Raw genomic sequence first — 144,179 nt, 5'->3', positions numbered from 1 at the left:
AATAACAGGGAAGTTTGGAAGACCATTACTGGACAGCCAGTAAAACCAGGAATGCGGACAGAACATGACCCAGCTGGTCATGGATCCTTTCCTTGGTTTGCTAGGCAGGCAGCTTTGTTTCCTTTAGTGTTTCATTGCTTGATTATTCTAAAGTCAATGGAAACAGTTTAGAGAACTGTAGAAACGACGCATCAAATGTTGCCCATCCCTGGAGATGTTATAACAAACATTATATGCTTTTCTGGAGCAATACTAACATACCAAATGTGTAATTCAACAACGGCCTGGCTTAGTTTCAGTACAACTGTGCAGGGTTTAGAAAACCATGGTTGCTGACCTTGATCTGCAACTGGATCCTGTGTAACAGGTGCATTTATTTGCTTGGAGATAATATTTAATTAATCCCACAGATATGAGATAGGTACTTCTCAAAATTATTTCCAAATGAGCCAGTGCACCTTTATGATAGAGAATGTAATTTTCTTTACCATTTTCTCTGGCAAAGGCAATAGAGATGCATGCTCAGAAAGGAGAGCTGTCACTCAGTATTGTATGAACACAAAAGATAAACCCTGCACGCTGTACTTGACAAAAGAATGAGGTCAGTATTCAGAGAACAGAACTTCAACATAGAAAGCAAGCTCATTTATTAAACAAGCAATCATTAGGCCAATAAGACAACTTAATGAAGTACACTGTCCTGTGAGTGCACAATTTGTTTCTAAATTATAGGGTCTGTAGTGAAGATGTGTTTTCTTAGCCCTTTCCCACCTATTGAGCAATGTTGTACACCTCTGATGCTTTACAAAGGAATAAATAAGGGTGATAAATCCACCTGAGAAGAAATTACCTATCCCAGCTGAATCCAGGACACTGTCATTTCCTATCCTTGTCAGGATGGAGAGAGCAGGGCAAATAGAGCTTTTTATTCTGCCTCCCCCCAAACACCAAACTCCTGCCATGCACTTGGTGGTCACTCCAGTGGAGGCTGTATCTGTGTCAAGCAGAAAGGAGACACAAAAGACAGTATGCTAACCAACTCAAAAACATTAATCCACCTACTTGGATGTTTGATTGTCCAGTTCCTGCTCACAGAGTAGAAGTGTTTAGAAAAGAGCTGCATTAGATGGGATAATAAACTAATTTAGCTTATTAAAGAAAGTGAGCATTCAGAATCAGATCAGCAGTGAAATGCTAGCTTTCATCTCTGATTACTAAAAGTGCTCAGAAGAGCACGTATGTACATTAATGTCCATAGATTGTGACTGGTATAATGGTGGTGGGGAATAGGCACTAACCTACATTCTTTACAGTGGAATCAATAATGATGTGCAAATTTATTATAATAGCACTGCTGCAAATATCTGGAACTGTCACAGTTCCTATGCAAGTTTACACAGAGAAACTCTGGGTTATGGCACAGAAAATACTAATTTACATAGGTAGAGTGCAGAGAAATAAAACCCTTTTTTCTCAAGAATATTGTCTGTATAGGTTCTACACTTCCATTTAGTTGCCCTTACAAGTGTCTTAAAACACTTAAAATTGAAGTAGAACATGATGTTTTGTAAGACCAAAGTGTTCTGTTCAAATGCCATTTAATTTTTTTTAAAAACTCAAAAGTTGCTTTGGGGAAAAACCAAAAAAGGGACTGAATCTTCCCCAGCAGAAGTTCACCAAACACGTTTCTCTGCTTCATTTTCCTCAGAATAGCACTTGGCAACACAAAGTCATTCTCTCCCAGAGCTCCCAGCTATCTCATGCTTCAAGGCTTTTTTCTAAAGACACTAGATAAATTACTTTTTAGTAAGGTCCAGCTGCCAGCACAGCCATAGGCTGGGCAGGTACTCCATAGCTCCAGTAGCTTTTCCAGTCAGACAGCAGTCATTTGTAGGATTAAGGTAAAACTTCAGAAGTTATTGGGGTTTTTCTTTATTTCCCCCGTCTTCCCACAAGACAGGAATTTTAGCAGCATTGGAGATTTTTTTCAAAAAATACCAGCCTGAACAACTTCCAGTAACTTTCTCTACAGACCAAGAAGCCCAAGATCAATGAAACAACAAAACACCCAGACAGCAAATCAACAGCTTTAGTAAACAGAATTCAGTAAAATCTCAGAACCATAAAAACATGTCAAAGAGCATATAAGGAATTTTGTTTGTAAACATTTCAATCATACCACAGAAATCCACTCAACAGTATCTTTATTGGAGTCCAAGTTCAACTGATATATGAGCTTGGTTCTGTGCATTACTTCCCACAAGCCTGACACAGCCCACTAACCATCTAATACATTAGAAACAGTTTTCTTGTACCCAGCTAAAGCCACAATATGTTTTCCCTAGAAATAAGTTTGTTCTGTACTCACTTTTAAGCATACCAAAAGATTGCAGGAGCTCTGAGCAAAGTGGTAATTTTAGTACAGCCACTCAAGACCAGTACAACTAAAATTAAGCGCCCTTGTCAGAAATTTTTGGTACACTCACATGAAAGCAGCAAGCTATGGCTATGTTACTACCATTAATTTCATATCACCTCTTGTTGCTGGTCACAATTTCTACTTAGCAGCAAGGCCACAATGTCAATACAAGAAAAATGAGGCCCTAGGAGGCACAGCAATTCTGCAGTAAATATCTTCTTGTGAGCCACACCTGCCTTGGGGTTTTGTACCAATATGTTCCTCACAAAGGTAATTCCATGATTTTCAAGAGCTTGTTTTTCTGTGAATTGTACAAGCTGTTTGCTGTCAGAACTGTTCCTTTAATAAAATACAGGAGCATTCCAATGCTCAGACCAAATCTCTAGTCTCTGCATAAGCCTCAGGAGCAATCACTTATTAACATCCTCATCCCAATCTTCAAGTCAGATGTGCAAAGACATTTGAGTCTTTTTAGTGACATACTTGCCAGAGAAGCAAACACTTGCAGGTAAATAAAGTTTTGAACTGTCTTTGCATCTCACAAGGCAACAGCACCAAGTAGAAAGATTCATGTTCATAGACCATGAGTGAAATACATGAGCAAATGGTCAGAAAAATTCACTTGTAGTAGTCAGTCATTCTGACACACATTGCCAGATCTTTCAATTGCATTTACCTTAGCTTATAAAGAGCTTCATCAAAATTACTGCACTTAGAAGGTGACATTCTGATTAGACCATAGGCTAGAAGCAAAAAAAAAAAAAAAAAAAAAAAAAAATCACCTTGGAATTAATGACTCTTCTCCTCAAAGTCCTCATCACCATAGCTTGAACTCCAAAAACATTTTGTTTCTAAAGGTACAGGTATGTTTTGTTAAGGATTTTCACAGGAAAATTTGTATTCTTCATCTGTGCAGTCATGAAAAACCTCACATTTTAAGTATTTTAGTCTTCCTAGAAATTTGTTTGAATCATTACTGAAAAAAACTTGTGCCTCATTCTCAATCTGATAAATAAGTGATCTGTAAAGTGTAAGTTAGAGACACAGTGTTGGCAAACAAGACAGACTTTTCATTTTCACCTTCTTTTCTTTTTCACACACTAAATGATGCTACTTCAGGGAGGAAACACTGAGCAGAAATGTCACTAGATTGGAACTTTTTAACATAAGAATTTACTTCAAACAGACTAGCACTAGTGTGGCTGCTGCTTTCAGCTGAAGGAGCACTAGAGTAATTCCTAGCTGTTTTCACTAGATATAGAGAAAATCAGTATTAAGCTATGAGCATGCAAACTGCTGATAAAGTGGATTAACTTGTAAAAGGCTCATGTCTGCAAAAATCCTGTTGCTTGTCCCTGAACTCCTTGTGTGCCCACAAGTCGAGTCTCACCTTCAGACCTAACACTTCAGGCTTTTCCTCCCTGCAGCAAAGGGGAAGAAGACACAAGTTTTGGCCTTAAGTTATTCACTTCTTGTATCTATTACCATGCCAGCTGCAGATTTATTCCTTATCTTTTTACTGCAGTCTCAAAGCACACCACAACTACTGAGAAAACACCATTTTACCAAAACAACCACAGAACTGTTGATATGGTTATAAATTGCAGGAACTAGAAGAAACTGAATCCAGATGTCCTAGATTTTGCTTCTAATAATACCTCTGTTTTCCTTCACATCTGAGGCTTTTTTCTCATTATGACTAATACTGCAGCCTTACCATCTTCTCTTTAAAGCTGCCTATGTGAGAGGAGAGGTTCCAGGATCAGGCAACTTGTTTAACAGTCCAGAGAGGACTGCAGCTATTCTTCCCAGCCACCTTAGGGCACAGGTTAGAGTCCAGAAGAGCAAGACAATTGAGGCAACACAAACATCTTGGTATAAAGTCTCAACAGCTCAACATCCTAAAGCTGCTGTACCTCACATCAACCAAGAAATGCAGCATGGGCTGACAGCTTCAAGTAACAGGATGAAGCACTGAACACTTCATCTGCTTCCCTGAAAAGCTGCAGTAGGACTACAAGTTGAAACTCTCTAGCTTCAAAAATATCCTTCAAGGCCCACACATCACATGCCTTCTGGGGACTACTGCTAGAATTGAGAACTTGAGCTCATGGTCAGAGGCACAACACCTTCCAGATCTCGAGAGGGTAAAGGAAGTTCATAATGCTTTTGCCAAGCCTGAGCATATTCCACTTCAGAGCTCCAATGTCAGCACAGAAAGTGAAGTCAGCGATCCTGGTGCCATCTGCTCTCATCAGTTTTGAGACCTTTGGTGTTCTGCACCTTAGCCAGTTTTGTTCAAAAAAACAGACTTTTCTTTGCTACTACAAGGTCACAGTGTCAAAAAGGAATGTGCCCCCAAAACACTTCTGATGGCACAGACATTTCACAATTGTTTCCAATTTTGCAGTAAAACTCACTGAAGAGATCCATTGCCATTCTCTTCCTGCAAAAACTGATGGGAAATTACTAATGCAGGGTTGCTCTGCCTCTGTTTCAAATAGCATTCACATGACCCATTATCTGACACATCAAATACTTATATCTTCTACATTTGGGAACATTTGAACTGAGTGTGGACATGTGTGGCCAAAGTGAGGGGAAAAAAAGCCCCAAATGGGCCATAACCTTTAGCTCATTATTATTAGAACATCATGACAATGAGTAGTGAAAGCCCCAGAGGAGAGATGGGGCTTCCAAATAAAAGGTACAGTGATGGAGGGAACCCGAGGCCAACTCCAGCTGACCTGGACCCAGATTGGGAAGCAGCAGGCTAATGTTTCCTCTACAGCCTGTCACCAACACATGGACATCCTCTCACCATTGCCAGAGAAGCAATTTGGCAGGCTGCCCTTACCAGGCATTTGTTATCATCTGCCACCTGCAGATCATCCCTCCCTTCTATTTACAACTGATGCTCACTGAAGTTTTCCTAGTCCTGAACAATGCAGCTGCTACCAGGGGTTTGAGCTAAATTAGCTTTGCTCTATTCAGCCCTCACTGAGGGCCCCACCAGCTGTGGAGAAGGTAGCTGCTCCTCTAAGACCACTGGTAGGGATGAGGTGAGTTTGAATCATTGAGGAAAAATACTCCCTTACATGCTGCAGAATAAAGAAGTTACAGAGTTTTGAGTTAAAAATCATCTATTCTATTTTTAATATCATAACTCATATATCCTTTCTAGCACACTCACAATTAATTTTGTCTCCACTGAAACACAATTCTCTTAAGAGTCCTCATTCCATCTCCTGGCATTATTGGAATTAATCTTTATAAGAAAAGCATGAGCCTTTCTGACAAGTTTTCAAAAGGCTGGTGATTTTGATCACCAAACTCCACCTATCTGAAAACAATGTGAACATAAAATTAATATTAAAACAAATATTAAAAATGCAATATTTTTTATATCTATGGCTAAATATTAAAACACCTCCTCCCAAATCCTCTTTAGTAGGCTTATTACTGTCAACAAAATGAGAGTAGTGGGGCCCATGACTCAAAACTGCATAGTAAAAAGATTCAAGAAGAAAGAATGATCAAAACTAAGCTTATAACCCATAAAAACCTCTCAGGAAATGAATGAGCAGACAACTAAATTGTGCTCGAACAAAATTCCAGCAGGAAATACAGAAGCTATGTGACAGAGAGGTCTCAGCTGCAGGAAAACAAGCCTTGCTAGGTTATTCCATGCTTTTATCACAGTCATCTTCAGGAGGGCTGACAGCTCTGCAGTTCCTCCTCTTGCACAGTGCTTTAAACTTATGGCCACCTCAAAGACTCTGTGGGAAGGCTGGGCACCTTTTGTTTTCATTTGACTTCACACAGCTTCCAGCTAGACTGGAAACTTTTTAATATACTCAGTATTCTTTTGGTAGCTGTAACACCTTGACACATGGATATACAGAAGCCTTCTGCCTTTTTACATAGTGAAAGTTCACAGGGGCCACTTAGGCAGAGAGAGGAAAGGTAACATTAGTTAAAGCACACTGTCCTGCTTTGCAGTTCCATCACAGCTCCAGAATTTTTTCTTTCACCCATCCCTCCACCAGTTGCTTAAGTCAAATAGGATACTTTGTCTCCCCAGTCAATACTATTGCTTTGCACTGGGGTAAAGCATGTCTTTAAACCTTGACAAAACAATCTTTAAAGAGCCTTGAAGACAGACTCGCCTTTTCTCCAGCTTCTCTCTGCCCAGCTCTTAGGAGCAGTATGTGCATTTTAAATCCTGAAGGCACAACTCTCACCCCTGGAAGAGGGGAAACACAACACAGAATGAAACAGGCTCTGAAATCCTGATTTCCTCTTACTGTCCACTTCTACCTAATGGTGATGTTATCCAAGAAACTAACTTCTTAACTTGGGTCCAAGAACTTTCCCTAATAGTAGATCAAAGGTTTATGGAGTTAGATACATGGGTTTCCATAAACAGCAAGATGACACATTCTAGGAAGTAATTTGTGGTAAAGTGAAGCCTTTGGAAAGCCAGGAACTTCAAATTGTAAGATGAGATTTTGTTCAGTGAGCACATTGTCACTGAGCTCTGAGGAATTATTCTATTTCTAGGTCACCTGTGAGAAGCAGCTGGTGAACATAAGAAAAAAGTTCTCTCAAAGCACCTTTGGGTTCTCTTTATCCATTGTTTCCAAGAGAGTGTTCATGGTCATCTTCCTGATGTGTTCTCATGGCACACACTTTTCTACAGTTGAGGCTTACCCGGCACATTTCAAACATCAAGACAGAACTAGAACACCCCTGTGTCTACAACAGAGACTCTCAATTATCCATGGACATTCATAGCACAGTTCTGCTAATTAGTTTGAAAAAGTTACAGCAGAGCTGTAGATGTTCCAGGAAGAGATATAGGGAGCCAGAACTGCCAGATGGATTATTTTCTGCAAGTTATTTATTCAGCATACCATCACAGAAAATTCAGACAGAATGTAACACAATAGGACAGTGTAACAATTATTCTAAATCTCTGTGTAGTTTAGAAGAAATTACTTCCCTTTTGTAGCTCTACTGAGCCATCAGCATGCTTCTATAACTGAAATATGGTAAAATTTACTTTTTACTTCTGTAGCAAATTCTATCAGACAGTTCTTTTCAGAACAAAGCAGAAAAAAGTTTCAGAACTTTAAGGCTTATTCAGACTTCAGGGGTTAGAAAGAAAGATACATTATGTTCTCATTCTATGTACAGATTTTTTTTTAATGGCCTTTATCTACTAAACAAATGAGATGGGAAAGAGGTTTTACATGCTGGAACAGCCACATGATACACCCAAATCTACCAGTAAAAATTACATCGAATTCATCACTCCCCAAAATGAATGGACATTTTTAATCCAGTGTAGTGCCTTGTACCTCCAGACAGAACCCCTGGAACCAATTTTCCACTTCAAAGACAGCAAAATGCTCTTTATATATTAAGACTAGGATGCCTTTGAAGCATCCTAGTGTTAATATAAAGGAAACTCTTCCTATAAGGGAGGTAGATCAAAAGACTTTGGCTTTACAAGTCACTCACTTGGTCACTCATATTGAGCACATGAAGAAGGTCAGTGTAAGGAAGTGGAGCCCTCCCCTGCTGTTTGAGTGTTCTAACGTTGCACACTGTTGGTAATAATCTCTGCAGTCACACTCCAAGCATCACAAACACAGTGGTGTGTGTTATGTGGACAGCCAGGGTGCAGTGGTGCCCTCAGCTCCATAAACCTCCCAATGGCACTGCTGAACCAGGGGTAGGCACACCACTCACGCTGTTAACATTGGTCCCCTTTGAAATAACTTGGAAATTCTATAGGCTATGTCCATCCTGCAATGTCTGAAATCGTGTTCATATCAAAATTCAGGCCAATCGCCAGTTTCCACGAGCATGGCAAAGCAGGGTGATCACATTTAAGGCATCGAATATTTGCAAAATAGATAATGCAAAACAATAATTGATTTTAAGTAACAATTACCATTATTTCCCCAACCCCACAATGCTACAATAAATTTTTAAGGGCCTAGGGGAAAAATTGAAGTTTTTTGAAAAAAGTCAAGTACAAACTTAAAGTACTGGTTGGTGGATTAGTGATAGCTTGGGATAATAGTAAAAGACTACATCAGTAACTCCTTTTGGTGTGATTTAAATCTAGTATTTTACAGAGTACCATCAGCAAATTAATCTCCTCCCTTGATTTATCCTCAGATAAAAGGATAAAATTACCTTATTTGGGGTGAACAGGTCCCTAGTTACTAATTTCAGGGGGAACTCCACCATAATAGAACTGAATCCCAGACTACCACCACTGGAAGCCCACTTAACTCCATGCATGCTGACTTTTACAGCAACAAGCTACAAAGCCCTTTAGGATTCCATTCCTCTTCCTGTGGGAATTTGATAGGAATCTAAATTACGTAACTAATCCAGATTCTTCCCATAACCTATGGAAATAGAAAACACATCTTGAGAGAAATTTGTTCCACTCCAAGTCTCTCTGGAGGTGCTACTTGGTCTCAGTTCTGAGTACAGAGGGACCTTGGGTGCTATGTCCAAATAAAATAGACCTCCACATCTGAAGTTTCTTGATACTTCATTAGTGGTGCAATTATGTTAAAACTAATTTTATCTTCCTGTGTTTGCTTGGCATACACAGGCAGTGTGTACAATAATTATTTAATTCATATGGCTGTTACTTGGTATATTAATAATAAATATCCAAAGAGGGGGGGCACATCCCAACTCTAAAAAAAAATTAAAGTGTTATTACACTCTAAAAGTCATCTCTGTTTCATATCTCTGAAGGCTGACATTACATTGCTTCCCTACAGTTTTCCTGTTTGCATGCTGCTAATGAGAAATTGCAAGCCATTTCTTTTGCTGGGCTTCTAATGAGCCTGATTTGTTTCAGTCTGCAGCTTCAATACAATTTCATCCCAAACACTGAATGTCAAGTGCCACTCCCATCCCTCACCTGTGTTCCTAAAATCCTAGTCAACTCATCCTCTGGGAGAAAGGAGAATGCTAACAACCAAAATTACAAATACTTCATTGTCCTATTACAATATGCTTATTTACATAAATGCCCTCTATTCATCTTATTGGATCAGGCTGACAAAAACAGAATTTGCATTTAAATAGTGTGACTATAATTGACATCAAGTACCTGCACTTATTTTTGTACTCTTATATCCACATATGAGAGGCAGGGAAAAGCTTTTTCTACTCAGAGAACAAAAGATGAAGATGAGATAATAAGCAGAGCAATTTCTCAAATTTTATTTTTTTTACATTCTCCATGGACCCTGCCCTTTCCCCACTGTATAAAGTGTGATAGTGGAAGAAGCAGCAGAGAAAAATCAGACTTGATCTAGTCCAGGAGAAATTGAATCAGCTTGGGTGATGTGACAAAGGGTCACTTTTAGATGGCATCTCTGAGTAGAAACATCCCAGGCAAAAGCCATAGCAAATGGAGAACACTAGCCATTGCATTTCTTTTTCTAATCAGGACAACAGAAGCATAAGTCCAAAGTAAAAAGGTTTTATTATCAGTCTGGAAGGAAAGGTTGTCACTTCAGAACTCAAAAGGAATGCTGCAGAAAGTCCCTGGGAATTCTTTCAGTACCGCCCTGCTGCAGGGAGGGAACTGGATTGCACCAGAGAAACAAGGTGGGAGAAGTGGTGGTCCCGTCCTCCACAGGGGACAGCCCTGGAGTGAGAAGCAGAACAGCAAAGGACTAAAAACCACCAGCTACAGGTCCTGGGACAGGATCACAGATTACACATTAAATTACTGCCTTCAGGCAGTAATGTCCCCTGTGAAGGGCAGCTGACTGCAGATGAGCAGCCCACTACCTGAAAGCATCCCATAGACACAGCAGTTAGAATCTGCTTTATCATCTCAAAACGAAGCCCAAAACCAGAATGAATTATTGAAAGCTTCATTTCCTGGGGTTCTGGAATACAAGACAATCACTGCTTGGATGAAGGAGTGCAGTAATTATGGGATACTGATTATGGCTTGATTTGGTGTCATTGTTGACACTCTGTGGTTCTCTTCTCCACTGCATTTCTCCTCCATAAAGCCACAGAGATGTGTCATTGCTACATGACAAAGCTCCTAAATGAAACATTTAAATGAGATGATTTGTTAAACCCAAGAAAGAGAAAAAATTGTGGCAACATTCAGAGGATAAAAGCTTGCAGCAGAGTTATAAGGACACAGCTTCAGCTAAAGCAGAATTCTCAAGGCAATGGCCAGAAAGCAGCAGCAATCATGCAGGACATCCCACCTCAGGCAACAGGATGGCAACTCCCTTCCCCTAAAGGGAATCATTCAGCTGTGGGCTGCAAGAGTTTCACAAAAAAAGGAAGGGTAGGTTACTCCCAACTGCTCCTATTGTGACTCCAAAATAGATTTTAAACATTTCCCAAATCTCTGGGGTGGAAAAGCAATCTCAGTAGAGAGAGTTCACAGAGACTGACACAGACTGATGTTTAAACCCCTCCTTGGTGCCAGCCTCAGTGCCACATTAGCACAGGTTTGTGGAGCTGAGCTAGCATGATCTATTTGCTTAAATATTTTGTGTCTTGAGGACAGAAAACCTCCATGACATTTAAATAGATCTAGCTCACTCCTTGCAGTATCAGCAGCATGTGCTTTGTGTTTGATTTCTCCTTTTTTTAATCCCAATAATCAAGAGAAAGAGCATTTTTGGAAAAGAAGAGAAAATTCACAACTAACCCTCAGGCAGAAAAAAATTGTTACTAGATATCCTCCAAAGCTAACATTTGTATTTTTTGCAAGGCATTTTTTAATTAATCAAAAGCAGCCAAATAAAATACTTGCAACAATTAGTCCTCAAACTAACATCTTTCAGCTGCTTTGTCAAGCCCAACAGCATCCTTTTCCCTCAGCACACCAGGAACATTTGTCTGGAGCACTCTACAAGTTATACCAGTATCCCCAAAAACCTCAGGTATTCTCAAATTTCACCTGACCATGACCACAGACATACAAATACCAATTTGTTAACCTGATTTTTCAGATTCTCTCTAGAATCTGGCATACATGGCCAAGAATTTGCACAAAGGCATGGTTTGCAGGATGCCACACCAACCAATTTAAAGGAGCCTTTTCAATGCAACTGGAATCATTAATCTTATTCCTCATGAGAAGAGGAAATAACACCCAAGACTCCAGTAACAGAGTCTCAGACTTAAAGTGCAACATAAAACATTAGTGGCAAAACACAATTAACTGAAATTTAGAGTCTCCAAGCTATCAACTTTTTTTCTTATGTATGTGTGTCATCTATTGCAATCATCCCAAGACTCTCCCAAGCATTTAAGTCAAAAGATTATATGTCAGCTTGGTTCAAAAAAAAATCTCCTGAAATGCTTCAGGTCTTTTATCAATACTCTGATTTTTCAGGCACGTTATGTCTTAAAGGTTTCTAGTTCCTTAAATTGGTGTAAATTCTACCAGAGTCAAAATGGCATTTTCCATTGCCTACAAACCAAAGTCAAGCATATGACCTACTAAAAATACGACAAAAATATTCTCCTTTCCTTTACACAATTTGAGTTTTTACACATCTTTTACAAAGCTTTTTTATAATCCAGCTGAGCTATTGATAGATCTGGAAAACAATTTGCCTTGTTTCTCTGCATTTTTGCAGACCAATGTACTTGTCAGCTCTGACAATGGAGAGATTTTGGGATCTTTCTGCCAAAATGTGTCATCCAGTTACAAGCTGAATTGCTACTTTTTTCAGATCAATTCTCCATGTTCAGAATAAAGTGATCCACTCAAGTATTTGAGCCTACAGGTAACAGAGTGTTCAGTCCCCAGTACTGTAAATGAACCTTGCAGGAGTCAAAAGTCAACACGAATTCTAACAAATTAGTTTTTCACTTCTTCCAGCAGAGGACTCAGGTTCTCTACAGACAGATTATTCTGTGCACTTGAAGACCTTTTCCTGATATCCCATTCTAGGCATCAATTTGGTGTCCAGGTCACATTTCTGTGACCCAGTTTTTCCCCCTGCAGTCTTGATCTGCTTGTGAGGTGGGTCCTCTCTCCTTTTTCATGCTGGAATTGTCCCAAGAACTTTTAGTCACACGTGACTGAACATCTCCACCCCAGGGATATCAGGACACTGCAAAGCAGCAGCTGTTCTGCTCATCTCTTCCATAAGACACCTCAGAGTCTGCTGAAGATCAGACTCCAGCTTCAACTTGTTAATACCACAGAAGTGAATAGCTTTTGATCTGCTCAAGTGAGTCAGTTGAGGCACATCTAAATTTCATAGAGAAACACTTCCTGCTGGTTTTTATGACCCCATGGACTCTTGAATATGTATAACTAAGGATTAAAATATTTTACAGCAGAATCTTACAGCATTTAATTCACTCTTTTCTCACTCTCCTTCCTTCTGCCTCTTTTTCTTTTTGTGTCCCTCATGCCTAAAAGACACATTTAGATCTTGGGAAGTAGCAGATTCTTAATGTTGCTTTTGTTGCATTTGCAAATCATCTTGTCCTTTCCCCCTTTACCTAGTGTATCACCATCAATTATCTTTTCTTTTGTATTCTAATAAGGAATTTCTGTTCTTTTGTACCTTTCCAGTTCTCTTTTTTTACTCTCTCACTCACTACTTGTGGATTTTGTTATGCCAGCATCTGTTTCTTCCTGGTGTTGTTTCAGTGCAGTCTGGAACATCAGTCACTTCTTTTAGATTATTACTTTCATTTTTTTCCCTTGGCTCTGTCATCACTGCAATTCTCCATGAGGTGCTCACTGGGCATCCAGAGGTGCTGCTTCATTCCTTGCCTTCAGCACTGCAAGTTGCTCACATGATCAGAGGCAGCAGCTCCAGAAGTCACAGGAAGAAGTAATTTTCTGATATTTTGGTTGAAATTTAAATAACAATAACATCTAGGACAGCTAAAGAAGTGAGCTGGGATGACTAACTCAGTGGCCATTTCTCAAGCTCCAGGGAGTTTGCAGGATAAGGATGATAACTATGCTTTGTCCAGTTTTTCCTAATTTCTACTCCAGATATTTTTATCCTCCATGACAATTTCTGATGATGTGTACCCATACAGAAATAGCAGGCTAGAAGCTACTACAGGGTCCTCTCAAAGAGCTACCTGCAAGCAAGGGAGTGCTTGGTTATTTTCCCTTTTTAAATAGTCAGGCAGCAAAAGAAGCCTCATGCAGGCCTGGAGATGCAGTCCCAGCTAAGCCAAGAGGAAAAGTTGAGATAGAATTGGTACCTCTGCCAGTCTGCAATGCTATTTTGCATAGCTTAGAATGACTAGAGAAGCCTATAGGGCAACGTGGCAGAACCCTACAAAGATTATTTGGGAGAATCACAGCAACCCACACAGAGCCAAGTTTGAATTACATCTTTTCTGTCTGAGGGGCAGAACTAGATCCTTCAGCAAGCCAGCAGCACATGAGAAGCACGAGGAGCAGTGGTGGAGCTCAGGCTGCCTCAGTCACTCTTTTACTGCTCAGTTTGTCCCTGCCTGTGCCCAGCAGGCTGATTTGGGCAGCTTTTGTCACCCCACCGACCTGGGCCTTCATTCAGTATGACACCAAAACACACAGCTCTTGCTGTTCTAAGGCCAGATGCAGTGACAGTGATGGACTGTATCTGTATTCAGCAACAGAACTGCTTTTGGTGGAATCCGGGCTAGATGAGCCATCCATGGAACACACAATGCTGACCAAACATCTCAGCTTTCTCTGGTTGTCCCTGAAACATCAAATCCACCAGGATCAATCAATTTTCCCCAGTAAAAGCCAGTCCACACTGCTCCTGACACTCCCAGCCTGAAGCACATTGTAAAGGTATTAGTCTCTGCCTGTTTTCTTCCCTGCTGCCTCTAACACCAGGAAGAAATTAACTTTAGCAGACAGAGCAGCCAGGACAATTATTACTTCAGTCAGGGAAGGCACAGTATTATGTTTTCCAACCCTATTATGAAGGAACTCTAAAGCCTTAGAAAAGTCATTATTGATGGGCCTGAATAAGTTTGTAAATCTATCACCTAGACAACTTGTTTTCTCAGGTTCTGACTTGCATAATCAGTGAAAAACTGGGGCAGGGTGAGGGGATCTGGAGGGAGAAAAAGCCTTTTCTGCCTACTAATTAAATCATAAATAATAGCAGAGAATACAAGATAGCCATTTTCTGTATAGAATCAAATCCCCAGGGGCTGACTGCCTCCTTCACTAACCCATCAAACTTCATACAGGCAGAGCACAGTTTCTCATTAACTGTTTTGCTTTTTTTGATGAAAGAAAATCTCTGAAAACAATATATTTAAATGAAGCAGCATTAAAATTACTTGTTTTCATCACATTTGACTAACAAAATTGTTTTAAAATATTTATTTCAAGCTTCATGATGAATTTGCCCACAAAGAGGAATGACAATATTTCAAATCTGGTGATTTAATTATTCCATCTTACAAAATAAAGGGCTTTTTTTTAATAACATTGCCTTATCCCAGTTCATGATGGATATAGCAAATCAGGAGAGGTACATTTTACACATGCAAAAAAAAAATAATTAAAAAAAAAAAATCTGAGTTTTCCCCCATGAGCATGGTTGTGACTAGGACTCAGTCCAGAGTTTGAGTGGCAGATAATATGATTTTTCCTTCCCACAGGTTGTTGGGAAAGAGTGGCAGCTACTGAGCCTCACAAACCTCTCTTGGACAGGGCAGTGCATTATCCCACAAGACCATAACAATTGCCACCCAGCTCAGAGAGAAACTGGTACACTGCTGGTTTATCTAATTCCTTAACTTTTCTGTCTTTTCCTTATTTCAGCAACTGATATAATACCACCTAAAATGGATTCAACACCAGCTTTTACTGAGTCCCTTTACTTTTCCTTGTTTCCCTGCAAACTCAAACATCTCTCCACAAACAACCCAAATTTCAAGGGAGCAAGAAATGGAGGAAACAGAAGAGACAGGAAGAAGAGCTGTTTGCAGAAGTTGTCTCCAAAATCAATTTGAGCAGTGCTTCATCCCCTCTCCACCCCCACTGTGCTGCATCCCCAGCGTCTCACTTAAACTGTAACTAATGAGCAAAACCAACAAGCTCAGCCACGAGGCAGCACCTGCAGCAGAGCCTCTGCTGTGGGATCAGGTGGCAGAGTTCAGCAGTCCCCACGGCCATCCTCACGACTCCAGAAGAAACCACAAGCTCCCTTTCCAATTTATTTCTTGCCAGTCAAAGCCTAGGGCCTGTATTTAAATGCTGCACTCTAGATTTACACACAGATGAAATCCCCCCAACTCCAGAGGCAGCTGCTTCATTGCAAGTTGAATGAAAATAACCATGGCAGCGGCTGACAAGTGATTAGTCCATTCCCAGCTGGAAGAAAAAGGTCTCTGGCTAAACCAAGCTAGTAAATGAATCACAGAGGCAGGTCAGCTAAGTGAAAAAAGAGGATTTGGTAGGAAAAATGCAACTGATTCTGTCACTAAGAAATGGGGAACTTTCCTGATGGCAAAGTGCTGCCTGGGGGATCACAAGAGCTTGGTTCAAATCCTGGGTGCATCTTCCTAACACAAGGGCCTCTCCAAATCCTCATCATGGAAGCTTCATCAAAATGTATGAAAGTTTTCTTAGCTTGGCTCACATCTTGGTGAGTCTGGAGGAAACTCCAAAACACAGCAGGAAATATTGCCCCAGTACAGAAGCAGCCCAAAGTTGCATTAAATTACAGCTAAAGGGTGATTCCACAGCAACATAGGAAATGTTTTGTTATAAGTAAATGTTGAAACCAACAGGTTTCAATATTTATTTATAAATAGAAATTATGTTTTAAAAATTTGTATTTATTTTAGCATTATTGGAGCACTAAATATACATCAAGACACTGTTACAAACATAATGCAAGCAGTCACCTGTGTTTTTACCTACAAGTTTCCTGTTTGAAACCAACAGGAACTCGGTCCAAAAGCCCAAAAGAAAACATTTTATAACAGTGCTAGAAAATAAGAGAAGTGTAAGAATCACCTAAGCACACTTCAGAGTTGTCAGCAGTAAATCAGATTAGAAACTCAAGCCCTGTTCTGGGCCTAGAAACAAACAGTATTTAACAACAACAAAATAAAATAAAACACTACAAAAACAAACACACACTCCCCCACCACAAAACCTGTATATTTGTCTCCAAGACACAGGATAAAAGGAAAAAGCTCTCCACTTCTTTTCTCCACTTTGATTTAAAATGTCTTAGACCATCAGGCTCCACCTGAAGTGACCTGTTATTTATTATTTCCATCAGGTTATACAAATCCTCAGCCTAATATTTCTGATGACAATTCTGCTCTGCCACTCAGAAGAAAAGCCAAAACACCAAAATAACCAGACATTCTATAAGCGTCAAAAAGTGCTCTAAATCAGGAAGAAAGCAAATATTCAGACTTGGTCCACAATCCTCTGCCCCAATAGCAATTTTACTAAGGATGGAGAAGAAATATTTTTCTGCTATTAAATAGGAAAGCAAGTAACAGAAATAACTTCTTAAAGGCATGCTTTTAAGTTTCTTCAACTTTTTAGCTTTCCTCAGAATCCAGCCAGCAGTTCAAGGAAAGAACTCTCTGTTCCTACAGTGAGCAACACTGCTGAGTGGGACCAAAACAGACCTAAAGAGCTCTGGAGCACTGACTCAAAGTCCTGCTTATTCCTCCTGGAGAAGGCAAGTTGCTGGCCTGCCTTGTGAGGAGATAATAAACAATTTTGCAGACTACTGCAGGGTGCTGCTGCTTTCACAGAAGAGGAAAGGAGTGGAGGGTCAGCTCAGTGGTACAGGACATTCCTGGGGCTCTTTTGGGCTGGGGCAGGCAGAAGGAGCCAAGGTGAACAAGAGGATCAAAACAAGGGAACAGATGGAGGTCTTGGAAGCTGGCAAACAAGCACACAAGATGTGCAAAGTAGAAATCACTGGGCTGCAGGACACAGGAACAAGAATGCCTGCAGCAGCAGAGCCAAATGCAGGTCCTTCAATGTGCTGAGTGCAGTGCCAGTCATCACAGAAACAGGCACATCCCAAACAGCAAGATACAGATGTCTCCAGGAGAGTTATAGCACTGCACAGCACTCACTTGACACAAGAACTTTTTGTCAGCTCACAAAACAAAATAGACTTCTTGTTCTTATTTTAAGAGATTCTGCTGTACCAGACCCTACTCAATTTTTCCCCATTTTTCTTTACCTTCAGAACTGACATGCCTTAATCAAAAAACACCTTGTATCAGGATCCCCTTTGGTTTTTGCAGGACCCTCTGTGTCAGTCCCCATGTCTCCTGCTCGGGGAATGGGGATGTGCTCTCCCAAATCTGACCCAAGCCCTGGCCACAACCTCACTTACCTCTCTGCATCTGACAACTCCAGTTAAATGGTACTTTAATGTCAGGAAAATGGAAAGCATCTGGGAAGAAAGTCAGCCTCTATGACCTCTGCTCTACAGACTCCCAGGATATTCCATGATGAAAAGAAATACTCTTTTACCACAGTTTTACTCAACAGCCACATTAGCAGGCTGCTACCTTGGCAGAAATAGTGGCCTCAGGACTTGGATGCTCTGTCTAGCTTCCAGCTCTGTAGGTTTTGTTGTGACGGGATAAGGATAAAAATTAAATGTATTTAATAAAAAACAAATTAATTTGACCTACCAAGCTAAGGACTGTTCAGGTTTAGGGTGCAATGTATTCCTTCTTGAGGAAAGTGTGTTGAAAGTCACCAAGTGTCCCGAGAAATTATGTCAAGAGGATTTTACTGATTAATAGAGATAGAAATCATTCCCAGTTCAGGAAATTCTCTGGGATGAAAAACAAAGAGGACAAGGGGACAGTCAAGGCAATTCATTCCTCTTCTCTAAACATTCACTTAAACCTTTGCTAGAGTCAGGATGCAGTTCTAGAAGGATCCTTAAAACAGCCACTATTGATCAGGGCCTGGCATGACAGAGCCAATGCAGCTCAGAGAAATTAACTTAAGTTTGTCCACCTGAAAAGTCCTGTAATATGGACAAAAATAAATGCCACCTTGCCAGCTGACACTAGTGATGAGCTTCCAGAAAGAAGGCTTCTTTCCCATGGCATTTTGTGTTAAAAGCTAAAGGGGCCCGATTTAAGTGAAGCAAAAGAAAAGGAGCAATGAAGCCAAAAAACCCCACTGTCCTTTCTCTTCAGTGGTCACCTGCAGAGCCCTACTGCTCAGACAGCTGAAAGTGAGGGATCTCCAGAGAGGGGAATTCTACATGCAGGCACCATCAGCCCTGCACTCCCTTCCTTACAACCCCCTTGGATCCAAAGGGCCAGAGTGACCCAGGCTGGCTGGCACCCAAAGCAGCCTGGTAACATCATCAGTGAGAGCCAGAGCACACCAAGAAGCCCACAGCTTTTCTCAGCACAAGGGAAAATCAGCAGTCCCTCATTTAAAACCCTCAAGGATGAGCCAAAGCAACTCTCCTTAGGAAGTCCTGCAGGGGGTTATTGCCTCAAGAAGGGTGGGAGACCTAGGAGTGCACCTTGGGGTTGTAAAACCTTGCCATGGGACATTCAGGTGAAGGACTCTGGAACCTACCCAAAAGAAAGAGAATACAAGCAAGTGAGCTATGAAAAAGTTCAGGAGGGAAATTCATGTCTTATTAGACATCAGAGAGCCATAGAAAAGAACCTCAGGCTGCTCTGGGATCAGCAGAGCTTACCTTAGGTTCTCAGTAGGAAAATTGTAGCAGAAAAATATAGACTAAAATTTTGCCTGGAAAGCAGTCAAATTGAAGAGAGTAAATAAAAGCATCAAGTGTCACAGCCTGACCTAAAACACTGCGGGTATGAAAATATTTGTTTTGTAGAGGAACTATTATACACTTTAGTTGAGGTTTACAAAGTTGTTTACCCTGAATCTCTTCTTTACATGTACTCCAGTAATAATTAAATCTCAGTACTGTGTGGAAAAATGCAGGGGCTTAACAATTTTTCTGTGTGCATAATTACAATTATTTCTAGACCAAAATGGTAGCTGTGGATATGAATGCAATGTTTCAGCATTAAGTTTAATATCAGCAGGCAGGAGAGTAATTAGTTAATGGGCATGCAGAGTTTTACTAAGAGGATGAAAGCATTAATTATTATTTCTTATATTTTAAATTGCTCTAATAGGCAGAGTCCTCCCAGAGTACATCTAAAGATTTATTTCTTTTCAGGTATTGTTTTATACATGGAAATTCAGGCTTGAAATTAGATGTTGCCCAGGGAATTGGTAATGACTATTATTCTTATTTTTTTCCTTGAGAAGTAAATCCCATACTCTTAAGAAGTAACTCACAAAAGGCATTAATGATTCTGCACTACAGTTGTCAGCAAATGCACAAATTTGCCTAATTCAGCAGTGATTTCCAAGGCAAGTTTTTATTAAAATGTCCCTGACCACCACATAAGTATAAACATTGTGCTTTTTACAAATGACAGGAATTTTCCTTTGGTACCAGCAATTTACAGGGCTGGCCAAATTTAGAGGAAGGTTACTCAAAAACTTGGTTTCATGCAGGGACAGAGCACACAAACTGGCAGTTTCAGACACATCACAGAGTGACAATAAGGGAATTGTTTGCTTTTCAATGTCAGAAGCCATTTTCTGTTTGGGAGCTTTCATTAACACCATCCATGTGGCAGAAATTAAATGGAGACAACCCAGGGCCAGCAGAAAATGGTGCTTCCAGAGAAACAAAGGCAGGAAACTCTCCCACGAGGCATGAAGGGACATCATTCATATTCACATCACTTTAGGTGAACGCAGAGCAGCTGACATTCATGTTTTGGAGTTTTTTAAAAGTCATCATGTCCAGCTTGTTGGGAGAGCATGCCAAGCCTCAGGGGCGTTTGTCAGGAGCAGAGCTGTCCTTCTCACCTGCAGCAGTGCACTCCCCACCTTAACAGGTGTTTCCACTAAAGGAAAGAGTTTCAGTTTCACCCCGATCTTATAAGGCAAAACAACCAGAAACTTTGATCCTCTTCTCACCATAACTGGCCCAGTGCCAGGACAAAGGCACCTCTTGGACCCTGGAGCTATACCTCAAGAATTGTAGCTGTTTTCTATTGGGCAACATGCCAAAACCCCTCCTTGATTGTTCAATACTTAAGGGAAAGCACAGATTTTTGGGACCTTTTCGAGGTGTCTTAGTAGGTGTAAGGGGCCTCTCTGCACTTAGCATGGCTGACTCTTTTATTTTATATGGTTTGTTATTTTCATCATTATTAAAACATTTTGCTTTTCCCAACACCCCCCATCATGCCATCTTGCTACTTTTCTTAAGCCATTTCTGAGAGGCTGCAGGCAGCCCTCAGAGTGTGATACACCTTTGTGGGGCTGAAAACACTCTGCTGAAGTGCATCACTCACCCAGCAGCATCTCAGAGCTCACAGACAGAGCTCCCTCCAAGCTCTGAATCTCCCACACCACCAGGCTGAGCCTAGCACCCAACAGGAGCCCTGCTGCTGACACAGCAAGGGTTGGTGCCCAGAAAGAGCTAGAAAGAACTTCCTAGAGAGGAGCCTGAGCTGCACCACCCCCTGCCAAGAAAAGAGATTTTTCTGGGAACGGCCCAGATGACCCCTGCCAGGAAATTCAAGTCCCTACTCAGGCCCCAGCTGACCTTCTACAAGGAAAACACTGCAGATTTCCAGAACCACAGCTGCATTTGGAGCCCAAACTGCTTCCCCTGGCATAGCTGCACCATTCAAAGGGGAAGGTACAACAGTCATGCTCATTATCCAGCTGCCAGAAAAAAGTATTCCCACCAGCAGAGCAAGAGAGGAGTTTTCAAGACAAGGTACTACATTCATTATTTACACTTTGCATCACCCACAGTCTTATTAGTAATATATACAAACTGAAGGATTTTTTTTATCCTCTTTCAGAGGTCATTAAGTATTCCCTACACTATTTCTCATGTGAATCTAGTAAGGATATAAACAGATACTGATTCATACTTCCTGAAGACTTCACCATTGTCACCTAATTATTGTTTGTACTAATTAAAATACTGTATGCAGATAATGTCGACACTAAATGACAGCAGATTGAAAACATCTAAGCAATTCATCATGTCACTAAAATATGCAGGCATGTTTCTCAGCACTAGAACATCTCCTTTCTAATTTAGAGGTGAATTAGGCATTGCTGCAAGTTTGTGACTCAAAGATAATTGCAAGACACTTTTCCTGGCTTCTTGTGTTTTCAATTTGTGATTACTGCAAGAAGTTTAATAGCAGCTGTAATTCTCTGTGCCGCCCCAGAAGTTCCCAAGGGGCAGGCCACAATGCCAGTTTCTCAGAAGTAACCCATTACACTTGCTTGCTATAAAGATCAGAATGTAAAACAAATTTGAAATAGAATGTAATTAAGAACTCTTTTGCCAAGAGCCATTTCCCTTCAGGACATTATTCAGAAAGGCTGAGTGTTTTGATGAAAACAAGACCAATCCCTTAGCCAAGTAGCAAGGGCTACCTCTCATGACAATTACTTTCTTAAAAATTAAGAAGCCCCATCAATCCTCTATTCACTGTAGACTAGGCTGAAACACCATGTTTTCTAAGTTGCTTAATGTTGAGTCACATTGCTTAGCTCACAAGAGAGAAGTAGCTAAATTCCCCATGAGGTAGGTTAAAACAAGAAAAGACAAATAGGCTTTTCAGAACATAGTCCATTGGCAAATTTCTCATACTGAAGGCTAGGAAAAATAAAATGATTTGCTGTTCTGTGGGTTTGTTTTTTTCCCCAAGTTCTACCTGTAGTGCTAAATAGACTTGAGCAGGTGTTTTCAGTCACTTCAGAAAGAAGAAATTCCTGTATTTCGGTGATATGATTGAGACTAATTGGAGAAGAGCAGAAGCAAGGCTGCAAGCAAGATCCTGGTACTGCATTGTTGAACATCTGTAACAAACCCATACCACGGGATCAAAGCACAGCTGACATCATTTCATCCTGCTGCAGTCAAAACCAACAGTAACTCCAGAAAACCAAGGCAGTCAGTGTGAGAAAATTCCACCAGAATTCCCTCAGCCCAGACTCAGAAGTTCCTATTGCAGCCTTGTACTGAACATCCTGACCACGAGCCTTAATGTCAATTAAATGTGGGGAGCACATCCACACAGCCCCTGGATGTGCCCCACACTGGATCTCTTCAGTTTTGAAGCAACCCAACACAGAAAGTGTTGGAAGTCCCTGGGAAGGGATCTGTCCCTCTGCCTGCACACCCTACTGAGACAAACTGGGCAGGACTCAGAGCTCACCCAGACACAACCAGACTGTTCCAGTGGTCATCATCTCTCAACAGACACAGAGCTGCATTGTCAGGAATAGTCAAAGTGTTTTAAACATCATCCCTGACCTCCACAGCAAAACTCCAAGCACTCAATGCTGCCAAGTATTAGGAGAGAGTTCCTGATCACCTTCCAACAAGTACTTCAGTCACCCTTCATCTTCCCTCCCACAGAGGCTCCACACTAGCCTGAAATTCTTTAATTTCTTTAAAGTACATCACTCTCTTAAACACACAGTAAGGTTTTGTCATACATTAAAAACCACATGCCCCAGGGCCCTGCCATCAGAGTATCTCAACAACAATAGATCTCTTGTGAATCAGATGAAAGAGACTGAAAAATGAACAAGCAAAAGCTCCTCTCAAAGTCAAGGCAAACATTTTTAGGGCATGAAAACAAGAATGGGAATATAGAGTCCCCAGCAGAGGACTACAACAGAATTATATATCAAACACCCCATCAGTGCAGGCAGATCATGAACGTCACTGCCAGCACCACACACTGCCTCAGCTCTGATCAAACCCCCTAAAGCATACTTGTGCTCTAGCAGATTTTGCATCTCCTCAGAACACAATCAGATGCAAGAAAGCTTAAGGGTCCCAAAGACACACAAATTTGAACCATAAATCTGAAGCTTGATGTTACATAAGAGTAATTCCAGATGAAAAATAAAATAGCACAGACTCAAAACACAAGGAAAGAAGATCAATAGGGCAGACTTGTAAGATAAAATAAAAACGTTACAGAGCACAATGACTTATTTTCATGTTTCTTCAGCCCAGCAGGTCAGAGCAGAGCTCTGAGTCACTCTATGGTCTTTGTCTGACAGGGTACATGATGTGTCCTTAACACTGTACCTTTTACAAGGGGAAGGGAATCTGTAATAGTTCACCTGCAAAGGGCTCCCACAGCTTGGAGGCAACTGTCACATTTGCTTTCAGTATGGGCAGGACCATCTCCCACAATGAAAATGTTCAAGGTAAAAATAATCCTATCCAGCAATGCTGCAGCTTGGAATTCACAAAGAACAGAGGGAACTGACATTTCTTATCACCAAAGCAATGAAGCCAGTGTAGGTGTTTGTACTGTCCCAGTCAGACGTGCAAGGCTTCACTTGTCTTTGGAATGGTCTGAATGCCTGCAGGAACATACACACCACCCCAAGGAGATTTTTTTTTTGTGAGCACCAAGGACAGTTTTGAAACACTGAAATTTGACAGTGGTTATTTGGACATGCCTGAGCAGAATTTGTGCCCAGAATTTCACAGCCACTTTGGGGGCACTCCGTTGAGCCTAGCAGTCACAAGAGGCACATGCAGGGTGGATCAGGTAAATCACCCTTATGTTGGGGCTTGAGTTGTCTAAACGCATTGGAACAGAGACTCACTGTTGAGCCAAGAGCCAACACTGCATTTGGAGATATTCTTGCAGATTATGTCTTCTCCCTGTTCAGCCAGGCCTCGTGGGTCACCACCAGTATGTTTTTCATATGCCAGTTGTTGCCTTACACTCCTGTAAGGAGGATCATTAAAATACTTCAGAATGCTTTAACCTATATTGGAAGAATAAAATATGGAGTATTCCACTGGAAAAAAAAAAACTTTCATTCCTCCCTCTTTGTGAAAGACCATGAAGATGATCAGATGGAAGCAGCTCCATAGATGTCATGCAGATAAACCAGAATAGGTACAGAGCCACAGCATGGAACAAGGGGAAGAGCTCCAGCACGATTCTTTACAGAGATTTGGGAGGATGTGTCCCCCAGCAGCTCTGCAAGCCCCCTCTTGATCACATTAAATATCTGCCAACCTTCCTGTGCAGGTCCAACAGCCACACCCACACACATTCACTTCTTCATGCAGCACATTTCTTTATAGGTATTGCTGAGCATTTACCTGTTTGCTCAGCTTTTCAAAGCTGGGTTGCTGAATAAGGTCTTCATCCAGAGAAAGACCATTATTCACACAGCAGTGTTTGTTAGAAACCAAAACAATATATTATTCATACAGTTATTCCATTCAGTCAATCTAACCCTTCCAACACCTCATTTCTCCTACTTAGCCTAGCACAGCATTTTCTTGAAATTGGGCTGAGATTTTGATTTATTTTTTGAGGCCTATTGATATGTACTGGACTAAAAGAAGCCCTACCACATACATACACACAAAAAAAGCCTTTTTCCCCTCCACTCTCACTGCATTATCCTTCAGCCCTTTGAGGATGACCCACTCCCTGCTGCGTAATACACTCCATTTATCACCACCTGAAGAGAACCCTGCATCAGGATTTAGCTCTGTGTTGCAGCAACCCACTGTCTGTTCTGGAAGCTGCTGAGGAGTTCAAATACATGTATTGTACCCACTATTTAACACATCACCTTTCATCTGTAAATTGTCTGAAAATTCAAATTGAATTGATATGAAAGATTTCTATTACATTTCCCTAAAATAAAACTTGGGTACAAGCCTTGGCTTCTCATATTTCACTTAAACAAAAATCCATGGCTGCTACTATAACCAGCATACCAATAAAATAAAGTTTAGTTGGTTATGAATTCTTGATTCACAAACACACTGACAAGAAAGCAAAGTGTCATTTAACATACAAGAGGGAAAAAAAATTAACATACATAATTATGTATACATAATTAGTATACCTAAGTATAACATAATTATCAGAACACACAAAATTTGTATCTCTATTGAAATATAGACTTTCTATCACTATGTAGTCCATCACTAGTTAAGCAATCTGCACTAAATTAATCCTGCCTTCACTTTTTAAAAAGCAAATTGATGCATTCTTTGTTCATCGTGTCCTATAAAGCTTAACTTAATCTGTTTTACAGCCCTTACTCTGAAACTAGAATAAGTTGCAGCCTGCCAATTTCAGGGGACAGCATATGACACAAGGAACTGTGTTAATCTCCAGGTCAGAACTCATCCTGTATCTCCCAGCATCTTTTGTCCTCCAGCCAAAGGTTTCAATCAGAACTGAAGTACAAATCCAGCAGCTACTCCAAGTATAGGGAAGGCTTACATCTCTGAATAGAATAATTCTGCAGCTCCTGTCACAAACATAAAAGGATGTCAGAGAGCAAGAAGTTCCTATGACATTCCTGCCATGTGCTTTTCAGAGAGACAATTTGATTCATTACTTTCATTAAAAAATCCAATATTTTCTTCCAGAAGCACTGATGTACCCTCCTAAGAGGAGGATTCAAAACATCTAATCCTGGATGACAACCCGTATAGCTTTGGGTAAAGCTCATAATCTCCTCCACAGCTGCACTTTACTAAGACTCAGAACTACTTCAGTGATTCTTGGTATAAACACCCTTATTAGAATTACTTGTGTTTTTTCCAGAGGAAAGCCTTGAGTCACTGCAGGTTTAATCACTATTTTGGAACTGTGCAGAGAGGCAGGCTGTAACATAACAAGAAAATGCTTACATTAAGTAGACTATGAAGAGCACCTGGAGACAAATAGATTTTAGTTACAGAACCTCTTCCACATTAAGAAACAAAATACAATGCTCCAAATCTGCCACATTTGCCTAGAGCCCTGTTAAAGGCATCAACATCTCCTACAAGAGTATTAGCCTCTAGTAAAAGTGATGTAAAGCAAGTACCACAGCTTCTGCAGAAGTTACTGTTTTAAGGGAAGAAGAAGTGAACTGGATTGCCTCTATTCAGCAGGGTAGAAAGACTACACTCATATCTGGAGTTTTTCTGATTATTATTTTGATACAGAATAAAGAGCTCCCAATCCAGCCCTTTGAAGGGACCCCACAGAAAGATTTAGTACCTAGTTTTCCTCAGGACTAAAGATGAATTAGCTATAGCTCACCACTACCACCTAGCCAAGGCACAGTTCTTATGTACATGCCATTCAACCAAATAGCTTCAACGTTTTCAGAAATCAGTAGATACTAAGCATAGTCAGAACTACAACATATTTACATACCCAATCTTCAGGCACACAACCACTTCAGCCAACTTCTGGATTTCTCTTCTCTTGCCTCAGCAGGATTCTGATAAACACTTGCCTTCAACAATACCTTATTGAAAGACCACCTTCTTCCCAGAAAGAAAAACACAACCACTCCCTGAAAAGTGCAAATTCCACTTCTTCCTTCAGATTTTATCTTCTTCAGTGAAGTAGCTGATTAAGCCAGCAACTCAGCTTCACCTGGAGCAAATGGAGAAGGTCTCATATTGCAAGTGTGAGCAATGAATGACACAAATCATGTAACATTGGTAAAACATGAGTCTTTTTACAGAACTAAGGAAAAAATGCATTGGAAGGCGACCTTAGTAGAAAAGGACTGGGTCAGCCATTGTTAATATCTGTAGCACTTAAGATACATGAGTTAGGTATGGATGTGCTCTTCCTAAGAGGTATAGGATTAATTGAATTTTACTAAAGAGAAAGAAGTTCCCAGAGCAGCTGCTCACTCAAAAACTGGCACAAGAAATCTTTGTATGTTTTTTTCTCTGCAAGGAAGGTGTTCGTTGGATGAAGTTAGCAGCTAAATCAGAGCAATGTGGCAAAAACAGTTGATCAGATGGAATTTACAAGCTCAATAAGAGCAACTGGATGACAGAGCTCAAGTTAGATGGTCTGATGATATTTTTGACATTAAGGTCCAGGCATAAAAGACAGAAGACAAGGAGTGGGTAGGCTGTGATTCACTTCTGTAAATCCTTATTCACCAAGTTAACTTCCAACAACTGGCTATTCACATTTAGCTTTCTGCTTTCTTTTTATGTGCCATGAACAGGTTTTGTAAGAAGAAATATTTTGTGTGTCCTTCTGAATCCACTACAGAAAACACAAGCATTTTCACAGACTTTCCTGGACCTTAGTCCAGAATAAACCAGGAGGATTTCTGAGCTGTCTTTAACTCTCCTTGAAACCCTTTGAAAGTGATTCAGTTTTTCTGGGACCCTGCAACCTCCCTGAACTCATGCCCCATCTGCTGCCTGTGGGATCTCAGAGTAAGGCTCAGGTTCTCCACCTGTAAAAGTGGCAGTGGGTCTTTTTCTCTCATCTCCTACCAAGATGTTTTCTTTCTTCCTTATGAGTTTATTCACACAGTAAAGAACAGCTCAAGCATTTTTATATCAGACTGAACTTGGTTTTGGTTAGGACAGACCTACAAGTATTAAGCACAGAAGATCTCACCATAACATTGAACCCTAAAGTCCCCACTGCCCCCAAACTCTACTTACCAATTTTACTCCTCTAGACTCAGCCCACACAACTCTCTTTTCCAGCTAACTTCCAATTTAAGTTTTCCCTGTGATTACAGAGAAGCTTTCCCCTACTTCTTTCTCTCAGCTTCATGTGCCTTTTGGTTGAGGTTATCTAATGGAGTAGTTAAATGTTTCATCTTTGTCCCTTAGCCAGAATTAGCTGTGTTCCACTCAAAGTCTTTTCTTTGACTAATTAAAGGGAAAGAGGAAGCTACACAGTAATTTTATTGCTGTTTTCTACTGAATGGCATTTTGCATTCTGGATATTATCTGATGAATGTGCAGAAACACAGAATAGAATTGATAATAAATATAAACTTGTTCGTATTGCAGCAATACTAACACCAGTGCTAGCAGTTAGGAAAGTCATGGCATACATTACTCAAGGAATTTGGCTTTTGTTTTGTTTTGTTTTGTTGTTACGGCTGCTGAATTAAAACAGGGTGCGCTGTTTTGATGACATAACAGAAATGCATCAGGTTGTCCATATGTTAAATATCATGGACAAAGCTTCAGTCAGCATTCCTGTCCACACTGTTTTCCAATGGTAACTAAAATGATTGTTTTTTATTTTCCCAGTAAAGTGTGAAATTGTTTTGAAAACTAATTAGCACATTGTGCAGCGAGTAAGAATTAGTGCAGCAATTAACATCACAAAACCCCTACAAGTCCACAAGAGAATGGATTTTGAAACAAATCACTGAAATCTTCATAAGATCTTGAGCCCAAAGAGGCAGAGAAAATTACCACAGAGATTTAGTATGAGCTCCCAGTACAATATTGTCATATGTGGGAATGTACTGTAATTAAATGAAAAGTAAACGGTATCTTTCTTTGCTTTGCAATGATAATAAATAGCCTGTGGTCACAAAGCTGCACAGTGTGAATCTCCTGCACCTGGAGTTTTCTCCTTCTTAGAAAATAAGAGGAAGCTCAGAGATGCTTCCAACAGCTGCAGGCAAACAACAAAACTTGAGTTTCTCCACCCTGCTAATAGAGATCTTTTCGTTTGGGTTTGGACCAAAGCAAAGCTCTCCACCTTCCCAAGAATTCCAAGGAAACAACTGGGCAAGGAAATGCATTGTTAGATGTGCTTTGGCATTAAATATGTCACAAAAGAAAAAGATGCATTTTTGATGTGCAATCTTTCACTATAAACTAAATTGAGTTTTAGTGTGAAAAACAAGCAAATAAACAAAAATCTGAAATACATTTCCCTTTCTCTCAGTCATTTGTCCAGCTTTTTTTTGTTTGTTTGTTTTTGTTTTTGGTTTTGGTTTTGGTTTTGTTTTTGTTTTTGAGTGTGTGTGTGGAGCTGTCACTTTTTAATTAGCTTACTAGTCTTCTGGTTCATTAGTAAAATGCATATTTGATTATTTCCTGTTCTTTCCCTAAGGTACTTTAGAAACTTTCTATTCTTCCCAGGTACTGTTGGTGTGTCCAGTACAGAAGTGTATGCTTGATTTTCCAGTCACTGTAATTGGAGAGTGCTCCACTGACCCAAATCAGCTCCCCAGAGCCCAAATATTTGGTAAGATCCCATCCAGAAGTGGCTTCATCAAAGCACCCACATTTAAAGGGAGAACAGGAGAACACAAATTACTTGGCCAGGGCAGCTCCCTGCTGTGGGATGTCAGGATCTCCCCTGAGGGGTGCAGAACATGGGCAGGTGAGTGCTTCTTTGGCTAAGAACTGTTCAGCAACAGATTTATTTCCCCAGAGTTTGGAAACCTTGAGAATCTCTCTTTCTTTAATCCTGATTCCCAGCTGATCCCCTGTTTCCCATTCCAAGGGATCCATAACAAACCAGCAGTGAGGTCTGAGTTTTGGTTGCTGCCTTTCCTTCCACAGAACTCAGCAGCATTTGCTCCACAGCATTTCAGCCCAAAAAGTGAAAAATGGGCAGAAGCCGTCAACCATCCAAGAAAACACTGGAGAAACTGTTCAGTGGATGACTCCACATCTGGGATATGGCAGCAGAGGGCATTTCAGAAAGCTTTGGGGACACAGCTAGGAGACATTTCCAAGAGATTAACCTGGGAGATGGGCTCCGTACAGGGGAGCAGGTCCAGCCAGGAGCCAGGGTGAGCCACAGCCTGAGCTGGTGTGGGGCTCCTGGACCATGGGCAGGGCTGGCAGCAGCTGGGCAGGGACACAAGGGGTCATTAATGCCCTCCAGGGCTGCCAGTGTGACCCATCCTACAACTGAAGGATTACATTTGCAAATGTTAACTCCAGCAGAAAAGCCAACAAAAAATAAACTTCAGTTTTATGAGCTCAGCAGCTTTCTGGGCACTCCTTCAACTTCATGAGCACTTGCTGGGATTAAACTTTTTTCAGTTTGTTTTTTTTTAAAAATATTGCTAGGCAATTATCTTCAGTACCAGATTAGGTGGTCCAGCTAACAGTTCTCAAATGCTGGAAGTCTTCCTTGCTCATCACTACCACTCACTTCACCAGCTGACTGAATTATTGCTTGTAAGTACTTTTGGATGAATTATCTCTTGTGGGGTATTTTGAGATGTTTGAATCACTGTATATTAATTTCTTGATCATAAATTGTAAAATATCAGAGAACTGGACCCACAGAAATCCTTTATTCTACCCTATTTTTTTACTGTTTCTGTAATTTACACGGCTTCTTACAACCCCTAGCTGGACTGAAATCCATATTCCAAAGTAACTGTGTCCCATTATACAGGTAATTAAGGCATAATTAGATCCCTGAAACCTTTAAAGTTTTCTCTCAGAAATGGAAGGTCAATCCAAACTATGCTGATTTTCTTTTCCCCTTTCCTACCTCAAGGTTCTTAGCCAAAACTTGTTTAAGATTTATGAAGATTTCCTGAGAGCTGGCAGACCTGTATGAGCCTGGGGTGAGAAGCTGGATTTCATTCTTTACCTCTGACTTTCCAGGCATCCTCAGGCCTCTCTACCATCTCTCAAATCACTGACTTCATTCATCAGTCACATGGGGTTACATTTGCCACTCATATTCATTTCCCATCACATGGGAAAAAGATGTTTAGCAACATTTTGCAAAGACATGACAACCCTATACAACATTTTTCAAACCTGAGATACACAAATGAAAGGGAAAATATTATTATTCAGTTCTAATTGTCCTATTTGTCTGCAGGACAGAAAGTTGTCAGCTGCAGGGAAGATTTTGTACAGTTCATCACAGTCTGTTTGCTTTTTTTAAATTGTTCATCAGTTTGGATGGAGAAAGTTCCCGTCTATCACTGTGGGATTAATACTGTAAGATTTCCTAAGAGAGAGCTGCACCAAAGAAAATTCTCTCTGGCATGAGCAGATGAATTTCATGCATCCAAAGAACTCACTTTTTTAAATGTCCTGTTTTGAGTCTGCCATTGGTGGCATGATCCATGCTAGGGCTGTTGAATTTTTCTGCTCCTGGATTTTCTGAAAGTAGAAATTTTTAGAACTAGCAAAAAGAAACAATTCTATTTTTAAACCCTCAAATGACAGGAGATCAATATGAAATCTGCAGAAGTACAATCTTCCACAATTTTGAGACGAGCCTTTTTTAAGAGGGAGTTCAAAGGGTGCCTCCCCGAGCAGCCATTAAAACAAACACATTTCAGCTCAGAGATTAAAGTCCATGATTTTTGCCAAGTTTTTCCAGGATTTATTCTGCAGTTTGCGTTGTGCAATGAGTGATTCTGAGCATCACATTTCTCATTGCACTGGGAACCAGACAAGACACAATCTGTGCAGTCACATCCTCAAAGCAGGAGTCACAACAAACCTGCAATATTCCCACTTCACATGGATGGAGGTGGAGCACTTATATCAACCATTTTTGTGGGTATTTAAGTAGATCTCACAAAAGCTACAAGAGAGTTGCCAATAGGTACCTAAATACCTCCAATATGAGTCCTCATTCCAAAGCTCACATGAAATGTGACCCTAAAAATTGCCCCACTGTTTTTTATGGCAGTGGTGCCCACTGGTTCCCCCAGCTGGGGCCAGACCTTGCAAGTCACAGTTACCACCACCACCACTTTCTGCTCTGTGCAGACACAGCCAGCAGTGCAGACAAGGTGGTCTTGGGCTGAAGGAGGTCTCTGAGCACTGCTGAAGTTAAAAACAGAAGGTTTGGTCCTTGGATAAAGTCACGTAGCAGCCAACCAAAGGGACGTGTAGCCCAGAGCAGCAGCAAAGAGCTGTTAAAAGATAATTGCCTGATTAATTAATTGAAGACTTCTGGAAGGTACGAAGACATGGAATTGAAGACGCTGAAGATCTGTAAGTGCCGCCATGAAAGAAGAGCATTTCATACCCACATGGAGGAGCACCTCCTCCTCCTTGCTGGGATTCTCCTCTCCCGGGAGGCCCTGCCCGTGCTCACCCCGAGAGCTCCTGATGAGCTCTGGCAGCTCCAATATCAGTCAAGCAGGATGTTCAAAGCCACACAAGGCATTTACAGGCCCAAATTCCATTAATTGCAGCAGGATCTGAGTGCTCCAAAGCCTTAGGGACCATCAAGCATTTTACCCTCATTTTCATGTCTAAGATTTCCTTTAAAGGAAAGCTTTTGGTAAGAGACGCCGTGAGGAAAGCACTGATTTGCAGCCCTTGCTGAACTGATTACAACAAGCAATGAGTTAATGAGTTTTCTTTGTGGTTTCTTAGCCCTGTTTGTAGAGGTGATTCTTTTATCACTTCTAAGCTCTCTGTTGGAGGTGACAGCTGCAAGGTGGGGTGAAGAAAGACGATCTGTGCAAAGCTTCTGGCAGAAGCTAACACATAAAAGTTTAAATCACTTGCTTATGACAAGCAGAAGGACTCTGTGGCTAAGGTTTACTGACTCTCTGACACAGCAGTTTATCACTCCTGGCATTTTGTCTCTCTGCTTGCTTCTACCGGGTAAAGTGCTGCTAGAAATGAAACAAATGACAGCACAAGCTCACACACATATTTTATTACTGATGGACCCAAGGCACTACCACAACCTTCAGATGTTTATCCTGCTGATTCAAGGAACACATTCAAGCCTCCAATTTTATTTCAGCTTGTTCTAAAGATGGAGATTAGCCAGGTAAACTTCATTTGCCAGGCCAGTCATAGGAGATTTCAGAGGAATTTAGCAGACTGTGATACTTTTGTTGGTCCCACTACAGATGTAGAGAGATGACTCCTACATAAAATAGGGCTTTCTGAATGGCTGTGTAGTCTGGCACACAGCAGAGACTCGCTGGAGGGCTCCTGTAGTACAGCTCTGCACAAAGAAGTCTGAAGTACAAAGCTCTTTTCAGCAGTGCTCTGCCTCCCCTCCAACCCTGTGGTCCTCTCCTGGGTACTCCTCCCTCTGCCTGCAGGGATAAAGCACATTTTTAGTGCCAGCAATCACAGGAGCTTGCTGAAAGACACAGCTTCTGCAGGGTTCAGTTAAGTGATTTTTAATATTCTACGGGAGACCAAACTTGGGACGTGGTTTGAAGCATTTGTTAACCTTAGCAAACGGGTATTGAAAGGGCAGTAACCTCCTCCTGTCACCTTCCTTATCCAGGTGACAAGAAATCTGCTCCCATGTCTTTCCTCTCAGGGTCATTTCCCTTGCTGCTTTCAGACAGTTTCATACATGAACAATATTGAAAGAAAAAAAAGTAAAAATCCTTTCTTAAAACATCTAAACAGGGATTTACTACAGAACAAAATAACAAGAAAACTCCATCTTTCTGCCACACAAGCTCTTTCTCAAGAAAAATGTTTCAAGGCACCTTCAGTGTCCTGGGTGGTTTCCAGAGTTCTCTACATGAAAAATTACAGTCATTGAACATGTCAGTTCAGTGGTCAAGCCATGAAGTAACCCAAGAGCCCAATTCCTGAATGAATAGGGAGAAAAATCCCTTCTAGGCTTTTAGGAGAGTTTTAAGATCAGCAGGAGGGATGCACTGTGGCACCAGGCACAGATGGGACCCTGTAACCCACAGTGACAGCCTGCTCTTGGGAAGGAGGACAGGCTCCTCTGCAGCCTGTTAGGACAGAGGGAAATGAAAGGATGAAAGAACAACCTGCTTCTGAATCTTAACTTGAATTTTTGAAGGAAAAGTCCTAACTTTGAAAGTTCTTCTTCTTTCTTCCCCAAATCTGGCAACAGCTTTATGAAAGCAAAAGCATAACCTAGTCCAAGTTCAGGGGGTCAGAGTGCACCCTGCCAAGGAGGGATTAGGAGGGGCTGTCTGCTCCTGCACACACAGAGAAATCACCTGCAGGGCACATCCACACCACCCAAATCTCACCGTGGAGCAGGAGCTGATTCCTGTTATGTGTTCTTTGGTTGGCTGAGCCTCACTGCCTACCACTACTTATATGCCTCTGTTGTAGAAATGAGGGATAATACTGACATTTGCTTAAAAATTATCCCACAGCAGGAAAAATTATCCTGACAGAGTGTGATGCAGTGCCCCTCAACTAAAAGGCAGGCTGTGAGCAGAATTGACCATCAGAAAAAATAACCTTTACAACATAACTTGGAATCAGAAACAACTAGCAATAAATTTCACATCTATATAGACCACCAAAAGGCCTATTCCATAATAAATATCTCTTTCACATACATTGATGGACACCCCAGCATCTAATCCAAACCATCAGCTGCAGAGCAGGAACAGCAGTTAAAGGAGAAGAGGGGGAGATACAGTTGTAAAATATCAAGTGGGATATAGAAATAGAGCTCTCCTGCACATATCCTTATGAAAGGAAAGAGATAATCTAGTTAATGTGAATTGGAAACCCTTTGCAAGCTGCTCAGAGGAAATGCCTGCCCGTGCAGGAGCAATTAACGCCAGCACTAATGAGCCTTTGAAACTCGTTGATGCTGCACCACTGAGGGATACAGATCACACAATAAAAGCTGTCCTGCATTTCAGCCCATGTTCTCAGGCATGGACTCGGAGATCTGGAAATTAATTTTTAAGGGAAGTTATTATAACTATGAGGGTTTTTTGACGTGTGTCTCAGCCCGTGCCTCGAGCTGCTGTCAGGGGCAGGATGACACAGACACAGCAGGACCAATCCTGCATTTTGACACTCCACAGAAAGTAAAGAGTCATGTTAAGGGTTGTGTTCATTAACTCTACAATATCGCAGATAATTCACTTTATTTCAGCTCTGCTGAGCAAATGAAAATCCTGGGTTCTTCCCTTCTGGAAACCTAATTCCCTCAAGTACTTTGGAGAGGTACTCTGCTGAATTAAAATCCTCCCCAGGGAGACTTTGTAAGTACAGTAACACCGTTTAAAGATCTCTGCCAGGCTGCCCATGCCATCCAAAATCCTTCTGGAACTATTTAAAACAAGTGGAGTGGAGAGGTTGAAGTGAGGGAAATGTGAGAGTTGTGCAAGTGTTCAAGTATGTGATACCCTTCCTGAGAGAAAAAGTGTGGTGATTACCTGAGTCAAGAACCAATTTCTAACACAGAAGAAACAGCAAGCTTGGCTTTTTAATTTGTGATAAGAAAAAACAAAGCTATAAGGAAACTCTGATCACAATTTTATAATAGGTTCTGTAAGAAATTTGCTAATAAAGGTGTATTGAAAACACATTATTAAATTTTTGTGGTAGAGATTCAAGAGACTGAATCCAAGAGCTGGAGCAGAATCCAACACAGTTTTATGAATTAATAAAATATTTTACAGGATCTCATGAGCAAGATCCCACAAATTTGGAGCCTGAAGCAAATTTTTTTACAGTTCACATATATAAAAACAAAACCAGAGGTTTTTAATGGCAGTGTTGACATGTTGTTAACTATACATGATGCTCAAACTATAAAAAACAAAGAGGGGAAAGAAATGAAAGAATTTCTGGGGTATGCAGAGTATGTCTATGTTTTGTGTTATTTTACCTTGCAGCCAAACCATTAATTGAGACAAAGACAAATGTTAAATCACTGGCAAAATCCTCCTTCATGTCACTGGAAATTTATAATGCTCTTCACACACTTCTTTGGATGAGGACAGAGTTATAACCTCACTGAGCTGCTCCCAGCACTCTGCTGTTACCATTTGTTTCTTTGCAACATACTGACATACTCCTTTTTTCCTGACTGGACAGGCAAGAGAGTGGTGTTTATTAAATGTTATTTATTTCAGCATTTTATTGTAGCATTTCTTTAAAAAGTAAAAATTTTTCTAAAAAAAGCAAAAGCCAAAAAAGGGATACAGATTCCATAGAGGAGGAAGACAGAGAAAAAAAATCTACCTAGTAATTAATTTTATTTTTATTTATTTAGTCAAGTTTTGTTACTTTTCCTTTACAAATATTATGTCTAGGAAAACAACTGCTACAAAATGAAATGCACTAAACTGGTGTCAATCCTCTTGTTTCACAGAGACGATCATGATTGGGTTATCCTGCTGAGAAGATGGGGAATTGATTGAGCTGGGACAATTTAAATTTAAAAAAACTCACTTTCACCTCCTTCCTCCTGCATCAGCCTTCATTTATTGTGCCTTGCATGAGCTAATAACAGATTCATTGCAGCCATGCTGTAACTGATTGCTGTAACTTTGCATATTTTCCTGATGTGTATGAAGAAGTAGCACTGAGGCTCTCAGGATTAACAGATCTATGCCTTGAATTACTTCTCATTTCCATTCAAAGTCCATGCAGTTCTTTAAAAGGGCTCTTCCAAAGAAGTTCTGCAGGATACAAAGCCAGAAGATTCACAGTAGATTAAAACCCAGCAGGGGTGAATTCATATGTGGCGAAGAAAGGGAATACAATACAAAAACTGGTTTCATTTTTACATTTTTAAAAACAGAGCAATCACGACCTTACAGTGATTATCATTCTCACAACAACACAAAATTAAGGGTCTCAAATACTTCCCACATCTCTTAATTTGTCTGAGGATGGCCTGGAGATCTAAAACAGAGACTCCACAGATCTGTTCCAGTTCCCAACAGGAGCAACACAATGGAATAATTTAGGTTGAGAGGGAGCACTGGAAGTCAGGTGGTCCAACAGCCCCACCAGCTTAGGGCAGGCTGCTCAGACCCTGCCCAGGCTGGTGTTTGACCCCTCCACAGGCAGAGATTCACCAGCCTCTCTGTGCCCTCGCTGCAGGATTTCACTGCCCCCAGTGGGGATTCTTTCCCTGGTATCTGATAGGGATTTCCCTCATTGCAGCTTCTGTCTGCGGCCTCTGTACTCACTGATATTTTAGAACATTTCAAGGTTGTCTTGCTGTATTTGGTATACCACCAAAAAATTCCCAATACAATATTTTATTCTGTACTTCACTTTTTTCCTGGTCTGTTGATGTCTTCTTAGAAGCCATTTATCCAGAGTGGCATTAGAAGACAGAGATGGAAAAGTCCAGCTGAGGAAACAATCCAGTACTTTTCTCAGGCATTTGAGAAAGGAAGTGAGAATAACTGCAGCAGGATAAGAGAAATTTGAGTAAATATCTGATGCCTCTCTGAATTCATTTAGTGCCAGTCTGTACTATGGGTTAAGTGTTTTAATTACTCAGAGTTCAAGGCCGAATTCTTCAGCTGGCTGTGGGAAGTGATTTACCTAACACACGGTGTGTAATTGGCCTGCAGTTTGCTCTTAGCTCATCTCTTTGGGTGAGCCTCTGTGATTCTGAGGAATAATCTTGAAATTCCTTCCCAAAGAAGCAGCATCCCCTGCATGCTGCTCTCACTGTGCTGGCAGTCCTTTAAACCCCTGTTCTGCTCTCTGAGGAGGTTCACTCATCGTGCCTGGCCTCACTCTCCTGCTCCCAGCTCCTCACTGCCCCGTGGAGTTCCCTTAACCCCTGCACTACCCCAGCATCTCCACCCTCTCCTCCATCAGTTCCTGGTGTCAGCCATCAATAACATCCTAGGAGAGAGAGAAGGGATGAGGGTTTTATGAGCATTTTCCCTTTGGGTTCCTTCCTTTCTGAAACCCTACTCTTAGATGAAGTTTACCCAGGGAGACAAGCTTTTCCCACAAAGAAGAAGAGAATAGGCAGAAGAGAGGTCTTCATGTAGCCCTTCATGCCTCAACACTAATTTTTTGCAAGAGTGGAAAGATGTAGTCCAGTTGCCTCATTTTTTTCCTACCCAGAAGTTTCAAGTGCGTGTTAGGTTCTTATTCACTGAACTGGTGTCAGTTAATGGTGTCTCAAATTGTTAAGCAGTTTCTGAATCCTCTCTTCTGATGGATGAGGCAATTCTGTCTTTACGTAATTCAGAGGAGCCACATGAGACTTAATTAATATTTATAAAGCATTCAGGATGCTCAGTTGAAAAGGGTGATGATATAAAAGCTCTATAAAAACACTCACAATTTTTCAAATCCTCTGATGTTGCAGGTCAAATTAAAGACTCATTTTTCCCCTTCATTTTCCAGCAGCAATTGTGTCCCCTATGGGTTGTGTGGAAACAGTCAATGCCCAGAAGCAAGTAATACAGGGAATTTAAAGAGTGGCTAACCTATTTATACTTGTAAAGGATGGCAGGGCACGAACAGCAAAATCAATGAAACGTTGTTTCCTGTGAATCCCTGCTCTGCCTCCTCTACCCACCACCTCACCAGACACCTTCCCCAGCCCTCTGACGTCTGCCAGAGCACGGGGAGGTTGAGGCAGGAGCTGACCCAAGGGCAGAGAGGGGCTGGGCAACGTGGGCAGCTCAGAGGGCGACTGAGCTGACTGCATCCTGATGGCAGCAGAGCTCCCCAGAACGTCTGCAGTCACCCTGGCTGGAGCAGGTCTGGTGAAAACTGTCTGGAAAAGCAGGCAGACATCCCAGCTGCCTGAAGAACCCCATTTCTTAAAATTGCTAAGCACAGCCACGAGCAGATCAGACCAGACTGAGGCTCTTGAGGCCTCTCAATGGTGTCAGGCTTCTACTTCTGCCTCCCTTGCAGCTCTTGGCGCCAGCAGAGGAAGAATAAAGCTTTGTTTAACTGAGGCTGGAGCAGAGTGGAAACGGTCCCACCCTGCTGCAGGGCACCACCAGAGAGGCAATGGGGATCACAGTGACAACAGGCATTGAGCTGGAAGAGATGTGTTACAGCTGGCAAACACAAACACCAGGCAGAGAAACATCACAACCCACAGGGACACGTGTTTATTTTTCAGGTCGCATCTACCACGCAGAGGAAAATTATAGAGGAAGAGAGTGTGGTGTGTGTGTGTTTGCATCTCCACTCAGCTGTGCTGAAAAGGGAAATCATCAAGCCTGTGGATTTGTCTAATATGGGATGATTTAATGGTGTGTGGCATAATCCAGCAAGTAAGCTGAGGCTATCTGCCCCCACAGGCAGCCTCTGCTGACATCCTCCAGCCCCTCAGGAAAGGCTTCCCGAGGCTCCTCAGGGCTCCTTGGGGTGTGCCTGCCTGTCCCCACAGCCCCCTGCTGTCACTTGGTCCCAGTGCTGCTCCCACCCCTCGTGAGGAGATAAGGGGTGGCATGAGCTGCTTCTAAGACAGAAAGGTGGAACTTGCTTTATTTCTTGACATACAATGCCTACAGTGCTTCCTGCAGACATTTGAATGATCCTGTCCCTGCTCTGCCTCAAGTCAAGGGATCACTGGACCAAGCTCCCAAACCACAGTGCCACAGCAGCAAACTCCGAAGTGTGGGACACATGTGGGCCCATCTTGCCTTCCCTTTCCTTCCCTGTTGCCAGCTCCAGCATGTTCCTGATGCAGAAACATGCTGACAGTGACCAGTGGGGCTTTGCAGGGAGCTGAGCTGGGACTTTGGTGTGCCTAAAAAACAATCCAAGGTGCAGAATTTCATTCAGCTCTGCTCCCAGCAAAGCCTCGAGCAGCTGCCTGGGAACAGGAGATACAGCATTGAGGAGGAACCAAGGAGGGAGAGGGAAGGGGAAAGAGCAGGAATTGTTGGGATCAAGTCTTGTCAAGACATGCACAGGAGTGACATCTCCAGAGATGCACAAAGCCACCTGCACTCAGGGACAAAAGATGCTCAGCAGGGCCCCCGCTGTCTCCCTGTCCAGCCCCACACCCGTGAGTTGTGCAGCAGTGAACAGCACTGTCCCCCCTGCCTGAAGGACTTCTTAAACTCAGAGGACTCCTCAGTTCTTATTGAGGGCAGGCACTAGAGGGGCCATCAGGAGGGGTTTTTAAGTGAAAAACCTTTGTGTGCTGATGAATTAGCATGCTCACTGGTGCTTTAATGACTTCTTTCTGAATACTTGAGATCAAGAAGGTTATCTTCACAAGGAAAAGCCTGTAGAATACTTTAAAATTAAATTAGTGCTTGTAATGCTTTGCAGAATATTTATGAAGATGATGTGATACTGTGATAACACTTTGTACCCATACTCAAAGTCTTGGAGTGGCCCTGCAGTATCAGAGGAAGGTTTATGTCTAAAGGGGGATAAGCTGAGCTGGCAGCCCTGCCAGTCCCTCTCCTTTCCACTTGCCTTGCAGAAGATCCAGTTCTCTGCCTCCCACAGCTCTAAGGGGCATTGTTTACATGGTGCAAGGGGAGGGGGTCTGATACAGATCTTCAACCCACAACTCTGGTCTTGCATTTGGGATACATCCAAACTTGAGCCATGCTCAGGTCTGGTCTTGAAGTGATGGTTTCATTTCTTTAAAATGCCTGTCTGCACCAGAGAGTGCAGGGAGATGGGTGAAGAGCTTCTCTCCTAATGCACATTTTCACTTGAAGACGAGTAAACTCCACGTGATCTTTCAAGGTGGTGTTTGTGTCTCAAACACAGCCTGACTTTTGAAACTATAAAAATTAATCACAGCAACAGATAAAACCAACTCCAAATGAAGTGCTTCCTATGTCTAGCAAATTCTGCAGCTGGCTGCCAAGGCAATGGTGTTTTGTTTCTAAGGCACAGTCCGGGGACTGAGGTTTGGGAATGGTGGTGCCCGATCTCTGAGAGGGAACTGCAGCTGTAGATGAAACTCCACCACCATCTGCTGGACACACTGGGGATGGAGCTGGGCTCATCTGTGTTTTGCTGTGAGCAAAACGACAATACTTCTCTAAAGAAAATAAGTTTAAAATGCAAAGTCCTTAATCCCATTTTACAGGTATCAGGAACTTTTTCTGCCCATGGACATAAGTGGCAACTACGTATCTCCTTTGGAAAGTCTGGTTTTATTTAATTTTATGGTAGCTGTGATGGATCTGAGACACAATTCCTAGAAGTACAGCTTGAATGTTAAAGCAGTCAAACAGTGGGGAAAGAGTATTTCCTTAGCAATTTAAAGAGAACCCCTTTGTGTTGTTTACACGGCAGTGAGCAGCCACGCTCTGGGTTAACCCCTTGTGTGAGAATGAGCTGGGAGAAAGAAATCAGTGTACCAGGGAGGACAGAGGACATTGCTGGGAGGAATACGGCAGAACTGAAGAAAATCACCCTGAGCTAGTTGAACAGTTCACTGAGTGCCAGTTTCCTCCAGGAGGTCCTTGCATAGCCCAGATTTCCTGCACAAGCCCACCTCCCAGCTCTGCTGAATGTGCAGCCCAGCAGGACACACCAGGCTACTGCAGCAGCAACATCTTGGGCTGCTGCATCACTTGGATCTGATTCTTTAATAGATGAAGAATTGAGGCTTTAACAAGAGATAAGGGAGCTTTGGACTGCTGTGCTCAGAGTAATCTTTTAATGGTTGAAAGTGATACAAAAGCTGCTCCAATTCCTTATCTAGCATTTTCCTTTGAATTATTAACAACCAATTTGTACTTAATTTACTTAGTTCAGAAAATTAACTGCATGTGTCACTGCTTCTAACATTTTTCATTTTTACTGCCTTCTGTGTCAACAAAGGGATAACTTCACATAAACCAATTAAAAGACAAAAACACACACACCCAACCTCCTGCCCTGGTTTGCTCTCCCAGCTCTTGGGAGTAAATCCAGAAATACCAGCTTCTAATATTTCTATGCTTCTTTGGCTTCAGACTTCTGTAAACTACAACTTGGGTTAATGATTACAGCTGGTAAAGGGATGGAATTCTCCTAATATCTAAACCAGCTTTCCTAGACTCTTGGACAAGAAGAAACATTTTGGGGAGAAAGGGACAGAATCTGCAGGTTTGAGGGAAGAATGCAGGAGTTATAAAGCCCAGTACCAGAATTAACTCACACCATATCTAACTACTACAAAAATGTAAACACAAAATGTGTTTAAACTTCCTTGTCTCCTAGAAAAGAAGATTACACATTATTACATTTTATTACACCCAATGATTTGTTTTGGGGGATTAAAAAATTTTTTTTCAAGGATAAACTAAGGGAACTGGAGGCTATAAATGGCCAGCCAGCGAGACAAAGGGAGAGATTTGCAGGCAAAGGTTCCAAATTATGGTAATTCAGTTTAATGAAGGGGAAATATAAACACAGAAAAAGGCTTTTACTGCCTTCTGACAGGTAGTAGTTTAATTGGCCCTCTCCATCCTGCAGAGACAAGAGGAAGTCTGATTTAAAAAGAGCTGAACACCATGGTTAAAATTAGGCTTCAGCTAAATTTAAAAAAAACCCTCATACATTAACACTGCCATAAGGTGAGCCCCTGAAAGTTTCCACAGATAAGCAAAACGTTTAACTGGGAACAAAACCTCAGCCCTTCCTCAGCCTCCTCTGAAGAGGGGCACCAAATCAAAGGTGTGACACTGGTTTTACACACACACAGTGAGCAGTTAACATCCCAGGTACCAAGGACACAGCAGCCCCCACCCAGCACTGAGCTCCCTGAAAGAGGCTGCTTAAGTACTTTTGGGGGGATCCTGGAAACTCTTCCAGTGAAAATGCATTAAAAGAGTGCCACTGTCAATGCTGTGGCACTCATAAATGTTGTTTTCTTTGTGTAGATACAATCACTGGAGTCTGAGCTCCTGAGATAATGCAATAGTCAAGCCAGCACTAAACCCAAAGCTCAGGAAATATCACTTGGCTTTCGGGATTTCTGAAGCAGTGCCAGAGTTAAACTGTAAACTGTTAACAGATTTCAGGGTTAATTTGTAATTTATTATTATTATCTCCCAGGAACACTCTGGAAGATGAAAATGCCAGGAGCAGGATTCCTCACCCTTTTTCCAGCCACCAGGGATTTTACTACTGGCAGAGGTAGGAGACTCCTGTACCTCTCTCTGTGAAAAGGCTCACACACCACAATAAGACAGTGTCATGTCTGATTTCTTCCCCAGTCCTTTCCTGCTCCCTGCTGGCACTCCATCTGTTTTTTGACCAGAAGAAACACTACGAAAATATTTTTACAATGTTTTGCTCACAATAAAAAATGTTTACATTATCAACCCTGTTTTTTTTCAGCACAACTGAAGAGTAAATTCACTACTTTTATCCAATCTGGGTACTCCCATAGCCAGGGGATAATCCAGATTCTTTTCTTCTCCGTACACAGGGCTGAGGGGAAGACTTCTTTCCCCTTCCATTTTGCCTGCAGCATCCTTCAAACAGAACGCAGTATCCCAGCTGAGACCTTATGGACTGCGAAATTTTGCCCTGTGTTTGTCATTCATGTGCAGGAGTAAGCGTATGGCACCTGCCCTTCCCACAGCAGCAGGACCCTTCTAAGTCATGCTCTGCTAAAGGTCTGCCAGTAAATTAGAGTTTTCTCCAAAGCATTGCTGCATAGCTGGTTTATTTCCTCTCCTATGCCTGTACATCACTTGATCTTCTCTCAGATGAAATGCACTGTACTCCCCTGGTTGGAATGGATTTCTTCTTTTTGCCTTTCAGATCTTTCTGAAACATATTACCCCTGGGATCGTGCCATCCTCCACTGGACTTGCCTGTCCCAGATCTTGTTATCTACAAATGTAAAGTGCAAGTTCTTTTCCATTCCCAAGGTCACTGATGAAGATACTGAACAGACAAGACTCAGAATAGATCTAAAATAATGTCCACTCCTAATAGTAATCCTTCAACTCCAAAATTCTTTCATTTTGGCTGTGACTTGTGTTTGAAGGAGAGGAAAAAAATCCACTTCATACCTGTACACTTGCAGTTCCTCAAATTACTTCCTAATGAAAACAGAAAACAGCATCAGAAGTGACATGTCTAAGGCCATGCATGAGTTAGTGAATCTTTGAGCCTAATTCACATCATCAACATTGTTACTGAGCTGCAGAACAACCTTTTCACACAAATTACTCACAGCAGTTCCACTGTCTTTTACAGAAATTTTGCACTCCAGAATTACATGCACATAGATTTGTGTAACTAGTAGTTACTCAGCAATTAATTAACTAACTTTTGTTTCTCTAAGTGGCAAAGCCTTATGACAGATGAAAGCTGAAAATCTTTTTGGGGTTTATGGTCTCTCAGGTCTCAACTCTGGCACAATGCACAGTGATGAACATTTCCTGCATGTTTCTCCAGAAAAGACCCTTATTCTGAGTTAGTTATTCAGCAAGTCCCTCATTCTAAAGATAGCATCAACTATGATAATACCTTTTGGATAATTACATTAACAGGTTGGCCAACTTACACGAGAATAAATAGGGACAATTAATCTCACCCAGCACTGCAAAACACAAGGAACATCTATAAATAAAGATTGAAAAGAAAGTATTTCAAGCAGCAACTCAGATCAATGTGGATCTTACCCTGAAAGCACAGGGCTACTGAAAACAAGATGTACCATAAGAGAACAAAGCAGAGAGCTCAAATGATCCTCCTAAATAAGCCTGACAAGCTTTTATTATATAAAAACTGAATTAAGCAAAAACTAGAGATAAGTGTCTATCTGACATTTGGGATTTCAAAAGACTGAGAAATAGGAACACTTACAGAAAAAACATATAAGGTCATCACCAACAAGAATTGGGTTTAATTCAAGCTACTGACAATAATTGAATTCTAAGTTTCCTGCTTCAGCCTAGAGTTGTCAATTAATTGAGCCTTGCTTGCATGTGAACATTGCTAGAGGCCTCTTACAGAATCAGCTGATTATAACTTTTTTTTTCCTGAAGAGTGAAGCAGCAACCCTCCTTCTCAATGTAGGTAATGATCATTTATGCAGGTTTTATTATATTAAAGCCCCATTCCAATTAATTCACATTTGCCAGATGCTGTCACAATTGCTGACAGGTGTTTATTACACTCCAGGTCAGCTTGAAATCACCATAAGGAAAGTGAGCAGCATCAGAGCCATCCCAGGCTCCTGAGAGACACACAAACACCCCCCTGAGGAGAGAGGAACTGCAAAAGAACTCCACGTACAAGAACTTTGTGGGCATGGAGGAACAGAGAGGCAAAATGGCACCTCCACTTTGCAACAGAACGGTGGCTCAGGAGTTGGGATGTCACCTCAACCTGCTTTTTAAATGTCTCTGCTTCAGCTCACACACTGGTAGAGATACATCTACAATGAGATTTTAATAGTTTAATTTCAGAAATTAACTGCAGTGGGACGGACAAAGTTATTGAATGAATTATCTCAGCAAATTATTTAAAAAAAACCACCACCACAATAAAAAAAAATAAAAGAACACTAGAAAAGCTCGTTGAATGTCATATTAGCAAACAGTTTAATTTATTAAAATGACTCCAGTACACCTCTGTGCCTCTACAACAGACGCGCATTACACATAACAGGCAAAACACAGTAACATCCTCCAGTCAGCAGTTCCCAGAAACACAAAAACAACGCTCAGCCTTCCTGCAGGCGGTGCTGGGCACTTCTGTGAGGAGCAGGCAGCAGCTGAACCCCGGGTGTGTCTGTGCATCCTGCCCAGGGGGTGCCCAGAGCCCACAGGAACGCGCGGATTGCGGTGCCGCTCTTCCGTCACCCACAAACGGGACAGCTACAGGGTGTGCGTGGAGAGCTTCAGCTTCTCACAGCGTGAAAGACACTGGCCCAAAAAGGTTTGCACACCTGAGTATTATGCTCATAAGAATGAAGAGACTCGTGTAAGTCTTTTTATAAAGTCTTAAAATACAGTTGTGGTAATTCAGGGCCAGTCCTTTCTCTTTTACTGGTTAACTTTACTGAAATCAACTTGACCTGGAATTCTAACAGCAAAGCAAACATGAGAGGTTAATAAAATCAGAAGACACTGAAGGTGTAAATACAGTGCAAGTGTTGGTTTTAGTCTTTTGGACTGTTACAGCCTGATAATTTTACATTCTGTGCTTTAATTTCAGGGAAAAGCATAGATGTTGTGTGTCAGAACATACACACTAGCATATATACACGTATACATACACACTTGCTGCAGAATGCAAGGGCTTCCAGTGGCATATGATTCATAGTACCAATCTGTCACATGCAGGGGTTTTTTTCCATACAAAACCAAAATAGTTTTAGAGGTGCCTCTCCCCCTGCATACATAAGTATCCATTAATGTGTATTCACATGCATTATTACCCACTCATTGATTTATGTTAACCAGATTTAATTTTTAATTTTTTTTAATGTAAGCCATAAATTATTTTAGTTGCAACACCTAGCCAGAACACTCCAGTGACCACAGTACTCCTGGGTTTTACGGTAACTAATACCTCCATTGGCAAAACATTCTTAATAAAATTACTCAAGTTCTGTTTGCTTCATATTGCTTCATTTAAAATTTTTTTTTATGTACAGTCTTTGCTGTTAGTACACTTCAGATTTGCTGAAGTGCAGTAAACTATGACAGCTCATTATTCAGAAGCACCTAGACTTTTTTTGATATTAAATGGAAGCCATCAGCAACAAACATTGTATGGAGAATTCATCAGGTGAATGAACAGTGCACATCAGTCAGTATGAGATGAAACTGTTTTCTAAACAGCTGGTAGCCTTCACAAAACAAATTATGTGGGATGTAGTCAGTCCTGCTGAGACAGCAGAAGGACATAACACAAGTAACTCAGAGTCAGTGTTTATCCATATTAATGTAGCTTTGGTTCAGAAATTCTTTAAGTGTTGTAGAGCACCTGGTTTAGTGACAAAACACATGCATCTCACAGTGCTAACAGTGTAATGCTAATGAACTATAACCTGCAGCTTTCAAATATTAATAGCATTTAATAAAAAGATTTACAGAAATATTCTTCTTGACAAATGTGCAGTACAAATGCAAGCTCCTTGGCCACAAACTCTGATTGTGTGCATCAGTTTTGTGCTGGCATAACAGTGCAAGTGCTGGGATTCAAGTATGCTTTTCCATGTTTGTGTTAAGCAACAGAGATGACATGATGACGTTTGGGGGATTTTCTGCTCACAAGGCCAGGATGTGAGAATCAAGCAAAGCAATGCAGCAAAGGAAATGCTTAATTTCCCTCATCTAGAAGGCATAAAGGAGGGAAAACATTTCACAAGCAAACCAGCCTCACATACCACCAAGTTATTGCTTCAGCTGTATCAGCTGTACTAAAATACAGGACCACAGGTTGCAATCTAATCTGTCCTCACATGAAGAGAAGATGAAATCTACAGTGCAAGTCCTCCATGAAAAAGGATCAAATTGCAACACCAGAGTCCTGTTTCACAGAACAGAATTTATTCATCATTCAGTTTTGCCTATGAATTAATTTTTTGTGTAAGTCAGTTAGATCACAGTCAAAAGTACATTGTTTATATTTCTGTGTTTTTAGAGGTGCTACTTCATGCCAATTTAGGTCTGCTCAACAACAGAATATAATATGAACACTTGTTTCCAAAGAACTGACAAAATCATTGCTGAAATTTTTAGGGCCAAAATTAAAACTTATTTCACCAAATCAAGTCTTTACTCCACTTAAAAAAAAATCTGACATCCTATTAATTAAAAAAAAAGGCAAAACAAAACCAAAAAAACCCCTCCAAACTTATCAGGTGTTTTTTTTTTTTAATTAAATAATAATCTAAGATTTTACAAGATATTCACATTCAGGCAACTGTCTCCTGACTCATCTGGCTGAATGACAGATGCCATAATAAAAACAAGAACACTACTCTCACATTCTTCCTGACAGCAGTGATTAGTGCAATTTACCACTGCACTACAGTTTGAATAGTGCAAGGTGTGCCTGCTGATGTTTCTCACAATCACCTGCTACATGATCATTGTTCTCAGATGTCTGTACCTGGAATTTTCGTTAGAATTTTGGCATTTATGTTAACACTCATGAAAAACTATGGCTTTATCCACGAAGTATATAGCCTACCTAAGCAAAAACTTTAAACCATTTATTTAGAACAATAAAACTGAATTGGAATGAAAATTACTTGGTTAAGCCATAAGCTGTGTTGCCACTAAACTCAAGATGTCAGGGTTAGCTACAGAACACCAATATGTGTACTTGTGCATCTGTTACAGTCTTTAAAAGTTCATTTAAAATGTAACACTGATAAAACTTTTTTTTACCTCTAATTCTAACAATTAATCTTCTTTTTTGCAACATGTTCGATTAGTGGTATCGAAAGTGTCATCTGAGGATCGCTGGATTACAACAGGACTGGGACTGTAAGAAACCCATAAATGCACACGTAAGAAGGCACTTGTCTTCCAGTAGTTCAAGTCAGAGAAGGCCTTACCCAGACAGTGGCACCTTACACTTGGAAGGATTAGCAAATGTCCCCAGGCTTTGCCACAGTCTCACAAGCTGTCCTCGTGTCCCTGGACAAAGGTGCTGTGTGTGGTCTATAACACCATGAAGCTCATGACGAATTCCAGCAGTTTCTGCCTGTTGCTCTGAGGTAGGAACGTAGTGCCGAGTTCCAAAATGATGTCTTTCCTTTGCTGAGTCTGCTTGAAAACCTGAAGCACAGCATGAACACATGTAAGCATCACCATGTTAAAGGAATCTTCCTTCCTCTGAGATTAAAATGTTGTGGTCTATACTAAGTTTTCCCTCGTTTACAACACTTTTTTCTTTTCATTTCCTGCAGGCTTAGATGGCAGTGCCTTTAGGTATTGCTAGAATTCACTCAATGTTGAAACCCTTCAGGGGTTATAGAAGTAAAGAAATTGAAAAATGAGTACGTGATAAACAAGCCAAATCTTGAGAGTGAGGGACCAAACAAGCAATCAAAAGCATCCACTTGAAAGTGTAAGCACTTGAAAACAAGAATTCAGATGCTATGCTATAATAGATGCTCAGCAAACATTATTACCTAGTTCCATTTTTCATCCTAGTTTATCCTGCTGTTGGAAAATGATGGATTCAGTATGTGTTCTTACAGCTATTCAGAGTCTACAGGAAGACACCTTTACTAAGCCAACTATTTTTGGATTATTCAATATATCAGAATTTAAAGGCAGATACTTCAAAACCCCTACCCAGCAACATGTCAATACTTTCAAAATTATAATGCTGTAGCTTATCTGGCACTCAGGAAGCCATGCCAGTCTGATGAAAGAAAAACACTTCACTTGCAAAATCTAGATGGGTGATTTATAATTTAAAATACTAGTGGTAAAGTACAAAATTGAATGTTTATCTTAAAGAACACCTGTATCCTCATGGTGAACACTGAAGGTGTATAAGGATGGTTCTTCTGGAGCATCAATCACTGCTAAGCCAAAATTCAATAACTAATGCTTTTTTAAAGATTCAAGTAGACTTCAAAATTAAATTTAGCTGTTACTGAGCACAGAACATGCTCTCAGACTTTCAATTTTGTTCAATAGGGACATGGAGTAGAACAGAGGAACTTCATTTGCTGTGAATAAAAATGTCTAGTCACCCAGCCATCCAGACAGGCCTTCCCAGGGCAAGAAGGGCCCTGTTCTACAGCCTGTGCTCTCTGTCACAGCTCTCAGCCTGAAGGAAACCAAAACGCTCCAAACCCACCACACATTTCCACAGATATATTCACTGATTTTAAACTGACACTGAACAGATTCCTTGAAATGTCCAAACTGTGCTCATTATTGACATGAAACTTGACAGTCACCAGCTCTGAGCACCAACACTTACTCCAATTTCCTTGAAGACTTTCACTGCATTTTTCACGTGACTGTAGGTAGCACTCTCAGCTGCAAGAGAGAAAATCCAGAGATGAACAACCTGAAGTTCATTTTGGGCTACCCTGTGTTAGAAAGACCAGAATGAATCAAACCCAGTTCCAAACCCAGTTTAACATACCATACACAGCAACATTCTTCTCTGTCCTGCTTATTAAGTGCCTGTGTAGCTTCTGAATGTATTCAGACTCTAGAACAGGACCACTGAAATTGTGCACAAAGATGACAGCAGAGCTGTATGCCTCCAGTAATGGCCCCAGTAACCTCTGCAGGAAAGTGATGTACTGCTGGTGCTCTTGAGACTGGCTCACCTAAGAAAAGGAAACAAAAGGTTCAGTGACAGAGACCAGTGCAAACCTGAAACAACCTGCAAGGCACAACATGGCAAAACAGCAACCAAAATAAAAATAAAAGCATGAAAACTTGTACAAGAACAAGTGTAGGGGCACAGCAAGATGAGACCATAGCAAAAAAAGGAGGTTTATCATGAGGGACAAAACAGGCACTGGACAACAGACCAATGCTATTTTTTCCTCCTCCAGACTATTGCTATTTTCCCAAGATAAAATCAAAGACATCACACTGTTCTGCAGTCAGCAGAAGGGCTGCCCTACATTCACAGAGATGGACAGAAGTTTTCAAGTGTTAACAAGATATCCTAAAGAGTGTTTGTGTCAGCTCTGAGTAAACTAGTAATATATCTAAAAATCAATCAGTGAAGTGAAACATAGGCTGAATATAAATACCAGCTGGATGTATCCTTTTTAGACTGCATGTAAAGAATAAAACCAAGATACTCGAGTCTTTATCAGTTTTCAGGACTCTAACAATTGCTCTTCCCCCTCCCTGTAAAGATTATGTTTCTTCAGCTGTTTTCCTCATGGGCAGGAGACAAATGGACTGTACAAAAATACTAATGTTGCCAACCAACAATACCTCCCACCCCCAAAAAATTATCAGTACCTGTCCTGAATAAGCAAGGTAATTTATATCTCTCACAAGAGGGTTCAGCATCAGTAGCCTAAGGAAAATATTACCTTCAGGTAGCAATCTCTCTGCTCCTCTCCAAAATCACTGTCTTCATCTTCCTCATCACTTCTCCAAGATAATGGCTCAGGGAGTTTTTTATTCCACTGCTGTTCTGTAAGACTGGGGCTAACATCCTCCTGATCATCCTGCTTAAATTGCAAAAATAAGGTGGTAAATAGGTAAAACTCCAAATCCAGGTAAGCAATAGGTTTATTTTATAATCTCATCTGACTTAATCAATGCATTTATTAATACATTAATTATTAATTTATTGTAAGTATTTAATAGAAGCAAGTGAGACTCAATTATAGGCAGCATGAGAAAAGGAGAGAGAATAGACATTTGGTGAAAAAGACTGGGTTTTTTCTTGCTTCCTCCTGGGTGTTAAGATTTGTTTACTGTGCACAAAAAGAAGTTCATGAAGCAAAAATACGCAGAATCAGCTGCCTCTACTCCTAAGGCTTTCTTTGTACTGTGCACCTCTGGCAAACTGCACCACATAGAGACTCTCCTACAGCCCTGAAACTGCAAGGAGGAGTTTTACAGTAATTCTGAGATCAATGCAAAGGAATTAAAGAATGACAGAAGGTCTAGACTCCTGACTCCTGTAGAGTAGAAAGTAAAAATCCATTTAGCTATGCCTCATTTGAAAGGGCTCTAATAATAAAATAAATGCCAAGTTTCAAGACAGTACAAAAATAGGTGTCTTCCTTAGTAGCCTCACTGGTAAAATGAAATTACACACAGAGTCATGAAGCATCACAGGCTGACTGTACCCAGCTGTCTGACACTTATGAACAGAGGAATGAAGCAGCCTCTGTCCTGGGCACATTGTTACAAGCTTTCAGTAACAAGATATACTCAGAATAAGTCTCACAACTAAGGAGCACAAACCCCCTATAGTCCAGCACACTACTCCCACAGCACCTCTGCCACTTTACCTCAGCCACCAGGAGAATTCCATACTGGATCAGCCTTTCCACAGACTCGTGGCAAACTTGATAGATCATCTGGCAAGGCTGCACAACATCAAAGGAATGCAATGAACAAGTCACATCCATTACACCCATTACAGCAACATCATTCCCTGTTCAGTACAAATGTTTTAGATACAGCAGTATTATTTCTTTTATATAAGCTGTTAAACTTTTATCAGCATAATCCCAATGCACCACTCTTGTGTTTATCCTGGCAGACATCAAAAAAAATTATAGTGAAATAGGATATTTAAAACACGTTCTGAAATGCATTACCACTGGTAGAAAGCCACATTAAATACTCTCTCTGTTTAGTAGCCTCTAACCAAATTTTAGTTTGTTAACAATTCTGGAATAAAATCATCATAAAATTAGAATTACTGAAACTCTTAACAGTGATCTATTTGGAATTTAAAGGAAACTACAATTTCAAGAAATTCTCTTATGTGTTTTGAAACTGAATAAAAAATCCCAACCTCTTTTACATTATTCATAATAATTCAGGAAATTTGTTCTATGTTAAAAAATAATAATCAATTATTAACTCTGAAAGCAGAAGGACAACATTACTAGAGAACTCCAGTATATGAACTAACATTGCTACCCAGAAAAAAAATACTAGATATGGCTTATTCTTCCATAAAAATGCACTAGTCAAATATGAGTACAATTGTAAGAACTAATTCAAGAATCTCTAGAATTTTAAGTAACTTCTACACATAACAAAAAGGAGCATCTAGCACTTAAAATTGGAAGTATGCAGTGTCTGAAAAGTGAGATCACATCAGCACTTGTCAGTGTTTTGTAACAACAGCTGAAGCCAGGCCATGTTTAAAATTGCTACTAAGTACTAGGTGTGGCACAACATGAATGCTGCATTCCCATGCAAATAAGGGGTAGCTTTAGAATATGAAACCTTACTTCACAACATAATTTCAATCACCTCTGCAAATTCACAGGAGCTGGGTACTCACAAAGACTTTTGTTTCTTTAGGTAAAAAAAAAAATTAAATAGTTTGGGCAGAATGCAAATACAGCTGTGATGATCTAATGACAAGAATGACAAAATCTGTTAGAGAAGCTGCTCTCTCAGCTTCTCACAACTCTAGGTGGGCTTTTAATGCTGCCTTTCTCAGGAAAGGTCTAAAACACAGCAGAAATGTCCCAGGGCCAGCCCAGCATGGGCTTCATGATCCACTTCAGCACTTGCAGGAGCAGCAGGTGGCACTCTGTGTGTGACAGCCACCGACAGCCACCACCACTGACAGTGAACGGATCAGAGCTGTGACACTAGAAAGCATGCTGTAATTTTACAGTAACAATTGGACAATTAATGCAATTACTTACCAAAGATACAGTGAATTCATTAGAAAGCAAGTAGCACAAGCTGGCAGCTTTTCGGACCAGGTGTTCTTGACTGATCAAACTGGGAGAAGCACCACTGGTACCATTTCTGTACCTCCTGCTCTGAAGCGCGTGGAGACTGCAGGCTGGAGCAGAAACAAACACAGGCAAAGTTTAATTTTCCAAACAGCTGTATGGAAAAGGATACATTAAACAGTTTTGCCCACTTCTGGGGCTAAAAGCAGCCAAATGTTATACATGCCATTCAAGAATAAGGAGAGACTTATCCACTATTTTGCGTCCAGTAACATCAGATCAAAACAAAACCTCATTAAAATACTGCTCATCAATGCACAGGTTTTGCCATGTTGGCTCAGAACTCTGATAGTGCCTTCCCTATGGCAGTGACCAATACACAAACACTTCCAAGAAAGATAGAGGATAAGGGGAAAAAAGAATGGAAATGTTGTTCAAACAAAATACAAGTTTGCTTTAAAACTGTTTGTTAAGGTGAACATGGGTTGAAACAGGAAGCAAAAAAATATATTAAAGTAAATAACACAAGAAACCAATGTGGATTTTTGTGCAGACACTTCAAGGGTTACAAGAAAGTCTTTCCTTGACAAAGCCCAAAACATACCAATAACAGCCTCTTTAATGAACACATGAAGCATTCCATTGCTGTAGAAGTTGAGTTCAAAGACAGCAGGTATTGTGATGCTGGGAGTGACAAAGAACTCATTGTTTCTGCTCGTGTTTGTGATATTTACACAGTTCCCCAACAAGTGGATGGCATGCATGACAACGTCATCTGAGTTCCCTGAAAATCCCAAGTCAAAGTCACGGGCTAGGACCTCCTCTTTCATGGAGAAGAAATCTTCTACCAGTCTGGAGAGATCAGTTCCCTAGAAATAAACAGAGAATCACACAGGTAAATCATTTTCCACATAATCAGGCATATATCAAACACAATACACCAACTGCCAATAATCCGAAGCACAACAGTTGTATCAGAAAAACTGATTTTCACTGAGGTTTTGATGGAGTAGTTCCATGTGTTTTGAATTACACACAATTATATTTTACACCCATAGAACTATTCGGGAATGCAAGGTTTTTCTTTGCTTCTTGGGTTATTTCACAGCCTGCAGAGACCTGAATACCTCAAGATAACTCAAGACCACGTCAGAGGTATCATATTTCCATTACCTATATTATATCAATTAACTGGGAATATTGCACTTAACAGAACTCTACAATTGGTTTGGAACATGAGGAAAAGCCTTTCCTCAGGCACCTGCTTTTCTTGTTTTCTGTCAAGATGGAGTCAGATTACATTGTAAAATGCTTCTTTGATTCCACTATGTTAGGAGATTGGAAAGTCTGGACTGATGAGAACGGTGACACTTCCTCCACAAACCAGATTATACAACTGGCCAATATTTTTTCCATTTGTTCTCAATTTACATGCAATAAAAGCTTCAGACTTGAACCAATTTCAGAAAAAATGCAAATGAAACTTGTATGTGGAAAAATAAATTTCCAACTCTCATGCAAAAGACTTCAGGCAAACATTAGTATCATTCTGCCATTGTGATACAGTATTTTAGAACTGAGGACAGTAAAATCAATTTGGAAAATAATGGAACAGTTTCTAGAATATTCAATAGTGAATGTGCTTTGAGATCTAAAAAGCAACCCTAATACAATTAATGAAACCCATGTAATCTTTAAAAAACTATAACAATTTGAATTACAAAGATCTATTTCCACATGAGCATTTATTATCATCCCATCAATAATGGCTTGTGTTCAAGCATCCACTGCTAACTAAAATATCAGCACTCAGACTATCTGAAATCCACTTGAACTTAAATGCATCTTTCTTTTTTTTATCAGTATCATGCAATGGTAAAATCCAACCTTTTTTTTTTTTTTTTTTTTAGTAAGTTAACAAGGCCAAAGCAATGTTTTACTATTTAAGCAGCACAGAAGCCTTACCTGCCTGTGTCTGTACAGCAACAAACAGGCAACAATGTGGGTAGACATCACAGCACAGGACTTGTCAGCAGCTGGAGGAGAACAAGATAAATTTGTTAAACACCTGGAACACGATTACAAATGAAAGAGTACCCACTATTTAAAAAATAGTAACAGTGATGTGGGCACAGAACTGTACCCACTGAATGAAATACAAAGTGTATTCTGTCTGTCTAGAAACAAAATTAAAGTAATCAAAGTAACTTGAACTAAGAAGGGCCAATAAAGCTTAAATATTTACTAAGGTAAAGGTATCTCTGGTACCACAAACCACAGATCTACTGACTGAAGCATAAACCACATAACCTATAAAACCTGGCAACACTGGTCCATGCAGCTAGATGGGTTCATGTATGATCATAAATAATACCATTAAGACACTCCAATAGCTCCTCACGTGAAGAGACAAGCAATGAGTGTATCAATATGACAATCAAGCACTTCAGAGTACAGATCCAAACAGAACAAAAATCTCCTACTTGATGAGAAAAAGAGTTTATTAAACTTTGAAGAGGAAGGAGAGAGAAAAAGCATGGAGAGTTTTGATTATGTAAGTCATGAAATGATCACCTGAATGGAGACAATTATGAAGTGTGACATTACCACACAGAAATTTCATGCTGTCAGCAAAACCAGACAGCTGCCAGCAACCTGCTCCAGTGGAAAGTGTCCCTGCCCAGGGCAAGGGGGGCTGAAAAGAGATGATGTTTAAGGTCCCTTCCTATCCACACCATTCTATGATTCTTGGTAGTGATACTCTAATACTTACTGAATAAAATGTGCTCAGCCAAGTTGGATATCAGCTCTCTTCTGAAGGGTTCACTGGTGATGTCCCTGGAGTTGGGCAGCGAGGCCTCTGCACCTTCATCCACAGTATCATTAGGTCTGAATACAGAATAAAAATTAACATGATGCCATTCAGATTCTGATCAAAATGTAAAATAATATAAAGTGATTTGGTTTTTATGTACACCGAATCAACCACAGCACAAAATACTATTACAGTCTGGTAAGGTAAGAAAATGTTTTAAGCAAAAAGCTCTACCAACTTTTCCTGATTGTTTCTTTGCACTGCACAACATTTTTCTTTTGTAAGTCTTATCCATGATAAGACTACCAAAAGAAAAATTGCAAGCTTTTTCTATGGCTACTCATGACTTTCCTGTAACACCAATTGCTCTTTTTCCTTCAACAAATATGGACAAAAGTAGAAAAAGCAAATTCCCTAAAAGACAGAGCTCAGTCTCTCTACAAACTAGTAATGGTCTTTTGTGTGGACTTCAAACTTTGTAAAGGTACAGGACTGACTTTGTCCCTACCAGGACAACACAGGTTTGTGTAAGTCCTGAAAAAAACAATTAAAATGTGTATCTATGTAACAAATGATACTTGAGCAGTTTTGCAGTTCTGACAGTCACCTCCTTGAAAACAAGAGTACTCACTTACAGGTCTTATTTGCTTTGAAATAATTCCAAAAACCTTGTGAAATGTTTGTGAGGTTTTAAAAAAATCCTTTACTTTTCACTAAGTATGCCATTTTCTCCCCTAAATTATTCCATAAAATTCATAAACAAACCAACAGAGGTGACTAAAATAAAGGAAAGAAGTCTACTTGAATTTATTTGAACCGTGCTCATCAGGAAAAATATAACTCTAATAATAAATTGCACAGTTATAGTTGCCTAAGTTTTGCAGTTTTCTATAAACAATTAGATTATCCATGGAGAGTTCAAGCACTGCTTGGAATGTAATGCAGAACACTAAAAGGATAAACAAATCCCAACCTGTCCTCCCTTTCAACAACACCCTAAAAAAATCTCTACCTTGATGGAAGTATAGCTGGTAACAAAGCTTGTTCCAAAGAAAGAGGAGCAGGCACAGGCTTTTGGCTTTGGCTGTTTACATATTCCTGTTAAAAAAAAGACTCGTTATTTTTGTACTTTTTCCACCTTATTCTTGCATTCAACTGATAATGCTATTACAGGAAAAAGGCAATTATTCAAAATGGCAACTGATTTAAAATAGCTCACACTAAAAGCAGTAATAAGGTCAGAGATATTAAAAGTTTTCAGCAGCTTATTCACTTTTGACTTTATTTTATGCAAAAAGCAGACTTCCCACAGCAAGGAAACTGTACCTCATAAAAAAACTTGCAATGAAAACAACATATAACCTCTGTCAGCACACTGCTGTGAACAACTCCTTTGAGATGAGTTTCACGATTAAATTAATGAGAACTGCCTCATTAACATGAGTAGGAGCAAAGCCTAGCACCCATTCAGAACCAACATGGAGACTGTAATTATTGCTTACTCCTGCCTTACTCAAATGCCAGGACAGAGAACTTCTCCTAGGGAAAACACTGGTGAACAAAAATCCAGTTGCAAGACACAAACTAAAGCCCCCAGGAAACAAGCCGGAATGGAATGCATGCTTGGAATTCCTGAATCCCAAATTTCACAAAAGCCAAACTCCTCTCCTTACAGGTTAAAATCTACACTCTTCTGTTTTCAGGACACTGTGTTCCCTCAGTTTCTGTAAAGAATGGGACACTAAAGAGCCACTTAACCTGCTGGTCAGGAAAACAGTTCCCTCCCAGGAAAGCTGCCTAAAAGACTTCCACAGCCTCTCACACTCCTCGGCTTCCAAGCCTGTGTTTGTAGAACTGCAGATGCCCAAAATTAACCCCCAAAGCTCATCCCCTTTAGAAAAACCTGCAGTGACACAACTACAGTTACACTTGTGCAAATCTGAGCTAAGGCACACTTTAACCATTCATGTAATTTATCCCAATTCTAGAGCACAATAAGGAACACAGGTACAGATGAGACCTGACAGAGGCTGCTGGGAAGGTACAGAGTGATTAGCATTTCACTAGATTAAGAGGGCAGATAACCCTCATCTCCTTACACTGATCCAAGAAGTGTTGTTAACTCCCTACCAAGAATAGCCCAAGCCTTCTCCTTTGGAAGTGAATTAGGATCTTTCCCTGCTCCACTAATTATAATGCAGTGCAGCTGGTCACAATAATTTCATGCTCTGGTAACTGAACCCTCCACAGCTCTCCAACCCTACTGCTTTTCCGAGAGAAGTAGGGCAGAAAGAAGAACACCTAATTAATTTGAATAATGTTCTAGTAAGTTACTGTTACAGCGCTTAATCTTATTAAACTCACACTAAAAATAAGGCATACTATGGCAGAATACAGATTAGTGGAATGTAGATCAGTACCAGCAGATTCTGCAAAGAGATCAGAGAAAATTTAGAATAAAGGCAGATATTGCCACACTGCCCCGTTCCCTGAGAAACCACAGAACAGTGTATGGTGAAGTACTGTAGGTAACAGTTGTGAACTAATAATGAATGATGATGACTTTCAAAGAATATACAGATTTTTATGATATATTGATCATGACACTTTTATAGCTACTAATTTGCTTAGCAATTTTAAAAATCCAGTGAGATAAATGCTCTTCTTCAACTATTGCAGATGTCATTACATTAAACTGGAAAACAGTATTCAGCTTCCTTCAACTCCAAATGTCTCAACAATGTAAATAATTACTAGATAGTGTAAGGATAATTTTAAACACTGCTTGTTAAACAAACAAAGAACATCACCAGTAAGAATACTTAGACTGTTTCAAAACAAATATATCAACTCTGAGACTATTTCAGCTTAATACAAATGTGTCCAAAGACTCACACGTTCATCAAAAATAGGGATAATTTTGTCCTGCCAGAATGGACTGCAGCAGATAATGCTAGTGATGATAGCCCACAAAGACAAAATCAAAATAAATGTGTCCCACTATTGAAACAGCAAAAATGTCAAACCTTCAAACAGACCTTCAAGATACCAAACTTACTTTTAAGGAAAATGGTTGTGCAAAATCTACTCTGACACACCCATAATTCTTCCGCAGCATTCTGAAGACTCCTCTAGCTATACTCCAAAGACTTTCGTTCTTCTTAGGCTTGCCCTAGAAAACATAAGTGGTTGTTTTGCTTTTCTTCCACTTTGCAATTAAAAGGTTATGTTTAAAATTAAAATGCATGCAACAGCAGACAAAGCAAGGCCAAAGCTTTTGACACACCTTGCAACTCACGTAAATCTAGAGTTATTTTTCTCCAAAGATATCCCCTTGAACATATTACCTGTCATGTCACGCATTTGCATTTAGAAGTGCCACCTGTACCTCAGCACTCCCCGTCAGAGAGGTTTTGTGATTCATGGCTCAACATGAGCCCTAGAGGACTAGCACAACCTTTAACTATGTAACAATCTGTTTTCCTACACATCAACAGAAAATCCCCTAGGCAGAACAAGTTGTTTGATTGCTCTCACCAGCTGCTCGCTGTTATAGTGACCCTCAATAATGCGATCGTAGGAGATTCCCACGGGTATAATGAGGACATCAGGAGTGGCATTTGAGAAGAGAGCATCCACCACCACGGACAGAAGACCTGCTCTAGCTCCAGATGTCTTTCCACTTCGAGACCGTGTGCCTTCCAAGAATATTTCCAGAAACTGCTGCTGCCTCAACAATTCTTCTATGTGCTGAATACAAAAAGATTGGAAAAGAGAAAAAGATAAGTATCTAATTATATTGGCATACATAGGTATAACAACATACAATTATATTTCAAATACATTGTCGGCAACCGTTTCCTCTTAAAAGCATTGGAAGATCATGACTTGGCTTGAGTAGTTGTGGAAAAAATTTCCAGTAATTAATTAATGCCTGACACAAGCCCAGCCTATGTGGAACTGAATTTGCCTGAATACACAAGCAGTATAATGACATTTGTTCAAAAGGCATCTCTAGCAATGGCTGATGTAGTTGATTCACATTCATCTTCCTTCTGGTTCCCAGCACATCCCATCTTCCAAGATGCAAAAACAGCTACTACACTGAATGGCACAAAGGATTACATCAGCCCATCATGAACAGAGGCTTCCATTGTGTTAAGTGAATCAGTGTAGAGATGCTTCACAACAAAAGACATCAGTGAAACAAGCATAAGTTAACTCAGAGAGCATTAATTCCACATTCTTTAATAAGGATTATGCAAGGTGGATATCTACTAATCCTCAAAGGGGCTGAGCATGCAATTTTCTTTATTCTATAAATTCAAACCTTCATAAAAAGTGAATCTCCTTCTTGCAGCATGAAACTCAAGACAAATTCAGCAATAACTACATCTCCAGAGTGATGGAACTCACATTCCCACTTGCCACCCAAGTGAAATGCTACCTACAGAAAGAAAGACAAGGAATACACACCACGTAGAGCAAGGCTCTGTACAGGAAATCCTTCCGGCCGTCAGGGTTCTGATCCAGCTTCCGACGGATGAAAAATCCTCCCAGCTTGCGGATCAACGTGCTGCACACCAAAGGAGGATTACACTCATTGACTGCAGTTTGCAGGAAACCACTACACCTCCAACAAATAATTCCTAGCACATATCAGGGGTTCAAATAACTGAAGTTCTTAAAGACTAAATTGTATTACACTAATTGCACATGAGGGGACTACACAAATATGTCTCTATTTCACTTATGAACAGGTTTCTTTACACTGTCCTGCTCCATTTCACTGCCTTGAAGGCCACTGAGCAGGAGATTCTTGCACACTGAGATGCTGCTGACCCACGTAGGTTAACCTGAGCTGCCCCAGTCTGTGCTGTGCTGCAGACTGCATGGCCTGCATGCCCGTGGTGTGCTGCACACTCCCCTCAGCTGCAGAACCAGCCCAGCCAGCTGATTTTAACACAGCAATCAGCAGGCAGCTCCCACTTGGCACCAGCAATTACACCACCTGCATGGTCCTGCGTTTATCTCATGGTAGGAAGAAGTTCTCATGAGGACATCCCTTCTGCTTGACAGAAGCAATAATAAATAGGGTTGTTTTCTTGCAAGAAAATCCTTTACTGGCTCCAAAGACCAACAGGAGTACCCCTTTCTGCAGACAGAGCGCTATGTGTGGGTCATGGGCCTGCTAATGCTACAGAACTCGGGGTGCACAGTGCCTAAAGTAATGTTAGATCACCTGTTCTAAACCCTCTTTATTCTGCTGGCCCTAAGAACTAGCATTTTAATTGATAATTTATATGAATGCCTTTTTCACTGGGATTATTACAGACCAGCACCTATAGGTATAAGACACCCCCCAAGTCAAGGCATTCCCCTTCTTTCATCCTCATTTCCTATAATATCCAGTGGTTTTTTAGATATCAAATATGCCCAAATTATGTCTCAATGGCAAAATATTACTTAAAATACCTCAGGTTCTTCAGCCACCAGAAATATCATTTAAAAACAGACCCAAGTGGAATACTTTTGCACAAAGTATTATTCACCCATTAGGCAGCTCATTAAACTGCATGAAGAGCTGTCCATTCACAACTCTTTCTCCCATGCCATCTCTCCTTAGTCACCTTACCACTTTGAGACTCAAAAAAGGAGTATCCTTTCTCCTTTCCTCCTTCTAAGGTTGTAACAGAGCTTCTCAGAAGGATGTTGTCCCACTCCCTCTCTGAACATGTCATAGGAACCAAAGAAGTTCTACATGATGGCCCAGTAACAGTCAGATAATTTTACACTTGGATATTCTGTGCAATAGGTCAGATCCCACCACCTCAGTCTTTTCTCAAATAAGTAGAGGTTATTACCTGAAGATGGGGATGTTGAGATTGTTTCCTGCAGCTATGTAGGGTGCTTTGATGTTATGGCAGAAAAGAATGAATGTAAGAAGCAGGTAGTCAATGTGGGATTTGTGAACAGGCAAAAAGATAAGAGGCAAATTCATCTATGGTGGAGAGAGAAGGAAAAAAGAAACAAGTCAGTTGGTAAGAAACATGGAATATTACTCCTTTTCTTAAACCCACTGTTGAGATTGCTAGCATCATCTTAGCTGAAAGGATGGGATTTTCCAGTTACCGTAATGGAGTTTGTTTACTCCTGGTTTTCCTTCAGCTGGGACAATTTAGAGATCATTTTAGTTAACTTGTCCATAGTCTTAGTTTTCATGGACTACATTCAGTTTTCAATTGTATCCATTACATTAACAATGATTAATACTCCCAGTTTCTCCAGACTCACACTGTTGAGACACTAATCAAGCAATTAAAGGGATGTGGAAAAATCTTCACTATCACCAAAGTACTGGTATTACCATTAGATATTAGCAAGGATTTATGAATAGTGGGATTCCCAAACACACTATTCAAAAAATCCCAGAAAACAACAGGAATTTTTTTATTTGTTGAATTTATCTAATCAGTATTTCTAAGGTAAATCTTGCAAGAAGAGTTCATTCATTTGAGTGTAAACAGAATGGTAGCATTTAGGAGTTTCTTTGACCAATTTCAAAAAATATTGAAAAACTGGAAACAGCTTGCTAGTAAGAAATAGGAAACTTTTTTTTAGAAGTTTTTATTCCAAATCAAAGTGAAAAATCCTGACTAGATTTACTAATTTATTTCTGGCTGCCTCAGCTCAAAAAAACCAGAAATTATGTTGGATGCAAGTTATCTCAGATAATAATTCAGCCTGATAGTTAAAATTTGATCCTGAATCAAAGGTAAACCCAGAGTTCACACAGTATTTCAGGTTACACAACTCTGGGAGCATATATTTAATTAAGAGCACTATTTCATAGTGTTCTTCTTGTATTTCAGATATAAAACAGTTCTACCAACAATCACATTTCATACAGACTTAGCAAAATTCTCACAAAAAGAGAAGTGCTGCAAACATCATTAGAAACTACTTCAGAAATCTAATTTAGTGGATTTGCCCACTCTCCTTACCTCTGTTGCTGCTTTGACCATTTCTATTTGACCTCTGTGGATCTGGATATTCCAGAAGAAGCTGTTAAACAACTTCAGTAACACCCAGCCAGTTAACCTAAGGAAAAACAAACACAACTCAAAAAGCTTCATTTATTCCTGCCTCTGTTTTATATTGCTTCTGTATGACTAAAGGTAAAGCCAGTTCATCTGATAATTTATATTCAAACAAAATTACTTTGAAATCCAACTGTTAAACAAGGTTTTGCCTATGGTTAGTAGCCATATTTCAGTCTCCTGCAGTTACGACACGAATCCTGTATCAGCCTCAGTGAAGGCAGTGAACTAGGAACATGACAGAGACAAAATCATCCTTAGTAGTAAATGCAGACACCATAGGATCTAAAATAAGACTCTTCCTGAGATATTTATATCTACAAATTATAGTATTGAATAGGCTAATGAAAATTTGTCTTTTAGTCTCTGATGCTGCAGATAGCTGCTCTTGCCCATATGAGCCTGAAACAACAAATGATGCCAATATTGGACTAAGCATTAGCACCAAAACTAGTTTTGGGAGAAAAGGAAAAGTTTGTATTGAATCTTATCACAAGATATATTCCTTGGAGAGGCAGAGGATTTCTACTGCATCTGCAAATGAAAAATAACTACTATTTCATTAGCTAACATTGAAAAGGGTTTTTTAATGAATTATATATTTTTAGAATACTCATTATTTCTGCATCATGTGTTACAAGTTCTGCTGGTATTATGCAGAAAGAGCTTGTCCATCCTTCCACTCACTGACAATACTGATGAGACATTTCTCTTACCTGATTAAAGCAGGTGACACATTTGCTACCATTTCCTGGAGAATTTTCCTAGCTTTTTTCTTCACTTTGTTGATAGCTTTAGGATCTGCCTGAACAAAACTCCCTGGAGTACTTGGTTCAGAAGCTTCATCTACAATGGCCTTCTGGACCCTAACATTAAAAAGTAAAGTTTATGAGACAGAAGAACAGAAGAGTCCAAGACACAGAAACAACAGCTCAGAATGAGCTATGCATCACTACAGAAGTAACTTGCAAATATAAAAAGCATCCACACCGAACTGTTGTGTACTCCAAATACATTGAATTTATTCAGTTTTATAGGCTCTAATTTAAGAGGCAGGTGGTGATTGAATGGGCTCAAAGGTGACTACATGAAACAGTATGTACACAGTTCACAGGTACTAACGTTAAGTGACTGCCAATTTTCTGATATGGTTAATAAAGTTGCACCTGATCCCTCTGATTTTTCAATCTCATTTTTGTTAATGTTTTCTTTTTCCTGCCACAGCAATTTCACTTACCTCATTAGATAGATTTATGCATTTGTTATTTTGAACTTCTAGATTATTGTTGCCCTTGAATTTTCAGGTTTACTAAGTATAACAAAATCTTATAAGGGCTATTTTCTCCCTTTAAAACATCCCCAAGAGACAGTAAATGGCTTCAACACACCATGACTGTAGCACTATGCAGTCTGCTTTACTTTTCAAAAGCAACACTATCATCTTCAGATGGGACTCAAGCTTTAAAAATTCAGGAGAATTAGGAATGTTAATGTAGGCAGTGTGTGCCCTCTGACAAAAGCAGCCTCAGGGAGCAAGCATGTGGTTGAATTTCTTTGTGTCCAAGGAAAACTGATATGTGAACAGCTGACCAGAGGCTCAAGATGCCATTTAAAATGAGGCATATGAAACAGAAAACAAGCTCTACAAAGACAAGGCTGGGTACTCCATTCTGCAGCCTTTTCCTATTTTGCTGCACTCTTCTATTGTACACTCAGGGTACTCCAAAATGCTGCTTTCCTATTATTTCTGAAACACTGACAATTTCTGAATGACTGCAGCATGACTTCAGTGGTAATGATTTACATGAATTAGATAAATAGAAGTTTGAAGAGCTCTCATGTACCAATTTATTTTTTCTGTGCACTGTCTGCTGTTCCCCCACTACACACCATTCATTTAGAGAACTGTAATCCTTAAACTCCCCTTTTACTATTTCAACAGAAATTGCAAGCTACATTCCAAAACGGCTGTGCTAAAGATACTTCACCTTCTAGTATTTTAAACAGTCTGACTTTCAAAACTTGCAGTTTGTAAATTAAGGCATATTTTAATGTACTAATAATTTAAAAAGTAGTTCATTTTGCATTGTCTTACCTGCTGCTATTCAGCACATTTTCTGTCAGATTCTTGGCAAACATGCCCTTATGAACATCCCTCTCTTGCACAAAAAGGACATAACAAAAGCGTCTCGCAAGCCACCCTCTGAACCTACAAAAACATGAAGGGTATTTCAGTGTGAGCCTCAAAATATTTTGCTGCCAAAAAAATAGCAATAAAAACAACTAAAAATACAATTAGGAAGCAAAGGCAAGTCAAATTTTATCAATTTCTGTATCTTCTAGTAAATTGCCAATATCTTCATGTTATGGATGAAACAACTGATACATAGCACAGAACATCTGAGCCAGCTAGGGTCTGCATCCCTTCAACTCAGGGTGACACTGGCCTTAAAACATCCACAGAGTCACAGGAACGTGGCGAGCAAACCAGCATGTACATTTTGTCTGCCCCTGGAACAAACTCGCCAGCTCACCGAGGCCAAAAGAAGTGACAGTGTTTATTTCCAGTTTGGGGCCCCTTTCCACTGAGGAAAGTAAATGCCCAGCTAAGAGGTGGGTCAACTTCAAGGAACACCAAGTCCTCTTGGGAAAGCTGCTCACGTAAGCGCAGGGTAAACTCTCACAAACACTTCTGAAAATATGTTTGCATTAGCCACCAAAACTAAACTCACTTTTTTAGTTAGCTTTTCTTCCTTTATAGTGTTTTCAAACACTCAGTCCTACGTGTCTTCTCCATACCTTCTCCTAGCAAAGTTTTAGCAAGAGCATAAAATAATCAGTAAATCTCACTACAAATTCAAGTGTTTAAGTAACTTGTAAAGACAATCTCTTCTTTTTAAATTAACCCTGTCCTCGACTTTCTCAATCATACAAGCAGAAATCACCTGAGATGATGTTATTTGGAATATCAAACATCACGGAAGATGCATGTGACAAGGAATGGCTTACAACCCATCCATCCTCCACAGTGGATATTCATCACTATTCTTCTCATCACCTCCCTCATTTACCAGGCCAGCAGTGGCCAAGCCACCACTTAGCAAACCAAACATCTGGGATCCCCAAACAGCAGAGCTGACGTGATGGGGCAGAATTAACAACTGGAGGAAAAATTAACTTCTGGCAATTCCTAGGCCCAGAGCAGTAAGTTTTATGCAGAACCCCTGTCCTGAGGTCTGCTGGTGCACTGCCTGGCTGCTGCTCCACTGAGTGTCCCAAACTGAACCGTGGGTGACAAAGGTCACGGTGGTTTCCATGCTGGAGCGCCACCAACGTCTCACCCGTTGTCACCACTCGAGTTTCTGATCTTGGCTGTTAAAGCTCCCTACCACATTTCAGTACATTTATACATGTGTTAAAAACAGCCAGGAAAGATGAGACACAACCTTACACTGCAAAAAGCCAAAGCCCTTGAGTGCACTGTAACTAAGATGGGGGCACATGCACCAGCCATGGGCACAGAGTGGCACGGAGTGATTACACAAATATTCAGACCAGCTATTTGTGCCATCAGAGAAGAAGACTGGTAACTCTGTTTTAATTGTTTTTTTTTCCTTTATCCCTCTTGGAGTCTGAGAGCATTAATGATTTTTCTAGAAAGCAAAGATGCTTCCTTCGGACAATATTTTTTGTTAACTGTGAACCTATCAGAACAGCACACAGCTGTTTGCAGGGATCTGTCAAGGTATGAATGCTTCTACCCTCATTTTACAGCTTAGACATAATGTAATTTAATTGGAAAACCCTGTTTTCTGATCATGTAGCAATGAGAGAAGACAGAAATGACAGAAACGAACCAGTCAAGAGACATTTAAAACTGGCAGCTGTACCTCAGATAAAGGCTGTCAACACAGTTACAGCATGCTGGCAGTTAAAGAGAGCCCCTCTTGCTTTCTAAGGGCAGAAAACTGTGACTATGTAGCCCCATGAGATCTCAGAACTTCATTAAAATTGTCCATTTTCACACTACAATGACACAATTTTCACACTATAATGACATTGTATTTCTCACTATTCTGAGCTAAATGCATTTATTTCAGAATAATTCAGTAACCCATATTTTTTCTTCTTATAATTCCAATTCAAGTAACTTCAAACATTAGACTTTCAAAACTAATTTCAAAAAAGTTAAACAGTATTTCTGTTATTTTTTCTGTATTCTAAAGTACAAGCTCAACTCTTAAAAAAACTATAATTAATTCAAATTTAATAAAGAACAGCCTCTAACATTAGCTTTCTCCCTCTCAAGCACACACAATGCTGCCTTTCTTTCACTCAGACACTTTGGCTCATTTCTTTCAGGCTGCTGGCCTCTCTTTCTTTACTCTGACTCTTCAACAAACACTGCAGGACATACTTATGCTAATGATTACTGTAAAAAAAAAAAAACTTAGCAAGCATTATTAACTTTCCAAAGAACAGAATATTTTTGTGCAATTACAGTATCTTCATCCCAGCACATAAAATATGATTCTAATAGTGCAAAGTCACATCTTCATTTTTTAGATTTTTTTTTTTCATTTATACCGTACTTTTCAGATGCTGCACTCTGCCACTAAGGCAGAGAAGAGACAGATTCATAAGACATTTTCAGGCTTAATTGCCTAAGTGGCAATAGCCAACGTCTAAACTGTGAGCCAGATCTGCTCAGTGAATTAAAGTGCAGCCTGAAGTCATTCTGCATGAGGGAATAAATTGAGTCCCCTCAATATTATGCTACAGATGCTGCCATTTGCACAAAAGGAGAAAGAATCTTTCTGTGAAAAAATTCTAGGTTTTTGTGAGACAGGTTTGACCCCTATACTCCTTGTCTATAACCCCAAAGGACTTTGTCAGTTCCCAAATACACACAGCCAGATTTAATGTTACTGAAGTCAGCACCAAATTTCTGCATTTTAGGACCACAATATACATCAAATCACACCAGACCATAACAGAGATTTCTCTCTCATAAAAACAGAACACTTTGAATTCTAAAAGCAAAAGAAACACTTGCTGCATTACCTTGTGTGTGTTTCATTGATGTATATGACATTACGTAGACCCAAAGAAGGAATACTAGAATTGAAGAAGTTATCCTGTGAAACCAAGAAAAAGAAAAGATTGATGGACTATTTCATTATATAAAAATAGCTTTGTCTGCTACATTCATCATAACATATAGGACAATGCAATGTTTTTCATTTGTACTCTACTCAAAGCCAAAACCAGAGAGGTGTTGAACATGCCTATAGAGTATACAAACTTCTAAAATGAAAATGGAATTCAACTCACTATTCCCAAGTCCAATACTTTCAAAGCATTCTCTAGGCTTTACTGTGTGGTTATACTGGTTACACTCTTCAAGCCACAACATTACATCAGATTCTGATGTAATATAAACCAGGACTTGCCATAACAGAGAACTCAGCTTTGAGACAGAACTTTATTAAGCCACACTGGGCATTAGTGCAACCACGAGCATTTGACGCTCAGTCTGCAGCACCCAGCTTGCCAGCAGAGCAAGCATCATGTAACAACAGCCCAAGGGTCAGGATATCCATCCATGGTTAGGTGGCAAATCTCCACATTCCTGCTCTGCCTGAACAACAAACTCAGTCCAGCCTTGTAGAGCCTTGGTACAGGCTCCACATGCCAAGGAATTAACTGGGATGAGTTTAGGAGCACTTCCACAATACTCCTTAGCAGGAAGACCTAAATTCTGCTCTTCCAGAGTCCAAGTGAATACCTTGACCAAGAGGCTGATTTCTTTCTACCCAAATGATATCTAATTATAAAATTGGTATCTTGCCAACAGTGAACTACAGCTAAAACTACTGGAACTGTAAATGTCAAAGAAGACAAAAAAAAGGACAGCAAAGGAGAAAGATGGTCACCAGCAACAGCAGAGCTGCAAAACAGCCTCACCACCAATTCTGCAGTGGGAATCAGGTAAGAGTCATTTGTTTGTGTTTTGTTTAGGACACACCATTTGCCACAAAATTAAAATATATGACTGTCCTATGTTATTTGCAAATCAGGTAGAAATTATTTGCTACAGTGAGAGCAGAGTATTCTGCTCCCTGCTGAAGCTCAACTGTGCTGTACAATCAACCAATTGTTGCTCTAAGGTCTTAAGAGGAAACTTCAATGTTGCACTAATTTCTTTCACTACACACTGTGATTTTTTGTGGATCTTATCAGCTGATAAAGATTATTCTGACATGTTCTGACTAACAGAAGCAAAACGACTTGTTCCTGGTCTCCCAAACAATGAGCAACAAAGTATCACTGAATGCCAGTCTCTACCTGTCTATACCAGCGCTCTAAGCGTCAGGTTAAACCTCACTAGAAACTCATCCTGCAGTGGTACTGTCCTATTTTAGCTTTTCCTTATTTAACTCCTCTCCAATCCTGTGTCAGGCAGAGCATGTGGCTCTGTGAGACCAACTGAGCCCATGCAGGATCTCCCTGCTGGCACAAAGAAGAAGCCCAGCTCCCACCACCACATCCTGGCCTTTCCTGCTGATTGCTACACCTCTCCTCTAACTTACAGCACCTCTAGCATTTATTACACCCTTTAATGTCCCAACTTCATGCAGACAAGACAAAAAACTAAATGAATGAAGCAGGTGGTTTTCTGCTTGGTAAGTGAACTTGATCAGCCCTCAGGAGAGCAGGAAGAAAAACAGGAGGGAGAAGCAAGACTTCCCACTCTCAACATTGGCAAGTTGTTCCTTTGGTCAGCACACAGGAAACTTGCATCATTCATTCCTTTCCCTTAAGAAAAATAATGAAAAAGGCAGCCCAAAAAAAAGTATTTGGAACCTAATGAGAGGATTATCTTTGTTACTGTCTCTGCAAGGATGGTATTTTTTTTTCCTTACAGAAGGCAACAAAGGGCTTAATAGGTCATACCCCTTAAGTGGGATCTCAGGATAGTTAATTAGTCTCCTATTAAATGGACAAAATACAGAACAAGAGTTTTATTTTTAAAGCATAATTCCCAGTTTGAGAGGAACAGCCTAATTACTAACAGGCTAATTACTCAATGTATAAAGCTGTAAGCTGAGAATTCACACACACCTTTTTGTAAGTCAAAATGCTTGACTTGTCAGTTTGAAATAGCCTCAGTTTATCTAATTGTTTGTCTTGTCCAGATCATACACAGCCTCCACAGTATGTCTGGATTTGTATACCACGTTTGTATGTCATTGCTGCAATTTTCTTTTCTGGCAGAGGAACAGAGTGAAATAACTTCTCTTTGGTCAAAGAGAGAAGCAAATTTTCCCTCTAGCCCAGCCAATGAAGGTGTAACTGAGTACAATCTAAAGCCCAGGGTGTACACATAGGCAAATTACATGATGAACTGGTTGCAAACTGTATTGTGCCCTTTTGCATCTTGAGCTTACAGAAAGCCTGCCCAACGCAGTTCAATAAAGTTCACATTTTAAATCAGCTTGCACAATCTCTCCAGAGCTACCATCTTGACACTGTTCCCAGCAGACAAATATCCCTACTATCACAACTGGCAGTCCTTGTTTCCAGGCTGGGCAGAGAGGCAAGGAATCAGCCAGGTGTAGAAAATTAACTTGTTCTCTCAAGTAAAGGAGTGAGCAAGCTGGAAAGGCAGCAAACTGCTTAGCTTCCAGACTGTATTTATCCTGTGGATAGAGAATTAAAGTGTCCTAAAAGCAAACTTTCAACTTTTGATGTGCTCCAAATTTACATTATTAATTTAAAATAGCAGATAATTTTGCTATCCCATTTCCTAATAATTCTGGGGAGCTGGAGAGTTTTGTGCAAGGACTAAGTCTGCACTGAGAGATGGGAGACTGAGCATCAAAACAGGTGTGTGCCATCCTTTAACTCCATGCCAATTTAAAGTAACCACGAACAGTGAAAAACTACAGCACTTTATGATCTAAAAACATTGTGACCTTAATTCTGAAAGCAAGGAAACTGCAGCAACTTCATTAGGCTCCAACTATGCATTATTGTCAAACATAATCCATTCCCTAATCCCCTTACCCGGCTCTGGGGAGTGCATACATAGCAGCATCGTCCCACAAACGGCCTTTTCCTGCTCAGCAGAGCCTCCTTCCATCTTAAAGTGGCAGATCGGAACAGAGTGGGACGAGAGTTACACTCTCCCTGCAGAACAAAAGACCACTGTGTGAATATGCAGAAATATGTGTATGGGAAAGCTTTGAGGAAGAGGAGTTGCCAGACACACACAAAAAATTACCCCTCAATTACAGTTTTTTCCAAAGTTTTTTTCAATTTTTTTTTTAAAAAGCAAAATCTCAGCGTTGAACTTACGTATCTAAGTCCTGCTGCATGGGCTGACACACAAAATTTTAAAAGGAATGATAGCTGTAATTAACAAACACCAAAGAAACTGCCAGCTGAGAAAATGGAAGGAATTTAACAGAACACTACATTCTCAATAATGTCAGGGTGCTTGCAATATGAGCAAGGTATTTTAAGGTTCAACTGAATATCACCCTGTAAAACTGCAACAAGATTCCATGTATCCAAAATATTAACTCCATGGACTCTGTAGGCACTTTCAGCAGTTTCATGCAGAGTGATATGAAAAAGGAAACCCTGTGCTTCTCCAAAGTTACACTGTCTATCTGAAGATTAGAGAAGAAAAAAATCCAGTGTGACTGCATTCACAGAACTCATTCTCTATGTTAGGACATAATGCAAAAATTCTATTTAAGTGTATTTTCAAAGACCTTGTTTTTTTCCATTAAAATCTACTGAATTATTGCTTACCTGAGAATGAGAACTGGGTTCCCATTTTTAAACCACGTATTTTACTGAATGTTACTTCCACTATCAAAAGAGAAGTTACAGAAACAAACCAAACCCAAAATGTTTTTTAAAATAGAACTCTTTAAGTGGCAGAGCAGTGGGGAAAGCCAACATTGGAAGACACAAATACAGATCATCACATATTCAGCCTACTGTGAAACTCCCAGAAAGTCCAAAAGCAATGCTGAATATGCTTTAAAACTAAATTGTGCACATATCACATTTGCCAAGCAGCATGAACTGGCAAATATTCCAAGGCTAACTCTTCCATCTGAAATAAACAAGTATCAAGATGCTAAGCCTGCCATAATCCCTCCTTCATCACCTTCTTTAATGCTAACTCCAAAACAAACCAACTTTGTAATAATGCCATCTTCCTTCTGTTTGCCTCCAACCCCTGACATACCACTCCAGATTTTTTTTACAAAACCTGCTTTCTAACTCTTCTGTCTTGCCTGCCCTTATTCCACCTCCTCGCAGACCTCTTGGCTACTGCGGCTTGCTGTTCCATGGAACTTTGATCTAGCTAGATAGATATCCCAGATGCCAAGACATCTGCCCTTTCCCTCAACTCTGACCATGTTTCCAATTCTTCTTCTGTATCAAGTTCCAACTTCTCCTCTCCAGATCCATGTCTAATCCCTCCTGACCTACACTAAACCACCTACCACCACTCCAGTCCCCATGTGGCTCTTTTGGCCCCACCCAGGCCACTCCGCTCACTGCCTCCTTGGTCCCCTCCAAATCCCAAGACTCACTCAATGGAGGACACAGACTTTTAATAGCCTCCTTATTTATATCCACCAATTTTTTTCTGCCTCTTGGAGTGCATGGAAAGCTCCAGCTTTAATGCCTATATGACTGTGCAACTTCAGTATCAAGCTCCTTTTCACCTGCACACTTTAAACTACATCACCCAGCAGAGCAAAGAGCTTCCTATTTGACTTTCTGTTTGGCTACTCCAGAATGGGACTCTATACATTTACTGCTATAGAAGAAGACTGTAAGACTATCAATGGAGTTTGACAGGATTTTTCTTTTCTAGCAACATTATTCTTTGGAATTGAACTGTTGCTTCCTCCTTACGCTTCAAGTTAAATTAAAACCAAACTGTTATCATGCATGAGAAACATAATTCCTTATCTTCATTCTTCATAACAATAAAAAGTCCACCTTCAACTTGAGGAAATAATAAAATAAATACAGCCAGTAATATTCCCAATTTTTACTTACCCACTCTTCACTGGAATGCTTACATCTACTGATGCTGCAGTCTGCTGAGGTGGACAAATAGGAAACATCTATTGTTCCAAGGGACAAAGCAGTTTCATCCATGACACAGGAATTGAACTGAAGATCACAAACTGCAAAATAATAACATGTACATTATATACATTCCTTTTATCTGTATATTCATTTATTTATATGCATGCACAGAAACACACACCTAATTTCAGTAATGGGCATCTAGCAATACATTAGCAATCTGGTATTTTTTCACCCTTCAGTAAAAGTTCAGTTCCAAAGAAACTTCCTTGCAGCTAAAAGTCGGCATGATTTGAATATGCTAAAAACCCCAGCACATTTGACTTCCATGAACACAGCACACCAATCAACTTTGTGCATGCTTTTCCCTCCCTGCTCTTCCTCCCCTTACAGGTCACTTATAGTCCCTTTGTAATTTTCCACTGTTCTTTACTGCATGGTTTAAACCCTGCAGCCGTAAGGATACACATGCCAGACACTTTTCATAAGTTTACTATTCTCTTGCACTCTGTGACTTTGCTCTTTCATAATTTGCTTCTCAAGGACACCTACGATCTACAAAAACTGTCATTAATGTTCTCACCTAATCCTATCTCACAGTTTATTTTATGTGTCTGGTCTAGCTGTAGTCGAACCAGTTTGCAAATTCCTTGGGAAGAAGGAGTGCTCTATAAAAAAGCACACCTCTAAATGTGAACACGCTGCTGACAAGTGACATTTTTGTCTTGTGGGGTTGAAGAGCAGCAAAGAAATCCAAACCTGAATTATTACTTTGAAATGGAAGTTTTGCGGTTTTCTCCCTTGGCCAAAGAAAAAAAGGAAGGGCAAACATACTAAAACAACTCAGAGTTGTACAGTGTATTTGCAAAAGACTACAAATTAAATCGCTTTGTTATTGAGAGCCACTGAAATAGGAATCCCAGCATCTTCACCAAGAGAAACCATAAAGAGGCAATTCCTGCTCTCCCATCTGTCACCGCAAGGAAACTTCTCCCATGGCCAAGCCGTGGGCCATCAGGAATGAAACGATTCCCACCCAGCACGGTATCTGCAATATCTGGAACAGTAAGATGCACTTTAGTGCATTTAACTAAAACTTTAGTCCAACGTTTTTGCCTTTCTTAGTGCCTTCCCCGAGCTGCCCCAAGCCCATCCCGCAATACCTGCACGCAGAGAGCTCCCACTACAAACTGGAGTCTGAGCCAGTATAACCATGCAGACCATGCATATCCTTGCACAGCCGAAGAACCTAAATCAGCCCTTTATCTATGCTGGCTCCTACACTCAATCCGCCTTTTATTTAAATTAGTCCTCAGGCAAATTACTATCTAACCCTCCCAATAAATATATATATAAAAAAAAAAGCCTGGAAGCCTCAAACGCTGGAACCGAAACGCGTCCCCCTCGTGCTCAAGGTGACCTTGGCTGCACCGGTTTATACAAAGGATGAACTTTTAAAAATACGCAATTAACAGCCCGTTTGAGGAGCAGCAGCAGCAGGAGCCGCACACCTACCTGTGAGCCAGCCCGCCCCCCGAGCGCCCGCTCCCCGCTGCGGCGCTGGCGCTGTTCACCTGCCGGCCGCCGCCATCCCCGCGGGCTCCAGCAGCGCTCCGGGCTCACCACGGCTCCCTCGGCAGCGCTCCGGGCTCCAGCCCCGCCACTCACCAGACCTGCTATAAATAAAACCCCGGGCTCAGCGCGCTGGGGCTGCGCAGCGCCCCGGGCACCGCCGCTGCCAAGGGGCCGCCCCGCGCCTCCCCGGCCGCCGCGAGGGGCGGGCGCCGGCCGCGGGCACCCACCGGCACCGGCCCCCGGAGCTCCGCGGGGCCGCCCGAGGCTGCCTTCACCCACCTGGCCCCGCGCCCGCCGCCTGCCCCGCGCTGCCCCTCAGCCGGCCCGAGCCCCCCGCACCGCCGCTGCGGCTGCCGCTGCCGCTCCGGCTGCCCGCGCTGCCGGGGCCGCACCGCCCCTCCCGCCACGCGGCAGCCGCTGCGCTGCCCCGCCCCGCCGCCGGGGGCAGCACCGCCCGCGGGCCCGGCCCGCGCCGCCCCGCCTGCCCCGTGCCCTCCGCTCCGCTCCTCTCTGCTCCGGACCGCTCCGCACGCCGGGCCCGGCCCGCACTCACCGCGGGCTCCGCGCTGCCCCAGCCCTCCCGCCGCGCTCGCAGCGGCGCCGCGCCTGACGCGACTTCCTGAGCGCCCGCCCGGCCCGCAGCGCGGCCCTGCCCGGCCGCGGCCCCGCCGCTGCCCTGCCGCCCTCACAGCCCCGCACCGCCGCGGGCCCGTGCCCAGCCCATGCCCAGCCCTGCCCGCAGCCGCTCCGGCCCCGGTGCAGCCGCCGCGTGGTTCAACAGCCGCTTCCATCGCCCCCTCCCCAGCCCGGAGAGACTCACGGCTGTTTAGCTCTCAAATCTGAGCTGCTAAACACGAAAACGATGAAAAAGTGATGTGAAATTGTGTGTTAATGGGTTTGCGGCGACTCCGAATTGCCGCTGAGAACAAGTGCGGAAATTTCGGGACGGGTATTGATCTGCCTGCCCGGCCTTGCAGCGCTGCCAGTTTGCCTTTTACTGAGTGCAAAAGTAAATGTTGATTGAGATTGCTGCATATAACCAAACAAGGACCACAGTATTTTTTGGCTTTGGCATTCTTGGGCTATTTAAAGACAGTTTTTCTGTGGCTTGAGTTACAGCCCAGCAGGAAGGCTCGTGCCTACATTTCTTCTTTGAATGTCCAAATCACAGTAGTGCAATACAGGAATAAAAGGGCAAAATAAAAGAGACTGTTTATACTAATGCAAATCTTCTGCTTAGAGATTTAAGTGGCATGAGGTGTTACTTTTCCCCTTAAGGTCTTCCTTCTAGATGTTGTTTTGAAATTATTACAAATGAGAATTGTAAGAATCACAACTGCCTTTCACACATAAAAGAAAATGCGTAAGATGTGATAGACTGGAAACGTAACTGCTGCATGCATAGGAGAGCTGCCCTAGTTCCCACAACTGAGTGCCTCCAGGGAATACCACTAGAGCTGATAGTTTACAAAGCATTCTGCAGTTTGTGGGTCAGAAGGGATTTTGAGTCTGATTTTTCCTCCTTGAGTAGGGAAAAATATTTTGGTGCAATGTGAATGTTGGAATAAAAGACACCTAATTTTCAAATTAAAAAATACAATAAGATATGAGCTACTGAAATGTACAACTCACGTAAAGTTTGTATTTCTGTGCAATAAGCAGTCCAGTATTTGTGTAAATCAAATAGTTTTCTAAAACATCACATTTTGTATAAAGAAAGGACAATCTGTATTTCTTAGACCACATTCACATACTAAAGTTTGCATCCAGTTTTCTCATAATCTGGGGTAGGACTCAAATTTGTCAGTTCTGGTTTTGGTCTGGAACATAGAACATGTGGCCACTTCTAAAATACAAACCCTTAGCTGTCCAGCTTTATAACAAAGCTTTTGACGTCAACCTTTTCTTGGAGTGATTTGCTGAAGGTCAGTTGGGAAAGAGGGGGCAGGTTCTGCTTTCAGCTGCCTCTGCTGCAGCCAAGAGCAGATTTGTAGCTGCTTCTCTAATCAGAGCGGAGCCAGGAGGCTGTAAGTGTTTCACGACAGTCACAGTGCCACTGTCACATCTGTGCTCCTGTCACTGCACCCTCAGCTCAGCTTTGCTTGCTCAGTGAGCTTCTCCTTGCCTTGGCGGAGGCCAGAGAAGGAAACACCTGCTTTGATCTGGTGACCAGCAGCAGGGCCACATCCCACACTCTGGGTTGTGTGGTGTTGGGGTGTTGAAAGCTTCGAAAGGGGAAGCTCTGAACTCCACTCAGAAAAGTGAAATCCAGTGTTACATCCTGTGTTTTTGTAACTTTCTTTGTATGAGGAGTTGTATCACAGAAGCAAAGTCCCAGTAAAATGCTGCAGCCCGCATCCCGATCATTGCTCCCAGCATAAGTCTGCATGCAATGAGGGAAGTCAGAGCTTGAATCATCTTAGAAATCACATTGGAGATGATTCAAGAGCTGGATTACGTGAAAACTGAGTATAACAAAATGGCAATGAATGCTTATATGTCGAGTCTAAGAAAATGCAGGAAACATAACATTAAAATTCTTACTGAAGTTGAATAATTTAATTGTTTCACTGCCTTTGTGTAGTTATTTGGGAACTTCTTAGGAGGCATTTTGTAAAAGACCCTCAATACTGCTTACACAGAACTTAACCTTCTCTAGGTGTGAAATCACATTGATTTTTTCCCCTTCCACTCATAAAAATAGGGGATCAGGGAGGGCACTTGTTTTTAGTGTGCTGTGGTGTAACTCAGAGCAAACTTTCAGCCCCTGGGTGTAAAGCCACCTTGTCTGCTTTGTTTCCCTCTATAAAAGATGAACTATGGCACATTTAAAACCTAACATGGAGCTTTGGGCATGTTTTTTCATTGTACACTTTTACACTGATATATTTTTTCTAATTGTAAAAGAATTATTTCTGTGATATAAGTAACACAAAAATCAGAAGAAAAGCCTCAATGGCTTTATCATAATTTTAGTATTATTTATGAGAAAGCTGCTTAGGCTGTTCTTTAGACTGTTTTGAAAAGGATAGTAAATAGATACCATGTTTTACTTAAACATAGTGATTCTGTGTAATAACAAAAGAATGTTTCTTGTATGATCGTAGAGCAGTTTTCCCATTTTTCTAACCTTAAAAAATTCTTTGCTTTGTAAAATAAATCCAGAGGTAATTTCATCACTCATTTGAAAAGGATCCTGAATTAGTCTAATGGGAATTGCAGCTTAGCAAGATCTTTTTACACTTTATAAATCCTCAGGCTTAGTAGTAAAATCTCATTTCAGTATTGAAAGCTTGATGGTGATGTGTTGCCATGGAATCAAGCAAATGGGAAAAATTTTGGAATGCCCTGAAGGAACAGACTTTCAGAGCTGCATGTGCTCCAAAAAGCCCAAATACTGCTGGGTTTCACTTCCAGAAAAGGGAGATTCTATCCTGCTTCCATTGAAGCCAATGGGAGGCTTGCCACTGATCTCAGTAGGAGCAGGAGCATGCCTGAGTCTTGCAATCCATCTTTTTAAAGTCCTTAAACTGAAGTGTTTGCCTTGCCAATGAGTCCAGGGAGGTGATTTGCATATGATGGCAAATGAGCAGAACCCTGGCTTTGTGTGAATAAGCTGCTGACCACATTCGTGCATAGCAGCCTGCAGAGGAGAAAGGGCTGGCAGGAGTCTTTTTTTCTAAAATAATGATTAGTCCTTCGTATGTTTCAAATCCTTATGAAGCTTCCAGTGGAGTTCAACAAAGTACCTGTTTGCTGGACAATTCTGTGCAGAGGAGGAGGGAGCAGGGACAAGGGGACTTCTTTTTACATCGGCTCTACCCTGGCTCTGTTCTCGGAGCTCATTTCCAGCGATTCCCATGATGTCACTTTTAGTAATGGAGACACGTTTACAAAAGGGTACACAGCATCCTCTTTAAAAAGAAACTTTCAATTTGAGGAGCGTTACAAAAGTTAGGAAACCAAAAACTGTGTGAGGAGGGAGACAAAGGTTCTTTGTTTGCAGTGACTGAACTTGACCTCACATGACTATGAACAATAATGAATATGCAGTTTGGCAGTGGCAGAACTCAGTGTCAGCACTATTGCCTTTGGTATACAATGTATTAAGAGCATCTGAGAGTGGCAAGCGGCCATGAAATGTGCTGATAAGATTGTATGTAAAAATGGTTTGGGTATACTTTATATCTCCTCTCGAGACAAATGATTTTTTCTTTTCTATTTCATGCCCCTTATCTTGAGAACAAATACAAAATTCATTAAGAGTGCAGTAACTCTCTCTCCTATGTAATATATTGTGTTTCTGTATTTTTTTAAAAGATAAGGGCATTTTAGCCCAAGCTGCTCCTAGCTTTTCTCTTGAACTTGTTACTCACATTAGAACAAAAAAGGCTTTTGTTCTAGCAGAAAGATCCAGTATAACTAACTGGGTTAAAACCAGTATAACTAACTTTTATACTTCCAAACTTAGCCCCATTTTTCTATCAAGAAATTACACACATACTTGCATTTTGTACAAATCAGAAAATCCTAGCTATCCAAAGGGATTTGCCAGCATTTTAAATTTAGCAATGCAGAATGGCAGAATTTGGAACAAGATTCTCCCATGTTCATGCCTTGAGCAATTATCTGCCATAACAATGCAGGCTTCCCCTGCCTGCTGTGAGCAAGGGGGATGTGATGTAAGGGTGGTTGCACTTTTCCACTTTCGTATTTGTAAAGTTGACATTCTATCCAAGAGCTGATTTTATGTGAAAAACACCAGATGAAGAAACTAATTCACTGCATATAGGCCCTAAATACTGTTGGATATTCCAAATTATTATCCATTGGTAAATCATAAAAAATTATGTTATGTATGAAGGACTCTGGGGTTTAAAGGATACATTGCATTTACAGGAATTTCAAGTTTCACAAATAACTTTATTGTCAAGCCCAATAAACTTGTACTTGTGAATTTCTCTGCAAAAAGCAAAGACTTTCTTCTCATCTAGTTCCCTCTCCAGGAATCCAGAACTGCTTTCTACTCTTCCAAAACAGAAACCAAGGAATATAATAGAGAAATCTAAGAACTTAGGGCAGTATGGGCCTAGGTTGTAGGCAAGTGTTTCATCAGTATCTCAAAAGGAGGCACTTTTCACTGCTCAGGTTCACTCTATTGTGCAGCTGTTGCCTTTAGAAGGACTTGTCACATCTTGTTAAAGTACTGTAGATATGGAAAGTTGGGATCACAGACAGCTCTTTCAACAGCAGAGCACAAGAGGCTTTGCAACAGGTTGTGTGACCCAGGTGTTGAACCACATGATGTCCCACCCCTCCCCTCGTTTTCAGCTATTTGGGGACATAATCGAGGCAATCGACGTGGGACGCTGGAAGATTCTCAGTGCCTTTGCTATGAAAGACACAAGACCTGGTTGGGTGGGAAATTTTTACAGAATTTTGGAGATATCTTCTGAAACAACTTGGGAGAGTTATGAAAGTGCACCTGGGCATCAGTTGTGCTCTGATTCAATGGTCCTCCAGTCTGCCATATATTCCAATGGAGGTTTTACACTCCCAATATTTTCCAGCCTTTTACATTATTATCTCTTATGTAGATGAACAGAGAGATGTCTCCAAAGGGCAACACTCCCTGCACACCAATTTGTCCAAGCAAACAAAATGGATTGGTCGATTTCTGGCTTTGCAAAAAGCATAAGGGAACTAAAAATCCCCATAGATGTCTAGATATATTTTCTATTTGTAAGTCAGTATCACTAAAAAGTAGAACTTCAGGCTTTAGTTTACCATATGTGTATATAATTAATTTTATGTAACAGAAATTTTGTCTATTAACACAACAAAAAGTAAACTATAAAAGTTGTCTCAGGATGACAAAATTAACTGAGAATTCTGACAAAAAGCAGTTTTTTGCTTTTGGCCTTCTCTCCGCACTAATCTGGCTACACCAGTTGTTACATTCCAATTCTGACACTCCAATCATGTTGAGCAATTTTCCCACAGTGTGTTTCCCAAACAGAGACATTTTTCCCACTCCCACTTATGTGTCTCTTGCATCTGGGAACTGCAGAAAAATGTCCTTAAGTCCTAAAATCCAGCCAACCATTGAACTTTTATTGCAATGCTAGATTTCAAAAACTGTGGGTGATCATTTGACCAAGACAATACTAATTGACCCAGAAAAAGCATACTTTTTCAGTTACTAAATTACAGATATTCAACTCATATCATGATAAAATCTTACACAGCTTTTTTTTCACTGTTTGAAGCATAACCTAATACTTTTCTAAGCACTTTATACCTTCATGAGAACAGAAATCTTTTTATTTGTATATTCCTGACTCTTAAATTGCCTACTTATTGCAGGATATTCACCTGAAATGGCAGAGGCCTTGCAAAGGGTATAATCTCTTTCTAGGAGATGATGTTTTTGCAGGTCCTGTGTTTCCCCTTTATAAAACAACAGAACATATTACTAACTTGGGATTTCACACATGACCAGCCATTGCTTCAGGAAAATTACATGGGTCACAGCATGACAGGTTGGATGCATAAAGCTGCTTGTGGGCTAAGTCACCTCACAGCTCTTTCAGATTTAGGATAATAAAGGCTCACACATGCCTACTTTATTCTTACTACACTTTCCCCTTTCATTATTTCCACAGGATGAATAAAGCAAGAGTGGTTTCTGGAGGGTTCTTGTTTATTCTACCTTTATCTACAAAGAGAGACTAAATATTTCCTGAAGACAAGTACCCCAGGCTGTAGGACAGGGATGTTTTGAGCCAGGTCTTTTGACCTGAGTCCCGAGTCCAACGTACATCGTGCCATCATCTGACATTTTGACCATTCCTCATTCAGTTTCAGGCCCTCTGGTAGATCTTTAGTGTGTATGGGCCAGGAAGTACCATCAGTAATCCTACCCAGTATGATGAAACATGGAGCAAAATTTCATAGTTTGTTGACCCAAGCAATACCTGCTACTAAAAATAACTTGGTTACTATATTTTAACTAATACTTCAAGGACTGGCATAGATATCCTATCTGCTTCTGATCAGCCCTCAAAATAAGAGCCAATATATCTTGAAATATTATTTATTTTCTAATCTAGGCATTTTTGAATCTCATAAAAAGTTAGATGTGGAGAAAAATTCATTTATGTCTGTACTTAGAATATTTGGAAGTAGAATAATGCACAATTAAAGAGTCTATGTGCCATTTTGCAACTTTGTGGTCAGTAGCAGGATCCACTCTGTCTTTGCTTCTCTGCTTTTTCTGTTCCTCTGGGGACTCTATGTAAGATGTTTCCTGACCATAGATATATATGATACATCCCTGTGGCCAGTTAATATTCAGAATTTTAAGAGGCTCCATACAAAGTAAGGTGTGCATTTTCAGAGGACCACACTAGAAAATACATCCTGGTGGAGCCCTCCAGTGAAGAAATGCCTTAAATGTAACTTGTGTTTGCTATGGGAATTCAAATGAATCATTTAGAAAGGTGTTACATTAAGGATAGAGAAGGAGAGGAGGTAGTGTTATAGGTAAAACATTTTAAATTCCAACTGTGTCTACAGTCCTTCTGATTTGGACTTAAACTTTCATTTTTGCTAAACTGAGATTTCTCATCTCCATTCTCTTCAATTTCTTCCATTTTACACTCCATTCTGTATTTAGGGCTCAATATATCTTGAGACTCTTTTTCCTCAGTACAGATCCTGACTAGAGGGCTAAAGCAGTAAACTTAGTAAAAAAGAAATTAAAAGCCCCTCTTTTGAATGTTGACTGTGACTTCTGATCTCTTCTCTGTCTACATGTTATTTGTATTTCAGCTCGTATAGCCTGAGATCCTTGGGGTAAAATCATAGTATGGGAAAAGCCAATGGCAAATTTCCCCCCTGACCAGGAAAGCTGCATCACAGTGGTTGATATCACATCACGAAATCAATACACAAATATCACAAAACTTATATACTGTATTACAGAACAACCACAGGCACTTTCTGAGCCCTACCTGAGCTTATACTCCACACTTCTGTATTAACCAAGCACTGAACTTACTCAGGGAGGAGTTAATTAATGTAAAATTTATTCAGCCGAGAGTAACCTTTGAAACCACGCGCACACTATCAGTTGTGATTTGTGCAGGACACCTCACGGAGCTGCAATCTATGCATCCTTACGTAACAGGCATTAAGAAGCAGTTACACAACTTAATGCAAACACCACCAGCAGATGAAAACCCATGGCACAGACAGGATCTTGAGTAATCATCAAAGCAGTGCCAGAAAGCAAATTCTACCTCCAGAAAACTTTTTTTTTTTGTGTTAAATCCATTTCCTGGGATGCTCTGTAGTATTGTTGCTGATAGTCTTAATAGTCTGCCACAAAGTGGATTTTCATTATGAAGTTTTTATCCTTCAAAACCTGTTAATACAAACTTTGACCAATGCTGCCAGAAAATGTGTGTGCAATTCAACTCATATCTTTACTGACTGCAATAATAAACTTTTGGTCTAAAACAAACAGGTGATTAGCAAACAGATACTTTTGTGCACTGAGGTTACTTGGGCCTCTCTCTTCCTGTCATCCCATTTTTCACTCACTGTTCAGACACTTAGAATTTGATGTCTGAGTATGTCTTCATGATGCCAGGGCACTGCAACTTTCTCAAATTTAGTGCAGGGGTAGAACATACTCCATTTTTTAGTGCACAGAGTTTATTCACGTCCTTTCATTAAAACTGTTAATTCAGGCAATACTTTCATCTCAGAGGTTAATCTAGGTCACAGGGTATGCCTAAAGTCAGGCAGTTTTGGCTATCCACACCTCTATTCTAACCTAAGAAATGGTATCTGTTATCTTTGCACTACCTTCAGAATATTTTCTAAAGTTGATGTAATTTCTTGATAAATATGTTTCATTTTTAATGAAAGGAGCATTCCAAGTCCCACTTTAGATGCTTCTTAGTGCAGAGGTTGATGTGCTATACAAAGTATTATATGGGACAGACTCTGGTCCCCTTTACATCAACAGAGATTGGGATGGCTCCAGATTTCCACTGGTATAACAAAGTACCTCAGCCAAGAAGAACAGGGATGGCAAGACATAACTATGTGGTCAGAAATTCTATTTGAAAGATGAGTAGTTTATCACAGTTTACCTAGGTGATATCTTTAGAAAACACTGAAGTATTTAAAACATCATCACCACACAGGTGGTGTTTTTTAGTCTATGGCATTGCTTGCTTCTTTGATTGATGTGTTCATAATGGATAAAGAAGGGATGTTTTTGATTCAAATTATTTAAACAGCAGTAAAATAGTAATACTGCATAACAAAGGCAGGATTGGGTTGCATTAAAGGGGATAGGAGTGCTGAAAGAAGTTTGGGGTTTACCTTTTTCACAACATCATAAAAATCCACCCATCCAACTTTCCCTCTAAGCCACCAGTCTATTTGCCCTGTGGAGTATCCTGTTTTAGTCTTCCATCTCTCCAAACACAATCACTTGGAAATGCTGCAATAAATACATTCACTCCCTGAAAAGCCTACCCAACAAAGCCCAAAAACCAGGTTTAAGAGGCACCTGAAGACCTGAGCCTTCCTTGTTCACCTTTTCCATTTCATTCCCACCTCTCAACAGAAAGAAAAGACATTATTCCTTTGGGATTTCTTGGTTAAAACATGCTAGTGGCAAAATATATCCCTCATCAGGGAGGTGTGCAGGGATAAAGAGAGGGGAAATGGTCCACCTGAAAAAGAAGTCCTCATCAACCTTCACACTGGTCCAAGTGCAGCAGCAGTGAAGGGTGTGAGGAGTAACTGAGGGAGGGGCAGGAGCTGTGCAGAGCCGCAGAGCCATCAGAAGTGTCTGTGGAGCTGTGCTCAGACACTCACATCCCACTGCTTGTGAGGAGGAGCACTGCTATTGAAGGAGAGGATAAACATGGGAGAGGGAGAGCCCCAGAATGAAAACAGACTTCATGGAGAATGATATCAAATTGCAGCTTTAAAAAGTACATCTTTTACATGATTATCCAGGTTAGGGCTTAATTTTGTTTTCTGGGAGTAAAAAACGGAAAATAGCTTAAATACTGATAACACAGCTTTTGTCTCATTTAAATTCCCAGTTACAAAAACAAAACCAGTTGTTTGCATGCCAACAATTCACTTTACTATAATATATTTGTATTAATTCCCTAATTAATACATTGCATTTGTCAGAGCCCTTTAGGCCACAGTAATGTCAATGGGATTAATCACCAAAGCATTCTTTTCTTGATCAAGGTGTTTTCCTGAAGTATTGCTGCAAGGCACACCTAATTCAGCCATGCTTGAGAACACTGTAATTGTGTTGGAGCATCATTCTTTTCGTAATGAAATAGGTTTCCAAAGTGGTTTCTACCACCTACAGTTTGGAAACCAGTGGGCTGCCATATAAGGTGGCTTCTTTCCTTGCCTACTATTGGCAAACTGCTGTTTTATCTCTATATGCTCAGTTAAACCTCTACTTACAAACTAAAGGATCTATGAGTATGGAAAAAAACTGGGAAATGTGATGAAGCATTTATGTATCATCTTCTGAACTGCATATCTGAATTTTTTAAAAATGTTTCTTTGTACTGGTTATTCCAGAACTGTCTACAACATCCTAATTGTATTGTTTTAACTCTCAGGTACATACAAACATCATTTCACAGACTTATTTTTAATCATGGATTTCTTGTGCTGAATTAAAAAACAGCAAAAATGGAGCACATAAAAAGATAACTGTAAAACAGGCAGTGATTCAGAAAGAAATTAAGCTGCTCTGCTTCACATATTACTCCATTCTAAGACACCTGAGAAACATTTATTTTCCAGCCTGCAAGTATCCTGAGCACCATATGGACACCTCTAACTGTATTTTCTTTTATGCAAAACATGTGGCAAAATAACCAGTGCAGTACCATGGCCTGCCAATCCTGCCACATATGTGGTCATGAGAAAGGACATAAATAAAATCTACCTGGATAAAGAATGATTCATAGATGCATAGAGAGGAGGTACCCAGGAGAGGTGCCAGGGTTGACCTCTGTCCCCTGATATTTTATCTGTCTTGCTGAGGCACTTACAGCTCCCATTATTGTGATGCCAGAGTATATAAGGACATGCAGCTGTCCTTACAACACTCAAATGGGGTGGACAGATTATCCTGGGTTATCCTGGGTCAGACATTTGAAGAAGATTATTGCACAAGCTTCACATGCTCTTGATGGGTAGAAGGTGTTTATTGACCATTCCTACATAAATCATCACCAAACCTCATTCCCAAAGTATCCAAGGGTTTCTCAAGCATTCATGCTAAAACAGTGACGAAGTCCCATCTTGGAAGTGTTACTGGACATGAACCAATGGCTGAAATGACTTGTAGCAACTTCTTTCAGTGCACAACAACTGCTCTTCTGCCATGGTTGTCAAGATAAATATATCCCATAACAAGGCTTCTAATTGTCTGTTTCCATCAATCATTTTAATCACAGAGTGCTGAGTAAGACTGTATTTCCCCTATTGTCCATGTGATCATAAAATTGAAGTAATTTGTATTAGATGAAGATGTTGTTAAATTACTCATGCCTCTAAGTTTACACAGTTTGACTATCAGATCATGCTTTAAGGCAACATTATACCTGAAACTAATTTGGAAGCAAAACATCCCTGTTTACCTGAATGAAGAAGTCATCCCCAAACTATAAATATATGGATGTTATCTTGATAATTTAATGAAGTCAGCAGTGGGACACAGGCATGTTACCATCTACTCTGAATGATGTAACTTGAGTTTGATTACAGGATGTCACCTGGTACCTTCTGTAGAGGTGCCCAGCTGCTGGGCTGAGTAACACAGTAGTCAATAAATTCTATACATGTGCTTTACAACAAGTGGAGGAATAAAGTTCTTTATACAATTGTTTATGATTCCCAGTCAGAAATTTTTAGGGTTTTTTGTAATTATCTTTATCTGTAAAATTGCAGAATACTTACCAGCCTGATAGGATGTTGGGTAAGATAATTAACTGTTATTTGGAGATGCTCTTTGATGAATGTTAAGTCCTGCAAGAGAGAGAAATATGTGATCCACTTGATTAACACACACCTATGTCATCACCTCTGCAGCCTTTACAGCGAGAAACAAGCAAGGCTGGATTGCTCAATTAATAATAGGTTTGGATAACACCTGTCAATGAAAAGTAATGTGTTCCATATGTTGACATATTTTTCATTAAAATACCTCATTTTACAGTTTCATCCAAACATTTCTCATCTAGTACCATCTTTCTAACACAATGGATTTCTGTATTGCCCATCTTTTGGAAGCTGGCCTAGCTGACCTCTAAAGGTCACCCTTCCAACCCAAACTATTCTCTGATTCAATGATTTTACTGATGCCAATTCAAGTTCATGCTCAATAAGCTTAGGCAGCTGTAATTTGCTTCAGAGTTCATGATAATGTTTTAAAAACAATTTCACTAAGAAAACTTATATTTTTTAGTCTTGATTCTAAAGCCACAATGATATGTTGTAGCTACCTAGAGAAGATCCTCATGACAGAAAACCTGCAACCAATAAAGGTACTAAGGAAAAAGCACACAAGAATAACTGTCATGAAGTTCCAGAGCACCAAATGTGCCAAAGACAAATTCTGCACAGTCAGAGGGGGTGATAATTTGAAGAGGTTTTTTTAAAAAAAATTATTAGCACAAAGCTGGAGTGGATTTACAGGTCCTAGCAAGTTATATAAATGATCTGCAACACCTTGCTCTTCCATCTACTTTGTCTGTGCCTCCTACAACCTAAAAAAATTGTCGTAAGTCCTGCTGAGTCCTGCTAATACTGAGATATTACTGGAGGCTGAGGAAAAGATGAACTGGACTGAAGGACCAGTGCATTGGGTGACCTTCACCCAGCTAAGCCTAGATATTTATATCTGTCTCTCACACTAGGGAGAAACATTCATTTCTAGGGCACAGTCCTTGTGATCCCAGAGAAGATGCCTCAGGTATCCAGATGCATCACTCATAACAGGCTTTGAAGGACCCAGTTTCTCTGCACTGAATATAAAATGTAAGTTGACTATTCCAAGCATAGACAAACCATTGACTTCCAGTCATGCCAAACCCCATCCCAGCTAACAACCTTGACAGACTGGTATTAAAGCAAATCAATAAAGAGTTTATCTAGATGCACAGAACTGATAGGAAGCCCTGAGATACTTTTAGTTACCCAGTGCTACAGCTCAAGGAAGTCAAAGCCTGGACTTTGAAATATAAACAGCTTCAGACTGATCATCAAAGGCTTTAACCAGCTCAAATCTCCTCCAGCAGAACTTTGCAGCTCCATCTTCCCTGCAGGGTTGCTTCTGTCCTTGGAGAAGACATTAATCCTCTCACTGAGGATCTCCAAGGATCTCGCTGTGATGGAGCTAATTATAGGTAATCTGCTGATGTACAATTAAATATCCTCACCAGCACAATTTGTGGGGTCCATGGTATGCTTTGCTACACCAAGCAAAAGGATCTGAGAGTGGACAGGGATTAATAGCAGCTTGGACTGCAGGAGGTTAGTGATCTGAAGCACCTGCTGTGGGACAGAGACATCCAAGCTTGGATGCCAGTTCAAACAAAGTCCTTTAATGATGCTTTGTCATGTAGTGTTAGGAAATGCAATTCTTCCGTAATCAAAATTAAGGAATCATTTTTGAATATTTGCTTTTTACTAGTGACCAGAGGAGGAATGAGCAGAACTGCTAATCCACCCAGTGTGCTACAAATATTGTAAGAAGAGACAGTTCTCTGGTAAGGAGACTGAAAGCTAAAAGTATAAGGCAGAGGCTGAAGGGCAGCCAAAGCACAGGGTGATATTCCATGTCTGTGGTCACACAGCTGGCCCGTGCCCAGGGCCTGTTCTCTGGCCCCACAGCACTGCTTCAATACATCCCAGAGCACGACAGTACAAATGAAAAAACCTCTAGGGGTTGTAGGGGGAAAATGGGATGATGTGTTTCACTGTCCTAAGTTAGCATGAAGCCAAAGTTCACCATCAGTGCAAGGGCACAGGTGGCAGAATCTGCTGCCAAGTGACTGATCCCACAAGAACCAGCAGTGATGGAACCAGCAGTGGGAGTGGATTGGGAGCAGTCTCCAATTGGATCAGAAAGCTGTTTTACAGAAACCATTGCACAAATCAGGAGTGAGCCTTAGGAGAGATCCAAGGAAAAGCATCAGTCCTTCCTGAACTGTACACACAGACCTGGAAAGAGGCTTTGTACTACCCCAAAGTTCCCCAAGTGCTTCCAGTCTGAACAGAAGGAGAGGTAAAAACCAGAAATATGTTCTACATACTATCACAGAGTCTTTCTGTCTTCCACACCTAACAAAACTTAACCAATACAAAAAACAATACAAGCAAACATACCTTAGCTGAAGAATCTTGGTGGGAAAGTCAAGGGGAAATTATGTCCTCCCAAAAGTTTTTGCAGCTGTCAAAGATACCTAGAGATTGAAAATACACAAGAGACCCTCAGTGAGCACTGTGAGTTTCAGAAAAAAGTCCAAAATATTTCGTTGAAGCCATTTCTTCAAAGTTAGGATCAAAAATGAAGTAGCTAAATGAAAAAAAAAAACAAACCAAACCATCAAAGTACTAGTAAGAGAATATGAAAAATCCAAGGCAACTGCACAATATATGTGATTCTCTGTGCCAGGGCTAGCACCTAGCATGTATGTACTTGAACATAGCAAGATTTATTCCTATCTATGGACTACACAATGTACTTATGTTTGCAATTGATATATTGCACAATGAAATGAATAGCAAAGTAATAACAGAGAATAAATCAATTTCTTTGGCACCAGGTTCTGGATAGTACTAATCTGCAAATAGCACATGACTCATTGGCAATTCCCTTTCACATGCCAGTTTAAAGGGAATGATACAGAAGTTCATCACATTCTGCCCATACAGACATCTACATCTTGTTCGATAATCAGTTTATATAGGTGTTGGCTGTGAGGTTTATTGTCTACTAACTAGAGTCCTAAGCCAAAGATTATTAACCAAAAGCAGTTACCAGAGAAGGATGAGCATGGCATAATTAAAACCATATCTTTAGGCCATTACATCTAAGAAAAACAGTCATCACATAAAAGCAGACTATAACCTTTAGGTGAATTAACAGCTACCAGTATTACAGGTGGGAGAGAATTAATCGTTTCCAGAAAGAAGGTGGCAGGCAATTTTGGAAAGGCTTAATGGCCTCAGTGTGAAGATCCTAAGACTTAAGCTACCACTGTGGATTGTTTCAAGAATAGCAAAAGACATCACAGGAGGATTCCTGGCCTAACATTCAGTCAAGAAATGTCTCTGTTCTGAGCCTTGCTTTTCATTACTCTTTGTAAGAACAACACAGGGAGTAGAAATTTAGCACAAGGGAGGCAGGTGGTGGATGCAACACACTTCCAGACACTGCCTGGTTAATTACACCTCTGGAATCATATTCAATTGCAGTGGGAGCTAAATAGATTCCGGATTTTTTAATTACTTGTTGCTATATTAATGTTAGTTCTATATTAATTAGAAAAGCTGTGACTCAGAAAAGAGCCACCACAGGAATGAAAAGTATTTCAAACGGGAAAGAAACACACTGGTCTTTCCTGATGCAGATCCACCAAGTGGTAAGGTGGTGAAAATAAAAGGGAACCTTAGAGCAGATAGAAAAATATTCCATGTAACTCATGCATTTTATAAAATACCTGCTAAGACATGAGTAGCAGAGAATCTTGTGGGAGGGAAAAATTGATGAAGTCAGATCTGCCATACAAGTGGTTCAGGAAGACCAGACCCTTCTGAGCTGAGACCTGGAGTGAGTAAATCCCCACTGTCTCTGCATGGTTGATTCCTGTGTTCACAGGCAGTGCCTAGCTAAGGGTGTATCACACCCACAGCTCACACACACACACCAGGCTGCACCTCTGGCTCTGCTCAGCATAACCTCATACACAGCCATGCACTCACTGAAAAAACACCCCTGCCCCCCTCTCTGGTCTGCCCTAAGAGCAGATCCCCCCTGCTTTACGCTCACTTGGCCTCCCATCTTATTTCTTCTCTCCCATTCACTTCTCTGGTTGCATTTCTTTTGTCTTTCGATGTTTTTCAAACTCGAATGCTGTGCAAAGCTGTGCCAATGCAACGTCTACCCAGCAAGGTCAGGAAGATGGCAAAAGCTGTCTGGCACATGGATGAGGGAGAAGTGCAAACAAGAGCAATTATGTCAGACACTTCTGGAAGCAGGATCAGAGACCCAAAAGATCACTTAAGTTCTATCCTGAGCACTGCAGTAAGGCTCAAGAAATACTCATGTAGATCATTCCAAATCTCAGGAGACTAAAAATGTATTTAAATTTTCTCTTGCATTGTGTAAGAAAAGGATTTTCACCTGAAAAGCAGAGATATCTATAGAAGACTTTTGACCACAAAATGCTGTCTGTATCTCCTAAAGGTATCTCTTATTTTAGGGCAGAAATAAAAGCAGGATGCAGAGGCTGAGTATCCTTCCGATCCCTATCAGCTGCTCGTTAGCTATTTAGACACTCATTAACTTCCAAAAGAGACCTTGGCCCTAATTAGTGCCTGGGCTGATCTGCCTGCCCCTTTCTCCTTTGCCTCTCAGAGCCCTCTACAATAATTAAAGGAAACCACACTACTTTTGTAGAATTTTAAAAATGTGGTTTTTGAGCTATCAGGATCTGCACAGAACTGTTGAATTCATTTCTGTCTTGGAGCTCACCAGACCACTCCAGAATTCTCCAGCTTCCTTTGGCACCCTAGTTCTTCGTGCATAAATGTATCACTCTTAAATCCTTCACTGAACCAGGCTCTGTAATTTCCTTTCCTTGGCCTTTGATGCAACAGAATCCATTTTAACTGTGATTGAAGTGTCACCAAGGCCATTCAATCAACTGTAATGTTGGTGCTAATCCTGCAGTCTTTTTAACACTATCAATAAGAGAGAATTGAATAAAAAATGGACTAATTCCATCTTCCAAAATTATAATGTATTCTGCATGTAGATATGTACCCTCCATCACAGTGACAAAAAGAACTTATCAATATAATAGAAAAACAAGAGGACTCCTCACTTTAATTTGTCTAAATGGATGCAGTTAACACTCAAGTTCAATAAATATGAGCACTAAAAGATAAACTGTAAAACAGTAAAATGAGAAAAGTTACAATTGCAAAGCACAAGCACAGTCTGTCTTGGGTTCTTAATCAGTTTAATGTCTCTGGCCAGTACATGCAGATTATTTTTTATTTCTTGCATTTCTTCCAGTTTCTCAGAAATGTATTTCACATTCATCATGTCTGCAGAAGACAATGCGGGCTGCCATGCCCTGAAACTGGTAATTTTGGATGACTGGACATGGGATCCTCTGCTGCACAGCCACTCACACTCCTCTTCCCAGGTAACTGGGATAGTCCTTATTCACCAAAATTAGAGGAAGCAGTGTCCTTGGACGTGGACTATCAAAATAGTCAGCACAAGGGCTATAAAGTAGCAATACTACCCTAACAACTCTCTAATTGATATAATTTATGTAAATGCTACTTAAAGACTCTTATCTTATTGTAGCTATGCACACAGTGTTACAGGAAGGCAAACTGAAGCTATCATAAGTCATTACCATAATTATATATTAATGATAACCCTAAATTTCTTTTTCCAAAACAATGTTTGGAAAACATCATCACTACAGCAACAGAAATTCCAGCAAGACTGAGGACAGTAAGCTCCTGAAGGATATCCTACTAGTAGCAATTAAATTATATTAAATTAAATTGCAAGCAAAAGATTTCTCAGCCTGGTAAAAATAATAAAATATTTCAATAAAACCAGATGACATTCCACACAAGGAATTTCTTAACATTATATCCAAGAGAGCCATGCAGCTACAAGTCCATTTAAAATACCAGTCAATGACCTGTTAAAAACCTGTTCTTTTTCTGGCATCCTTACCTTGAGTAGTCACATATTTACCAAGCTTGAGCCACAAGTATGGTCAAACCACTGATTAAATATTTCCTGAATTCTACTGCTGTTTTCCTTAGGATTTCATATATTTGTGTGCCCCGACCACATGTGCCTATTTTCTGCTTCTTTACATTCTCAAACACAAATTTCCAGTTTTGTATTCACTTTGTATTAACCAGTCCTTTGTATTCAAACACTATTTTACACACACTCAGACATTTTCAATTTCTTAAAGAGCAATCTTTAAAAAGAAACACACTAAATAAGTGTGTTTTCCTAATTAAAATTTCAGTCTCAATTACTCTTAGGAGAAAAGGCTTTTGCTTCAGAGAATTCTGTGACATAGAAAACTTTCCCAAACAAGAAGTGCTTTCAGTTTCGTAAGCACAACTGATCAAACACCAGACTGTCAATCCTGAAGAGCACTGCAGTATTTCCACATTAATTCTGTGTAGATTTTGGTTTAAATTTGAAATAATGAATTCCGTGGAAATACGGATATATCCTAAAGAAAATCTTTTCTGATGGGATGGAACATTACCTCCTTAGCAGTTCTCATTTTTAAATAACTTAAGAGCAACAGACCCTTTTTGGAGTGAACACTGCTTTTCCAAATGGCCCTCTCTGCCAACATTCTCAGGGCAATAGCTCTAAGCTGCCCTCAGTGGTGATGGAGACCCCTGTACTTGCAGGATAAAGACCAATCCAAAGAATACATGGTGGGCTCAACAGCCTCGTTGTAAAGCAGTGTCACTCCAGATAAAGTAGCTTCATTGGGTAAGATACCTGGTGAAAGACAGGAGTTAATTTTTAAAAGGCTTTTCTGAGTGAAACTCCACATTGAATAGATATATTTGGCAAGTATAGAGGAAGAAGCTTTTCCAGCTAATGGTACTGGGGAAAAGCCCATCAGTTTTGCCATCCTAAAAATATCTAGATTTAGATTCCTAACTAACTTCTTTTTAAAAATATGAGTTCAGCATCTAAATCCCTTAGATCAATTTTTAAAAGGTATGTAGGTTCCAAGCCTCCTAGACTTAAGATATTTGCACATAAAAATGAAGTTTTGCAGAGAATATCACATAATTAAAACAAACAAACAAACAAACAAAAACCTCCAGCATACCGGCCAAGCAGAAAATTCACGATAGTCAAGCACTTAAATAAACCATCATCATGATTGATCTCAGTGACCTTTAATCCCAATGGCTCTTTTCCCAAGCCATCCAGGACACTCTGTCCAGTAGGTTACATCTGAAAGATAATAGTCATTGTAGATAAGATGGCTATATACAGCATTTAGATACAAATATCACGGCTTGTCCCTGCACCTGAGCTACATTGCCCACTAGTCAGGATGCCCCCAACTTTGGCATGGACAGGCAAATAAGAGATAAGAGAAGCAGAGGAACTGCCCCTCCTGTGTGCAGAATGAGAGGCAAGGGCAGTCCACACCTCAGCAAAGGCAGGGGCAGGTTCCCCTTGCACAGTGAGCTTCAGAAACCTCCCTGAGGAAGACAGAGAAATGAAATATCATGGTACAGTTTCTCTCTTCGTGCTTTGAGCTCCTGGGGCCAGGCTGTACCCGGCCTCCTCACTTCACTTCAAGAGAGCGTGGTTGGACTGAGACTAAAGGCTGGCTGTGACTGCACAGTAATGCAGGAAGCATAAGAGCCTTTATGTCCTTCTCTTTGGATAGTCTTGATTAAAATAGCTTTTAAAAGTGCAAACCCGTGCATGTACAACCCGAGACCACAGCAACAGCCTGCTGCCAAGGAATCATGTTAGCTGCCCACCACTGTCTGCCCAACAGCAGTTCCAGAGCATTGCTGCAGAGCCATTGCTGGTGAGAGGAGCAGAGGTGAAAGAGCCAGCAGGAAACCATGGAAACCCTGCACAAAATGAAGGACTGTTGGAAGGAAAGATTTACAACTGAAATTTCACACACAAACATATTTAAGTAGCATGGGCAAAGTCATGAAATGAAGGAGATTGATGGAGCAGCAGTGTTTGCTGAGCTCAGTGGAAGGGGTAACTGCACAGAGAGGTGTGGGACAGGACACATGGAAGGAGGTGTGAAGGTGAGAATGCCAGAAGGTGACATTACATAGTGACACCTTCAGACACTGTGGGTTTAGTGGCATATTGGACAGACTGTAAGGGTTGCAACTACGTGAGGAAAATGAAGACTGGGAAGGGGAGAAATGAGCTGGTATAGGAATTCACAAAGCTGACTGAAAGGCTTGAGGTCACCCTGCAGCTGGGGATCTCAGCTGAGCTGGCTCCTGACAGGAGGTGCAGAAGGAAAGGAACATATGGCATTTGTTGTCCTAGAGAGGAACATCTTTCCAAACTACTTGTTACTAGCCACAGGATTAAGGCCTGAGAGAGAAGTAAAAAAGTTCTGGATGACTGAACTTATTTCACTCACATCTGCTATTCCTGAGTGATATAGGCTTTGATCTGTTCTACTTTTCTTACCTGTTTATAAGTTATCTACATTATTAGTTAATTAATGAATTGACAAAGACACAAGAAAATGATGGTTGCCCTCATATCGTTGCTTGCGTGCAATATTGAAACAGCAACATTAAATAGTAATTATTATAGATAATGAAAATAATCAGAACAGGCCAAGGAAGAGTCCAAAAGATGGGGCACAATTCAGAGGAGGGTGAGATGTCTTCACCAGATTCCATGAGTCACTTTGCCTTTCTGTGTCTGTTTACAGTACACCACTAACACCATCTCCTGGCCACTTGGTGTCTGGACTAACATCTTTATAAAGGTCTCAGAGATCCTGAAATGAACAGTATTGCAAACATAGAAAATACCATTGTTGCCATATATTCTCTACATTCATATCTACTGATTTCACCTCTGCCAAAATAATACCATACCATCCCCAGATTTAGATGTAGAGTGTGAGCATTCCAGCTATATTTTTTTTTCCAAAGGGTTTCCAGGAAGATGTATCAGAATATTCTCAAATCAGCTTACATTTTCAGAACTGACTGTTGATTTGGGTACACTTTGTTTTGAAACCCACTGAGAAAAACCAAAACTGATATTAAGAAAAAGCCTGTGAAAACAGACCTTTTCACAGTGTTTGAAGTTCAGCACTTTAAGCCTTACACACTTTCTGAAATATCAATAATGTATCTTCTCAATCTATTGCTGTAAAAGATTCAGTATTCCCTGTTCTTTTTTTTTTTTTAACGATATCAAGACCCTCCAGAGATGCAAATAGTAACTCTTCAACTTCATGTGCTTTTGGTATATACAAGCAGTCAACAGATCAATGTCTGTCGATTTACTGAATTTGTCCGGTTGTTTCCAAGCATTTAAAACAAGGATTTGACATCTTCTCGATCTTTCAAGATCTTACATAACTGTGGATGCCCAGTGTAGTGTGTAAAGGAGATTGGAGATTGCTCAGAGTTTATTGCTCCTACATATCAATTGGGCCTGACACCTTTCATTTCAAAATCACTTAAGAACTGACTCACAGCTCAAGGAGCTTTGGCTCTTTCAAGATCATATTTCCAGAAAAGAAATCATCAAAATCAGTAACATGAGTTTTTGCCTTTAAATTAATTCAGGAACATAAGGTCAACTTCTAATTTTAGCTAATCTCAGAATAAACAAAAAACAGCAGAGCTTCCTGCGTCATTAACAGCATAATCAATCTGGACTCTTGAGCACAATCTGTCCTGGAGGAGTGAGTACTTGGAGCTGTAGTGGGTTACTGGGGAGAACAACTCTATGAATCCCTTGGAAGGCAATCAGATTATTGTATTCCTGAGGGATTTTCATAAAAGGGAACTACAGTGTCATACTTTCTGGAATAGCTTGTAGGAAATACTACATGAATGCCATTGGTATATCATAATTTCAAACATTTTTCAGATGACCACAATGCTCTGTTCAGCCAGCTCAGATCAAAATGATGGATTGCTGCAGACTGAGTATTTCCTCCAGTTACACTACTGTAAGCTACATCAGAAGAAACTGTCATTTTAAAAGCTAGCAAATAGTACTTTTGCCCAGGATGGCTGAATTGATTTTGAGTGATCAATGCAACACCAGCTACAGCTCAGTAGAAGAAAACACAAAGGTGTCAGCTTTCTCAAACCTGACTATCAGAGGGAGCCCATGGAAATCTCTGAAGATCAGTACATGGACAGTACCACAGCCACCTCTTGCATTTGGTGTTTAAGTGAATTCTACCAGAAATACTATCTCCAGCCAATTAAAAAAGTAAAATCAGGGTTTATTTGGTATTGGTTGAGTCATAGTGCAACAAAGAAATGAAAACCCAACTGAGTGCCTGGAACCCTTAGATCAGTTGCTCTGCTCCATTCCACTGCATGAAGCTGTTACATTTCTCTGCTACCATGAAACGTGGTGAATGGAAAGAACCTCTCAGTGGATGTCATCAATACTGTGTTGGTGCAATTTGAGGAAAACAATACCCTTTAACTGATCTGAAAATTGGTCTGTTATCTGTGGGAAGTCTCAGAAAGTGACCTTTCTGGAGGCTGAATGCTAAAGGATGTGTCTTGACAAAGTGAGAAGTTTTGTTTATGGCATCAGAAGAGGCAAATCCACTGAGACATGCAACTGGTAATCAATTGTGAGTCAACAAATTATTGTCAAAAAGCCATAAAGGCCAGTGGGAATGGTAAACTGACAAGCAAGGGGAAGTTGCCACTACTTTAGGTGGAAAAGAGCCTCTGAGATGTGAGTCCTCTGTTCCAGAAGACATGGCCTGGCACTCCAAGCAATCATTCCACAGCTTCCCAGAAAGCTTTTCTTATTCACAGACAAACCCATCCAGATTTTGCTTGGACACTGCCTGCTCCAAGCTGCTTACTCTTTCAGTGGCAAGGGAGAAGTAAGAGCAGCATGAGTAGCTCAAGAGCCCTACACTGGGCTTTGCCATTCTGTGGCTCAGTTCCATTATCTGCAAAGCAGAGATAATGGTACTAAGATTGTGATAAGCATTATTATGATCAGTTTACAAGCACAGCACCAGCTAATTAATGCAGCTAAGTTTGATGCATGTAGCTCTCAGAGCCACATAACTCTCTACAACAAACAGATCCCTTTCACAGCAAAAGAGACTGTCTCCAAGAATGATGCTATCAGACTGCCAAAAAATCACAAACTTTTAAAAATGAGGACAACACTGGTATAATGGATACAGTGTGCTAAGTAGGTCTAAGAATGAACTAGCAGGATTATGTAGCTTGGGAAACCAAAACTGTGATTTTAATCAGCAGCTGCCACTGATAGAAGTGCAAAGGTTTGTGTTTGATTTGAGACTGCAGCACTACAGATACTTATTTCGTAGGGAAAACAAATGGATCTTAACTCTTCAGAGGATAGTAATTGTGGTGAGCATTTCAAGAACATGATTTTTAACAGTCCTTCATGTGTGCATTCCTATCTGGATCCCACAAAGCAGGTCTATAATTCAGACGGATCAGACCACAGGGAAATAAGGAAGCTGGAGAAGGGCTCTGTAGCTCAGGTAAGGGTAGGGGTGTTAAAGAGGGAGCAGGAGCACTCTAGGCTCCCAGGGCAATACAAATTGCAAGTCTGAGGAGAGGTTTCTGGGCTTGGGAATATGAGGCACTTCCAAACTATGTGTCAATCAAGTCCTTTAATGTAATTCAGCATTTCTCCTGCTTATGAAATTTCTTTATCAGTTTGCCCCTTCATTTGCCTTTGCTTTATTTTTTTATTTCTAAACCATAGTTTTTAAATGAGCAGCATACATTTAGGATCAGTTGCTCAGCAGTCAATGGAATTGCCATTGAGGGACCCCAGAGGATAAATTTGCCTTTAATATGCTTTTTATGTTTCACTGCACTGCAGTCCTGTTTTTGTCAGGTTTTTGATAGCAAAGTATTAAAAGCTATGCAGGCTGGGTGAGCAAGATTATTTATGGCCAGCACACATGGCCAGGAATCAGGCAGAAGATCAGACATCTGCTGCAGACTCTTTTAAAGCTGTGGTGACATACCCCAACCCAAACTGAGAAACATCATATTTCAGCAACCTTCCCGGCACCAGTGGGATAATGCCCAGAAAAGAGAGCATTACTGGAGCAGGAAGAGAATGGTCACCGTGTCAGAGCCAGCTGCCAAACTGAGAAGATTAAACTAATGAATGACACAAAGAATCCATTCTTCCCTTTTTTCTCACCTTCCTCTTAAAATCCTCCCCCACACTGAGGTGAGATCCTCACCAACACTGCCAGGAGATCAAGACCTGCTGTTGAGATAACAAGAACTAAAAGGTTTACAAGGTGTTATACAGGACTGCATGACTGAGATCCAAAAAAGCACTTATGTACCTCAGAAGCCATTTAGGCCACATTCAGGTGACTACAGAATGCTATTCCCCAGCAATAACTGGCCATGACAAAATACTAAATCCCTGTGTTCTCAACAGAAAATCCCTGCAGTTCTGCCCTGACACATACCAGATGGGACAGCAGCTCTGGACACAGAGGAGCCCAGCAGCCACAGCCACAGCCTCTTCCAAGAACAGCTGGGGCAGACTGGTGGTCAGAGCCCTCGCCCAGGATTACAGGAGACCCAGATGCAATCCTTGCTTGTTGAGATCAAAGCTATCTTTCCCAGAAGTGCTCCAGCTTGTGCCTGGAAGCTGTCCTTGGGCACTCAGTGAGTAATTGGAGGGTGCTGGAGCAGGCTCAGGCATGTGTGCTGCTGAGTGTGCAGGGCTGCTCAGGCTCCCAAGGCACGCAAAAATGAAAGTCAAGCCAACCAAAGCAGCGTGTCTGGCTGGTGTCCACTCAGATGCCCACACATCCAGTGTCATTTAAGATGTCCTTGACTACCCTGCCTGGCTTCCAGTTCCCACTCCAAAAGTGCCTGAGTGTCCTGTGTCACAGGGTATCTTGGGCACCTTACAGATATCTGTGCAGGTATCTTGGCCACCTTACAGCACCTGTTAATGCAATGCATGCCTCGTTTAGACAAATTAATTAAGAGCATGGCAAGTTGAGGCATCTCCATCTAGAGGCAGTCCAAGGATGAGTGAGGTCTCACATGACCAGTGTGAGTCATCAGTTCTGGTCTCGCATGACCTGTTTTACATGTCTCAGACATTCATTAAATCAAGCACCATGTCTTTATGAAATCAAGCTCCAAATCCTTATCCTTCATAACCAGCTAGCTCCAAGACATCTCCTAAAAAATTACACCAAAAAAAAGCACTTACCCACAGGAAGGCTTCAAGGAAACTCAGCTGGAAACTGATGTTCTGTTCCAGCAGTAGCAAACTGCAGAGCAGGCAGAACTTTGCTGGAGAAGCATCCAAAGAGCATTAAATATGCTGGCAAAGCTAAACAGCAATAGGATCAAGCATTCACTTTAACATGAAATAAGATTATTTACTTCAGCCACAGTTTTGTGTTCAGCAAGATTTGCTGTTGTAAATATCTGTCTTGAGCAGCAGAATTGTCGAGGGAATGCTTCTTCAGCTGAGAGACTGTCCTCTCACACCCCAGGAGTGCATGTTCCAGCAGCAGCACTGTCTCACCAAGCCCATGGCTGCAGGTGATTGCTGAAAAATGATGATTCAGTGTTGCGTAGTTACACAGAGAGCTAATGCACAAGGAAGTCAGGAGCAGAAAACACTCACTTCCAGTGGCCTGAATATCCATCTCTCATTTTTATGTGACTCTTCCACAATGACAATTTCCTCTGATTTCCCCTTCTTCTGACAGGCCTTGTGCAGTTACTGAAGAATATCATCCACTTGGGGACTTGGGGTGCAGGAGATCTGTGGGTCCCAGGCTTTCTGTATATACATGCCTTGTTCTATCGTCTGCTCACAAGGCTAAAACATTCATAGAACAGAACCATAGAATCATTTAGGTTGGAAAAACCTTTAAGATCTTCAAGTCCAACTGTCCTAACTGCCCAGTCCACCACTAACCATGTCCTGTAGTGCCACATCTGCACATACCTCCAGGGATGGTGACTCAGTCATGCTGAAGTGAGTGACCAACCACGTGCCATGAGTAATAAACTACTGGAAAAGTATTTACACTGTAAAAGGCAAAACAATCCTAAATCCGCAAGGTATTTATGACTTGAGGGAGTAAGTCTACACAGCATAGCTCAACTAGGCTTCAGGAAATCTTGATTGTACCAACACAGTGATGCACTTCCAAGAGGATCCACTCATTCAGATCAGGCCAAATATAAATACAGTTGCTTCCAGACCCAGCATGGATATCTTTATGCCTGGGGGATAAATACACCCCTTATCTCAGACAAAACTGAGTTATGCCAGGTTTTGGTGTGTGAAACACTGTCATTTAACACATTGCAGCCTCTAGATGAGTGTCAGCTGATCTGCCTTCCCCTGGAGTCAGTTGCCTGTCTCTATTGATCCTCATTATCCCATAAGTCCTTCCATATAGCTAAGGAACCCTTCAGATTTATTGTTTTGTCCAAAACCAATGAAAATTGGAAGTTGTAATATCCCTGGCAGGTTCAAACAGCAGAACCTCATTTGCTTCATGTAAGAGCCAGACAGGTGATACCCACACAGCTTTCCATCACAATGTGAGGAACAAGGCTGGAGACACAAGCTGCCCTTGTAGGTGAAATCCACAATAAGGCCTTCATTTGCTCCTGCATGAAATCTTAACAAATACTTAGGTTGCTGAGATTATTCAATGGGCTTGGAAAGACTCAGGGAACTGCAACAATCCTCAATGGTCTGCTTTGCAAGTTAATGGCTTTTCTTTTTCCATGCGTGCACTTACTGAGAGAAATCTAACCCTTCCCCAAGCCTTCGCCTTTGATCAGTGCAGGTATCAAATTCTGGTTGGCTGAGGTACATTTTGTGCTTGTTTCTTATGCAAATGCAAACTACCATACACCAGCTGGCACCACTGCCAAATTTGTTTCATGGTTTTCATCCTGTTTTCTACCTTTTGCCTAAAAAGGAGTATTATGTACATGAAGATTAGTTTTCTGTGAGACGATAGGGAGAGATTTATTTTCTCTTATAAATTACTGGATTAGATCCATTTTGGAGTAATTCCACTGAAACCTGTAGTATTATACCAATGATAATTTGAGTATTTGCTAAAAATTATCAGTAAAAAGTTAATCTGTGTTTCAAGAGCTTTGTTAATGTTATGGTGAGGTGAACCACTTACATAATTTTTAGTAAGGCATTTACACTATGCCTAATCAAGGTTAGCCAAATATCTTATGCTCCAAAACAGCCCTGTGTAGGCAGGCCTGATAGGGCAAGTCCAACCCCAGGACTGAATCTGATGCTTTGAGTCTGAAGAATTAGCTTGTACACAGCCACGAGTCCTTTCTCATGCCCAAAGTCACCAGCTTTCTCCTGCAAGCCTCCCCTTGTTTCTGGGCTATATATTCTTGACAACAGGGTAGATCATAAAGTCTCACCAAAAACCCTGGTTTTTTTCTCCCAGACCAAATCCACACTTACACACAGAAAGACAAAAAATGAGTGCATGTTGATACAGTGTATGTTTAGACTTAGCCTTAGGAAAACAACATTAGGCTTGACTCCCTGCAGGATTTGGGGTGAGGCTATAAAACAGACACCTGTAGTTAAATCTTCCTTGTTTTAGGACTTCTGATGAGGATAATCTCTATTTAGAGAGATCACATCAAATGATTGATGAGCTTTGGTTCTTGCTTGGTGGATTATTCTTTAATTCAATTAAAATAACAACAAACCCTGGCCAGAGGATTTTATCCCTGTGTCCATCTTTAAGTAATCTCATTTAAATCAGAATGTGATGGCTTGCAGGCTCATAAGAACAGTGAGAGCAACTCCTTACAAAACTTCAACCTTGGTTCAGACTTGATACTTGAAATTAAACACTGACGTGCATAGGCTTTTCAACTTTTGTTTAGGGCTTTGGATCAGTTTGCCAGAAGTCTCCCTCATTACTTAATTCTTCGTGTCATTGCATATTCATCTTCACACAACCATGGCCTGCAGCCCTAACAATGCAGGTGCACTCATGGCCCTGCTTTGCTCCTCTGGCTTGAGACACTTCTTGGAGTGAATGCTGTCCTCACGGTGCAGGACAGCACTCACAGGACAGCTAAAAACTCCTTGTTGAGCATTTGAGGTTGAGGTCAGGGCCACTGTGCTCTTCCATTCCACTTTCTCCTCCAAAAACTCCAGACTATTGACAGCTGGAACAGCTTTTTATACCCTACATGCCAAAAACTGCTTGAGAGAAGGCAGATCCTCCCCACAGTCCTGCCGTGGATGGGGCAGAACGAGGCTCTGCACAAGAGGAGACACCAGACCGTGTGTGGGGAGCCCCACAGGGCTGGGTCCCACAGGCAAGGTGAGATCCTCTGTTTAGTGGCTCAAGACAGGTATCAGAGCATCAATAGTTCAACAGCACACAGAACTTGGTAGGTACACAGTGCCCAAAGCTGAGGCTGGGCCAGTTTACATGGCAAGACTGTTTAAAGCCCATGTTCTTTATGCAGATGTATAAAATAGCAGTAGTGTACCCACCACTTCTGGGCCTTTCACTAAAAGCTGACAAACAGGATGTAATGGGTCACCAGAAAATCCTACCAGCAAGCCAAGACTTTCATAGGCAACTTCATGACTGATGGTCATACAAAGAGTAAATTTGTTTTCTGTGCAATGGTAAATTTTACACAATCTGCAGTTTAATATTCCATGTATATTACACAGTCTTTCCTGCATTTAGTATTATGTACTATTAATATGTGGTATAATGCTTAGGCCCAAGAAAGAGACTACCTAAATTCAGATAAACTGCCTCTGAGCTTTCAGAAAAAACGTAAGTAAAAAAACCAACTCTGAAGGTTGTATATGATCAGTTGCCATTACTTTTGTCCACTTGTGTGGCACAAAAGCTTGACATACTCAATAAGCCATTTAAGGCAAGCAGCTAATTCCTATAAATACATTTTTACTGAATTCTAGCAGGCAGTTGTAGTTTCACCTCTCCAGAAATTCTACATTTTCCTAATAAACTCACAAACCAAAAAATTTTGTACCTTCAGCAGGTTTCTGTTCACTTGATTGCAAGATCTGTGAAAAAACACTGTAGAAAGATTTTAAAAATCAAATAGCAGCAATACAGACCCATCTACAGGAAGAGAACTGCTTTTCTAGAACTCTTTTTTTTCCCTCTCACACTGGACAATACTGGCGGGTTGAGATTTACCCAGAGATGGGCTCCTTTTACAAGATTGCTTATATAAAGCGAAGATAACACCAGCTGGGTTCATTTGAAAGAGGACATCTTGGAAAGAGCTGACAGCGCTGGTTTGGAATAAGACTGGAATGAAAATCTGAAATAATTAGCTCCTTCCTGTCTCGTAGGTATAATCCTTAATTTCTTGTAGAATGCATAGGATTATAATTAGAAGAAATTGTCATTGATATGTACTTTAGGACTCTTTTATATATATTTTAAATAGAGGCTGAGTGAAAATGTTGAAATCAATTGGTTTTGTTAAAACTACTGACTTGGAATGATTTTTTCCATAAATTATATTTCTTACTTCTGACTTAGTCTGCTTAGTGATGTCTGTATGAGGGCTGATACTGAAGAGTGTCTACAAAGGGAAAATATGAGAACTGCAGTCCCAATCCCACAGGCTGTAAATGTTTTTTCCCCTGTGGGAAAAAGCTTTGAGGTTTGAGGCCTGAAATATAAATGTAAATAACTTCTATGGATGTTTTCCTAGACACTCAACATCTAGCAGCAAAGGAGAAAATGCATAATTCACCAAAACTGAGCTACATGAAGTTAAGATTATATACATCAGAATAGCCATCACCACAGAGAATAGTTTCAGGACTAAATTTTAAGCACATTATATATATTCTTTTGTTATATTTCTTCTAGTAATTTCTATTCCCTGGTTTTTTTCAAATCCCTTTGGATTTGAAACAAAAAGGTTTCAGTTTCATTTGGTTATATTAACACTTTAGGTTTAGACTCTTTGCAAGAAATCAAACTAGAATAATTAAAAGCCACCACTAAACTGAAATAGTAAAATTGTCACAGTAGTGAGCCAGTTATAGCAATGGTTTTTGAAAGATTTACCCTGTAGCTGCAATTACATTGGGTGACAGAATATCCGTAATGTTATTTTTTCTCTCTGCAAAAAGGACATTTTAACAGTAGCTACTACAAGTTCAGGACTGCAGTCAATGCATTGTTTTTATTTCCACTTTTAAAGACATTTTCAGCTTTTATTTCTTGTGTCCTCAGATCATTGCAAGAAATGGTGACTCTTGCTATTTATCTGCTGGTCATCTTGGCTCGAGCACTTGGGGGGCCTTGCAGCCCAAATAAAGCAGGTAAAATAACTTAAGATCTCCTGTAATTAAGCTGCCCAAGGGTTTTTTGATTCAAAATCAAAAGGTTTTCCTTCAGAAAGTTAAACTGGGGATTCTGTAGAGCAAATCTTTACATTTCTTTTTTTGATCTGCTTTGAGCTAGCACAGTAAAGAATGTACCATTCAAGTCCTAGTCCCACAAAGAATTAGACATATAGTTAACTCTGTGCAATAACCATAGTGCAAGAAAGTTAATCACAAAAACATAAAATAGCAAAGAAAACAAAAGCAAAATGAAGTTTTCTGTAATAGTATAGGCTAGATGCTGCAGATCTTTGCTGCCCAAACTGGGCTTCAGTCCCACAGACTACAGTCATATTCAGTGGTGATTGAATGTGCTGGGCTGAACTCCTGAACTACATCGTTATATTAAAGCAAGAAAAATACAAAAATCATTGAAAGTAAGGCTCCAATTGCACACTGATCACTGCCTAGAAACTGAAGTGGTCTGGTGCCAGAAAGACCTGTAATGTAAATTTCACTACAATTACAAAATGTGCTCTAGAAACGTGTTGGAATATGCCTCGGTTTAGTGTTTGCTTTTAGTGCATGACTGCTGTCAGATTACTGTCAGTCATTTCATGGTATATCTAGAGTATTTGGCCCTCTAGCCATTTATTTAAGTAACTTTATTTGCACAAGCAGTTTCTCTTAATTGCAGGAATTTTCATAGCTGTAAAGTTGCCAGTTATAAATCTGAGCATTAACACAAGCAGAATCAGTTTGCATGTGCTGAAGGTTTGTTAATCAGAAAAAAATGAATTGTTAAGGTCTCTAGTTGACTTTTCCAGATTATTCCCTAGCAGACATCAAAAGGCTGCAAAATGAGGCTTTTGGCATTAAAAAATGAGAGTGGTAAGGGCTTTAAAAGAAATAACTGAATAATTCCAGGGAGAGTGCCTTTTTTTTCTCAATGTAGTAATTGGAAGTCTTTCTTAATTTTCAGGTCACTAATGCTTAGTTAATATTTGCCCCTAAACTTCCATCAGATGTTCAAATTAGCTCTGCCTGTGAAAAATATCCAATTCTGCTATCATGAAGCAATCAGTCTGTTATGATGTTCAACATTCATGTCTGTATTAGCAATCACCATGTTTGGAAACACACAGCACTGCTGTTAACAGGGCTGGGAGTTTGGGTCATTTCCTATTGTTGTTAGCAGGCCTAGGTTCTTCAGTTCATTTTTAGATCTTGGCTTTTGACTTGATAATTGGAAAAATTCAGTTTGTGCTGGCACTACAGTGCCAGTCCAGGAAAAGAAAAGGCAGAATATCTATTGTGGACAAGACCTATACACCAGTACAAAACAGTGCAGATCTACAAAGCTTACCAAACAACCTCACCAATATTATTTTTACAGAGTCAATAGTGTTTCAGAAGCCAGCTTTGCAGCATAAGTTAATGAGAAATTTTCAGTGCAATCCTTTTTTACTTCAAGTTTCTCAGCAGTGTCTCTGCTTTTCAATCAGCTATTCCAGAAAGATAAAAATTTTACAAAAAGTTCTGCATTGATTAGAGGGCAAAGGCCAAACTCTTCCAAAGAGGACAGAATTTAACAACCTAAAGGTCAGTTTTGTGTAGCAAAAGCTGCTCTCGTTAGGGGACCTTCCAGCACATATCCCTGTTCACAGAAGGTTAAGTCCAATGGAAAGTAAGTGGGCAGACCCACCTCTTTGAAAGGAAAGACCACTGAATAACTCCAGGTGTATCATTTTCCTTCCAGATGTAATTCTGGTATACTGCTATCCTAAAACCATCATTACCAGAATTCCAGAGTGTCCTTATGGATGGGAGGTTAATCAGCTGGCACTCGGAGGCATCTGCTACAATGGGATCCATGATTCAGGATATTACCAATTCACAATCCCAGACCTGTCACCTAAAAACAAATCATATTGTGGGACACAGTCAGAGGTAAGACTATGAAGGTCAGCATTTCTGACTCAGGAAACGGCTGGACTCGCTTGAGAGAGTCCAGACCTCTTCAGCTTGAAGTAAGCTTTAGATGGAAGAAGGAGGCAAACTGCAGTATCAAGGAGAAGGAAGAATCACACAGCTGTGTTTTGCAGTTCCAGACAAAATGCTCACAGGCTTAGTGATATTAGTCTCCTGTTCACTTGCACCTATATAACACAGAACTCAGTAAGGCATATGAAGAATAGGCAGAACAGCATATAAAAAGCTACCAAACCGTGTTTCCTTTGAGGGGGGACTGTTTTGACACCAAATCTTCATGTTTCAAAGTACATTTCTGATGCCTCAAAGACTCAGTTCTGCCCACATTTCTGTCTCACCATCCACAGTTCAAGAATCCTGTGTATCACTTCTATAACTCCATCGTCTCCAACGACTCCTCGGTGATTGTGAAGAGCCAGCCTGTGAATTACTCATTCACCTGCACGTACAATGCCAACTACCTGGTGAACCAGGCTGCCTTTGACCAAAGGTACATCCTCTTCTGGGAGTGTGTCTCACCCTGTCCTCACCACCATGCCTCACTAATGCAGGATTTTGTCCTGTCCCCAGGGTGGCCACTGTCCACGTGAAGAACGGGAGCTCCGGCTCGTTTGAAAGCCAGCTGTCCCTCAACTTCTACTCTGTAAGTGCTCCTTGACACTCACACCTTCACCTGTACCTTACAAAGGCTTCAGCCAAAGAGCTGCACAAAACAGGGCTGCTGCTCCTGACTGTTATGTGTCATGGAACACATGACTAGCCTAGAACAGATAATTGCAGTGGGATTGGCAGGGGTTCTTCTTTCTGCAGATTAACAGGGATATTCTTAAAGTGAACAGAGCAGAGACCTGCCAACTGTTCTTTTAATCCCTCAGAATCAGGCAGATTTTTCTGCTGAGAGGTACATTTCTAACCTGCTGACACGTTTTATAAGAAAAATCAAAACTTGTTTGTAGTGCCACTGCAAGAACAGCATGAATCTGCATGTACTCCTGGCCTTGCATGGCCTCTATAGACACAGAAAAGCTCCTTGCATTTCTCTTGCAGCTTTCTCCCCGGTCCTCTCACCTGATACATATTTCATGTACCCCTCAGATCTTTAGGTCATGCTGGAATTTTGTTGTCAACAAAATATTGTCCCTTGATATTGGACAGATCTTTTGAGGCATTCCTCTCCTCTCCATAGTTCCATTGCACTGCTGGAGCAGCCAGCTCCTAATCCTGGAATCTTTTTTCCACAAAAGCACAGTCAAAAGCACCAAAACAGCCTCTCTATTTTAGCACAGCTAGAAAAAGCACAACCAGGAACATACTGTGATAAAATTATAGGCCTGGTAAAAGGAGTATTTACCACTAGGTAAACCAATGTGAAGACGAAACCTGATATTTTTTGTATAATTCTTGTGCTAGCTTTGTTATCATCTTACCCAACAAGAAGCATTGGGATTTAAAGGTAGGCATTCCAGTGTATTTGTAACACAAACTTCTCACCTGAGCACCACACTGCTCCATGTTCAGCAGGCTGGCTTTTTTCTTGTGATTCCTGCTTGTTTTCTTTCCTTTTCTCCGACACGTGGCCATGTCCCAACTCCATTCCCATTCTATACACCCATCTCCACTCTCTCACTCCCACCAGCTTTCCCCACCACCAGAAGCAGCAGCAGCAAGCTTGCTTCCCACCCATGCTGCCATGTGATACATGCTACAACACAAACAGCATCAAGTTCTGTCACTGATGATCATTAAATGCCAAATATTAACAAACATATTTTAAAACATCATCCTGGGTTTGCAATAGTCCTACTACTGGTGTAGAGGAGGTTGCAGGTTGTAAGAACCCTTATTTCTGGGGTCCATCTCTCCAGTGGTGGCTGAAGTTGAATCATGCCTTGCTTTGCATGTTATGAGTAATGTATGATTCCTTTGTCATTGTCTTTGTCTTTCAAAGAATGCCAAGTTCTCAAGTATAAAGGAAGCCCCCTTCGTTGTTGAAACATCAGAAATCGGTTCTGACATATTTGCTGGAGTGGAAGCCAAGGGCTTAAGTGACAGGTAGGCAAGGGAAGGAGGAATGAGTAATAAAATGGCAGCTGGGACATTCCTTGCTAATCTGGGGTTTGCATCTCCACAGATTTAAAGTTGTTCTCAACAACTGCTGGGCAACTCCCTCCTCAGAGTATTTCTACCAGATCCACTGGCCTTTGATCACCAAGGGGTAGGTGCTTGTGGGACCCAGGGGAGCACCTCTACTCAGGCCAGCCCCAGGGATGACTGGAAAGCTGGTTGTGGGGTATAAGGAAGCATAGGAAAAGCTGGCCCAGAGCAGAGCAAATGTTCTCATCAGACTGTCCCCTCAGGAGACGTTTCACTGTAGCCACAGGGGCTCTGACACTGCTTCTCCACACACAACACAGGTGTGCCACGGACTACTCCATCCTCGTGCACGAGAACGGGAAGACGAACCGGGCCACGTTCCAGTTCAACGCCTTCCGCTTCCGCAACATCCCCAAGCTGTCCAAGGTGTGGCTGCACTGCGAGACGCACGTCTGCGACAGTGAGAAGTTCTCCTGCCCCGTGGTAAGGCCTCCCTGCTGGACACACACAGGGCCACGCTCAGGCAGAGGGAGGCCAGCCCTTCCCCAGGGTGTGCCAGGCGCAGAGCCAGGGCGCTCAGCAGATGGAGGCACGGCACTGCGTGAACCCGAGTTGCCCAGTGTGCACCCTGACCCCTGTCATGCCACAGGCAGCATTGGGAAACTTGTTTAAACCTGTTGAGAAATAAGGTGGCCATTGAAAAACTCAGCTCCTGTCGATATCCCAGACTAAGTTTTGTCTGAAAAGCAGCTATAGTTAAACATAAGCCTGAAAAAAAGGAGGAAGTTGAGCTTTTTCCATTTCACCAAATAGCTTTGATGCTAAGAGCATCCAGGGGGCATTGGGAGTCCCTGAATCAAAGCTCCCTTCCCAGTCCTCCTTCCCAAGGAAAGTCCTCCCTGCCATGCTGCAGTAAGTTATTGCTCTTGCAGACATCCCACTCTGCATAAAATACATAAATTCTCTCTGGAGCAGGAACTGAGGTGCATTCCAGTAACCTTAGATGGGAGTATGGTGATGGTGCTACACAGGCACATAATTTAACATGGGCAGGTGCCCACAGAATGTCTTTCTTTAAAGACTTCTCTCTCCACCCTTCATCATGCCAGAGCTTTGCCTTTCTTTCTCTCATGCAATGAAATCGAATTTTATTTAACCTGAAATTAAAGCCCAAAATATTCCTTGGCCAACATGCTGTCATTTCAACAACAAATGTTTTCTTGGTGGAGAACAGAAAGCATCACTCCTGGTAAACCAAAGTCCTGGAGCCAAATTAAAGCAGCATTTTGTATTATACAGCCTCAGTGCTCAGCAGGGGGAACTGACTTGTGCAAAATTTGCATGTTTGACAAAAACGCATTGTTAGAGATTCTAAGTTTCAAAGGCAACAGAAAAAAACCTCTTAGATTTTGTTGTTTGTTTTTCAAGATTTCTTCAACTTTTTATCCAGCCACAGATCAGAGTTAAAAGAAAACACAAACCCATTACTTCATACATGCCCCTCTTGCAGTACTGTCGAACACCTACATCACCCTTCCAGGCACTGTGTGGAATTCCCACCTCACACTCCAGTGCAGGATAATTGCTCAATCAGGCGACATCCCTCCAGTCCACTTCCCACTCAAAAATGCAGCTGGTGGTCTCCTGCAATTAAGGTTGAACCAAGCTGGTGGTCTGTGCTTACAAGCAACTCATAACCAGAATTACCACATACTGAGTTTGTAATAAAAATGCCCACAGCTGGGGATCTGCAAAGGTCAGGAGATGCACAAGGACCTTTAATCTGCAGAGCACTGCGTCCAATACAGACCTTGTCAGCTGTGACAGGCATCATTAGTGCTGGACATGAGCTGATCTATATGGAAAGGATTGGTGCTTCCTGTTTCTACCCAATGGGCAACAATTATTAGGAATAAACAACTACAGAAGCTTTCACAGAGGTCAGGGGTTAAACAGATGGAGCTCAGTTTCCCCCTTCTTGACAGGAGTTTTGTTTAAGGCGGGGTGGGAAAGGAAGCCCACCAAAATCTTCAGAAAATGAACTGTAAAGACTCTCCTTAAATCTCTCCTGTAATAAAAGCCCCAATAAACAGGAAAAAAAAAAGTCCCTAGAAAATATGCAGCAGTTTCATTGGTTGGAAACATAGGAATTGTGCCCAGATCTTTTTTATAATTTTTAATTCTTTTGGTGGACATGGCTTTCTCTCTGCTCTCTTGAGACCTGTGACAAACGCAAGCAGCGCGCGGAGCAGACCGGAGGTGTTTTGGTGGCGGAGATCACCGTGCGCAGTAAGTGGCTGGGCTGGGCTCTTGGGGTGCTTCTTTCTCCCTTGGGGAAGCAATGAACCTGCACAGGAGCAAGCAGAGGGAGCCAAAGCCCTCTGCCAGCCCCCTCTCCCCCAGGGCAGCAGGAGTCTAGAACAGAAGTTAGTCCCCTCCAACCCTGGCAGAAGAGCTCAGTGAAATTCTCTTCGCTTGCCAAGTGAGTCAAGGCACACTTTGGCATTTATGATAAATGGCCAAACCACTGACACACCGAGCTGGCAGTGAAAGCTCTGCTCACCTGCCTGTGACCTCAGCAGCAGCTGAGGCTCAGACACGCTCTGGCAGGTTGCACGGGAGTGGGAGAGAGGTCAGGAGCAGCAGGAAAGCTTTTCTTTACTCTGTGGGTCCCTTCAGCACATCACACCTCCATGTGGGGATGCTTTGTGCCTATCCCTCCTGACACACTGATGGCACTGCCATCGGCCTTCCCCACTGCAGAACAGCTGTCTCCTCCAACTGCTGCCTCCTGCAGGCACCAGGGATTTCTCTCCGAGCTGGTTCATCTTTTGAAACGAGTCCTTGGAACAAACAATGTCTTCACTAGAGCTCTTTATACTAGTTTATTAACACTAATCTGCACCAATCTGAAAGCCAATTGAACATTACAAATACACATAGAGTACAATTATTCCATTATGTTGCAGCAGTAAACCCCCATTGATGTTAGAAGGTAAGAGAACTGAGGATCCTTTTATAACTTCAAACAGTAAATCCAAGAGGAAGAAATATTCAGAATTTCAAAATGTGACAAATGTTTTTTGTTCTGCTTCTACAAAGCACACTGGTGCACTTTGCCCTATTTTAAACATCATCCTGATGTAATCTTTTTCCTCCTCTTTTATACAGGCAAAGGTTTATCCAGATTTTACACACTCTCAGGTAAACAGCAAAGTATGACAATGAAAGTATGAATAATAAATATGGATTTTGAGTGTCTTTGTTAATATAAAATCTATAGCTCAAAGAAAAAATCTGAAATATCTGTAAATTTGACAGAAGACTGATCATTTCAAAATCAGATTTTATTTCCCAGTGTTATATACTTTGTTTTCCTTCTTTAGGTGCATCTCTCACACTGGACAATAAAATCATAGCAATAACTTCCAATACTGAACAATGCTTTCTCTAATTGTCATGCCCTCTTCCCAAAAACGAAGTTTTACTGGGTTAAAAATCACGTTTTACTGGGTTAACAGGGGTGTCTGAAAGCATTTCTGATTGGAAAAGGTTTGAAACACAACTTTGAACGTCTATTTGTTAACATTTGATATGTTGACAGAGCCACATTAGGGTATGCAGTTTTATTGAATGGGGTGAGAAGAGAAGGTGAAAGGGGGCTGACAGGGAAGTACTCACATATAGCCTGTGTTTTTCTTGCAGATATCACCTTCCACCTACTCTTTGTGATTGGATTTTGTGCTGTTTTATTATAAATACAGCCCAGCTGTACTTCGTAACTTTACCGAATCCTGTTTGGACCCGGACTTCTTTACTGAAGATGTTTATTTTACAGAGGGAAAAGGAAAGCCACCAAAAAAAAAAAAAAAAATCCTTGTGCACCATTTTACCAGATAAATAAAACATTTTATGAACTTTGTGCCTTAAATACTGGAAAATCCCAAAGCAGATTTGCTTCTCCCAAGTCTCTCTGCTGGCATTTTAAACTAGTGAAAACCTTGGTTTATGTATCCTGCCAACAGCACCTTTTAAAAACCTGTGATGGCACTAGGACTTGTTTCTACAGAGAATATAGAGATGTGCAAACTCACCATTTTTCAATGCCTAATTTACCTTCATGGTCCCCCTTCCCTGTCAGGCTCAGTGTGGTACCAAACTCCCCTCCAGGCCTGGTCTTGCAAAGTCCCAGTTTGTTCTGTGAAGTCTTTGAACAAAACGAAAAGCAACCTAATATGTCAAGGATGGGAGGAAAGGGTGCTTTTCATGTAGCAGTAATTAGAAGGTGCTCAGAGTTAATTACCTGACATTTCTTTCCTGATTCTCAGAGTTGTCAGTATTGATTGGTTGGATTAAGTAGAGCACACTGTAGGAGTAGGATGTCTTGCTGACTGGACAGGCTCCGTGCTGGATGGTTTCATGGTGTGGGCACACATTGAGCACATCTGAGGTTGGAGAACAAGATAATGAATTTTACACTTCCTTGAAGACTTAGCCAGCGGCAGACACAGCAGGGTCCAGGTGTTAGGTCTGTACCTGAGTAACAACAACAAGACAAAAGCACTGAAAAAGGAAATAATGATTTATAAAAAGCAGAAATATCAGGACATGAAACAATTCCCCAAAAAGCATAACTGTAGGTTCCTTACTTCCATTAGTTACTAGAACAATACTGAAAAAAACTCTTGAAACATTCTTAGAACTTTTCCTTGAAACTTGCAGATCCTAAATGTCAAAGAGGGAAGAACGACTACAGTTTTTGCACTTCCAGTTAATGACCACGGTGGGTGTACCTCTGTTTGCACACACTGAAGCATAAGCGCATTACGGAATTTTTGTAGAGAGGGAACCTCCTGAATAATTCTGTGCAGGATTTTCGGCTTCCTCACTGTAAGGAAGATGATGCGGGGCTGGAGCACGCATCCATTACAGGAAAATCCCATTCCACGGGCTCCTTCCGCTCCAGCAGAGGGCGCTGAGGGCTCGGCAGAGGGCAGTGCCGGGCAGAGCAGAGGGCAGTGCCGGGCAGGCAGAGGGCAGTGCCGGGCAGGCAGAGGGCAGTGCCGGGCACGGCAGAGGGCGCTGAGGGCTCGGCAGAGGGCAGTGCCGGGCAGGGCAGAGGGCAGTGCCGGGCAGAGCAGAGGGCAGTGCCGGGCAGGGCAGAGGGCAGTGCCGGGCAGAGCAGAGGGCAGTGCCGGGCAGGGCAGAGGGCAGTGCCGGGCAGAGCAGAGGGCAGTGCCGGGCAGGGCAGAGCCGAGCAGGCAGAGGGCAGTGCCGGGCAGGCAGAGGGCGCTGAGGGCTCGGCAGAGGGCAGAGCCGGGCAGGGCAGAGGGCAGTGCCGGGCAGGGCAGAGGGCAGTGCCGGGCAGGGCAGAGGGCAGAGCCGGGCACAGCAGAGGGCAGTGCCGGGCAGGGCAGAGGGCAGTGCCGGGCAGGCAGAGGGCAGAGCCGGGCAGGGCAGAGGGCAGTGCCGGGCACGGCAGAGGGCAGTGCCGGGCAGGGCAGAGGGCAGTGCCGGGCAGGGCAGAGGGCAGTGCCGGGCAGGGCAGAGGGCAGTGCCGGGCAGGCAGAGGGCAGTGCCGGGCAGGGCAGAGGGCAGTGCCGGGCAGGCAGAGGGCAGTGCCGGGCAGGGCAGAGGGCAGTGCCGGGCAGGCAGAGGGCAGTGCCGGGCAGGCAGAGGGCAGTGCCGGGCAGGCAGAGGGCGCTGAGGGGCAGCACCGCCCGGCCCGGGCCGGCCCGCGGGCTCCGCCGTGTCTGCTGCCCACAGGACGCTGACAGTCACCCTGCCGCTCTCCGCCCGCCTTTGCTGCACTGCCTCCCTTTCCTCTGCTCTCCTCCCGCTGACACCCCGCCTTTCAGCACCTGCCAAGCGGCTTCCAGCTCTTCAATTCCTTGTCCTTCTCCAAAGGCTGCTTCTTTTGCCTTGTTTTTACAACATTCACTGCATATCGCGCCTGTTTTGTGCAGAAAGCCTTGAACGCAGTTTCCTTGGCAGGTTTCTTCCTTTCTGGTTATGCAAGAATAAACCTTGCAGCATTTCAGCTGTGAAGGGCGCCTGTGAATTCTCGGGAATTCCCAGGCCATGGGATGGAGCCTGTGGCTCACAGATCTCCTGTCCGTGTTCCCGTACTGAGCGGGGCTCAGACAGCCCTCCTGCCTGTTCCACTCTGGATCTCCATCTCCCTGCAGTCCACAAATGGTTTATTGCCAAGAACAAACAATCAGAAAACTGAAAACCAGCTGCCAGGGTGACTGTGGAAAGGAGGCAGCAACATATGAACAGGTTTCAGCTCCAGAAGTACTGCTTCTCAAGAAAGTAAAAGTTGCCCATCATAAATAGTTTGCATAAAAAATATCTACCTTTTTTCCTAACCTGCATATGGCTCATCACTATTTATTCTACTATTTATGCATCAGAAAGTGCAATGAATGCTAAAGATTTTAGCACAAGATGAAGTTTGATAGACTTCATCATTTCAGATGGACTAAAGTGATGGATCTTTTCCAGCTGTTTCTCAGGGCATGAAGCTGCTTGCCTTGATCTCTGCATCTGAAAGCCAAACACAAATTGGCCATGCAAACATAGGGAAAGGAAGGTTATTTAGAGGGGACGCAGATAATCTGTTTAGAACCCAACATTTGTCTCCACAAAGATTCCAGTTGGGTTTTGTCCCAGTTCCTTCCATTTGGATGCACTCCAGTGAGACATGAATTTTTGCATGCTTTTCTTCCCACGGTTTGGCACTGCAACGCTGAAGCAGAAGGTCACGGAGGTCATGACAAGAAGTAGGAGAGAAATGAACACATACAGGCATCAGGATGATAACAACACAGGTTGCAGCACAATGTTGCCAGTACAGTGACACACTTTACACAATATTTTGTTCATTAAATATAGGTTCACTTCTCACTTGTGAATGGTAAACAGCATTAACCTGGGTGGCCTTTATTTGACAGCCAGTGCAGATGCAAATAACAATTCAGAAGAGATCCAACAAAATCTGCCAATGAAAGAATGGGTCAAATGTAACACAAAAAGAGTAAGTACGCCACAATGCAAGCTGGTACTTTCCATTGTGGACAATCTGTCCTTAGTATTCCCAAACAAGCAATGCTGTTGGCTCTGTGATTCCTGTCCTGTCATCACATGTCCAATAGCAAAGAAGAAGGAGCAGGTATTGAGACTGTCAAGTCAGAATTAATTATGGTCAATCATTAATGCCTCATATCCCTCGCTAAGATCTCACAATTTCAAACGCAAACTTTAGAATGAAGTCTCAGTAGGTGTTTACTGGGGGACATGCACATGATCCCACTGCAGGGATGCCAGGCTGGGACTGATCTGACATGCCCATCTTGTGCAACCCCTGCCAGGGCAGCCCTGCAAGGAGGGAAGCACATCAGGGCTGAAAGCCTTTCTGTAGGGGCATCTCAACTGTGCAGCACACTGAAGTAAACATTGCATGTGCTGCCAGAATTGGCAATACATTACACAATATAAACACAGGCAATGTCCCAGATCCACATGCCATGTATAGAAACTCCCCAGTCTTAATCCTCATTTAAATACCAATTTCATTCTTTATTCTGTAAATCCATGACATTTTGTTTAAATGTCCAAACCTGGGACAAGGAAAAACTCTACCTCAGAATAGTATCATAGCTCACTGCATACAAAACACTTCATAGATGTACATGGTCTGTATTAGGAGCGAACCTGTCACTCTCTGCTGAAGATCAAGTCTTTTCAAGTTATTCCCATCCAAAGGGCAGCTCACAGGTGCAGAGGAAAAAACAGCTATTGATTGGACCCCATGGCCCTTTCATGTAGCATATCACTGCGGCCCTACAAAGGTCAAGTTCAGTGGCTTCAGAGAAATAAATAGTAATTCTTGCAGCCTGGCAGTCAGGCCACAAGGCTGAGAAAAGTGTCCTGAGCTCTATCTGAACCACATTGCACTGAGAAGCAAAGACCAGCCCTGCTTTCCCATACATTTTTCTTCACTTTGTTGTTACAGGGAAAACCTAGAACATACCTTTTTAAGAACAATTATCTTAGATATGCTCTGGTTCTAATAGGTATTAGAACATAATAGGTGTATTAGAACCTATTAGGTATAAGGTTGTAAGAGAAATATTGTGAGATTCCATGGTATGAAGCACATCTGCAATGCAAACTGCTGCTCTGGGGTGCAGCCAATCTCCAGCCTTCCCAGACTGCTTCTTGGTAGCCTCTGCCTCCTCCTCTGCTAAATTTTCTCTGCATGTGGTCTCATCCACATTAACATCCTCCTCCCACAGACTCTCTCTCTCTGAGAATTTGCACACTGGGACACAAAGCATCCACTGGAAGGGATCCCATCCTGTTGTGCTTCTGCTTACACTCACCTGCTCCTGACAGAAAAATAACAGCAGCATTTTTCTTCTGGGAGCAAGCATATCAACATGCCTCAGACACAGACATTCAGGATGTATACTAAATTAACTTTATCATAAAAGACAATCCACCATAGGTAGCACAGACTTGTCAGTAATATGGTCCTGAAATGTGTTTTGAGAAGATCTTGCAGGTTTAAATTTCGTTCTGCTTTTCCATAAGCACATTCTGCAGAGTGCAAACGATGCAATAAGGCATGACAGGAAGTGGGGCATGTAGATCCTACAGCTTGGAGGGCACTAAAGCTGAGGCCTAATGCTAAAGCAAAGGTCTAATGCTAAAACAGATGTCTTATCACCATGAAATGTTTGCCCAGCACTATAAATTTACATGGTGATTAATCAGTGCTGATAAGAACATTCTGAGCACTTCTCACTGTCTCCATGCCCAACACTTCTGTGCTAGCACCTTATAGTGAATACTTCAAAGTGCAATAAAACCAGTACCTGATTCATGTGTAATATTTAATCTGCCCTTTACAAACTGAGAAAAACTGACATGTAAAGAATGTCATGAGCAGGTCATGACAGGGGGTCATATCAAATTGGCACTCATTCCAGTAGAGGGGACTGGAACAACAGAAGGTTAATCAAGGAAGAATAGGTAGATTGATTTGATACTTCTGAGAACGAGTTGTGAATTGAGAAAACTTGCAAATTTTGCATTTATTTTATCTGTACTGGAAAGAGAAATCCATATATACAGAAAATCAGTACAATAAATTCAAGGGTTCTGATACACAATTTATTATGTACCTGGTGACACACAGTAACAAATCACAAGTATCCATAGCTAACATAAAATAAAACTCAAAGGTTAATAACCTGGGAGAAAGCTTACATCAACAATTTTGTCCCCACACTTGTGCTAGGTGTGTCACCTCAGTGGGTGGCAGTCCTTACTCTCCATTGTAAGAACTTCTCTGGACACTCACCCCCCTCACAGCCAGCCAGACCTGGGCTGTTCACTTGTGTGAAGGCCAACACTGCAGTTTCAGCTTCTGTCTGGATACATGGCCTATCTCCAAAGGAATCACAGCACTCAGGGATTTCACAGACAGAACAGATATTTCTTCAGCATTGTTGATCCCACTGGGGATGGGTAGGCTGCACCTATAAGAATCACCAGTGGTTTAAACCTTTAGCAACAAAAGGAGCACAACTATTGTATTGCATATCTAAGATTTGGGGTGCATGATGCAAATATATCTGAACCCTCAATCCTGGAAGTGGCTATTTTTCAAGATGTAAAGAAAAGCAGAAGGGGGAAAAAAACCCCAAACAAATATTTTGAAGTTACTGTGTCAGTGGTCCTTCACCAGACTAAACTGAATTTTTTTTCAGTGTTTTTACCTAAAACAGATTTTCAACCACTTCACAACTGTATTTGTCAGATGGAGAAACAAGTTTCCTCCTCACACCCATTAATAGCACCAAAAGCAGGCTGCCTAGGATGTACAGCTCCTGTTGCCACATCTCTCCCATCTGCTCAGCAGCCTTTCTAAATGTGTTTTCTTACTCCAGAGCAACTGGGATAATGAGCTTGGATAAGGCATGATATCCTCACTATTATTCCCAGTTTTGGACTACATCAGGGCAGTCTACACCAACTGCTGCAGAGCTGCTGAGAGCCTTCTGGCAAGGTTTGTAATTCAGTGGAAAAGTCCCAGGATGGACAGGCAGATCCCTGTTGAATTTCCTTTGCTTATTAGTGGAGGGAAAGAGAACAGGCATTCAAAAGTGATTTTCTTAGCATGCCAGGCAGGGGACAGCCCAAATATTGGCTGATGAACTGCCTAAGCCACACATGACTGGCACCAGGCCAGTAATCCATGGTGCTGCCACAGCTGGTCAGATTATAAACTCACTGTACTTTACTCAGCTTTTGCTGCCTGTCTATCCTCAAGCAGCAGCAGCTCTCCCTAACCCAGCAGTCTCATAATGTCCTGGAGTTAAAAGGCAAAACAAAAGGTTATTCTGAGAAGTGCTTAAGGTAACCAGGCCATTTTGTCAGAACTGCCTGGATCTGATTTAGAGGTATTGATCTCAGCCTTGTTGGTGACAGAACATTTAGCTACCATTTCAAATACCCATAGCTGGTATATGTTCACAAGTCCTGCAACCACCCCTCCAGCTACAAGCTGTGATTGGAAGCATCCTGTTGGTTAATTCCAGTGTATACAGCCATGAAAATCACCTCATTGAATGCTTACAGTACAAAGGGAATTCCTTGCAGTTTCAGATTCACAGTAAGTGCTTTTCCCTCAGATTTCTTTCCCTATTTAACTTATGGTTTTTTACAGACATAGTCCCATGGTTTAACATTTCCTTCACAGGTATGGCATACAGCAAATAGGCCACAGAGGAACATACTTTAAATAACAAACCTTAACCAACAAACCTAAACCAAAATGCAACAAAAATACAACAGTCTCGAGCCTGGCTTTGGTATTTGACAAATCATTTTCAACTAAAAGTATATTTTGTTTCTAATAAATACATTCCAGCTTTGTCCCAAATGCAGCTGTGATTTTAGTCAACAATTAATTGCTGATCCATATCTAGAACTAGCTAGTATCCTTCTTCAAGTAGGAGGGAATAAAACATACCTAGGAACATCACTCTTACATGGAATGTGATTTCTTAGTCTTTGAGGACTGAAAATCACACAAAAGTGCCTCAGATGCATTTTGATTGGAGACAAACTTATTTGAGTATACAAATCTGGGGAAATCAAAGACTGGGAAAAGGAGGAAGCTTTATTACAGTATCATATTTGGCAAGTGTTTGTAAGCAGGGAATACAATATCAAACCTCTTCCTCTGAAGAAAAGGAGCTGTGAAAGGTTCCTTCAAGTCTTTCTTAGCTCTCTTCTGAAAAATATAAATACCTAGTAGATTCCCCAGGAGAGCTGAGGGTGACCAGGAACCCATGCAGGAGAACACTGCTGGTATCAGTACAGAAACTATGCTCCTTCTCTGGCATCCAGTTAGTAACTCCAACATTGAATCCAGTGAATTCCTTGAAAAAGGCTAGAAATCAAGGTCAGCTCACTGCTGGATTATGAGAACTGTATGCACTGGTGTATTTGTTGATTTTGTCCTATTGATCAACAAGTACACAATAAAATATTTAAGTTAAACTTACTGCATTGTTGCTGACCTTAAGTTGTGAGACAGCAAAGACAAGCTTCCCATTTAGTGGAGCTGTTTAACTTCTAGCAGAACTGACTGACACCTGAATGACTGCAAGGCTGAAGAGGAAGAGCCACATACAACCACTTCCCTTCCAGTTTGTCACAGAACAAACAGAGCTATTGATCAGTACTAATATAATATTAATTATTTATCACCACATAGTGAACACTTAGGTACAGAGTTTAACCACAGACACGTCCCTGAACAGTCCAATGGGCTGTAATTCAGCAGATAAACATGTATTGCTTGTTGAATATCAATTGGCTGGTAATCATTTAAGTATCTCATGGTGATGGAAAATTAAGCACTTTGTGGCAGCTGGAAATTGTCACCAATGTTTTATCTATTAATAGTCTCGAAAATAAAGTGCCTGGAGGCAATACAAGAAACAGCTGCTTTTTGTACAAGAGGATTGTCAGCTGCAGGCTTCTCTTTGCTGTACAGAAAAAGAATTTCCAGAATATCAAACCAAAACTATCAAGTGATTAAAATTCCTATGAAAAGCATTTCCTTGAGTGATGATGGACAGCAACTTGAACCAACACAGAAACATCTGCAAATAAGACATCTTTGACAACTGAAGACAACTAGAAACAGCTTTGTTCATCCTCTCATCTCATTTTTCCTCTCCTTTTGTGGATGAAAACTCACTTTCCAAAACAAATATTACCTTTTTTTTTTCTTTTTTTTTCTTTTTTTTTTTTTTTTTTTTTGTGGAAATCCTGTGCTAAAATTCTAAAGTTTGATCAATATCTTGGAATTTGTCAGCTTTTCCTGATGGGTAAAAGCAACAGTAATAAGCACAAAATTCTTCCTCCCATCATCCTGGTCAGGGTAAACATCTCATTTTTCACATCCAGAAATAGTGACAATATTTATCAAAGTCTAGCACGTGAGAGTTAAGGAATTCTGCTTCTTCCAGAGCCTTCCCCATGAAAAGAGACACTCACAGGCTTTATTTCTGTTACTTCAGTGTCTGGAGAATGTGGGTGGTGGGGAGACCACCTCATTAGAGTGGGCATTAACTCAGGCCGATAAGCAGGGATGGCTTGAGCTCTGCACAAACAAGTGAATCGTGGGTGGCAGCAGAAGGGTGTCCCAGAAAAGCCCAGGAGGACTGGGGCAGACTCTGTTCCTACTTCACTGAAAATCAGCAGCCTGGCATGCAGGCACACCTCAAACACTGTTCGCAGGCCCAGCCCTGGCATCAATCACCTTTCCAGCCACAAACCCCCACCATTGTGGCAATCAATAAAATGCAGTTTCTGCCTCCTTCTGTTCCATTGATTCGCTCTGACTTGGCTCTAAATAGGTGGGGGAGATGGTTTTCTACATTCTTTCTGGTGTTTTACTTTTACATTTATTTTCTGACTTGTGTCACTTTTTTCTGCAGTTCAGGAAGAAGAGAAAATTATTGTTCTGATTTGCACTGCCCTGTTGAAGTTCTGAAGTGGACAGTCACGTAGAATTATGGAATATCTCAAGTTGGATGATACCCATAAAGCTCATAATGTTATGTGTGGGAGTGACTTAGTTCAGAGTTTATTTTATTCCTAGTGTCACAGGTGAACACTTCCCCTGTGCTCTCCTCCCAGGTAAGAGCAAAATGCTGAATCTATAGCAAGCAGAGCAAAGTCCTCCCCCTGCAGAGTGGGGATGCACCAAGCAAAGGGGAAAGCAGCACATGCTATCAGCACAGTTCTGGGGCTAAGTACAATGCCAGCAAGAGGTCTGTCAAATGTTCATCTATTTGTGCATCGCTTCCCCAGATGGACTCAGTGGCCTCTGCTTGGGCTGTCTATTGCTGTAATACAGAATTATATATCTAAGTGACATGACAGAAGATAATATATATGCATTTATACTACCGAAGACTACCGAAGAGGCAAACCTTCAGTGAGGCCAGCTTCCAAAAAGTGTGCTCATGCAAAATGCACACAGCAGATGGCTACAGACTGCTCAGATGCAGATTTCTATGAAATGGCTCAGGCATCTGAATTAGAGATATTCCAGCAAATGGATCAGGTATGTATTTAGATGCAAAGTCTTGCCCTATGTGGATGAATTGTGTTTTTAAGAGAATGCTACTCTAGATGGAGATGCATTTATCTCTGTGCTAGGCACACCGTGATCCTTGCTGAGTGTTCTCACTGGTGCTATGCAATGGAAGTGTGTAACACAGTGAAGTCCATAAAATAAATTGCAAAGAGGATGGTTGCAGTATTAGTCACAACAGCAATTTTCAGTGTTCATTAACGGCTGCTTTCTAGCACAAAAGGAATATTTCCTGTTTGTAAAGGTTCACAGGCTTTTTGCAAAAGCTAGTAAGAAATATAAATCATCCTCTAAATAGCTAACAGTAAGGACAGAGTCCACACAGATTTGGAAACACTATTGTCTTTAAGAACTACATATGACCTTAAAACCAGACTGCCTCTGACCTAGTGTTTGCACTTGTATATTAGCCATAATTCCTAGGAAGGATTTATTTACGGATAAAACCCAAATATGCACCTCAGGTGAGCTTCCAGCTAATGCAGCAGAGGTCCTGTCAGAGAATGTTTATAAAGTACTTGTGCTACTCATTGCAGAGGGGACACAATTTTGACAAAAGTGTCAGAGAAGGACATTTCCAGCTTTACTGTCTGACCATACCAAAACACAGGGATATTTCAGTCCAAAAGCCAAAAAAAAGTGCTCTAAAGATGGTCACAAGAATATGGCCTTTTATTTTGTGCCAGAAAATAAAAAGACAAAAGTTATTCTGTAGTGCAACTCTGAATTGTTTATCATCTTCAATAATCCCAATTCCCACTGACTTCTTTTTTTCTTGTAGGTCAGTAGGATTTATTGGTCTCCCACAGATTTCTGTTGTTTGCATATCTTACAGTACTAAGTAATGCATTCCTTACCATGATAGCTTCAGAAGGATTTGCACACAGCACCTGTTAAGCTGCAGAAAAAGCTACAGTTATGTGATTTTCCCAAATCTTTAACTAACTTGTATTTGTCTAACTTCCTCTATCAAAACATGGCTGATATTTATAATACCAGAATACCTAGATCAAACAAAAAATTTCAATGTTTTTGGCCTGACTCACTGAAAGAGACCATACTGAAACTGAGGAGCTTGCAGGAGAGTTAAAGAATGCAACAGAGGACAGTGATCCAAATCAGCAGACAGAATTAACTAAACGGGATTATGTGTTACCTAAGTAACTATTGGGCAATCAGCAAAAATCAAATTTTTTCCCTATGATGTATGTCTGTATCAAGATTTATATCCAGGGGATGGCAGGTTTTGCTCTCAAGTCTCTGATTAAAAAAAAATAAAATTAAAAAATCATTTGACTTGGGGAAAAGTCAGTAAGGAATGAAAAAAGCAATTGAGCAAACAAAAATGTTGCAAGATGAAAGCTAACCACTCTTCCACAGAAACTCATTGTGCTCTTTGCACCAGCCCTGTGGCAGCACAGAGAACTGCTGATCACTCCCTGCCACCTGAGAGGAGCCCAGCAAGGCAAACCTGAGCAGGAGCAGCTGCAGCAGCTGCTCTTGGACAATCTCTAGTTGAGCTTCATTGAAAGGATATTAAATATGACAGCAAGATCTCTCTGAGAGACTTTTTTAAAGAATAACAATCTCTACAGCAATAGGCAACTGCTCAAGCTTCTGGCCATGCAAACTGGGGAAGAACTGAGAGGGACTTCCCCCAAACTCTGGTAGAAGTCCATGTAACTGGCAGTCAAATGCATTGTCTTAAGATGACTAGAAATAACAATCACAAGGCCTCTTGGATGAAAGGGTAATTTACTTCAATTTTAAACTCTCTGTTAAGTCTGGGCACTGAACCTCCATTAGAAAAGTTCTGATGTCTGACAAGCATATAGAAATTCTACTGTTAAACTGGATTCATTGAGGAATCAATGTGAATCATTTCAATTTAATGGAAAAAATCAATTTCAGACTGAAATTCTTTACCATACTGGTCTATAGTAAATCTATGCCATTTGCTATGGATCCTTGAAGCCACATGGGAAGTGATCTTGAAATCACAGAAAAAAATACCACTAACAGATTAGACAACTAGAGGGTAGACAGCATCCCATTAAAACAGTGTTTGCAGGTTTGTAAGGTTGTGAGTAGGCTGGATAAATCACTGAGGTGAATGCAGTGCAAAAAACAAGTTATTATTATGTGAGGGTGTAGCTGTCACAGTATAAAAGATGGTTGAGTAAGCAGATCGAATGTCAAAGAGCTGGAAGCTAACGACACTGCTAAGGAGTTTACAGAAACAACAACTGACATTCTACTGAAAGAGGTAAGTGACTTAAAATAACCTAAAAAAAAATTTAAAAGATGCTTGCTTTATCCATTTCTTGGGCAAAGGTGCTTAGCTGAAGTTAACAACTCTCTGTTGCCACAGAGTTAAGGTTCAATGATATTGTCGATCTCTTCGGCTCTCTCGAGTGTCACAACACATGTTTTGATCTTTCATAGTAAACTCATTAAAAGATGCTAGGAGATTTTTATGGTTTTATGTGTGAGGAGTATCCTCTCTTGAATATCTAGTTCCGTTTACCAGTCTTGACTAACAGCTACTGTGTGATCACTTGCTTGGTGTGTTTGCACTTTTGGGGTGGAGATGAGAAGAAGAAAGGGGATGGAGATAGGAGAAATAAAAATTCTAAATTCTTGACTTCTATGACAACTATTTGATACATGGAAATATGTGAGATAATGAATCAATGTATACTGGTCTGTATTTTTGAAGAGCATGTGGAATTACTGCAAGACTGGAAGAAAGCAAATAGCACTTGAACCCACAAGATAAAACGAGGATCTCAGCAACAGCATGGATGCTATTTTTTCAAATAATGAAGTAGTACTACAGAATATTAAGTACCCCAGTGACTACACAGAGCTAAGTGAAGCCATCAACTCTACTGCCTAGATACACCTCCTCAGACAAGGGGTTTTTTTTCCCTTTTCTTTATTATTTTTTTTAAACAAACACAGATTGCAAAATTTGGAGATGAGAATGCAAATGAGATGAAATCCATCTGGGTGTTACAGAAGTGTTTCCTAATGTGTCTTCTTGCAAAAACTTAATTAAAAAAAAATTGAAAACACCAGTGTGCACCACTTTTGGATGAACTAGAAGAGAAGGAAAGGAAAGAAAAGAAAGACTCATAATTTCCAGCACTTGTCAGAATCTCCAGAGCCTTGGGTTGTCCTCCAGCTGTGCTGGGAGTCTGAAGACAAACACCTTTTGTAGTAGCTGCTGCTCCATGGGAATATGGGACCTTCCTTTACATTTGGCCAACAAGATGGGTTTGGATGTATTACTCTATTATGGAATAATTAATGATATTACTTACACCAAAGGTTTTACAACAATATGTGGGTGTATAAAATGAAGTGTGGCACGGGACAGCACCTCAGGAGGAAGTCTTGCAATGACCTGCACTCCACAACCATGGGCTGAAACCTGAGTAAGCTCGGGATGTCTGCAGCCAGAAGAGGATAACAGAGGGTGTTACCACAGAACAAATCTTTTTTGTGGAGTGTATGCACAGAATATGGAGCAGACACTGATTACTATATTCAAGCAGTTTTTAGTATTTACACAGTGAGAGAACAGTTTAACATTCCAAGTGTACCTCTGATGTTCAGAATCAGCTGCCTAAAGCTAATATAATTAATGACCCATTTCTCACTGATGAGGCTGATTTGACATTTATAGTATTTACAGAATTTATTGCATGCTCCTGCTAACAGAGAGACAGATTTCCTTATGTGCTATAGACATGAGTCCAGCTTAAATGCCATAATTTTCTTAAGGAAGAAGTTGGATGTTGCCAGTTATAAACAGAGATGTGGTATTGCAGAAATATTTTCTAGCATTTGCATGGCATATCTCTACCAGGAAGCACCTTCTTTGCATTGCTACAGAGTGAGTCAAAATGCTGTGATTGCAGTCACAGCAAATTGATCTAAAGCTACGGGCAGACTGCCAGAGAAGCTCAAAGCACAGTTTTGGGGCAGACTATACCATGGTGGGTGTTGTTTGAAAGGCTGAGAAAGGAGCAGGCTGTGTGCCAAAGAACAGGAAACACTCAGGAGCTCCAAGCAGCCTCAAGTACAGTAACATCCCATGGTACAGAGATTAATCCTGGCAGTGCTGCCTCAGGCTTAAAAGGTACTTAGGGCAGCATGAGCCAGTGCCTGAAGTGCCACCCCAGGATGTACAAGACTGGGGCTAAAAATGCAGTCTGTTTCTGACTAGTTAAAGTATTTCTCAAGGCTGTTATCAACTGTGGTAAATTGTATTGCAAAACATCCAAGCCCAGCTGGAAATTAAGTGAAGACATTGTGCCTCAGCATTTCAGAAAAAAATGCAGTTCTCTTCAGCTAAAACTGTTCTCTTGCTTTTTACAGTTTGAAAGATCCTCAAAGCAAAATAGGGTTCAGCTTTCTGAAACTGCTAAAGACCAAATAATACTCCTTCCTAAATAGCTCTGAGGTCTTCTAGAAAGTACTTTGTGGGAAACAGCCTGAACAGAAATCAGCTACTCATAAGAGAAAATGATAGAGCTGACTGCAAGAAAAGCTGACTCAAGAGTTCAGTACAGCTGAAGAGAACCACTTGCCTGGATTTGCTGTTAAGTTCTTACCCTTCTGTCATTTGTTATAATTACCAAACAAATCCCCTTCCATCTCATTTCCTAACAGAAAGTACCAACTTCACAGCAGAAGGAATATGCTCCCAGATCTGGCACAGGCACAAAGCAATGTGTACTAAAGGAAGTTCTCACCACAAGTGGATGAGAAGCCACGGGAAAACAGTGCTAACACTATGTTAACTTACACAAAAGACTTACAGAAAGCCAGCAATTTTCAATCTCCTCCCCATGCCCAATTTCCCAACTTGTTGTCCAAAGTCTCAGGTCATTTTAGCAACTACTGGCAAGAGCAGGGGGTCATCACAGGAATTTCAGAATTTTATACTGAGGGAGAAAGTGAGATGCATGCACTGCAGAAACCTGTGAGCTCAGAGGCAGAAGAAACAATGCCAGAGGGTACAGAGGCCCTGACAAAATCCTCCTGGCTCCTCAGAGCAATAGTCTTAAGCCGAAGTACTCCTCCAGAAAAGCCTGGAAATTGAACACAGCATCTATGGGAAAGTAGCAGTCAAACTGGGTTTTACCAAAGAAGAAGAATGCAAGTCTGAGTCAAAAATTAGACAAAGCCTTCTCCCATGCCAGCATTTCCCACTGATATTGGAGACACATTGGTCCAAGCACTGCTTTTAAATACCCAAATCCCAGAATCACAGGACTTGGAGGGTGAAGCAAGCAAACCACAGAAACAGATGCTCCACCTCAGCCTTTGAGCAACCTGGTCCAAAAGGGATGAAACATTCTCCTGCTGAACCTGACAGGTGAAGGCATCAGAAGACTCCCCAGCATTGCAAACACAATCAGAATAAACAAAAGCTGGCCTAAAGTTACCTAAGGACGACAGGTTGGAAATGGCTGCTGATAGCAACCTAGAGAGCTGAGCGCAGCTTCTGGCTGCAGTATGGGTGGGAAGCATTCTGAGGTGCTTGAGATGCCATAACAAGCTCAAAGGTGTCTGGCACATTGACCAAAGCTTTGGCAAGGTTCACCAGAGCAAGAGCTATTGCAGCACTGACAGGCAGGAGTGGCACTGAAGGGCACAATGAGACGTGCTGTCACCAAGTGGCAGCACAGCCATACCTTAGACTCCATAATTTCCTCTTATTCCATTTTGTATTCTGCTGGCTCTGACTTCTTTATGTGTCACCAGATATTAATTAAATAATCTTAATTAATCTGAGCATTTTGGTTTAATTGTTTCAATGGCATCCTGCGTTTGGACTCGATATATATTGCAACCCAGGGCAGGTCAGATTTTACAGCTTATCATATATTGTTTATCACACTTCAGCTGGAAGGAAAACAACTGGGTATATGTGATACACTAAAAGACTAATTGAGGATGAGGCAAATACCACCAGCAGTGAAGTGCAAGATTGCCTCAGTGGTGGTGCTGTTCACCTCTCTCCATGAAACCAGAAGGAACATTCTGTGTTATACAGCACAGTAGAAGTTCTCTTCCTGGACAGAAAAGCACACACTGCTGATGCCATCCTAACCCAAGAGAAATCGCTATTCTTGTTATATATTTACTGCAGATCCTTTCTGTCCAAAATAAATCTGAGAAACATGCTGGTTTTAAAACACATGAGAAGTCACACTGAACACAATGGGAATTCAGCTAAAATGTCTGTACTTAAGTGCTCACCATGACACATCTGATTAGTGATTTGTCATGACTTCCTACAGTACCTTTTGTTATCATATCTGTTATAGCTCAATTAAAAAGCATCAGATTCTTCCCTTTTGCAGATATATTGCAGTGACTGCAGAGGAAATGCCTTAGAAGGGCATTGGAGCTTTTACAACCCCATACATCACACACTGATTCTGAATCACACTCCCTTGCTCCAAACCCTTACTAAACATGACCCGGGGGTTACAGTTTAGCCACAGGAAGTACTGATTGCCTGAATTTGAATATCACTACCTTTTTTCCTCAACGTATTCTCCTGAACTGCAATATACAACTATGTATTTTTGGTCAAGCAATTGGCTTTTTCAAAGTTAGTAGCTTCACTTGGCATAAAATTTAATTTGAAAATTCTTTATCTGTACAACCCTGAAAACCCAGATGTGCTATTGAAACTATCTCAAACACAGTCTCTGCATTTCTGAACCTAGTTTCAGGCACCAAAATACAAGTTTTAATCATTACATAAGCAACTTCAACAAGAGAGGCTTAATTAAAATCTAAATTCTCTGTTCAAAGCAATGCTTCTTTTTGTGATTTTGTGATCAGTGATCTCATAATCAGTGATCTCAAAAACCTTCTAAAATTTAGCTCCAGTGGTCTGTTTACACAGATTTCTAAAGAAATACATATGTGGAAATTAAAGATCATGCTAGTACTGTGGCAACAGCATAATTTATTGGTCTTTTAAATCTATGTATCTAATGAAAATTAGAAAATTAAATCAGAAAAGCAGTGGACACCTTATCTCACAACATGAGATATATATCTTCTTATATTTAACCTGGTCTTTAACTGGGGCAAAGCTGACTCAGTCAAGGCTTGAGCTGAAGCCCAGACCAAGGGAAAAGATTTCAGAAATTACAGGCATTCTGCATTGTTTGCATAACAATCTATAAAGAGAAGCTCTGCCATATTTTAAAGGCTGAACCTCTATTGGTTTGTAATTATTGGTAATCAACATCAATGGCATTATTTCAGCCTGAAAGAAAAAAAAAAGAGCCTCTGTATTAGAGAGTTTCAAAATTACAGATGGATGTCAAGTCTCCTCAGAATATCAGAAAAAGAGCTATACTCCAAGGCTTATCCTTTCTGTTCAGCACAGGGGGACAAATGAAGTCCACGACACAACACACAGAGGACTGTAACAATCTTAGCAAACCATTGTATTTACCACTGCAACATCAAAAGCTTGTTAAAAACAAAAATTGGAATTCAGTTGTTTCAATAAGAAATTAACCACCTATTGAAATTACAGCACTGATATCACTTAGAAGCAATCCAAGTGGTCTTTAAACTTTCCTCATCTAAATATTACGCATCAGGTATTGCTCACTTTGAACATCAGCTTTTTCCTTTTATTAGTATGACAATCCAAAGTCTAAAGTCACTAGGAAAGATTGGCTCCATCTTCCTACTTCCAGTTTGAATGGTCAATAGTCAAAGTCTCCGTTCATAAACTTTCATGTCTGCTTATGCTGCCCATATTTCATCCTGGCAGCAGGGGAGGCTAAGCACAGCAAAATATTTAAGTAAATGTGTAAGTGGAATAAGAGAACTGGACTTTGAAAACTACTGAGCAAATGAACCAGTAGCTTCAGGTTTTGGATCATCTGTGCATCTTATCAGATTGAACAGAAGTGACCAATGCCAAATATTTTTTCTGTGTCAGGGCTTTTGAGGACAAATTCTCATCCCAAATAGACCAGTGTAAATACACTCTATAACATATTAAAAAAGTTTCGAGTCAAATCAGTAGAATTATCTATCAGTATGCTTAGAGTCAGCAGGTCAAGACAGAAGTCAGATGCCTTCTTTCTCTGCAAGACAGAGAGTATCAGTTCATATTTGTATGTATTTAACACCTACAGTTATCTCAACGTTCTGTTTTGTCTGGTTTTAAAACCATAGACACACAGGCACACACACCACTCAACTTTGCGTGAAGAGAGGAGAATGCAAGATTATCAAAGGTAACACAGCAGCAGCAAATTCACTCAGATTCTTCAATTTTATGCAGCAGCCACATCCTGCAACAAAAGTAGTGTGCAGCTGTTCTTGGGCACCACAGAGCAGCTGCAAATACACATGCAGCCTCCTTAATTGTTAAAACAGTTCAATGACACGTCTATGCCTTTCAGACAAATGTTTTAATACAGTAAAAATTACTCATAATATCCTGCCACCAAATTTTACAATGTCAGGGCAACTATTTAGGCTGAAGGATTAGAGTTTGTTTTGTGTTTATCACTCAACAGCCTGTTGCATTTGAGTAGATTTCACAAGACCAATTAAAAAAAGGCTTCTTATATGGGACCTAGAAGTGATTAAACTCCAGCTTTGTGTGGTAATGACCTTTAGCTCCACTCTTTCACAGCTCGGACTGGTTGCATAACCTCAGAAAAAATAACATTTTAAGCAGCATTCAGGGATATCCTACAGCTGTATGTTCATTGGCAGGTATCTAAAATACACCTCTGAATCCTGCATTCAGTAATGGAGCTCAAACAAGGCTGGAAGACACACTTTTAAAAAATTATTTTGCTTCCTTTTGGCCCCTTTCTTCATTATTCAAGAGTCAAGTGATTGCATAAGGGGCAAATGATTACATTTGAAAGATGTGTTAATCTGAACAGTGATACTTTAAATTAGCACAGAAAGTGGATCTAACAAAGAAGGGAAAGTATTGAGCTTTTTGTCACTTGTAAAAAATAGCAAAGGAAAAATCATATTCTCACCATCTTGAAAACACCATGCATGTAGACCCTTCTGTCAAAAAGTAATAGTTTGAATAAATATGGAGCCATAACTTGCACAGACTTCAAAAAATGGCTAGCCTGAAAAATTCGTGGAGCCTCTGCTAATCTACAGACAATTCAGGATGGCATTTGTCATCTATTTGCTTAATAATTAAGTCTTGAGGGGAAAAATTATTATTTTCATTGCCTGAAATTTTTTTTCCAATCTTATAAAAAAAACCCCGGTGTTTGTGGGTCAGCCTTCATCTCCTCATTTTCGGAACTGGGACATAGGTGATGTTTGCACAGCTGATCTGGGTTATTTTATGTCATTGGTTGTGTGCTTTGGTCACTGATATCACAAACTACAGCATCACTCATTTGCAAACAACAAGGAACACAGATGATGTGCAGAGACAAGCCTGCACTACAGAACAGAGCCCATTGTCTTCCAGGACTTGTGAATGTGTTTTCTCACACCTGCTTTCAAAACAAGCTGAAAAAAGGTTATCCACTATTAGCAGTTCAGCAGGACGTCTGAGCAAGAGCACACTCACTGTTCCAAGTGGCTCAGTTCAGTTTTTAACAGTGAACTAATCAAGAGTTTTAATTCATTAGGAAGAACCTGTACAGGTGAAAGGTGATAAAACACCACAACTCGGATTAATTTGCTGTTCAAACGAGGTAAAATGCCGTGTACTTTATGTACCAGAGAGAAAGGGTGGAGAAGGAAAAGCAATTATGGCTTTACACATAGAGCTAGCTCAGGTAATTGGCTTTGTTTCCTTTTCAAGTGACTCTGCTATGCTTCTCCGCCTTTCTTCCCCACCCCCACTGGTTTATAAAACACATCTAGAAGCCAAAACCACAGATGGTGTCAGTCACTCCAGCTTTTTTGAGATGATGATGCAATATCCACTTAGGCTGAACGGGGACCTGCCCAACTACTAATTATTAGTATCTGTTGCATACTTGTGAAAACCTTGAATCAACTGCTTTGTTTCCCACATGCAAGATGCCCCACAGACAGAAGCTGAGAGACTTTGGTGTCACCTCTTTGCACCAAGTTTAGAAAACCCTCCCGTTCATATTCTTTCATCCTCCTTAAACTGGCATTTTCTAAAATCTAGAAGGAGTTTGCAACCAGAAGGTCTAGGATGCTGTGTTGGCACAGGTACTTCCAGTTTTATTCATATCCATGGATACAGTCAGATTCCCTTACACCAATTAAGAATACTCAAGTGAAAAGTGTTAATATTAGTTTACCCTTCAGATATCATACAGGAGTCAAATTCCAGCACCAGACAAACCAGATCTAGATCAACAAAAGCTTTATTATCTTGACCAGTCACAGAATCACAGAATATTCTGAGTTAGAAGGGATCCACAAGGATCATTGAGTCCAACTCCTTACCCTGCACAGAACCATTCCCAAAAGTCACCCCATGTGCCTGAGAGCATTGTCCAAACACTCTTTGAACTCCGTGAGGGCTGATGCTATGACCACTTCCCTGGGGAGCCTGTTCCAGTGCCCAAACACCCTCTTGGTGAAGAATCTTTTTCTGATGTCCAAACTAAACCTCTCCTGACACAGCTTCCATTCCCTTGGCTCCTGTCACTGGTCACCACAGAAGAGCTGTCTGCCTCTCCTCTCTCCCTCACGAGGAAGCTCTCCCCTTCAGTCTCCTCTTCTCCAGGCTGAACAAACCAAGTGCCCTTAGCAGCTCCTCATACACCTTCCCCTCAAGGCCCTTCACCGTCTTTGTTACCCTCTGGATGCTCTCCAGAGCACAAACAACAAATGAAAACCACAGTTGTTTAAATCAACACAAGAAATCTCTCACAAAACAGGCTTGGCCTACTTGGCAATTGAGCAAGTGCACTAACCTTTGCACAGTGTCAAAAGGAAAGGTGCACCATGGTGAGATGACCAGCCCCCCATACATCCCAACTGAGAGCCCTGGCCCCAAAGGAGAGGCTTCTTCACAGACCCCTGGAGCTGCAAGGGGTACCCATGCCTCAACAGCTGGACATGTCCAGGACAGGACTCTACACAAAGCACCTGGTGAAAAATATTGGAATATGTTTGCTTGCTCAAAGTGCAATCTAAGAGGCACCTTTTCTCAGTGAAGCAAGACTTATTCATGCCCTGTGCACACTCAGGGTAAACGAGAGCCCTATGAAAAGCCCAGGGCTGCAGCTTTCACAGGGCTGGGGTTAGTTTTCACAATGCGCTGCTCTCCTCTAACTCTGTTGTGCAAGACTTGTATGTTTAACATTTCTAACCAGCCAAAATTGCTCTTTATATTTGATCAGGAATAATTTTTTTTTTTACCTTTGAACCTGTTGCAAGGCAGGTTCAAAGGTTACCTGGGTGCAGTGTTGCCTGTTTATTAAAGCCACACTCTGATGATTCGGGGCTTAGTCCTGCCACGGGAGCTGGGGAAGCACCACTGGAGCTGGGGAAGAACCAACCCTGGAACACCCCTTGGGAGTTGTAAAGCAGCAAAGGAAGCAAGCTGAACCAGCCCCTCCACCCTCCTCCAGCACGGAAGGAAGGTAAGCAAATCTCTCCTAGCCAAAGCCCACGTTTCCCAAGTACTGGGCTTCCTGCTCCTGCAGAGAAGTACTGCAAATGGGATAATAACCTCAATTTGCTGCAATACCTGGATCCAATGCACCTTCTTATCACACTGTGTGCTGTTAAAGGCAATAGCTGCATAACTGGCTGCATGTTATTGAAGAAGCAAGCCTGGGCTCCGGGGTGGCATACAGGGAAATCACAGCTTGAACAAGAGCAGCCACCTGAACACTCCCTGTTGCTATAGAGTGGCTGGAAGTAGAAACCTGTCTACAGTCCAGGCTGAAGCCATTTTCTTATCAGTTTGTTAGTTATGCCTATTTAAAGATACAATGCAAAAAGTAGCAGTGCCAGGCTCCCAGTCAGACTACTGTTTAAACCAGGTTACAAAATGTAAGAATATTTGTTTCCACCACATTACAAGCAGTAAAAGGTTGCAGCATGCAACCTCATTTATCTGCACAAGCTTATTGGCAACATTTAATACAACAGAATCTGGCTTAATCCCTAACTAGGAACATAGAAGCTGGCTGTAATGCCTTTTGTAATGGTTTAAAAGCCCATATCATAGGGAATGGCACACCAGACTGTTGCCATTGCCTTGGTACAAGTGCTTGTTCTAGCTAGAGAGATGGAGCCTTCTCCAAGCTCTTGCTTGTGTACAGAGAGGATGGTGGAGACAAAGACCAACCTGAAATCAAGCTGCAAGCAAGAGAACTGACAAAAAGCATGCTGCTCCTCCAAGTCCTGAGCCCATCTCCTGTCCATACCTCCTTTCCTGAGGAACCCAATTGTGCTCTGAGAAGATCATTTATGTTCCAGTGCAGTTATTCTGCTTTACAAAGCCAGACACACCCCTTGAAAAGCAGAACAGAGCAATAAAGAATTATGTTTATAGCATTAAAAAACAAACTGGAATTCAAAAATCATTCAAATAAAATGAATTCACACCTCCCACAGACTCACAAAATTTGAATCCAAGTTTTGAAGGGACAACAGAGAAAAGGGTACATGGAGCCAATGCGTTCCCCTTATTTATTAAATTCCTCATCTATTTGCTATATGTAGAAAGGTTCTTTTGGCATCTTTGGATAACAAAAGCTCATGTTGTGCCATGACCTTAAGGTTTGTTACAAAAGCTCACCTGATTCATCCTCTATGTGAAACGTTTTTGACAGTGACAACAGAAAGGAAACAATCTGAACTCCCCATGCACATAAGCTGCCTACTGCTCATCTTAAGTTACTAATGGATATGAGGGGTGCAGGTGTAAGTTTTATATACATGCACAAAGTGAAGCAAAGGCTGAGATTCATAACTCTGCTTTGATTTTGACAGAAAATTACTAGCAAAAAAGATCTATGCCTTTCCAAAAGCTGGACTTTATTCAGATCAGTTATGAAAAACTAAAAGCCTCAACATTTCCATGTCACTTGTTATCTGTATCAGGGAAAGAGTGTCAGCTGTATTCTAATTTATGAGCATTGAACAGAAATGATCATTAAGGAGAAGCTTTCCTATGTGCATCATTTAATCTGATTTTTGTTGGAGCTGTGACACTCACTGAGCCCAGGCATTTGACTGTAGCCTTAGCAGCTTGTGGAGCTCTGCATCCCATTCTGGGCTCCTGGCAGGCCAGGTAGGACCCTGCTGTGGGCATCTTCTCCCACCCTGCAGCAAAGCCAATGCACTGAGATATGCAGCACTGCTACCCAAGGACAGGGCAAACTCACTGCTTTTTCTCTTACTCCTGGAAAAATAACAGCCGAGGCCAGATATCTGAAGGGGGAAAATGCTAAGAGAGCCACACAGGGCAGGTGATAATGGAACTGGCTGGGCCGGGAGCGTGGCCTTGTCTCCTTTCTATAAGCACAAATTCCCCCTGACAGGCACTATTAAAGCTGAAGCTCATAGCTCCTCTGAAATGCCACAGGAACAGATCTGGGAAGGCAAAGCCAAAGGCAGAGGAGTTTCATGAAGTAAAAGCTATTTCTTTTTCATGCACAGCTTACAGGAAAATCAGTGAATCAACCCTCAGTTTCCCTAAAAGATACCTATGAGGCTAAATAATGCCACAACTACATGTAAATCAGCTTTACCTAAATAGTATAAAGTTTACAGCAGCAATAAAAACATAATTGCCATTAGTAGGGGCTACGTGTTTTAGCAAGCCAAGGTCCAGTACAGGTTGTATTTTGGATGCAAGTACATGCTTAATGTTAATTCCATCTCAGCTTTATGGTTTGTCTAGCTAAGCAGATTATTCTGAAATCATGCAGCATAGGAAAACAACAGCAACAAGAAAACTAACACCAAAACCAAATAAAACCATCAACGGAAATCCAGCCCACCAGCAAGTCCATTGCAGCAGTATATGAGAAATGCTTTAGTCAAAACATTTTGTTGGTATTACACTCTACAAAGCTCTGCTCACCTTAACATATATGCAGCTATAGAGAGAAGATTGCTATTTGAGGATACAGCTTTATAATAGAGAAGATAATAGCAGATTAGAAAGAATAAACTGTAAATATAATTTCAAAATGTTTTGGTTTACAATTCATTTAGATCTACTTCAAGCTGTTCTCATTAACAAACAAAAAAGCTCAATGACTTCCTCTTGTGTGGGTGGGTTGTTGGGGTTCTTCTTTGTTTTATTTTAATCACTCCAGTTCCCCCATGCAAGTTCCTCCCATTTAAAGCTCCCCTCCCAACATGCTTTTCTGCTTGCTGATTTATTTAATCTGAGGACAGGAAACTGGCTGTAGTTTTTAACCTGAGTGTTACCAAAGTGGTGTTGGTTTTGTACTGTGCTTCTAAGGCTCCTTTTTACTTAAGGAGAAGAGGTTGATTTCCTACCCTATATTCAAAATGGTAGGTGCCTTGACTCACTAGTTCTCATCTCTGTACATGCTCTGCCATATTTTCTGTCTAAGTAATGAAGTTCTACTGTATTTGTTTTATTGCTCATGAGTTTGCTTGTTGTTACTCACATGGGCTTTACTAAATCCAAGGTGCAAGTGCAGTGATTAGATGCAGGGTTCAAGATAATGAGTTTTTCAGGAGCCTCCTAGGAAATCTCTGGTAGTGTGCTATCAGTTAAATGTGGACCTTGGGCTAAGTTAAGTTGAGATATGTGTTTGTTCTCTGTTCTTCATAATAGAAGTGCCGTGATAATATGAAATAATGGACGTTAATATCTAGAAACTTTAAGTGCTACCTTTTCTCTGTGTGGCTAAGGTGCCTAGTGATAATATTCTATTTTTCTCAGGAATTCTATGTGGATTTTCAAATCAAGCTTTAGTCCTTGCTCTTAATACCATGTCCTATCACTAGAGAAAACTTCCTATTAATATAGTATTGATGCATGAATGTTTTGCAAGAAGTGAACCTGTATTATCCAACAGGATAAACAGTAACAGAAACTGCAATACTGACTATATTTTAAAATTTTTAAAACTTCAAAGGGCCAGTTGAGCATGTTTCTGAGTATGTAGTTTCAAGGAGAAAATCTTATATGAAGACTATGTGAAAGCTTGGGTATTCATTTTGTCTGAGAAAATAACTTTTATTACTAAGTAGTGTCATGATGTTGTTGCCCTCCTGATGGAGAGACAGTAATATCCAACACAGTAAATTTCCTCACTTTAAAAAATGGGCTCTCTATTTCAATAAACTGAAAGTTTGAATTCAATAGGTTTCATCAGCAAGGCTCAGAAACCACAACACTCTGCTTCCTGAAAGTTACTGAGGCCTCGTCCTTTCCCACCCTCTAGCAGAGTGTTTCTCAGCTAAGATCAAAGGGTGCTTGAACTGTTTGGCTCTGCCTCTTCAGAGGTACTCTAAAGCCTCACTGAAGCATATTCTGGGTTTAATGCAGGTTAGTGAGCATTTTGCTTCGTTTTTTGTGTGGCTCTGCTCAGAAGACACTGCTGAGCTTTTGTGCTTTAATTTCTCTCTGGATGCTCAAAGTTAGATGTCCCTAAACCCTGTTAGGAACCCCTGTTCCTAAACAAGACTTCAGCAGCATCAAGGAGGAATATGGAATACAAAGTTTCCAAGGAGTAAGAACTGGCAAAGTGTCACATCTGTGGGACCACACCAGGCAAGAGCAGCACTGCGTAAGCAAATGGAAAGAGTGAGCTGCTGGTGGTGAAGTAACTAATTAATGTAGGTGGCTGTACTCCACTTTTCCTGCCTGTAAACAGTGTTACCTTACTAAAGCCGAGAAAAAAGATGTCATGATCATGTCAAAAGCTTAGGCAAACTTGATACAAAGTACATAACTCCAAAAGACATTCTCCCAGGCAGTGCAGACTGTTTCAAGTAGCACAGGTTGCTTTGCTGTCCATCATGAATTCTTGCAATGGAGATGACACAAAGATCAGCCACTTTCCAGAGGAGAGAACCTGCTCACGTGGAGAGCATAGAGAATAATGTTAATTCCTTCTAGGTAATGAAGGAATAGCTGTAAAGGGGGAGGTACAGTACAAATGAGAATGTGTACTCCTGAACTCAAGGCTGTAAATGGTATCACTGTAATCTCTTCTGATAAAAACTAAGCTTTTGACTCTGGGGCTTAGTGCATCTTACCCCTGACCATTGATCAGGGCAGACAACCTAAGTACACTTTCAACTGTCCAGCATCTTATTGCACAAGAGGCTTAAAAGGTGGTTTGAGACAGCCTGTGCATTTTGTATCCCTGGGAGCTGAGCCTTCAGAACTCAGGAGTTTCAGACACTCTACCTCTGACCCCTCTGATGTTCAAAAAGGCAGCTGGTGCTCAGACTTACCCTGCAGTGGAAGCTGGTGTCTGTCCAAAATGCTGTGGTTTTTTTCTTGTCCTGCACTGATTTTTCACTAAGTTGATACAGATCAGGTATTATGTATGCATGGGGCACTTGGATTTGTGGGTTAAACTCTGGCTGCAGCTGTTCTCTTACCATGGACAGGATGGTCTATCAAGTGTAGATTCCTGTCCTTCCTCTGGCTTTTCAGCTTCGAGGGCAGAAGGATTAAGCAGCATTTGGATGATACCAGAGGTGATAAATTAGCAGCTACTTGGATTGACAAATAGTTACATTAAAAGCTCTAGGCATTGTAAACAACTGTCCTAATTCTGGGATTTGAGACAAATTTGCTGATAATCTCTTGCTACAGCTTGAATAACGCACCCTACAGTGTTTTGATAGAAGAGACTAAAATCCATTTGTGGAAACAGTGTTGGAAAGTAAAAGAAAACTCTGTCAATATTCTATTAATAAAGTAAGGAAGTTGAAAATAGTTTTCAGATATGAAAAGCATTTTGTTTTGTATTACCTAGATCTGTGGTTTTGTGCATCTGTGCTTTTTTTTTACACAACACGAACCTCTCTATCTTTCAAGGGTGTATATGCAAAGTCCTGCATATGTAGTCTCAGTCAGGGCAATAAGTGGGCTAATGAAGACAGTTACTAAAAACACCCACCAAAATCCTAGAGGTAATGAGCATATAATACTTCCCAGACTTTAGAGAAACTTGTAAACAGGTCTTTCTTGAAATTAAAAATTAATTCAAATATAACTGAAAATCATCCTTGACTAGCTATAGGGATGCTGAGTGGGCTACAATGGGATTAGTCTATTGCCTGATCTTTCTTTCTTTCTTTCTATGCAAGAGACTTGTGGAATCAACTGCATTTAATGCTCATTTCTTGATTATGTGTTCTCTCTGGACTTTGAGTACTTTGCTCCAAGCAAAAAACAAACAAACAAACAAAAAACCAAACCAAAAACAAAAAAACCCAACAACAACCAAAAAAAACCACTTCAGGGCTTGATGTTCAGTCCTCCTAGATATCTTGGTACAAACTACTTTGCATGTGAGTCAGTGAGAACTGGAAAATACCCCGATGGAAAAATTTTCAGTGACTTGTCTACTGCTGCATGGAGCATTTGGGGTTACTGGGTTCTCTGACCCTTATCACAAAAAGGTAGACAAGTGTCTTCAGTAAATTTCCTGTCAAATAAGTCCATGTAAGAGACAACTGCTCTGATCTGTCTGACCTAGTCAGACAGTGTTAATGGTAAGCCATATAAATAAATTAAAGAAGAGAATTGGTGCCATAAATAAGATAGTTTTGTTGCATACCTCTTGCATGATAATCTAAAAACAACCAATCATTCCTAGTTTCTGAGAAATCATCTTAAACATATTATTGAAATAAGCAAATGAGAGCAAACTTCAGCCAATAAAACTGGTGCAGCTGTACAGGCCTGTGGTCTCTCTGATTACCTGCATATAGCTCTTGTCTCTCACTTTTGACTGAAAAATTTCATGACCAGGGAAGAGTAATGTGAAATACACCGAGTGAAAACTCCTTATAGCCACCTGGACATGGGAAAAGACTGGGAAAGTGCCCAAATTAATTGCTAATAATCAATATTAAGGGGAGGTCTAACATTAGCATTCTGACATTGCTCTAAAAAGATGTGAAAATAGATGTATCAATCTAGAAAGCTTCCAACATACAAATGGTGCAAATGTGATTTGCTCAGTTACTTGGACTTAGCAGTGGGCTCTGAGCTAAAGGAATAATGTTTGTATATCCAACCTTTCATGGTGGAGAATGGAGATGCCTCTACCTAGCTGCCTCAGTGCTCATGCTATAAAAAAGTGTCTGGCTCATGTAAATGAAAGAGGAAGTATAAACCACAAACCAGATGCAGTTTAATCACTGCAGAAAGCTGCTTGCTAACTGCTCCATTAATGGGACAGATATATATAGTGTCAAGAGCAGCTGATGACCAATTTCATTTTATTAATAATCTTCAGTCTTCTAAACTGCTAAGTAGCTTAGCCCTGAATGAACTTGATCAGACCTGGATTTAGGTTCTGCTTTTTATTTATTTTTTTATCCAAACTCAATTGATAAAGGCCAAAAGGAAGGTTGGGGAGATGGGTGATATGCTGTGCTACAAACAGGTTTTTGTTCCCATAGCTTTAATATGCCCAGTGACTGGAATTGCCCATCAGTAGAGTTCCAAGGGCAGTTCCTGCTTTTCTGGCTGTAGCACAATCTTTTTGGACTCTCAGTACATGAAGCCAAGGTCAGGAGTTTGAAGGGCATGTGGCAACTAAGGTTTAGAGTAGAAGAGAGGGCTAGGGAGCTGGTATTTCTCAGATATGTAGGTGATATGCATCTGGCAGTTTGGACTTGCTGAAAAGCCTCTGAGGTACCATTTCTTATCCAGATGCTGAGCAGGCAAAGCATGCCTTTTATCACCAGGGAACACACCAGCATTGCTGATTAACACTGCCACTGGAAAGTACAAAACTGTAAAACAGACTCGGGTAATCTAACTGATCAGTCTGGGCTCAGAGACTCAAATTCTGACTTCAGGTGCTGGCTGAACTTACTAACAGTTTGTGAAATACCTACAACTTCATTGTAATTATAGTTAAAGGGTAACAGGAACTTGTGTCAGGAGTCCTGGTATTCTTCTTGTACAGGGGTTTAGTTGATAGACAGCATATTATCTACTGATGGGGGTCCTATCATTCTGTATGAAGGACTTTGAAAGAGTGTTGTTATTCATCTTGCAAAGTGTGAGTAGGTGTGTTCTCCACAGATATTTAGACTTTAGCAAATACAAGTTGCTGAGATCGGAGTTGATTCAGACAAAAAGCAGTCCTTTCTCTTGGCCATTTAATCTTAAAACACATCAGAACATTCTGGGATAAAAGTACTTGTTTCTAAGGAAGAATGCTCAGAAAGTCTGCATTCTCAGATTTTGCTTCACTGCCCTTGACAGAAGATACCCCAGGGAATGCAAGCAGCAGAACTGTTTCTGTATTTCCCAGCTAGATTTCTATTGTACACATTGACTTCCAGGTCACCACTTCCTAGTGGAAAGCAACTTTCACAGTTTTGATTTGTGCTGGTTTTTTTGGCTGACCACACTGTCACTCTCTGGAATATTTCTCTAGCATGACCAGTAAAAGCAGCTGACAATGAATATGCTGTTTGTCCTGCAGACATATATGTAGGTGTATTAAACATGTAATTTATCAATACCCTTCCTATTTCAGCAAAAGCATTTCCTATCGAACACTTACAATACTGAGGAATTTTCTTACTTCCACAATTCACATCACTGAACCATAGGCATTTTTTGGTTATACTTAGGGAGATAGAATTGGGAAATTATATACTGGTTTTCTCCAGGCAGATTGTTTTACTTAAGGATGGAAAGAATCTGTTCCTTGTCTGACTTCATCAGGCTTCAGCTTTTTGTGGAGGTGGATGCAGCATAGATTAAGATTTATGGGGACAGGTGACTTAAGATCTCTTAAGAGGCTTAAAACATTGCATAAGTGTGCTTCACTATTGTACCAGGACTCTCCAGGGACAAACTGCTGAAATGATTTGCAGTATTGTTTAACAAGCTACTTAAGTAACCATGGCTCATAGGTAATTAAAGCTTCTACCTCAAATCTACTAAACCTCCCGTTTGTTTCAGGTTCAGCTCTGGCTCCACTGATCCAGCACAATGATCTGGATACTTCAAGTATTGTTCTCACCACTCCCAACACCAGCACTGATCAGTCTTATTGCATTTGGATCTGTCATCTTCCTGTGGGTGATAAGCAGGCCCAAACCCCTTTTACCTCCTGTTGACTTGAACAAGCAGTCAATAGGAATTGAGGTAATGCTTTCTCTGCTTGTGGGCATGGTCTGTTTTGGAGCTTAATCTGAATAGTGATCCATTCTGACCTTGGGTGTCAGTGGAAACTCCCCTGTACAATTTGCACAGCCTTCTCTCCCAGGTGTACAACTCAAGAGCATGGTGGGGAGAAGGGAAGCCTTCAGATGCTAGGATGAGAAACAGCAGCTCCTTCCAACTAGGGTTAGGTGGGATTTTTACCAGATAGCTTTGGCTGTCACTGTTTTTTTCCTGTATTTTCAATGCACTGCATCAACTTTGAAACTTCATGTAATAAGGCAGGTGATAGCAGTCAGTCAAGGCCTCTCAGTAACCTGTAACTGAATGTTAATGTGGGCCATCTAGAAAATTCCTCTGCATGTGATTGAGTAAGATCAAAATCAGGAAGGGAAAAAGACTTCCCTAAAAATGCAATGCTATTGAAACAATTTAAAGGAGATTGATGAGAAAATGGCTGAGGAATAAATGACATTTCATCTGTTCTGCACTGTTTCATACCCATGCTCTGTTCCTAGGGAGGAGCCAGAAGAGGTGCACTCTTGACAGATAATAACCTGCTTTCTTATTACTTTGAAGATGCTAAAACCCTGTATGAAACTTTCCAGAGAGGAGTGAATATTTCTGGTAAGCTTTGCATCTG

At 41.0% G+C, this 144,179-nt stretch overlaps 3 protein-coding genes across 9 annotated transcripts in view; 2 read left to right on the top strand and 1 right to left on the bottom strand.

Annotated features, from left to right (window-relative positions):
- Window positions 1-45,512: 45,512 nt before the first annotated feature.
- On the bottom strand, window positions 45,513-75,381 carry GPAM (glycerol-3-phosphate acyltransferase, mitochondrial). Of its 7 annotated transcripts, none has more exons than XM_063405314.1 (22): window positions 75,224-75,381; window positions 74,885-75,045; window positions 73,337-73,467; window positions 71,312-71,434; window positions 68,306-68,379; window positions 65,337-65,450; window positions 63,958-64,107; window positions 63,146-63,242; window positions 62,006-62,142; window positions 60,618-60,717; window positions 59,679-59,891; window positions 59,200-59,313; window positions 57,154-57,239; window positions 56,100-56,215; window positions 55,292-55,362; window positions 53,931-54,195; window positions 53,294-53,436; window positions 51,911-51,988; window positions 50,978-51,118; window positions 50,062-50,251; window positions 49,894-49,952; window positions 45,513-48,731 (listed from the first exon to the last, which is right to left on the bottom strand). In XM_063405314.1, exons 3-22 carry the CDS (start codon window positions 73,436-73,438, stop codon window positions 48,615-48,617), a joined length of 2,490 nt encoding a protein of 829 aa, XP_063261384.1. In that variant the 5' UTR covers window positions 73,439-73,467; window positions 74,885-75,045; window positions 75,224-75,381; the 3' UTR covers window positions 45,513-48,614. The 7 variants fall into 7 exon arrangements, with proteins under 7 accessions (XP_063261384.1, XP_063261388.1, XP_063261387.1 ...); XM_063405318.1 differs by having other exon boundaries at window positions 73,360-73,467; XM_063405317.1 differs by having other exon boundaries at window positions 74,944-75,045.
- On the top strand, window positions 68,746-113,608 carry TECTB (tectorin beta). The gene is made up of 11 exons (XM_063405321.1): window positions 68,746-69,232; window positions 105,328-105,416; window positions 107,179-107,369; window positions 107,759-107,901; window positions 107,982-108,054; window positions 109,360-109,463; window positions 109,543-109,626; window positions 109,826-109,988; window positions 111,725-111,794; window positions 112,677-112,709; window positions 113,211-113,608. Exons 2-11 carry the CDS (start codon window positions 105,341-105,343, stop codon window positions 113,261-113,263), a joined length of 990 nt encoding a protein of 329 aa, XP_063261391.1. The 5' UTR covers window positions 68,746-69,232; window positions 105,328-105,340; the 3' UTR covers window positions 113,264-113,608.
- Window positions 113,609-134,464: 20,856 nt separating this feature from the next.
- ACSL5 (acyl-CoA synthetase long chain family member 5) overlaps window positions 134,465-144,179 on the top strand; it is a 20,320-nt gene continuing 10,605 nt past the window's right edge. The window contains exons 1-3 of the mRNA XM_063405312.1: window positions 134,465-134,810; window positions 143,336-143,521; window positions 144,055-144,163. Of these exons, the coding sequence (XP_063261382.1) occupies window positions 143,366-143,521; window positions 144,055-144,163 (265 nt within the window). The 5' untranslated portion in view covers window positions 134,465-134,810; window positions 143,336-143,365. The remainder of the gene's footprint in view (window positions 134,811-143,335; window positions 143,522-144,054; window positions 144,164-144,179) is intronic.

Source organism: Prinia subflava, chromosome 9, assembly GCF_021018805.1.
Source record: "Prinia subflava isolate CZ2003 ecotype Zambia chromosome 9, Cam_Psub_1.2, whole genome shotgun sequence".
Taxonomy (NCBI): domain Eukaryota; kingdom Metazoa; phylum Chordata; class Aves; order Passeriformes; family Cisticolidae; genus Prinia; species Prinia subflava.
Note: the sequence above shows the minus strand (reverse complement) of the source record. Positions and strands in the feature narration are given on the sequence as shown.

Bases quoted from the DNA above. Each gene is read 5' to 3' on its own strand.
- TECTB (XM_063405321.1), top strand. From the start codon at position 105,341: ATGGTGACTCTTGCTATTTATCTGCTGGTCATCTTGGCTCGAGCACTT. The intron at 108,055-109,359 runs GTAAGTGCTCCT...TGTCTTTCAAAG, and splicing joins TGTCCCTCAACTTCTACTCT to AATGCCAAGTTCTCAAGTAT. The intron at 112,710-113,210 runs GTAAACAGCAAA...TTTTTCTTGCAG, and splicing joins CAGATTTTACACACTCTCAG to ATATCACCTTCCACCTACTC.
- GPAM (XM_063405314.1), bottom strand. From the start codon at position 73,438: ATGGATGAAACTGCTTTGTCCCTTGGAACAATAGATGTTTCCTATTTG. The intron at 62,143-63,145 runs GTAAGGAGAGTG...TCTCCACCATAG, and splicing joins TGGTCAAAGCAGCAACAGAG to ATGAATTTGCCTCTTATCTT. The intron at 60,718-62,005 runs GTAATAACCTCT...TTTGGTGTGCAG, and splicing joins CTCAACATCCCCATCTTCAG to CACGTTGATCCGCAAGCTGG.